The following is a 144,179-nucleotide window of genomic DNA, read 5'->3' as shown; positions in this document are numbered from 1 at the left end:
ACACACTGCAACCCTATTACTCTCAGCCTGCCACTGGCCATTCATTGAGAGAAATACAAAGCACACTTCAAGCCTATCACTCTCAGCCTGCCACTGGCCACCCATTGTGAGAAATACAAAGCAATACACACTCCAGGGTTATCACTCACAGACTGCCACTGGCCACCCATTGAGATACATACAAAGCAATACACACACCAGGCTTATCACTCTAAACCTGCCACTTGCCACAAATTGGGACAAATACAAAGCACTCTCAGCCTGCCACTGGCTACCCATTGAGAGAAATACAAAGCACACTCCAAGCCTATCACTCTCAGCCATCCACTGGCCACCCATTGAGCACTACACACTCCAAGCCTATCACTGCCAGCCCAGCAAAACCTTCCTCATACTGGGGTATCAGAGAGGAAGGAAGCCTGGGCCAGTCATGTCGAGTGTTAGAGGTACGTGGTTTAACCCCTGAAGGTAAGATGGAGCCCAGACACTCCTACCCCATAAAAACATCAATGAACTGAAGTTGCTATGGCGATTGCAATATTTCTTTGAGTCTATGTTAATCAGTGCCACCAAACGGTTAATGGATACTTAGTACAAATAAATCCTGCTTACATGTACAAATATTTGACCTGATCATGTTGAGAGGAGAGTGTGGAGCTGTAGAGGAAGATTGTAAAATTAGGGCATGTGAGGTTTGAGATGGGTAAAAGGAGAGCTTGGAGGTTGGCGGAGAATTGGGGTAAGTCAGCGAGACTGATGTGGTGAGGGCGGTATAATATAGGTACGGGGTATGCCAATGTCAAAGCTCAGCAGATGGTGGTCAGGCAGAGGAATTGGAGCATTGGAGAGAGATTAGAGACAGTACAGAGATTGGTGACGATGAGATCCTGATTGTTTCCATCTAAATGAGTTGCTGAATTAGACCATTGCGTTTACAGTGTTTGATTGTGGTTTCCATACAAAGGTGTGTCTGAATGTGTCTTTTGTTTTGTTTTAATATAAAAATACTTTTTGTTATTTATCTAACCACGTTTATTTTCCTTTGCCAGGATTACCACACAAGGCCATTATAGCAAATGCCTGGTCTCAATGTAACACAAGTAATCTCTTTATTGTATTGTGGCGTAGTTTACATAGTGAATTTCGCTCGTTGTCGATTATCACACTTGACCTTTCGCAAGCTGAATCATGTTTTTATTAATTTGCCAAGCCCATCCCCCTCCACCCTCTAAATACCCTAGAAGCCAAATACGACCAAAAATCCACCAGACAAGATGCGACGCACAGACTAATTGTAAGGCAGCGTTAGTAACGTGAACATTAACATCTCTGCTGTATCCTGTTCAGAGCTGAAATGTGTGCCTCGTCCGTTGTACGTTCACGTGGACACTATAAAAACGGATTAAATTTAATGTTGTTTTTTTCATGAGTAGCTTGTTTTAGATTTTTTTTTATCTCTGTCGCCCTGCTTAGAAAATCCATTCAAACACTGTGTGTATTAACACAGAATGGAAGGCTAATGGAGTGGTAGCACAGCTTTGAACTTGCATAATATGAGCCTCCGTGTCTTTAATAAAATTCCCAGATTTTACTAGTAACATGACGTAAAGTCATGATTTTATTAAAGACACGGAGGCGAGTATTATGCATAACTCTTTCTTTATTTCCTCAGCAGCAAAGATAGAGGAATATAAATATCAAAAATGAAAGAAAAAACTGTATAGGCACAACAGGCAGCCTATCACATAATAGAGGAAGTAGCTATATAAGTCCTGTGTCTCCCACAATCCCCCTCTTTCTTCCAAAACCGAAGACCAGGTAAGAAGAACGATGTCCCACTTGATCAACACAGGAAAACGGGAACAATGTGATAACTTCAAGCTAAAAAAGACAGAGAAATATGGTAATTTCTAAACTCAAAACTGTAGACTTACCAAACATAACTGTGAGGAGTCACAAACAAAACTGGATTCTGAAATATAAAAAACAGAAAATAATTAGTAATCAGCATAAGACGTACAAAACCATCCAAACGATATAAATAAATACATACCTGTCAGGATCGGGACAGGGATCCAACACGCAGAGTACAAACAGTAGCCAGATACGTATACCGGACCTTAGAATGGCCGGACTAACGTAAGTAGTACAGTATAGAATGGTCAAAGACAAGCCGAGGTCGAGGGTAACAGAAGACAGGTAAGCGAGAGACAAGCCGAATCAAGGGTAACAGAGATAAGCAGAGTAAGGTAAACAAGCCGGGTCAAAACCAAAAGGGATAATAGAATACACAAGCACTGAGTGACTAGAACAAGCTAGAACCACGACAGGGCAATGAGCTAATGAAAGAAGCTCTGTTAAATACCCTGTTCAGAGCAGTAACCACGCCTCCGAGGCGTCCTGATTGGTCCTGCAGCAATTGACTGACAGGTCGTTCCGGGGGAGTGTCCTGATGACTACTTCCTGCCTAGATGCTGTAAAAGGCAGTCACTCCCTCGCGGCCGGCCTAGCATGACCGGATAGACCGCAGGGAAGGGAGCCATCAGACCGTCTGGATGGAGGAACAGCTAAGTCTCTACCTCTTTCGGAGGTAGAGACCACAGGTACCCTGACAATACCTAATTGAACAAAACCTGCAGAGTCTCAAGCATCTCATATCCCAAATCCACACCGGGAGGGTGGGAGGGAATAATACTCGCCTCCGTGTCTTTAATAAAATCATGACTTTACGTCATGTTACTATTAAAATCTGGGAATTTTATTAAAGACACGGAGGCTCATATTATGCAAGTTCAAAGCTTTGCTACCACTCGAGATGCGATGTGTGCAATAGGTCTGAAATAGAAATCTCGAAAGGTCGATTCTCAAGACCAATCCGCCGCCCGCATAATATCTTCCAGACGACATCCGGCTGAGGAAGCTTTTGAAGCCATCGCGCCTCTCACAGAATGAGGCGTAAATACAGAGGTGTCTATACTCGCAGAGGATAACAGCCAACGCACCTGGCCGATGAGGTGACTTAAAAGATATGAACAAATCATGTAGATCGGCTGAGCGAAGGGAACGCGTAACATCCAGGTAAACTTTGATGCAATCCACCGGGCAGAGCGCCGGACAACCAGAAAACCTAGGGTATGAAAACGACTTGGATGCAGATTTAGTCCTCCTGGATATGTCAAAAGTAACGCCTTCCGGGGTGAATGCAACGGCGTCCCAATCCAGGGCCCTGACGTCGGAGACCCTCTTGCAAGAGATCAAACAGAGTAACATCACCAACTTGGATGACAATCGTTGTAAAGTCAGTTCTTGGTTAGGGTACCATGATGATAGGAACTGCAACATCACGTTGACATCCCAAAAGGCAGAGAAACGAGGGCGAGGAGGACGAGCAAGGCGAATACCCTTGAGAAGACGACATACAAAAGGATGTCTGCCGACAGGGGAACCGTCCAAACCCTTGTGACCGGCCGAAATAGCCGAGCAGGAGAGGTTGATCGTGCGGTATGCCTTGCCCGAGTCAAACAGGAATGTGAGGAATTCCAGGATCAAATGTAGAGGGGCAGATACGGGATCCACTGCCCGTTCCATGCACCAACCAGACCACGATCTCCATGAAGCTCGATAAGCTGTTCGTGTGCCTGGGGCCCAGGCGTTATCGAGGAGCAGGAGAGTTGTCTGCGGAACGTCTGGGACAACCCAAGGTCCCCTGAAAGGAACCATGCTATCAGGGGTAACTGGTGTTGTAACACCAGCTCGTGTGAGTTCCCATCCGGATCCAGAAGGAGGTCTTGGAAGATTTGTATCAATCGAGGGTAATCTATTGACAACTCCATCAAGCGAGGGAACCATGGTCGAGATCTCCATAGAGGGGTGATCAACGCCATGCAACAGTCGTGGCGAACCAGCTTCGAGATCGTGCGTGCGATCATGTTGAACGGGGGAAAGGCGTATAGGTGACCCCGCGGCCAGTCCTGGAGAAAGGCATCCGTCGCCACCGCTGCTGGGTCCGGCCTCCAACTGTAGAACTTCGGCAGCTGAGTGTTCAGCCGTGATGCGAACAGATCCATCTGGAATTTTCCCCACAACTTGTCCAGGCTCTGGAACACCGAAGCGTGTAAACGCCAATCCCCAGAGTCTCTTAAGTGTCTGGAATTCCAATCCGCATCTGAATTGTCCAGACCCGGAATGTGTTCCGCTGTCACCGAGACGTTGTTGTAGAGGCAGAACTGCCAAAAATCTTTTGCTAGAATCGCCAAAAATCTTTTGCTAGAATCGTACCCCCCAGGTGATTTATGTAACGGACCGCTGACACGTTGTCCATCTTGAGGAGAACGCAGCAATTCGCCCGTCCTGGGGTAAGGCTGCGGATCGCGAATGCCCCTGCCAGGAGTTCCAAGCAGTTGATGTGTAACGACTTCTCCACGTCGGACCATCTGCCTCCTGTGGAAACGTCGCCACAACGAGCACCCCAGCCGTGCAAGCTGGCATCGGACTCGATCACTATGTCTGGGATGGGGCTGAAAATGGCCCTCCCGTTCCACGCCTCCATGTGTGCCAACCACCACACCAATTCGTCCCTGGACTCCGTGTCCAAACGTATCCGAGATTCATAGGAGTGACCCGACCGAAGGTGTGACCCCTTGAGCCGCTGGAGGGCCCGGTAATGTAGCGGACCCGGGAAGATCGCTTGAATAGAGGCCACGAGAAGGCCAATTATTCTCGCCAGTTGTCTGACGGACAAGTCTGAGACGCAAAGAGCCCTTCGAATTTCCTTCTGGATGGCTTTCACCTTGGGACCCGGTAGGAACAGAAATTGCTGGACAGAATCCACTCTGAAGCCCAGAAACTCTATGGACTGGGCGGGATCCAGGACCGATTTGTCACAGTTGATCAGAAAACCCAACTCCTGTAAAAGGTTGGTAGTCCACTTCAGGTGTAATAGGAGATCCTCTCTTGATTGGGACAAAATCAGAATGTCGTCCAGGTAAATAATGAGGCGAACCCCGCGGGTTCGGAGGAATGCCACCACAGGCTTCATGAGCTTGGTGAAGCACCAGGGAGCCGAGGAGAGACCGAAAGGCAGGCAGGTGAAGCGCCAACGACGCCCGTGCCATGTGAAATGGAGATAATCTCTGAACTCCAAAGCAATGGGGACCGTGAAGTAAGCGTCCTTTAGGTCCAGCTTGGCTAGCCAGTCTGACTGGCGTAGAAGGTCTCTTAGGCAGTGTATACCTTCCATCTGGAAGTGTTGGTAACGTAGGAAGGCGTTGAGGGGGGCGAAGATTTATCACAGGGCGAACCAGATTGCTCGTAAAGCCTTTGGCGGCGAACGACAATTCCTCTATGGCGCCCTTGGACAACATTTCCTCGACTTCGCGGAAACCATCACGTCCTGATCTGGTGGAAGGGACAGCTCTCTGGGGGAATAAAACTGGACAGGCACGGAAACAAACTCTAGGTGATAACCCCTCACACACTGCAGAACCCAATCATCTGAGGTGATATTTGCCCACCTTTGGTAAAACAAGGCCAGCCTCCCCGCTACCTGAACAGGAATGGGAGGGAAAGAAAGGGTACTCACCATAAGGACGTCTGCTGGGGGTACCACCACGGGGGTATCTGGAGCCCCAAGCTCGACCCCTGGCTGGAAAGAAAGGAGGGGTTCTCTGGTCTTGAAATCCCCGGGAGGGAAAAAAGGAACCTCTGGTTGCGCGGAATGCGCCACGGAAACCACGGCCGGGTGGACGGTTCCTGCTACGCCCGGCCCCTCCGAAAACCTTAGGCGCGAACACGCGTTTCATGTTCGCCTGCGCCTTGTCAATTGCAGTGAAGGTCTTGACATATGACCCCATGTCTTTAACAAAAGAGGTGCCAAACAGCAAGCCCTCATCGGTCGGATCAGGTTCCGCCACAGTCATAGTGGCCAGTTTAGGGTCGATCTTTAAGAGGACCGCTTTACGCCTCTCTGTAGACATCGCCGTTTTGGCGTTCCCCAGTAAGCATATAGCCCGTTGGACCCAACCTATGGCCACGTCCACATCTAAAACGGAGTCTCCAGTTCTAGCAGAATCGAGAAGCTCGTAGAGCTTCGAGAGGGGTCCCAGTGTATCCAGGATCTTGTCCTGGCATCCCTTTAGGGAATGGTCAAGGCCCTTCTTGGGCTTCCACCCCGACTTATTCAAAAACTGGGCAATCTGCGGATCAATGTCCGGGGTCTTGCATGCAGCGCCCGGGAGGGAGGGACGTGGGCATTCGGCGCGCAGTTTATTGCGGCCTTCTCTAGAAAGGGGCGTGCGGATGCGTTTAGCCACATACTGGGCAATATGATCCGGGGGGACCCATTCAGCGGACTGTGGGTCAAGGATCGCTTTGGTATCCCCAGAGGGGCCTAATAATTGACCCCGGTCCTTGGCAGAGGACTCCGAGGGGGTTACGCCCGTAGGGGGCAAATCCTCGCCAGATTCATTATCGTCAAAGGAGTCGTACTCCATAATGTCGGATTCGTCCTCCACACTCCGGTCGGTATCCAACCCATCATCAAGGGCTCTAGCCTGTTTCCATAACCTAGCCTTTTTAGCCCGGCCAGGGTCTCTTTTGCGCGTGGGGTGCGCGCTGTGACCGCCTCCAGTGTGTCAGTCATGGCAGGTAGCACCTGCATAGATGAGTGGGAGCCGACATGTTTAGACTTAGCCCTTGCCTTACGGGCTCCAGGCACAGTCTGAGCAGGGGAAGGGGAACCCACACCTAGGGGGGTATGAGTGACCATAGCAGGTAAAACCATAGAATGCAGGGACTGTGAGAATGAGGAGGAAACAGCCCCCATGGCCGAGGCAATAGCCTTCTGTATTGAAGAAGCCATAGTGGCCTCTAGCATGGCCTGAAACTCCTGAGAGGCCATAGCACCCTCAGAATTATCTGTGTGAAAGTCCCCAGGGGGGCTTGCAGGGCCATCCTCCCTATCCTGCATACTGGTACAATAACAGTGAAGGGTAAACTAAACCAAGCTAACTAGTAATACCAGGGAAGAAAAGGGTTGATTAACCCACAGAATAATAGGGAGAACAAAGAAGGACCAGACCGTCAGAGCTCCAGGGGACCCAGAGGAAAACGAGGCGACCGACCACACGGCAGCACAGCAAGCAGAGCAGGGTCCGCCCAAAATGGCCGCCGCACGTGAGGGAGGCGCTCGCGACCGGGCGCCCGGCGGGGGAAGGGGCGCGTGCACCCGACCAGCGCGGACAGCCCACGAGTGGGGAGAGGAGAGCACTCAGCCGCGGCCGTGGAGTAAGAGGCGGTCGCGGCAGTGAGGCAGAGCTGGGTCCCGCGCGGGAACGCGGGAGAGCAGGGGAGGGAAGGGAAGAGAAAACCTCCGGTTAGAGGGACAGAACCCTCAGGGAACCCGAGGCACACTGACGGTGCAGGTCAAAACCAATAGAGGAAAATGCACAATAAGGCAAACGATGCAATATAAATTCAAGATTAATACAAATAAATGTAAAACATCAATCAGAATATCAGAATCAAGAGCAAGAGTAAAAAACACTTATCTGTCTGAGGAAGCAGCAAAGAAAGAGGGGGATTGTGGGAGACACAGTGTGGTGGAATCTCGGTAAAAATAAATTTAGTAGGCCGAGATTACCACGTGGCATGTGTACGTGCATATGCTGACGTATCGATCAGTTGGTTGCACGAGGCAAGATACGATCAGTAGTGTACGGAGCATGTGCAAGAATACAGGATGTAGTATTCCCCCTCCTCCATTGTGCTGGACAAGCCATGCGGTCAAGCAGGAAGTTAATTCTTATTTGTATTGATTGGTCAAGAGAATGTGCGGGTGGAGCTTAATATGGGAGGAGTTATGTGCCTATATAAGGAGCCTGCACTATTGTCCGGGGCTCAGAACTTGTGGTATTTTGGTGACGTTAGTCCCTCTGAGTCCCGATCGGTGATCCAATAAAGAATCTCTTCCTTCCTGAAGAAACCTGTGTCCATCTCTCTGTGCTTCGCTTCCGTCAGTTTCTCCGGTATCATTTGGTGCATTGGCCGGGAAACTCATCGTTCAACGGTAGCTGAGAGGCAGAGGCGTGAGACGGTCTATCTTTGCCCACGTTCTCTACGGCTGCACCCCTGAACTTCTGCGTGGACCTCCCTTCGTCTCGGCGCCACTGGTCTGTTGTCCAGGAGATCATCGGCCTCTACGTGAGAAGTGCTGGGGTGTCCCCGTCGATGAGTGTGAACTCAGGTTCAGGAACGAGGAGGTAAGACGACTGCTGTTTTAGACGGCAGACCCACTAGGGGTATACCGATTGTGCGGTAGGCCCATAAGGGGTTATTTGTGTATGGAATCTGCCCCCTCTGTCGGAGGGAAGGAGCGAAGGCGCACCGCTCGATCGAACGCTCTTTAGTCAGACCGTTTCATTTTGTTAGTCAGGCGGGGCTCTGGTGTAAATAGCCCTAGCCGGACACCGGTGTCTTGTCTAGACTAGCGTTCTAGGGTGTATATTTTGTTCGCTAGGTCGGAGGGACCGGGAGACTAAGCGGCGTCTGTGTAAATTCGGTTCGCTAGCTCTCAACCTATCTTGGCTAAGTGGGAAGGCGTGTAAATTTGGAACCCACTAGATTTTTGATAGTAATCGACTAAGAGGCGTCTGTGTAAATTCGGTCCTCTAGCTCGCTATATGTGGTGCTTGGGCAGTGTGGCTAACCAAAACGTATGTAGATTGTTTTTGGTAGTCCATTCAAGGTACTGGCCAATAGTTTAGTTGGGAATTGTAAATGTGATAAAGATTGTTTAGTAAAGTGTATATCTTGTTAGATAGCGCGAGCTCAGCCGTCTAGCGAGAGTGTTAATAGTGTGTTGCTGTATCATAGTGCACGGTACCATAACCCTGTATATTTACTGACACTGTATATAAGTACTAATCATTGTCGTCCATTGCATGTTTAACACCATAACCACTAATAATTGTATTGTGACCTTAACTTGTGCTTTGACCTATGCTAACCGTACTGTAACCGCTATTTGTAAAAGACGATGTTACTGGGGTGTGTTATAGACGGGTAATTCGTATATAGAGAATTATAGCGTGGGTGACTGTATAGTTTCGCCAAAGGGCATAATATTGATTATCTAGTGACTGGTGTAACAGCTGTGTGTGTACGGGAATTCCCTGAGTGTTTATTGTGTTATTGTATACGTTTCACTTGGTAACTGTACCACGTGGTGCTGTTGCCAGAGGAAACGGGTGTGACTGTTGAATAGTACGCGTGCATAGTATTCGTTGTCAACGACGTTCCATTGATAAGTATGGGCGCGTCGCAGTCAACGATTCCGGATCCCTTAGGTTGTATGGTGAAGAATTTTAAAAAGGGATTCAAAACTTGTGATTTTGGGGTTAAAATGTCTCCTGTACGTTTGGTCACTTTGTGTACTAGGGAGTGGCCTACTTTGGTTGCGGCATGGCCGCCACGTGGCAGTTTGGATCCAACTCTGGTACAGCGCTTACACGTGGCTGTATCGGGTAGGCCTGAACTTTACGGCCAGTTTCCTTATATTGATTGTTGGAGACAGGCCGTAAATGACTCGCCAAAATGGCTTCAGACATGCCACGAGGAGCAATGTCGCCTCATGGTAGCTAGGACTTGTTTGTCCACTAGGACTGGTGTTAGGCCCATTTTGGACACGCCCCCTGAGTCCGAGATCCCTTTGCCGCCCCCTTACTTTCCGTTAAGAGGAAGTGACGCAAATGCAGGAAGTCCTGCAACCCTTCCCTCATTGCCCTCATCCACTTCCGCTTCCTCCTCCAGTACAGAATCCACCCCCTCTCGTACTAAATCTCCCCTTCCGGAACCAGAGCCAATCCCCATTAGATCCGAATATCCTGATTTGGCGCCACTTCAGACTTCCGGTCAAGCTTCTTCTAGCTCGGCTCGAAGTGTTTTATTTACAACCTTTTCCCAAAACCAAGCTCCCACATCCTCATACCCTATTTCTCCCCGACTGAAACCCATAACTGACGCCCCTCCACGTAGCCCCATACAAACCCGACAACTGACCGGTACCCAACAATTAAAACATTATCAGATGCCTCTTCGTCTGAATCCCGGGTCAGCCTATATCGATGCCGCAGGCCAAATGGCACATGCTGACCCAGTCTTCGTATATGTCCCGTTCACGACAACCGATCTCTTAAATTGGAAGACCCACAATTCCTCGTATACTGAGAAACCACAAGCTATGACTGATCTGTTCACCTCAATAGTACAGACACATAACCCGACATGGGCTGATTGCCAGCAGTTATTAATGACTTTGTTCAACAATGAGGAAAGGACAAGAATTAATCAAGCGGCCATTAAAGCGCTAGAGGATAAAGCCCGTACTTTAAACCAAGCCAATCCATCAGCATGGGCCGCAACACATTATCCCAACACCGATCCCGATTGGAATGTAAATGGTGCTGATATGGTTCAACTCAGAGCCTATAGAGACGCTATAATTGCTGGCATGAAAGCCGGAGGAAAGAAAGCCATTAATATGTCGAAGACAGTTGAGGTGATTCAGAAAAGTGATGAAGCGCCCAGTGTCTTTTATGACCGATTATTGGAGGCATACCGCTTGTATACCCCCTTTAATCCGGAAGACGCAGATAATTCCCGAATGGTGAACTCCGCCTTTGTCAGCCAAGCTTACGGAGATATTAAGCGCAAGCTACAGAAGTTAGAAGGGTTTGCAGGTATGTCCATCACCCAACTAATGGAGGTAGCGAATAAGGTGTATATGAACAGGGAAACAGAAAGTAAGAAAGAGGAAGAGCGCAAGATGCGTAGAAAGGCAGATATGCTAGCGGTAGCGATCGCAGGCGTAGATAGACGGGGCCCAGATAGAGGCGATAGTAAGTGGAATGAGGAACCTCTAAGTAGAAATCAGTGCGCATACTGTAGGGAAGAAGGGCATTGGAGAAATGAGTGTCCTCGAAGAGAACAGTGTGAGAGAGACAGACCTAGGACAGGTTATGGAAACTTTAGAGGCAGAGCGAGAGGTAGAGGAGGCCCCGGAGGGAGTAATGGTAATAGAGAGAGCAATGGGAACAGAGGAAGTGTGTCAGGGTTTCTTTGCTGTTTTAAACAGCAACCCTTTCTGTTTCAGTGATTGAGTTTTCAGCTGCAATTACTATGAGCTGCTTCTGCTTGTTGCCACGGTTACTCACCTGTGAGTAGTAATCAACCCTGCTGCTAATCAGTTCTGCCTATTTAAGCAGCTAAGCCCAGAACCTCCTTGCCCTTGCGTGGTTTCCTGTTCCCCAGAAGTCTCCTTGTTCCTGTGTTTCCTGTTTGCTCCTGGTTCCTGACTCCGGCCTTGTTCCTGACTCCGCTGCTCTCCGTGCTCCTGATCCTGGCTTGTCTGACTACCCGCTCTGGTGACTGACCCCTGCTTGATTCCTGGACTTTGCTTTTGTTATTTATTTATTATTTATTAATAAAGGTGTGTTTGCATCTACTTCTGTCTCTGTCTGGTTCCTGGTCCCTGACATTACGCAAGGGCCATGAATACAGATGGTACAGGCAAGACACCTATACCTAACCTGCTTACCCAGTGGGACCAGCAGAACCACCATTTGGACCAGTATGCCCATCTGGATCCAGTACCCGGCCAGCCTGCGATTGCGGCCGCCTCTGCCTCACTTCCTGTTCTAGCACCGGTTGTAGCCTCCAAACCTGTAGCGGCTAGAGAAATGACTGGGTCTGTCCCGCTCCCTCAGTATTTTGGGGGCGACCCAGCACAGTGCAGAGAATTTATAAATCAGGTTAAAGGATACCTTGAAACCCTGCCCCAGGCATTTCCTACAGACAGTGACAAAGTTCACTTCATGATTTCTTTGCTGTCTGAAAAGGCCCTAGCTTGGGCAAAACCTCTCTGGGAGGCAGAGAAGCCTATTATTTACAATTACCCTGAATTTGTTGCATCCTTCAATAGGGTTTTTGATATTCCAGCTCGCTCCACCCCTACTGCCGAACTACTCATGTCTAATTCTCAGGGCACAAAAACTATTGTCGAGTATGCCAGTGAATTCCGTACCATGGCAGCAGAGGGTGGCTGGAACAACGAGACTCTCGTGGCTGCCTTTGCACAAGGTCTCTCCGATGTGTTTAAAAATGAGATTGCAGCCAGAGAATTACCTAAAGATCTTGAGGAACTGATATCATTTGTCACCCTCATTGACATCAGACTCCGAGAGAGATCCTCATCCAAGGAGCGCCTGCGGAGGCCTCTTGTAAATTTGGCACCGAGCTTTTCTTGCCCACCCGAACCTCCCTCACCTCCCATGCCTCCTGGTCCTGAGTCCTCTGTCTGTGTGGAGCCAAGGCGGTTAGGCTTCTCACGCCTCTCGGTCGAGGAGAGAGCCTTTAGGAGGAGGGAGGGCCTGTGCCTATACTGTGGACACCACGGTCACATGTTAAAGTTTTGCCCGATCCGTCCGGCAAAGGGTCCGCACCCAAGATACTGTCAGGGGCAGATCTTGGGTGGTCTTTCTGCAGACCCAGAAATATGTGTGCACAAACCCTTGGTGCCTGTTATCCTCTCCTGGCCTGATTCATCCATTGAAACCCGGGCGTTACTTGATTCTGGGGCCGCAGGCTTGTTTATAGATTGTGCATTTGCAGCAAAGCACTCTATACCCTTACAGTCTCGCAACTCCCCACTAGCCTTCGAAGCCATCGATGGCAGACCAATACAGCCAACCCACGTGACCCAAGAAACCGTGCCCATATCTCTGGCTGTAGGGGCTCTACATCATGAGACGACCCAATTCCAGGTCATTTCCTCTCCATATTACCAGGTTGTTTTGGGATACCCTTGGTTACAGAAGCATAACCCCACAATTGATTGGCGCAAAGCTGAGATATTATCATGGTCCCAGCAATGCACATTGTCCTGTCTCCAGAAACCGGTCAAAGTTTTGGGCGCATGTTCTGCCTCTTCCTTACCCGCTGAGTACCAAGAATTCCAAGATGTATTTGACAAGGGTCAAGCCAGCGTTCTGCCACCACACCGTCCGTATGACTGTGGTATCGAACTCCAACCGGGTACCAATCCTCCCCGGGGCCGGATTTACCCACTGTCTGTAGCAGAGAATCGAGCCATGGAGGAGTATATTACCGATGCACTGTCTAAGGGTTTTATTCGGAAGTCATCTTCTCCTGCCGGGGCCGGCTTTTTCTTTGTAAAGAAAAAAGATGGCGAGTTGAGACCCTGTATCGACTATAGGGGTCTCAATCGCATTACTATTAAGAATGCCTACCCCATTCCATTAATCACGGAATTATTTGACCGCCTCAAGGGAGCAACGGTCTTCACCAAACTTGATCTGAGAGGGGCATATAATCTCGTCCGGATAAAAGAGGACCACGAATGGAAAACCGCATTTAACACCAGGAGCGGCCATTACGAATACCTAGTAATGCCCTTCGGTCTTTGCAATGCTCCGGCGGTTTTCCAAGAATTTATAAATGACGTCCTGCGAGATATGCTGCAGCAATGTGTGGTGGTTTATCTTGATGATATTCTGATCCATTCCACATCTCTCGAGAACCATCACGCAGACGTTTCTCGTGTTCTACAGAGACTTAGTGAAAATAGTCTGTTCTGCAAATTGGAGAAATGTGAGTTTCACTGCAAACAGGTTACATTCTTGGGATATGTTATCTCAGATACTGGATTCTCTATGGATCCGGAGAAACTTTCGGCTGTACTAAAATGGCCTCGACCTACGGGTCTTCGCTCTATACAACGGTTTCTGGGCTTCGCCAATTATTATCGGAAGTTCATACGCAACTTTTCTTCCTTGGTTAAACCTCTCACGGACATGACCAGGAGAGATGCTGATCCACAGCATTGGTCACAGGAAGCCATTACTGCCTTTGAGTCTCTCAAGGTCGCCTTTGCTGCTGCTCCTATACTGGCACACCCTAACCCTGCCTTACCATTCATTCTTGAGGTCGATGCGTCTGAGACAGGAGTGGGCGCCCTCCTGTCTCAACGTCCTAACCCAGAGAGCTCCAGGCATCCGTGCGGGTATTTCTCGAGGAAATTGAACCCGGCGGAATGCAACTACCAGATTGGTGATAGAGAACTTCTAGCCATAATTTTAGCTCTCAAAGAATGGAGGCACCTTCTTGAGGGGACTTCAGTACCAATCCTCATACTCACAGACCACAAGAATCTAACATATCTTTCTGAAGCTAAGCGACTTTCCCCCCGGCAAGCTAGATGGGCTCTCTTCCTATCAAGATTCAATTATGTGGTTTCTTACTTGCCCGGTACAAAAAACATTCGGGCTGATGCCTTGTCTCGACAGTTCTCCCCTCCATCTAGAGAGGAGATAACCCCTACTCCTGTGATTCCTCCGGACCATATACTGGCAACCATCCGTACTAACCTCACCTCACCCCTAGGCGAGGAGATTCTGGCTGCACAAAGTAATGCTCCTCCAGAGAAACCTAATGGCCGTTGTTTTGTACCTATTAACCTCCGTACGAAACTATTGAGTACATACCACGACCCCAAAGCAGCTGGACATCCAGGCAAAAACCAGTTAATCTGGTCCGTATCCCGGCAATTTTGGTGGCCTAGTCTCCGTTCGGATGTCACCGCTTTTGTAGCTGCCTGTCCTGTGTGCGCTCAAAACAAAACCCCACGACGCCCTCCAGTGGGTCTCCTGCAAACCATACCTAATGGTGAACGACCCTGGACCCACTTGTCCATGGATTTTATCGTAGATCTTCCGGTCTCCCGTGGCAATACAGTCGTTCTCATGGTTGTTGACCGATTCTCGAAGATGTCGCATTGCATTCCCTTGAAAAAACTACCAACTTCCCAGGAACTTGCAACAATTTTTGGTCGGGAGATCTTTCGTTTGCATGGGTTACCCAAAGTGATAGTCTCAGATAGGGGTAGCCAGTTCGTGTCCAGATTTTGGAGAGCTTTTTGTACGCAAATGGGAATTCAGCTTTCCTTCTCCTCGGCCTACCACCCGCAATCCAATGGTGCAGTGGAACGAGCTAATCAAACACTGGAACAGTTTCTGCGTTGCTACATTTCTGACCACCAGAACAACTGGTCTGATCTGCTACCCTGGGCGGAGTTTGCCCACAATAGTGCGATTAATGCCTCCTCCCGGCTATCCCCGTTCCTGGCAAACTATGGGTTTCAACCGTCCATGTTGCCTGATACGTTCTTGCCACAGGAGATACCGGCATTGGAGGAACATCTCAGAGAACTCCGTTCCACTTGGGTGCAGGTTCAGAGTTCTTTGCAACGCGCAATGCAGAACTACAAACTCCAGGCCGACCGCAGACGCCTTCCTGCACCTACCTATCAGGTCGGAGAGAGGGTCTGGCTGTCTTCCCGCAACCTACGCCTCCGTGTTCCCTCACAAAAACTGGCACCCCGATACGTTGGGCCATTTCGTATACTTCGAAGGGTTAACCCTGTAGCTTACGCACTTGACCTTCCTGCTAACATGCGCATCTCAAATGTTTTCCATGTTTCCCTCTTGAAACCGTTGGTTTGTAATCGCTACACCAACTCAGTGCCACGTCCACGTCCTGTTCTGATTGACAATCATGAGGAATATGAAATACGCAGCATCATTGACTCACGGGTCTTCAGAGGACAGATCCAATACTTGGTGCACTGGAAAGGATACGGTCCAGAGGAACGCTCCTGGGTTCCAGCCTCTGATGTCCATGCACCATCCCTCCTTCGTTCCTATCATGCCCGCTTCCCCATGAAGCCCGGACCCACCAACAGAGATGGGGGGAGTCGTTGAGGGGGAGGTACTGTCAGGGTTTCTTTGCTGTTTTAAACAGCAACCCTTTCTGTTTCAGTGATTGAGTTTTCAGCTGCAATTACTATGAGCTGCTTCTGCTTGTTGCCGCGGTTACTCACCTGTGAGTAGTAATCAACCCTGCTGCTAATCAGTTCTGCCTATTTAAGCAGCTAAGCCCAGAACCTCCTTGCCCTTGCGTGGTTTCCTGTTCCCCAGAAGTCTCCTTGTTCCTGTGTTTCCTGTTTGCTCCTGGTTCCTGACTCCGGCCTTGTTCCTGACTCCGCTGCTCTCCGTGCTCCTGATCCTGGCTTGTCTGACTACCCGCTCTGGTGACTGACCCCTGCTTGATTCCTGGACTTTGCTTTTGTTATTTATTTATTATTTATTAATAAAGGTGTGTTTGCATCTACTTCTGTCTCTGTCTGGTTCCTGGTCCCTGACAAAGTGTTAGGGAAGATAGGTATTTCCCAGCAGCGCAAAGGTCCCGCGATAGAGAAGGCAGGGACTTTGTAGGATTGGCTGACACGGTCATGGAGGACTATTGATACCGACCGGGCTCCATCCCCCTTGGTCGAGCGGAGCCTATGGTCGATGTATCAATAGGGGGAAAAAGGAGTGCGTTCATGATCGACACTGGTGCTGAACATTCAGTGGTGACTAATCTAGTTGCTCCTCCATCTGGAAGGACTATTACTGTAATAGGAGCAACTGGAAGAAGTGCTGAAAAACCGGTTCTTAAAAGTCGACTCTGTACATTGGGAGGCCACGTAGTAAAACATCAATTCCTTTATATGCCTGAATGTCCAGTCCAATTGCTGGGACGTGATATGCTATCAAAATTACAAGCGCAGATTACGTTCCTACCAAATGGAACAACATCCTTAAAGTTTAATGGACCTTCAGGTATTATGACATTATCCGTACCAAAGGAAGAAGAGTGGCGACTTTATACAGCGTTGACTAACCAAAACCCTAGGAGTGATGAGTCCTTATTCAACATACCAGGAGTTTGGGCAGAGAACAACCCACCAGGACTGGCCCGCAATATTCCACCTATTAAAATTGAACTAAAACTTGGGGTTTATCCAGTAAGCCTAAGACAATACCACATCCCGCAGAAGGCTAAGAAGAACATCCAATCTTATCTGGATAAGTTCATACGGTATGGTATCCTAAAATTCTGTACTTCCCCCTGGAACACCCCATTGCTGCCTGTTCAAAAGCCCGGTACAGATGAGTATCGACCTGTGCAGGACTTGAGAGCAGTCAATGATGCGGTTGTTAGTATACATCCAGTTGTACCCAATCCATATAACCTGCTTGCTTTAATTCCGGGCGGGGCTACTTACTTTACAGTCTTAGACCTCAAAGATGCCTTCTTTTGCCTCCGAATTGCCGCAGAAAGTCAATGTATTTTCGCTTTCCAATGGGAGAACGCTGTAACGGGCTCAAAACGCCAAATGACCTGGACAAGACTGCCCCAAGGGTTTAAAAATTCACCTACCCTATTTGGTTCAGCTCTAAGTCAAGATCTACTGGATTTCGAGTCCATCCCAGGAGAGTGTGTATTGTTACAATATGTAGATGACTTGTTGATAGCAGCAGTTACAAAAGAAATCTGTCAGCAAGCAACGCACGATCTACTACACATTCTCTGGAAGGCAGGATACAAGGTGTCTAGAAAGAAGGCTCAGTTGTGTTTGCAAACTGTCAAATATCTGGGATTCCATATCTCTGAAGGTCAAAGAATTATGGGGCCAGAGAGAAAAGAAGCTGTGTGCCAAATACCGATACCCAAGAATAGAAGACAAGTGCGAGAATTCTTGGGGGCAGCAGGCTTCTGTAGGATATGGATTCCCAGCTACGCGATACTGGCAAAACCTCTGTACGCAGCTATCAAAGGTACAGAGCACGACCCCTTCTTATGGACTCAAGAACAGCAAACGGCATTTGAAGATGTGAAGAAGGCTTTGATGAGTGCCCCGGCATTAGGTCTACCTGATCATACACGACCATTCTACCTGTATGTACATGAGCAAAGAAGAATGGCTGTGGGAGTATTGACACAGTACTTGGGATCATGGCAAAGACCTGTTGCCTACATGTCTAAGCAATTGGATGCAGTGGCCAGCGGACTTCCACCTTGTCTAAGAGCCGTAGCTGCAGCCGCCCTGCTAGTAGCTGAAGCTGATAAACTCACTCTGGGTCAAGAACTTTATGTACAAGTCCCACATGCAGTACAGACGTTGTTGGATTACAAAGGAAATCATTGGTTTAGTAACAGCCGTATGACCAAGTATCAAGCAATGTTGTGTGAAAACCCAAGAGTGCATTTAGAGACTGTAAACACCTTAAATCCAGCTACCCTTTTGCCACAACCTACTGAAAGTCAACATGATTGTTTGGAAGTAATGGATGAAGTATTCTCAAGTAGACCAGATCTTCGTGATTTTCTCATCCAGAACCCCGATGTTCAATATTATACCGTCGGCAGTAGTTATGTGAAAGAAGGGATCCGCTATGCAGGATATGCAGTAACAACAATAGACAAGGTGATAGAAGCTCGGCCACTGGCGAAAAGAACATCAGCACAAAAGGCAGAATTGATAGCACTGACACGAGCGTTACAATTGGCTGAAGGTTTAAGAGTGAACATCTACACGGACTCCAAATATGCGTTTTTAACCACTCATGCCCACGGAGCTTTGTTTAAAGAAAGAGGACTACTGAATTCAGAAGGCAAAGAAATCAAGTACGAAGCTGAAATCCTACAACTATTGGAAGCAGTGTGGGAGCCGAAAGAAGTCGGTATCATACATTGTCGAGCGCATCTGAGAGGAGATGGTGATGTAACCAAGGGAAATCGGATGGCAGATAGTGCAGCTAAGCGTGCCGCTGAATCAGGAAGACAGGAATATGTGGGGCATATAGCTGCTCTTATACCAACTCCACTGTCCCAATGGACTCCAGTTTATACAGCTCAAGAAGAGGAGTGGTTAAAGACTGAACCAGGAAAGTATTTGGAGAACAAGTGGTATCAGCTAGAAGATGGAAGAATAGTCATACCAGCATCACTAGCGGTAGAAATTGTCCAAAATTATCACAACGGGACACATTCTGGGAGAGACAGCACAGAAGAATCTCTCAGAAAACATTTCTACATACCAAGATTGTCCAACTTGACTCAGGCCATTGTACGAAGATGTGTAACGTGTGCTAAAAATAATGCAAGACAAGGACCAGTAAAGCCACCAGGAGTCCAGTTTATGGGGGGACTCCCCATGTCCGATTTACAAATTGACTTTACAGTGATGCCTAAATCGGGTGGACATCGTTACCTGCTGGTAATTGTGTGCACCTATTCAGGCTGGGTAGAAGCATGTCCTACTCGTACAGAGAAAGCAGGAGAAGTTGTGAGATTCCTGCTACGAGAAATAATACCCCGATATGGACTACCCTGCTCTATAGGATCGGACAATGGTCCAGCTTTTGTTCATCAGTGCCTACAACAACTGACTCATATGCTTGGTATAAAGTGGAGGCTTCATACAGCATATAGACCCCAGAGTTCTGGTAAGGTAGAGAGAATGAATAGAACTATTAAGAATCAGTTGGCTAAAATGTGTCAGGAAACCCAACTTAAGTGGAACGTTCTCTTACCCATAGCTTTATTGCGAATCCGCAGTACCCCTACCAGAAGGATGGGCCTCTCTCCTTTTGAAATCATGTATGGGCGACCACCTCCCGTACTTGGTAACTTAAGGGGGGACTTGAGTCAGTTGGGAGAAGGAATTACCCGGCAGCAGGTTGTAGAGTTGGGTAAGACTATGGAGGAGGTACAGAAATGGGTACAAGATAGATTACCTGTGAATATTTATCCCCCAGTTCATAGTTATCATCCAGGAGATCAAGTGTGGATTAAAGAGTGGAATAATGTACCGTTAGGGCCCAAGTGGAGAGGTCCTTATGTTGTTCTTTTGTCTACCCCTACAGCGATAAAAGTAGCCGAAGTGACTCCGTGGATACATCACTCCAGGGTTAAACCAGCAGCAGTCGATTCTTGGCAAGTTACAGCAGATCCAGAGAATCCCTGCAAGATCCGGTTGAAACGCACGACTCAGTCGGAGTAACGAGGAACTTGTGTGGATTACAAAATTTTATTATTTTTGGGATTTGGTGCGTGAGTGAGAAGGCCATAATAAAGCCTGTCCGCCCACCGACGTATAGTATATAAGCCAGGGAAAGTCTCGAAGGGACTCCTGTGAAGACGAGCAGAACTCCATTCCCTGCAGCCCTTACATCCTGGAAGCTGAGGTGCCTTCGCACGGACGAAGACTGAGGATGACGGCGAAAGATGTGTTGATGATAATGTTTATTTATGTGTATTTTTATATTCAGGAAGGTAGAGGTACCGACACTCCTAGCTGTGAGGTATGCATTAAGACTACAAGAACAGGTAACCATATTTCCCAAACCCTAATTTGGCATTCACAATACGAGTGTAAAGGAGATGTATCGAGATGTAGATACCTAAATATAGACTATAGTGTGTGCCATTTAGGAATAGGAGAACCTAAGTGCTTCAGTCCAGAGTATCAACCCCGTACAATTTGGTTGACTCTCAGGAATGGAGATCCTCAGGGGACCCTAATTAATAAGACGGTGTTAGAATCCGTACATTCTTCGGGTGTTCTGCTATTTGATGCGTGTAAGGCGATATCAAGTGGTAGAAAGCCGTGGAATGTATGTGGGGATCTTAGATGGGAGAGGACGTATGGGTCTAATGATAAATATATTTGTCCCAGTAGTAAAAATAAATATGTGAGTCCTAGATGCCCAAATAGAGATTATAACTTTTGCCCATATTGGTCTTGTGTGGGGTGGGCAACTTGGGGACAGACAGTAGACAAAGACATGATAGTGACTAAGTTGCCTACCAGCCCATATTGTAAGTCTATGGAATGCAACCCAGTCCATATACTTATAAATAACCCCGATAAGTTCTTAGACAAATATGGTAATTTATTTGGGTTTCAAATATACGGGACGGGTTTAGATCCTGGGACAGTATTGTTTATAGGGATAGAGACTGATACGGTATCCTCCCAAACTCATCAAGTATACCATTCCTTTTATGAAGAGATGAGCATAGATAATAAGATCCCCCATAATGCTAAAAACCTGTTCATTGATTTAGCTGAAAGTATTGCCGGTAGTCTTAATGTTACCAACTGCTATGTGTGTGGAGGTACTAACATGGGAGACCAATGGCCTTGGGAAGCAAAGGAGGTAATGTCCGGTTCTGAGGCAGTTGACCAACTAATATCTACACAAGCCGATTATCATATGAGTGTTAGAGGTAAATCTGAGTGGAGATTAAAGACCTCCATCATAGGTTATGTTTGCATAGCAAGGAAAGGAATAATGTATAATACTTCTGTAGGAGAATTAACTTGTCTAGGGCAAAAAGCTTATGATGATGATACAAAGAATACAACTTGGTGGTCGGCTTCAAATGTCTCAGAACCATCTAACCCGTTTGCTAGATACGCCAATTTAAAGGATGTGTGGTTTGATTTATCCATCACATCTACCTGGAGAGCCCCAGCAAATTTGTACTGGATCTGTGGTAAGAAAGCCTATTCGGAGTTGCCACAGGACTGGGAAGGGGCATGTGTGTTGGGTATGCTCAAACCATCCTTCTTCTTGTTACCGATTGAAACAGGTGAGACTTTAGGTGTTAAAGTGTATGATGTGAATCATAGGAAGAAAAGGGGACCCATAGAGATAGGTGCCTGGGAAGATAATGAATGGCCTCCCCAGCGTATCATAGATTATTATGGGCCAGCCACGTGGGCAGAAGATGGTACCTTTGGTTATAGAACCCCTATTTATATGCTCAACCGTATTATAAGATTACAGGCGGTGGTTGAGATTATTACTAACGAGACATCACAAGCGCTCAATCTTCTAGCGAAGCATAATACTAGGATGAGGACAGCAGTCTACCAAAATAGATTAGCCTTGGATTACCTTTTGGCAGTAGAGGGAGGTGTATGTGGGAAGTTTAACCTGAGCAATTGCTGTCTTCAAATAGATGACGAAGGGCAAGCAATAGCTGAGCTTACTAGCCATATGGTTAAACTAGCGCATGTGCCTACTCAGGTATGGAAAGGGTATAATCCAAGTAGTTGGTTTGGTAGCTGGTATGAGTGGTTTGGAGGGCTTAAGGCAGTGGTAGGTGGAGTCCTACTGATTTTAATGTTGTGTCTACTCCTGCCGTGTCTTATACCCTTAGTAGTTAGGTCTGTGCAAAGCCTGATAGAAAATATAGCAGAGAGGAAGGCTGCTGCACAGATAATGGCAATTTATAAATATGAGGCTCTAGATCAGGGAGAACCAATGCAGGAAGATGAGTGTTCAAGATTCACATCATAAGTTAAGTCTGGTCTGGTTCAGGGTAACTTGCGGTGTATGCAAATTAAGGTTAAGTGATGCCTCAAGTAATTGTGAAATATCAAGAGGCATCAAAGGGGGGAATGTGGTGGAATCTCGGTAAAAATAAATTTAGTAGGCCGAGATTACCACGTGGCATGTGTACGTGCATATGCTGACGTATCGATCAGTTGGTTGCACGAGGCAAGATACGATCAGTAGTGTACGGAGCATGTGCAAGAATACAGGATGTAGTATTCCCCCTCCTCCATTGTGCTGGACAAGCCATGCGGTCAAGCAGGAAGTTAATTCTTATTTGTATTGATTGGTCAAGAGAATGTGCGGGTGGAGCTTAATATGGGAGGAGTTATGTGCCTATATAAGGAGCCTGCACTATTGTCCGGGGCTCAGAACTTGTGGTATTTTGGTGACGTTAGTCCCTCGGAGTCCAGATCGGTGATCCAATAAAGAATCTCTTCCTTCCTGAAGAAACCTGTGTCCATCTCTCTGTGCTTCGCTTCCGTCAGTTTCTCCGGTATCAACAGGACTTATATAGCTACTTCCTCTATTATGTGATAGGCTGCCTGTTGTGCCTATACAGTTTTTTTCTTTCATTTTTGATAATATTTATATTCCTCTATCTTTGCTGCTGAGGAAATAAAGAAAGAGTTATGCATAATATGAGCCTCCGTGTCTTTAATAAAATCAGCAATATCTCTGTTGAGATTCATTGTGTACATGAATTCTCTGGTTGATTCTGCAGAAATCAAAGCCAGAAATGAGTTGATTCTTTGTTTTTACACTTTATCTCAGAAATTTACCATCAAATCTCACTATGTCCCTCTCACTCCACCATGACTCCCGCCTCTCCTTTCTACTCATTAAATCACCTTAGTAAATCAGAAATCAAACAAGGTAGCTGGAAATAATAGACCCGTCAAAGGGCTTCTACCAGGGAGGGTAAAGAAAAATCCAATACAGGAACAGATACTCAAAGCACATTATCCTGAAATTTTAGGAGCTCTTCTCAACTCACATTATCCAAAAAAAACATACAATAACTGCAACACTTAGTTTTTACATAGAAATTACTTTAATTAAAAACACAAACAGAGTAACTGGCAACATTTTGGCCACATAAGGTCTGTGTTAAGGAAGGATACTTAGTGCCTTGTAGACATAGAAGAAGTCCTTAACTAAAAAGGCAGTCCAAGCACTATAACCACTACAGTGCATGGTGCTAAAAGGACTTATATGCCTTCCCCAGTTCTGGTTTTCAGGACCTAAGGTCCCCTATTCACCATAATGAAAGAAAATTATATTTCTTAATAGCATTGTCAATATCAATGTTGTCCATGTTCGCTCAAAAAAGGTTGGACCTGCAACTGAGGGATGTCGCCTGTAACTAACTAGCACCACAACCACTGCAGGAGGTTATAGTTGCAATAGTGCTTAGACTGCTTCTTTAAATGGCAACTCCAAATAATACTTTATTTAAATATATAACATGATCAAACAAGAAATTAAATATGTATAAATAAAAATAACTCACATTTAAAGTTACTGCATTTGCTGCAAATCCAAAAGCTTTACTCTTAACAACTAGGAACTGCCCAAAACAATTGCACATTTTAGGACAAAAATAATCGAGCTGATAAACAGAGAACTTTTTCAGAGGGTCTATTTAGGCATACTATTTACAATCCCGCACATCTTCCGATGTACTGAATATCCCGCAGAAAGAGATGGTATCAGGGGAAATTAACATTTCCTAAAAATACTGAATTGGAGATTTTTTTCCCCCTGCTGCTATTTAAGCTCTTTCTCTACTAATAAACACTCACTATTTGGTAAAAAGCATGATTTATACGATTTTTATTTCTAATCATTACTGGAATCCTGTGTATCCAGCTTTGTGAAGGTGTCCCAACCATTACATTGTAGACATTTCATCAACCTGCCCCTATGGCCTCTTCCAGTAGTTAACAAGTTCTGTTTCATTACATTTATTGCTTGTAGGGCCCCAAAGGGATTTCCTGTAATCTGTAGGTGGAACTTTTATATCATATTTTAGTTATGTCCTTCGTAATGTGAGCATTCCTATAGTTAACAGCCTGTCCTTTACAAGGGATACTATAGTCACCAGAACCACTACAGCTTAATGTAGTTGCTCTTGTGTCTATAGCCTGTCCTTGCAGCCTTAGCACTGTAAACACTGCCTTTTCAGAAAAAAGGCAGTGATTACGTTGCTGGCTAGTTACACCTCTAGGTGCAGTCACTCAGATGGCCACTAGAGGTGCTTCCTATGTCAGCGCTGGTGTTTAGCATCTCCACGGTCTGCAAGGAGATGATCTCAACCATGGAGGTGGGACCAGGTAGGGCCAGTTACCTTACCTTTTCACTGCCCGGCCGGGCCCTGGGGACCTAAACAGCCACACCAGCACTATAGTGACAGGAATACATGTTTGTTCCTTTATTAAACATTTACAGACTTTAAAAGTGGCATAGGAGTTGTTGTTTTTTTTTTTAATCACATCTGTCGAGCAATCTTCTGGCAGCTGTTGACAAGGATTTAAATTTACAGCCCATGGCCCAAATTATATCAATGAGCTCTCCTCTTGCAAATGCTGGAAAAGGACATCAATGGACCTCAAAACAACAACAACAAAAAAGGAGAATAAGAACCAGTTGTTCCGGTGTTTGTTTGAATGAGTGCATTTCATGTAACTATTGCATGACTTGGCATTTCTATTTTTAAGGAGGGTTTTGAAAACTCTGCATGACATGTAAATATGGCTCTGGCTGAAATTTGATTGAGATTTAAGCAATTAAGCCCACGTTATAATGTTTCCCCAGTGCTTAGAATATGGGCAGCCTTGATTGACTGCTATGCTGGGAAGCCTCCTGCACTGGCATGCATGATGTGACCCCTTTGTGGGTGGGCATATTTGTCTGTGTTGTTAATTGCATTTCACACATGCCCACCTGCATCCATATAACCCACTCCCCTCTTGACTGCTGACCATTACCAGTTCCCCCACCGTTGCCCCCCAATAACACACGTGACACATTCTTGTAGTGGATAAAGGCAACGGCCACAGCTTTTGTTTAACGTAACTAATTTTAAACAATGTCCAACTCTGCCAGCTGTTGGGCAGTTGCCCAACAGACCGTTCCCCCAACAGTCTGCTACTTGCCATCAGCTCCGTGCAGGCTGTCGTCTCCACAAAGTGCCTTTTTCAACTGTGCTGTCCAGGAAAACCCGCCAAGCTGTGACAAGACAAAAACAAAAACAAGACACCAAGAACACAACACCAGAAACAGGTTGGGAGGGTGGGAAAACAGTCAGGGCCCCTCAAATGACCCTCCGGACTGGTACGTCTCCTCCCTCTCCCTCTCCACAAACTTTGCAAAGTTTATTTTGCTTTTAAGACAGCCCACCATCCTGGGCAGCTGTCATGCTCCCCCTTCCCTAGTTGTCCAGAGGGAAACTTGAATGTTGTGATGCCTGTGTTTTGCACCTAATAAAACACAATATGTCCCAGCATGCTTTCTGACACTGCTTGTTCTGTATACATTTAAACATTTTTACTGTGTTAAGCCTGTATTGGGAGGGTAGGTAAGAAAGTCCTGTGCAAGGAGAGGGAGAGAGAGAGAGAGATCGGTGACTCTGTAAGCACACATTTCACACCGATCCTGCTCATGGCCTGACAGGTCCCTTTATGATGGGTACCGGGTTCTGTGACGAGGAGCAGGGATATAATATAAGGTCGGCTCAGTACCCAAAAATACAAGTCCTATGTTTCCAACCATGCCTGAAAGGTTACTTGCCACTGCTAGTCTGGAGAGCCATGGCAGACCCAACAAAGATTAAATTCTACTTGCCAGGGCTGCATTTTCACTAGCCAATGGAAAGTTGAAGCCTAGATGAGGTCATAGAGAAGCAATAGATTGGAGATGTGCTTGTGTGGCCAAATCTGCTCTCCTCCAATCAAATGTTATGAGAATGATTTTGATTCCGGTCTGGAGGAGGAAGTGCCTATAGTGGATTTATCCCTGCAAACAGGATCACTGCACCCGGATCACTTCATTAAGATGAAGTGGTCTGGGTGACTATGGTGTTCCTTTAAGCTGTAGTGGTTTTGGTGCGTAGAGACATATATCATCTGTAAACTAATTTTAATATAATTTTTATTTCATCAAGTATTTTAAAAAAAAATTAAATATATGCAAAAAAAAAATGGAATTTAAAAACTGAACTTTACCTTTAGTGTATGACAAGATCCTTCAGCCATAGACATGCGTCTTGGGTGGGAACGTGTTTAAAAACCGACAGTGAGTCTCTATGGTTTTCACAGATTCAGTGCAGGTAGAGAAGCTAGGGAAGATGATAACTCTCAGTTTTCAAATACTGTCTGACCCAAGGTGCATGTATTTGGCTGAAGGATTCAAAGGTTGGGATGCGTTTTTATCAATTCAAAAAAAAAATAAAAAAATCTAACTTATTTATTTTACATATTTCCTTTCAAAACGTGATGAATGGATTATTATATTGAAAATTACTTTTGAGGAGACAGTTGTCTTTTAAAGGGACACAGTAGGCACTTTAACAAGTTCACCTTATTGAAGGTGTTATAGTGCCTGCAGACCTGCCCTCCCCCCCATTCCCCTTTATTTCACAAATTAGAAGGCTTGGAAGTATGACGTCAAAACTAACTAATTTATGAAGGGCATCAGGGCTGTAGCAGGAGAAATAAAAATATGTAGACTGTAAGCTCATTGTAGCAGGGTCCCCCTCCAATAATATTGTAAAGCGCTACTACGGAATGCCAATCATAATAATAATACAGTGTTCCTTTAATTTATACAGAAAGGCAAATCTTTTGGGAGACACAGGAAGGAAGTGACACTTTATTTAAGTAGTTTCTCCCCATTACAGGTACAATCTCTCATTGTAAGGTTGATTGACCACAAGTGCTTCCTCCCTGATACAATGGATATTAACATATTCAGCCCATGGACACTCTTAGTGCAAAGATATAATATACCTGTCCTCCCTTTCCATTTCCTTCCTCATAGCAAAAAACAAACAAACAAAAGAAACAAAAAAAACAAAACATGTCCCACAAAAAAAATAATGAAAACCAATTGTTCACACGTCTTCACATCTGTTAAAGCACAAAACAATTGTTTTGTCTCTGAACGTGTTCGCATGTTTGCTACTTGTAAGACACATGTAAATACACATCCTCTCTTTGAATGGAGACCGAGGCAGCACACAGATTCAATATCCAGTTATTCCTCGTTTACTAGTCCTGGATGTTTTAGATGTGGTAAAAATAATAATAATAATAGAAAATGTTCGACAAACATAGGCGTGTGCCCAGAGAAAAAAAGTACCATTTAAACTTTACTTTAAAAAATACTGATTTAGGAAAAAAAGAGGAACAAAAAAAATAATTAATTCTGCTATTCTGGCAGTTAACGTATCAATGATTCTCAATTTAGTGAATACAATGACTGTTCCAGTTGTGTGATGTTCAGTATATTTAACCATTATACCTTAGGATAGGTAAATAGCGGTTAGTGGATCACTTTTCTCACGGCACTTTGCCAACCTAAGCAAAATAATCAAATAATCGGAGTCTAGTCAGGTTTACTTTAACCCCTTAAGGACCAAACTTCTGGAATAAAAGGGAATCATGACATGTCATGTGTCCTTAAGGGGTTAAACAAGGAGCACTTGCCCTTAGGAAAAAAAAAAACTACAATTACGGACAATGGTCTTGCTTACAATGTTGTAAGCACTGCCCTCCCCCCACCCCCCCTCAGTAAGGACCACTCACTGCCCCCCCTTCCTCAGTAAGGACCTCTCACTGCCCCCCCTCCCTCAGTAAGGACCTTTCACTGCCCCCCCCCCCCTCAGTAACAACCTCTCACTGCCCCCCCTCCCTCAGTAAGGACTTCTCACTGCCCCCCCCCCTCAGTAAGGACCTCTCACTGCCCCCCCTCCCTCAGTAAGGACCACTCACTGCCCCCCTCAGTAAGAACCACTCACTGCCCCCCCCCCTCAGTAAGGACCACTCACTGCCCCCCCTCAGTAAGGACCACTCACTGCCCCCCCTCAGTAAGGACCACTCACTGCCCCCCCCCTCAGTAAGGACCACTCACTGCCCCCCCCTCAGTAAGGACCACTCACTGCCCCCCCTCCCTCAGTAAGGACCACTCACTGCCCCCCCTCCCTCAGTAAGGACCACTCACTGCCCCCCCTCCCTCATTAAGGACCACTCACTGCCCCCCTCCCTCAGTAAGGACCACTCACTGCCCCCCTCCCTCAGTAAGGACCACTCACTGCCCCCCCTCAGTAAGGACCACTCACTGCCCCCCCCCCTCAGTAAGGACCACTCACTGCCCCCCCCCTCAGTAAGGACCACTCACTGCATCCCCTCCCTCAGTAAGGACCACTCACTGCCCCCCCCCCCAGTAAGGACCACTCACTGCATCCCCTCCCTCAGTAAGGACCACTCACTGCCCCCCCCAGTAAGGACCACTCACTGCATCCCCCCCTCCCTCAGTAAGGACCACTCACTGCCCCCCTCCCTCAGTAAGGACCACTCACTGCCCCCCTCCCTCAGTAAGGACCACTCACTGCCCCCCCTCCCCCCTCAGTAAGGACCACTCACTGCCCCCCCCTCAGTAAGGACCACTCACTGCATCCCCTCCCTCAGTAAGGACCACTCACTGCCCCCCCCCAGTAAGGACCACTCACTGCATCCCCTCCCTCAGTAAGGACCACTCACTGCCCCCCCCAGTAAGGACCACTCACTGCATCCCCCCCTCCCTCAGTAAGGACCACTCACTGCCCCCCTCCCTCAGTAAGGACCACTCACTGCCCCCCCTCAGTAAGGACCACTCACTGCCCCCCCCTCCCTCAGTAAGGACCACTCACTGCCCCCCCTCCCTCCCTCAGTAAGGACCACTCACTGCATCCCCTCCCTCAGTAAGGACCACTCACTGACCCCCCCAGTAAGGACCACTCACTGCATCCCCCCTCCCTCAGTAAGGACCACTCACTGCCCCCCTCCCTCAGTAAGGACCACTCACTGCCCCCTCCCTCAGTAAGGACCACTCACTGCATCCCCCCTCAGTAAGGACCACTCACTGCCCCCCCCCCCCTCCGTAAGGACCACTCACTGCATCCCCCCCTCAGTGAAGGCCACTCACTCGCCCCCTCCCCCTCCCCAGTAAGGACCACTCACTGCATCCCCCCCTCAGTGAAGGCCACTCACTCCCCCCCTCCCCAGTAAGGACCACTCACTGCATCCCCCCCTCAGTGAAGGCCACTCACTCCCCCTCCCCCTCCCCCTCCCCAGTAAGGACCACTCACTGCATCCCCCCCTCAGTGAAGGCCACTCACTCCCCCCCTCCCCAGTAAGGACCACTCACTGCATCCCCCCCTCAGTGAAGGCCACTCACTCCCCCTCCCCCTCCCCCTCCCCAGTAAGGACCACTCACTGCATCCCCCCCTCAGTGAAGGCCACTCACTCACAGCCCCGCCCCCTCCTCACACAGCTATAGCCGCCGCGGCCCCGCCCCCTCCTCACATAGCTATAACCGCCGCGGCCCCGCCCCCTCCTCACATAGCTATAACCGCCGCGGCCCCGCCCCCTCCTCACACAGTTTTAGCTCCGTGGCCCCGCCCCCTCCTGACAATGGTTTAGCTCCGTGGCCCCGCCCCCTCCTGACAATGGTTTAGCTCCGTGGCCCCGCCCCCTCCTGACAATGCTTTAGCTCCGTGGCCCCGCCCCCTCCGCACACAGCTATAGCCGCCGTGGCCCCGCCCCTCTCCGGCTGATTGGCATGCGTGGTGACGCAGTGTTGCGGGGGCGGGGCCTGTCAGCCATGGAGCTCGGGGACCGCTAGCTGGGTGAGATGGAGCCGGTCATGGAGCTGGCGCTGCGCTCGGTGCTGGCTGTCCGCGGGCAGAGCTGTGAGCTGAGCCTGGACTCGGAGCGGCTGGCCTGGCGGGAGCTGAGACCCAGGAGAGACCGGAGCCGCCGGGCTGGTGAGTGACCCCGGGGCATCATGGGAGAGAGGGCAGAGGGCATTGTGCCCACATTTTCAATGCCCCCTGTGTGTGCCAAACATAGCCAAGGGTACCCCCTGTGTGCCAGGCAATGCCCCCTGTATGACAAGACTGTGCCCAGGGTACCCCCTGTTTGCAAAACCATGCCCCCTGTGTGCCAGGCTGTACCCAGGTACCCCATGTCTGCCAGGCTTTGCCCACCCTGTGTACCAGGATACCCCATGTCTGCCAGGCTTTGCCCACCCTCTGTGCTAGAGTACCCTATGTATGCCAAGCTTTGCCCACCCTGTGTGCCAGGGTACACCATGACTGCCCATGGTACCCTTTGTCTGCCAGGCTGGGCTCCCTTCGTGCCAGGCTGTACCAAGGCTACCCCATGGCTGACAGGCTATACCCATGTCTCCAGGCTGTGCCCCCCATGTGCCAAGATACCCAATATTTGCCAGACTGTGCCCCGCGTGTGTCAGGATGTCTGCCCAGGTTGCTTCCTGGCTATGCCCAGGCTGATCTTTGATTGCTAGGGTGCCAGGCTGTGCCCAGGATAACTTCTGACTGCTAGACTGCACTCAATACACAAGTCCCATGATCCAGATGATGGTGAAGCTGGCTGGGCATTATGGGGATATAGTGAGTCACAATTACCTGGGGTTTTACAGTCAGTCATCATTGCCTGGAAGCTGCTGGACTGTGGAGGGAGATTGAATTCTTTTGTCACAGTAGTAACCCATCTCCCCATTGTTACATGGTCTGGCAGACAGCTGGAAAGACCCCATGTTGTGCAGGATCCCCTAAATTAAATAAACACCCCTTACAATTTGAGGGTATGGATCGGGGAGCCAGCTGCCTGGGACCACCACATGTATTAGAAACCCCCTTTCACCCCCCAATTACTGTTTAACTTTTTGTTCGTACTTGGCCTTTGTTTGCAATAAGCAACGACTCCCATTCACTGCTCTTGTGTGAGTTTCTACAGTTTAAAACTCTTAGTAGCCAATTCTGCAGGTTGTGACTCCTGTAACCTTGGGATTTACATTCTCCTTTTTCCCAAAGAGATGTGCTGAAGCCATGTTCTAAAAATACCCAGGAGTTGATCTTTAAGTTTGTGGCAACAAGTGTTTATGGCAAGTGTAAATGGTTTCCTACCCTTGTGTACTGCAATTCCCCTTTCTTTTGTATCATCTGCTTTGTGTGTGTTTGGGCATTCGGACGACAAATATTCTCTCCGTATGCCCACATTTTAAAAAAAATTGAAAACTTTTTTTTTTAACAGTACATTGCATAAGGTTGTGAAACTCTAGTTTAGAAGTTTATTCAGCAACATCAATTTTATATACTCTTGAAAGAGAATTGCAAGCTTTAGACATCAAAAAGAAGAGTTGGTGGGAAAAGTCAAACGTTTAACTATTTTGTTCTCACTTTTGCATGAAGTTTCTACAGCCCACAATTTAGTTGCCCACACTATTTAGGATCAGGACCCCCATGCTAATGAGTTCAAATTACACACGCTACTCTTTGGTTTGCTATTGTTTGGTTTGTGAATGATAAATGGCTTTATTTACCCAACAAATGTTTATTTTATCTGTATGTTAGTATTTGTTTATTGATACAACCATTGATTGTTATTAATAGAAAATTGAATTTAGCAAAACAAAGGCCAAACTAGCGCAGTGTTTGATAAGCAAGCATCATATGGAATCTTGGCATTGTCCAAGAGTGTTTTAATGTATAATTTACACATAAGTAAACATTGGTGTTTGTAAAGAAAAACACTGACCCCCATAATGCCGTTATGTAACTTGTATTTATACAAGGAGACTTTGCATTATGGTTTGTGTTAATGTCAGGCTAAGTTTAGAACAGATTTAAATTAACACTGCGCAGATTTAGTCAGTAAACTCTGAATTGTCACAGATTGTAGAAGAGGTTTTCCAAAATCCGTTTTTTTGGGCTATATATATATTATATAGCGGATGGCCCTATGGCTGTGTTTTCTTTTACGAAACATAGACCCCGGGGACTTAAATGTTATGTAACTTATTCAGATGTACTTGTATGCACGTTGAACAAAAGTTCAACTACCGGTATTTACAGTACATTTAAAGCTTGACAGTTCTCAAAACCATATTACTGTAGCAGCATGTTCAGGCTATCCGTAAAACAGAATGATCCAGTGTACCTGTAAGATTTTCCTATTTTATTGCATACTCTGGTTCAAACAGGCTCTTATACTCAATGTTTACATAAAAGCACATTTGGATGACCTTGTGTAGTTTACTGGACACATACAGTTCTGTAACTCCTGAGACTTGATTTTAGAAACATATTATAATCCAGGTTTTTTCTTTTATTCCCTCAGCAGCAAAGAGAGAGAAACATGTTTAAACTTTAAATATAACAACTTTGGCATGCAAGTAGTTAACATATCTTTTACAGCTACCATTATCTCTGGTATCTCAGGTTACCTCAATTAGTACATGTGTTATCACTAGTTGTATAAGCTTGAGTATACAAACATTGGTCAGATGGTAATGAAATTATTACTCCAACCAAAAACAGTGTTTGGAGTTTGTATGTACAGTGAAACACTCTGAGTGTTTACACCATGACCATGTGAAACCATGGACGTGCTTGGAGTAACCCTTTAAAGTGCTTTAGGGGTTAACAGAATGTCCCCTTTGTCTTATTTTTATAAAAGTGCTCTGTCTTCATGGTAACACCTTTCTCACTTGCTTTGAATGCTTGAAGTTAAAGTGAGCACTGTTTCAGGTGTTTCTCAGTGAACAGTTCATGGCAATTGCTGCGCATGCACCCTGTGTCCCAATGCTTCTGTGAGAGACATTGGTTAGTCCGAAATCACCACATTATGTGTTTGCAATAAGATCTATGGGGGATTCTGCAGGCAGCTTATTTGGAATCTGCCTTGTGCCAGTTGCCACCTCCTCTGGAGCCTGGAAGCTCCTGCAAGGAGCTTACATTAGTTACACTGAAATAAGTCCTACATGAATTAGCAGGTGGTAGGTTCCTGGTTAATAGTTAAAGGGAAAAATGAAAATCCAGCGCACTCCCTTATCTGCTAAACAGCTATTTTGCTAGTTTTATTAAAAACAATGGGGTTTTAGTTACATTATAGCTCATTTAGTAGACAGTTGACTGTTAGAGTAGGACCTGCCAAAGATGGGGTACATTGACGTTGTGGCAGGCTTATGCAATGTATGATCATATAATGTAACTAAACCCCCATTATTTTTTGCCTAGCTTAGGTGTTTTTAATAAAACTAGCAAAATAGCTGTTTAGCAGATAAGGGAGTGCGCTGGATTTTCATTTTTACTGTACTTATTGGCCCCCAGCAGCACCCCATTTAAGCATGTTTAGGTGAGTGCAGCCAGCTCCTTGTTTTCTCTAATAGTTAAAGGGAAAGTGTAGTGCTAGGAATACAAAGATGTATAACTAGCACTATACTACTCTCTGCCACCCCTCCCCGCAGCCAAGAAGGGGTTAAAACACTTGTCACTTACGTGATTCCAGTGCTGCTATCCCTCAGCGATGGATCAGGCTCAGTCTCCGCTCCTCTACCTCTGACATCAGCCAACGGCGGTACCTAATGCACGTGGATGGTGGTTGCCGCAATCGAATTAGGACTATCCCACAGGAAAGCATTGAATCAATGATTTGATGTGGGGTTTTAGCGGACGCTGAATGTCCGCATGCAAAGCGTGAGGATGTCTAGTATCAAGCAATGAAAAGTTCGCTACGGACAAGGAAAGCGACTCTAGTGGCTCAATCCACCAACATTACTGCTCATAGAGTAACATTAAAACCAATGTTTCTCTATCAGAAATGCTGGCTTCCGTTTTGAACTACAGCAAGGAGTGAGGCAGGAAACCCTTCCAGCTGTCTACTTGTCTGATAATAAATCGAATGATAAAAGCTTCTCTTAAAATGTTAAATCAATGATCAAATAAGCCTGCAGGGACAGGCAACGAACACCTAACGCACTTTCTGCAGCTTCAAATATTTAGAATACTCTTCTAAGGTGTAGTGGTTTTGGTGCTTAAATTGTCTCTTTACGTGTAAATACTTTTAGCTGAGACAGCGTACAAAAGAGAGGACCTTGTTTATAAATAAACCAGGGATGTATGTAGCATTCTAAACAACTGGAAACTAGCTTCTAAAATGTCCTGCCCTCTAAATTCATAGCAGGTGACGGTTAAAGGGTTATTAACTAAAATCAGAATTTGGAAGGTTAATTACAATTTTATGGTCAAAGTAGTTAAAACTGGAAGCATAGCAGACTTAAAGAATCTTTCCAATTTGTCTATTTTGGCCTTAAAATTTGTAATTCACTTTACACATTCTCACGTTGGCCTCTCTTTCTGTGAAATCAGCAGTATTCTTAGATTGTTCAACTGTTTGCCTGAAAGTCTGACTCTGCATTTTTGTTTTGTTTCCTCTGCTTTTTATCAGCTGTTGCAATAAAAACAATTGTGTTAGTGGCATATGTGCAATAGAAACCGGGATTCCTTAGAGCTATTTAACCAAGTAATGCAGCTGAGCCACATGCTGCTGTCAAACTATTGATAAAGTGAAAGGGGCAGTGAGTGATGATGCTAGAAAGCTGTCCTTGTCCTCATATTTGTGATTTACCTCTTACTTCAGTGTCATGTCAGGCCATGTGCGTACCTGTAGCATACTTGTTCAATATAAGATGGGGAAACACACTGGGAAGGATCTTAGGAGTCAGTCTTTGTCTGATCTTTATACGACCTGCTGATAACTATCAAGCTCCACTATCAATCAATACTTCACACACCTGTGAATCACCTAAAATGTAATTATTTGCATGCCTGCTTTATTTTGGAAACTACCTGGTTTGTTGTATAGATCCCCCCCCCTCCCCCGTAACTCTTGTTACGAGCATGATTTATGTGTTATCTTAAAAAAAAAAAAAAAAAAAAAGCTACCGGTATTCATTTTTTGTATTTTATTATTGCTTGCAATTTAAAGGGATACTTTAAACTCGGACAGAACCAAAACGAAGCCGTTTTATTGTATAAATTATGCCATGCAGTCTCACTGCTCCATTCCTTGCCATTAAAGGGACACTATAGTTACCAGAACCACTACATTTTAATGTAGTGGTTCTGGTGTCTACAGCTTGGCCCTGTAGGCTTTTTATTGTAAACACTGCCCTTTCATAGAAAAGGCAGTGTTTGCATTACTGGCTAGGAACACCTCAGACGGCCACTAGAGGTGCTGCATTGACATTTCGAATCTCCACGCTCTGCATGAAGGCATTGATCCAATGTCAATAAATGAAGTATAAACATTAGATGACTCTTTTTATAGGAAGAGTTTAGGGAGGCTGTGTAAGTCACGTGCAGGAAGGTGTGTCTAGGGCTGCACATACAAATTGATTTAACTCTTAAAGGGCAGAGAACTGAGCAGTGAGACTGCTGGGGCATAATCGATGCACCAAAACCACTTAAGCTAAAAAAAACAAACATATTTTCACAGTATTTTATTGATTTTAGTAAAGAGAAGTGTCAGGCTATGCAACACAGTTTGACGACAATATCCTAAAAAAATTATACAAAGAGCAAGTTATATATCCCAAAGAAAATAACAACATCCCCTCCCCATCAGCATTTGTTAATTAAATAGTCCCCATATGTAGATTCATTTTTGCAGTTCTATAAAGCAAGTACATTTCTGTCTCTAAAACTATAGTCCTTGTTTGGAGATGTATGCATTGGCGCACAGATGGCTTTCTTCTTATTTTGCAGATTTATCAAATCTACAGCATTAAATCTTTGTTCCTGCAGATTGCAGATAGGTGGTTTTCGCAGACTTGTGCAGGGAACGAATGCTGGAATTGATGTGCATGCTAATTTGGAGCCATTTGGTCACTGTGGGATGCCATGCTCTGTTTATGCTCTGTTCCCAAATATGTCCAAAGGCCACAGTTGTCTTGTTCAGAAACAACAATGGTTGGGAGGTTTAAGAAAACAAAAATTGAAGGCTTATTCCTTTTTATTACAAGCACTGAGATTTAAAGGAACACTCCAATGTTAAAAATATATTCGCATTTTACATTTAGAGCCTCCCATGTTCAATTAAAAATAAACTCCCCTGTAATCTAGGCACAGGGTCCAGCTGTGGAACTAGCCGAGGGGGCCCATTGGGTAGCCCATGCACTTAGGGCACCTCAATGGGCTGGTCGTGCACTGTGGCATTTAATAGTGTGATGGGCCCCTTAAATAATGGCAGCTAGTGCTCTGAGGATGTGAGAGCCTGTCACTTCTCCCAGCTAACAGTTTGAGCCTAACAGGAGGAGGAGGGTGGTCAGGGAGAGGCTCAGACTCCCAGCAGACTAGACCCCATGGAAACCACCCTCCTGCAACCAAAATGTAGGAAACTGGAGAGTGGCTAAAATGTGTACATTTTGCATGTGTATCTGCATCTTTGTCTGGGTGTCATTGTATGCGTGTGTCTTGTGTCATTGTGTCTATAGATCTGTTTATGTGTCTGTGTATCTGTATGTGTGTGTTTTTATATATATATATATATATATATATATCTATCTATATCGGTGTGTGTGTGTGTGGCGCAGGGCTTATGTTTCTTCATCTCTGCATTCAAACTACAACCCTACACACAAGTGAACCACTGCTTCCAAATGGCAACAGTACATAATAACACAACATTACACACAAATACACCCCTACATTAACACACAAATACTCCATACAAATGCTGCTCAGTGCTAAATACAACCCTTCAAGCATGGGCAAATGGTATATCCCCAGTTGGCAAAGAATTGTGGGAGTTTTACGAGAGAGAGGGATGTAGGGAGAGGCCCCAATAAAGTTCTTGCACCCTCACCGGTCTCGGACACTGACCGAGACTATTTCCATACCACTGCTTTGCTCCCCATCTGAGGAGATAATCAATACTGATGGTCTCCATACCAGTCTAATGCGCCTTCTAGAGTAGTATCAGGGATTTTTTGTCTATGAGAAATGCTCAGTACTACCTTGAGCACTAGTTCAAGTGATCCAGGAAACCCTCATGGTTGCCCAACAGCTGAAAAGGTGTAACTAATTCCGTATTATAAAATTGTAGATTCTCTTGAAATGAGCACTTTTATAAAAAAGTTTGGAGTGAACCGTCAGTTAAACCACCAAAGCAATTCAGAAAACTGAAATGGTCTAGGGGACTGTTAAATAAAGCTTGATTCTCCAAAAATAAGCAAACTTCATATGCTGGCAGATGCCTATCCTGCATATGTGGGAGTATTTTTTTTTTTTTTGAGGGGGAACTGCTATCAAAGGGACACCATAACCACTACAAGTAATATTAAATTATCGGGTTTCAAAGCATCTTTTGGTTCAAGGTTTTTTTTTTTTTTTTTTCTCCACAATGTAAAACTACCTCATTTATAAGGTGCTGGACAAAGATTGGCCTCTGCCAAATCGTTATTACAAAAAGAGGATACCCCAGCACCAAAACTAAAAGTATTGCACTCATAGCCTCCTAGAACCAAGCCGTCTACAATAAACTATGGTGCCTGGAGGGTCCCTTTAAATCAGCTGGTAATTGTAGTTGGGATTATTCCACTTTGTAATTTTATAGGTGACCTGTACTGGTGATAAAACCAGGCATCAATGGTGATGTGTTTTTATTTTACTAAAGCTTTGCTCAACTTCCATCCTATTGATTTTTGAGAACCTTTAGCACCCAGTACACTGGGTAATACACAGAGGATTGTGATTTAGTGACCTAGTTCTATAGAAATTATGCTTTCAATGCTCTATTAGTCAGTCAGATCAATATGGGTTCAGGAGAAGTTCGTGCATTTAAAATGTATAAACTAAAGTCACACCTTCTCTTGGGCTTGACTCGCACGCTATTGTGTTCAGGAGATCAGCTTTTTTTCCCTCTGTTTTTTTCACGTATGTGTAATGTGGCCTCTGCAACAGCAATAGTTAATTTTCTTTATAAACACAAAAAATATAATTCTACACACCATAACCACTACACTGTGTGCAGAATTATTAGGCAAATGAGTATTTTGACCACATCATCCTCTTTATGCATGTTGTCTTACTCCAAGCTGTATAGGCTCGAAAGCCTACTACCAATTAAGCATATTAGGTGATGTGCATCTCTGTAATGAGAAGGGGTGTGGTCTAATGACATCAACACCCTATATCAGGTGTGCATAATTATTAGGCAACTTCCTTTCCTTTGGCAAAATGGGTCAAAAGAAGGACTTGACAGGCTCAGAAAAGTCAAAAATAGTGAGATATCTTGCAGAGGGATGCAGCACTCTTAAAATTGCAAAGCTTCTGAAGCGTGATCATCGAACAATCAAGCGTTTCATTCAAAATAGTCAACAGGGTCGCAAGAAGCGTGTGGAGAAACCAAGGCGCAAAATAACTGCCCATGAACTGAGAAAAGTCAAGCGTGCAGCTGCCAAGATGCCACTTGCCACCAGTTTGGCCATATTTCAGAGCTGCAACATCACTGGAGTGCCCGAAAGCACAAGGTGTGCAATACTCAGAGACATGGCCAAGGTAAGAAAGGCTGAAAGACGACCACCACTGAACAAGACACACAAGCTGAAACGTCAAGACTGGGCCAAGAAATATCTCAAGACTGATTTTTCTAAGGTTTTATGGACTGATGAAATGAGAGTGAGTCTTGATGGGCCAGATGGATGGATTGGTAAAGGGCAGAGAGCTCCAGTCCGACTCAGACGCCAGCAAGGTGAAGGTGGAGTACTGGTTTGGGCTGGTATCATCAAAGATGAGCTTGTGGGGCCTTTTCGGGTTGAGGATGGAGTCAAGCTCAACTCCCAGTTTCTGGAAGACACCTTCTTCAAGCAGTGGTACAGGAAGAAGTCTGCATCCTTCAATAAAAACATGATTTTCATGCAGGACAATGCTCCATCACACGCGTCCAAGTACTCCACAGTGTGGCAGGCAAGAAAGGGTATAAAAGAAGAAAATCTAATGACATGGCCTCTTTGTTCACCTGATCTGAACCCCATTGAGAACCTGTGGTCCATCATCAAATGTGAGATTTACAAGGAGGGAAAACAGTACACCTCTCTGAACAGTGTCTGGGAGGCTGTGGTTGCTGCTGCACGCAATGTTGATGGTGAACAGATCAAAACACTGACAGAATCCATGGATGGCAGGCTTTTGAGTGTCCTTGCAAAGAAAGGTGGCTATATTGGTCACTGATTTGTTTTTGTTATGTTTTTGAATGTCAGAAATGTATATTTGTGAATGTTGAGATGTTATATTGGTTTCACTGGTAAAAATAAATAATTGAAATGGGTATATATTTGTTTTTTGTTAAGTTGCCTAATAATTATGCACAGTAATAGTCACCTGCACACACAGATATCCCCCTAAAATAGCTATAACTAAAAACAAACTAAAAACTACTTCCAAAAATATTCAGCTTTGATATTAATGAGTTATTTGGGTTCATTGAGAACATGGTTGTTGTTCAATAATAAAATTAATCCTCAAAAATACAACTTGCCTAATAATTCTGCACTCCCTGTATATAGAGCCGTTATGGTTTATAATTAAGACGGTAGGCACACTAATTTAATATCATACGGCTATATTAGTAGAAACAAAACATCCGAACCGGGTGCTCACTCAAAGGTCCTATTCCCACAAGGATCTAAACAATCTATAGATTGTTGTTTTGGTACCTGGACAGACAATTGTCTGTAATTGTAATTAGACTGTCACTAATGTTGCTACACTAACCTAAGTTATGGATCCCAACTAGCAAGTAAAATTATAACTCGCAGTAGCCCCACAATTATTGTTTTTGGAAAGGGCCAAGATAAAAATTGGTGGAAGTGAGCCGACTCTCTCATTTGTCAACTGGTTCAGGAGCAGGTACACTTTGAAAGCGCTCTCACAATCTAATCACTAAACCAAGTAAAGTGGTATGGAAGAAATGAGGAATATTTGCAAAATGTAGGCAAAAATAAGCTGGAATAAATCACAGGCTCCTATTTTTTCAGCTCTTCTATTTTGCCCTACAATTTGTAGTCCCCATGTCATTTTCTCACAATTACTGGATTGTAAGTTAAAGGGAGACTATCGTCACCAAAAACAACTTTAGTTTAATGAAGCAGTTTTGGTGTACAGATCATGCCCCTGCAATCTCACTGCTCAATTCTCTGCCATTTAGGAGTTAGTGCTGCCCTAGGCATACCTCACTGCATGTTACTTGCGCAGCCTTCCTAAACACTTCCTGTAAAGAGTCATCTAATGTTTATACTTACTTTATTGCAAATTCTGTTTAATTTAGAATTTCTTATCTCCTGCATGGTTAATCGCTAGCTAGACCCTACAGGAGCCTCCTGTGTGTAATTAAAGTTCAATTTACAGAGCAAGAGATAAAATCTTGTAAAATAAGTTAACACCTGATTGAAAATGAAACCATTTTATTTCATGGAGGCTGTGTCAGTCACAGCCAGGGGAGGTATGGCGAGTAAAGAAACAAAAGTGATTTAACTCCGAAATCGCAGAGAATTGAGCAGTGAGACTTCTTAGGCACGAGCTATACACAAAAACCTCTTCATTAAGGTAAAGTTGTTTTGGTGACTATAGTGGAGTCTAGTGGAGCTGCTCTCATTTTGCTTTGCTCCCTCATGCCCGTTTAGTGATTCAGCAGCCAGATAGAGGTCGTATGGCAGCATCACAACAGGACGCGCGAGGGAGCAGGGCAAGAAAAGCAGGAATGTTACAGCTGCCTCTCCACTTCTATCTCCATTGCTCACAGACTCCCACCTTGGGTGGACCTTGAGGTGGCCAGTGCTGAATGGGCTGACAAACTCCTAGGCTCCAGGACAAAATTTCTAGTTACCACTGCAACCAGGTAAATTGTCGAGCCCTGATTTAACACCTATTTTAACAATATCCAAACAGGTTCATTAAAGGGACACTATGGTCACCAAAACAACTTCAGCTTAATGAAGCGGTTTTGGTGTATAGATCATGTCCCTGTAGTTGCACTGCTCAATTCTCTGCCATTTAGGCGTTAAATCCCTTTGTTTATGTACCCTAGTCACACCTCCCTGCATGTGACTTGCACAGCCTTCCTAAACATTTCCTGTAATGAGTCATCTGAAGTTTATCCTTCCTTTATGGCAAGTTCTGTTTAATTTAGATTTTCTTATCCCCTGTATGTTAATAGCTTGCTAGACCGTGTAAGAGCCCTCCTGTATGTGATTTAAGTTCAATTTACAAAGAAAGAGATACAATTGTTGAAGGTAAATTATATCTGATTGAAAGTGTCATGCAGGCTGTGTCAATCAGAGCCAGGGGAGGTGTGGCAAAGGCTGCATAAACCGAAACAAAGTGATTTAACTCCTAAATGGCAGTGTATTGAGCAGTGATACATATACACTAAAACTGCTTAATTAAGCTAAAGTTGTTTAGGTGACTATAGTGTCCCTTTAATAGTGTTATCCTGTTTTAGCTTTCTGAAACCTGCAGATGCCTGGTCTATTGCACTCCCTACCTGACAGATGATTGGACTTAAAGGGACACTCCACTGTTCACCTACAGAATAAACATGTTTAAAAAACACTGTTTAGTAGATATACCCCCTTTCAAAAGAAGCATGCATTCAATTGTGTATTTTTTTAATTTTTTTTTAACTCTGGTAGATCTAAAATCAGCTTGCAAAAACTGCAGATCTATTTTCTGCAGTCTTTGCAAGCCCTCCCTTTCTAACACCGCTCAGACTTTTTACGGCTGTCCAATCAGACTTCCCAATGCAGCTTAATGCAAAAGTCTTTGCAAGGCAGGCTCTGGGCAATTGCTGCCTCTTGAGTTTAGTTACACTGAGCTAAACAAACTAGGAAGTAATAAGACTGTCTGACATATAGTTAGGTGTAACCAGGTTAATTTATATAAGTGCCAATTTCTATTGAAATCTGCACTTTCTGTAAAAAAAAATAGGACACACTCTTTGCAATTTAGAAGGTTAAATTCTGCATTTGGAATGTCCTTTAAAATAAATACAGGCACTGACATCATCACGGTGTGTCCAGCCATTTGTCAGTATTGGCAGAGACCTGTTCATATGTATACTCTCCATAACTGGCAGGAGCATTTGTCCCTCTTCATATTCTTTTGTTTGCAGCAATGTGCAGCTTCTGCAGAAACCAGGAAGGGGCTGAGGTTTATCAGCCAATCCTAGTCTCCCCATTAAAAACAAATGGCTTGAGATTTGTGCATTCATAACAAGATCAGTAGGGGAGTTGTTTACACCGTAACCTTTTGTGGTTTTTGTAGTTGCTTATATTACAGATTCTGTATGGTTTACTACTCATAAGACTTTACTATAACTTTAAAATACTCTGTATTACTGAGGTACGTCCAAGGAGCTTCCTCCATAACAATCTTATAAAACTGCAAAAATCCTCAGAAAACAGGTAGTGAATTCATTATTAAAGGGAGCTCCTATTTTTTTTAAGGTAATTTGGAGAAAGTGCAGGAGGAGTGCCTGACTCATTAACTGTATCCGTCTCTGGAGAGTTGTATTGTCATGCAGTATTCATACATTATGGTAATGATTAATGAATAATTTACGGCACAGACAGTGATAAATCTTCCATTGCATAGCAATTAAAACCATTCCAGTATTTCACTGTGTGTCTAATATCAGCGTACAATGTTAGTCCATATCCTATGGGTGCAAGAAGCAAATTACTGCATTGTATGATAAGAGGTTTTCAACGCTCACAGCAAGGAATGTAATAGAATGTTTGTTTTAAAAGAAATGGAATGTTACTGTCCACAAAAATCTAAATAAAATCAATAATGAATTGATTTTATTAACCAGCTTAATGTTTATTTTATTTGCCAAAGGATGATGACCATTCTGGCAATTAAAGCAAAGTGTTACCTAGTGCCGATTTATTGAGCACTGCATTTAGCAATCCATCTGCCCAACTTATTATAGTTTTCAAGACAATACAAGCTACAGCTCCTCTGTAACAATATAGATGGACTGGTTGTGTGTATGTATATATATATATATATATACACACACACACGCACACAGTGGGGCCTCGGTTAACATAATTTTCGGTTTACAAATGAAAATCCATAGAAAATAATGCCTCGGTTTACACATTTTTTTTTTTTTTGCAATACAAAGCAAGTTTCCCCAGGATGCATTGCACCTGGGAGGTTTTTAGTGCCGCCCCCTGCATGCTGGAGCCTGTGGGTAGCACGTGGCGTTGAGTGTGGAGGTGTTTTGCGGCTTTTGCATTGAGTTTTGGAGCCATTCTAGAAATTGTTTGCAGTTGTTTTGGGACTTTTTGGTGCATTTCTCAAGCTGTGGAAAGGTAGGTAGCTGAGCTTTGTCGTTTGCATGCCTTTTTATTGTGTGTTCTGCATTGTGGGTTGGTTTCCATGCCACTGTGTGTGTGTGTGTGTGTGTGTGTGTGTGTGTGTATATATATTCATATCCTATCCAGTGGCAGTGAGTTTTGGAAGACGTGCAGTTATAATGTCCAGATACGATCTCTAGAAGGATGGGAGAGGGGCTGTGGGTTCTGGAGAAATGACAGCTAGGAGCAGAATGGCTGGATATTGCTCATGTGTGTCCCTTCTGCAACAGTGTGGATATTTAGTATTGTTAAAATACTTTTTTAAATGTATCTTTTGTCTTACATTACAGATTGTGTTACATGCAGGTCTATTCACTAAAGTATCACTTTTCAGAAATTGTACTTTTTAAAAAAGTTTTTAAGCAATAATAGCCAAAGTGGAATTTCTTTTCGCCATTCCTGGTAGTTGATCAGCCATGAATTCCTCCATGCACTGGGCTTGGCTCAGTGCTGGAGAGGAGGTGGCAATGGCTGCCTGGCATACCCCAGGTAGGTTGTTCAATTGTCTGGTGAAGGCGGGTATCCCGAGTGGGTTGCGGATGTCGTAGTTCTTGAAGTGTTCCTTTCAATAAATCTGTTTTCTCTGCTTTTTTTGAAAGCACATTCTGTGCCGTTGCAAACCCTTATTTTGAAAGTAAAGTACCGGTAGTCAGTGTGAACCCCCCACCCCCCACACACACTAACTCTTTATTCCATTAAATTCTCAATCTCTACCAGATGTTCTGCAAATCTCTTTAGTATTCTTTTACCTTTTGAGTTTTTTTCTCTTTTTTTTTTTTTTTATTATTACTTGATCATTGGACTTAAAATAGAACAAAGTGTGTGTATAATCTGTGGATGGGTGTGTTGTTTCAATATTCATGTTAATCCATTAAGCATGAATGTTCTTTTTCTATATTCTGCTATGCTGATTGATAAAGTGAGGTGACGGTAGTCGTTGCAGGTTCGACCGTACAGTGCTGATTTTACAGCCTGTGTCTGGTTTACACAGTACATTAAATTCTGAGGGGGTGTGAGCTTCCATTTACCTGTAGAACAAATGTCAATGGGCACAGGAGGAGGATAAACTCCACAGGTCAGGTATGCAGTGTGCATTGAAACGGACTTATTTTATGAAGCACTCAGTTACTTTATTAAATCCATCACTGTATGATGGGTTTTATGACATTATACATTAAAATCTGTAATGCTTGATCTGACTGACCCCGTGTGGGTACTGGACTACTAATCGCAGGAAAGGAACAAGCTAAACATTCTGCCTAAGCTTAGTGAGAGTTGACCTGCTATTTGCAGATGCAGCCATTTATTCAGTTTCTCTCCCTTTTTTCAAATGCCAGATGGGGGGCTAAAGTCACAGAGTTGGTCTCCTAGCATGTCATTAAAGGGTTACCCCAAGCACCATGACCAAAAGTGTGCATGTTAATAGAATTTGGTACCTGCCTTGCAAAGACTTCTCATTGAGCTGCATTTGGAAGTCTGTGATTGGACAGTCACAGAATATCTGGGTGGGGTTAGAAGGGGAGGGCTTGCAAAGGCTGCAGATAAGAAATCTGTTTTTAGATATACCCCAGTGAAGAAAAAAAACATAAATTGAATGCATGCATGTTTTGAATGGGAGTGTATCTACTAAACAATGCTTTAACACTGTAAAAATAAAAATAGGTTTCTTTAACATGTTTCTAAACAATCGAGCAGTTTAAGTTCCTGTTGACTGCCTGTGATAGAAACCAGATCATTTCATGTTATCCCTGTTACACAGAAATTATGCAACTGGTTATACACATTTTATAAACGTAGAAGTAAACAATGAACTCTGAGAGGGACTAGGACTGCAGGGAGTCACCAGCTGTTGGAGGAACTAAAATACTTCATAACCTTTAACTGGCAATAAACCCACTTACAGGGTTATTCACTGCTGTGAAAATTCAAGGTGAATGTAAAATGTAAAGGTCAAATTGGCCAAACTGGGGGATGGGGGACTAACTTACGGACTTTATTGTGAGATTCACATACATTTGTACATTTGTTTTAAATCTTTTGCTGTGTATTTTTTTTTTTTTACTCTACAGAATAATTATAATTTGAACCAATATTCCAAGAATCCCCATTATTTTACATAGTTGTAAAAAAAACCCAACCAAAGTATGAGAACTCTGAGGATGGGCAAAATCTTAGAGAAACTCTGTACATAGCGTGACCTTCGGTTAGCCCTCACTCAGGTTTTAAAAATGTTTTTACTCCCTACACCGAGCTACATAGTAGTCTATGTTAAAACCCAATCCTTTATGCTTTTGGATCCATTTCCATTTATGTCACAAAAAGGGGGGGGGGGGGGGGGGATCCTTCTTGACTCCAGATAGTTGATATAATGTTATAAATTGTTGTAGCCATATTTCTAGAAAGTATCATAGCTTACAATTTATACTCTACTTTTATATAATTCTTGGTCCAATTCTAAAACATTGTGTGAATGAAAACTAAGTAATTAAATGTGACTGTCCAAAGCCTTTCTAAGACTATACCAGCCGCCTCCATCACTTTAGCATGGCTGTGTATATGTCAGGTTACTATAGTTAAATAACCCCTGCTGCATAATTGTCTTGCCCAGAATTTCTGGGCATTGCCAGCACCAAGCCACAAGAATACTAATGACCCCACAATGCCAAAACACCAGGACAGCCACTTTAAAGCAAATTTCACATAATTTTGAGGCAAACATAAGATGGCAGCCTCTTGAAACCAAATTTGTTTTGTGTTTTTGCATGTTTTCATTTGTCCAAATCAAAACGAGTTACGTATATAACTTTTAATCACCCTTTACATTTGGTGAAATTTCGACAAATATATCCTGACAATTTCTACAACGGGTCTCCCTTTCGTTCAAACATAACATTGTTTGTTTTTCCGAGTGACGCGGTATGTCGCACATCCTTGTTTTAGTTCTATATAAATATTTACAGCTTGTCTCTCCGTCATACTCTTCTGCGTGGTAATTTGAAAGCAAGTCTTTGTTTGCATCTTGAGGCCGTGGGCTAAACGATGGCGTTCGAGGTTATTCTGTGCCTCTAGCAAACATTAATTCATGCATGAGTTACATGTGTCTGTACAGTTAATTGTCTGTTTCTTTGAGACCTAAATGTAGTCAATGAGTTAATTCATCCTGAAGAGAGGGCAGAATAACTGAAGTAAACAAGGAATGCTGTTTATCTGATATTGTACAGTAGCAAAGGTACATTGAGGGCATGGATTCTCTTTAACCATGGATAAAAACTCCATTAGAAACATTCTTTCAACTTGGCCACTTTGCCCAGACATGTCAAATTCCCCCATATTTCCTAGATTACTGAATCCATTCATTTATTTATTTATTTGCAGAAGCATTCAACCACTACCTTGGCAAATAATAAATATGGGGTTTAGTTATACTACATGGCCATATTGTGTTAAGCCCACTACTGCATCATAGTACTCCAATATTGGTGGGCCCTGCACTAATTTTAGCATGGGAGATAAGCATGCAAACTGCAATACGTACTGCTTAAAGGGATGTGCTTTGCTGCCCTACTAAAGGAGGTCTTCAGCTCCACTTGGGCTGCTTTGCACACCCTAAAGAACGGGCTCTCCCAGCAGGACAAATCTTCTCCTTGCCAGATTTGCTCAGAGGGACTACATGACAAACGAGGAAGTCCCCATGCAACCAATTCTGACTATCAAAATCATGTGATACGGCGAGGTTCAGAACTTGTACAATTTCCTCCGTCCTTAACCGGTTAACAATCAATTTACAATACTAGAGATAAAAACTTCTAAAGCAAGTCAACATCTGATTGAAAATGAAACCATTCTTTCCATTTAGATGAGTAGTTGTCAACCTGGTCCCTACTGCCCACTAGTGGGCGCTTTGGGATTTCAGGTAGGCGATGGTGGGCACTGCGAAAAAACGCCCGGTGAGCCTCGAGGGTCGTGAGCCAAGGTAGGCAGGCGAGATCTAAGATTTCCTTATCTGACCCGCTGGCACTTAGTTTCAGCAGAGGGAGGGACGGGCCTGGGAGGCTCTGTGTTCCTTCCACGAGCAGGCTGGTCATAGCGTTGCTGCGCGTTACCATGGCAACACTCCTATACAGTGTTGTGCTCGCAGGAGTACAGGAGAGTCAGCCTGCAGCCGGAGGAGCTGCTGGCTAAAGTGAACATGCCACCGCTGGACCACCAGGGCTCGCAGTGTTATATGCCCCGTCCCTGACAAAGGTAAGAAAAAGGGCGGCGGTGGCATTAGGGAATTTGCACATCTCACCCACCTACACACAGCGCAGGCCCTATGCACCCTTCTCTCTCTCTCGTGCAGACTGCGCCGCGCGCGCACACAAACATGCACACATACAGAAAAAAGGGATAAAATATAGATACATTTAAGTACTTTTTTTTTTTAAAACCCTCCTTTCTCCTTTCTAAAAAAAAATAAATAAAAATAAAATAAATTGCACTTGCGCTATAAAATTAGTGACTACGGCACTGGTTGGCGGTAAGGAAATGTTACCATCAACAAAGATACAAAAGTTGTTGGTAGGTATTAAAAGGTTGACTACCCCTGATTTAGAGTGAGTCACAGCCATGGAGGTGTGGCTAGTGCTGCATAAACAGAAACAAAAGCGGTTTAAGAGATATTAACTATTCTTCTGTGTTCACAGTTTAGCTCTCAGTGCCTGTCTATTCTGTTCAAAGCAGCACTATCACCGCCTGGGGACTTTGAATAATTTGCAAAGACCCCCGACTGTGACATTTCCTCTGGTGGTTGGGGAGGGAGGTTGTGCCTGTCTCTTGTGGGTGCTGCCATCTTCTTCTGGTCTGTCCTCTTCTGAAACGCCAGGATCCAACGCCACTGCTGTACTCCTGCGCATACATGAGACTACAGCGTTGGAATCTATGGAGGTCTCCATAGACACAGCTAATATCTCTGCAGCTGTCACTGGTGATGGCTGGCAGACTGACACTTCTAGATGGCAGTAACTCCACCCAGTGTCTAGAAGTATCAGATGTACTTCCTAGTTTGTCTCAGTATATGTTTAGACTGGGTTGGAATTTCAGCGAAACTCCAACACAGTCAGTATGAGTAATTCATAAATCATTTTTTTTTTTTTTTTTTTAAATGAAATACTAATTTTAAGCTGGGGGGAGGGGGTTGACTGTGAGAAGTGAGATATGTCTGCTTTTTCTGAGGACCCTTTCCGAATTAATAGTTGAGTGGCATTCATCACCAGCAATAGGTAACTAATCTATGTTTCAGTAGAGCGGGCAGCTGGCGTGTGTATTGATAATATATACAATGTTCTAAATGTACCTATATGTTGGCTAGAACACATGTCTAAATAACACATTTCCTCTAACCATACAGTAATCTGTAGGACTGCTCATTGGTATCTGATTACAGTTTGCATTGTGTGATTGATTTATATTTTAATACACATACAGTACATTAATTGGTAATTAGATAGATAAATAAGAGACTTTTTATGAATGCAAAATTTGTCCTTTTTTCCTCCAGGTGTCTGTTTGACAAGGGTTCTCCAGCGGGCGAGAGGACTAACAGACAGCCTCAATCGACAACTACCATCAGGTATTAAATACGTTGTTTTTCTGTGAAGGATATTTTACTTGTTGGCTTTCACACGATAGTGTGAGGAATATTAACCTGTATTCCTAATGCTATAGCGTTCTACTGCCAGGTTACTTTTAGGTACACCCCTGTTTCCAGTTTAAAAAATAATAATAATAATAATAATAAATAAAAAAAAAATATATATATATATATATATCTCTATCAAATAACCCTGACCTTTTCTCCAGCGCCAATATTCCCTCGCTGCTGCCGTCCGCGCCTCCACTTGCGACGTCATCCGCATCTTGAGCTGATTGGCTGCTTGAATACAATGCTTACCTGTGAATTGTGACCAAGTTTTACTCGGTCAGTGCTGCTGAAATGCATCTAGTGGCTGTCAGTGTGATGGATTTAATCCTTAAATTTAAACATTATGGTTTCTACAAAACTGCAATGTTTCGTATTGCAGGGTTAACCTGACGTGATCACTGCACACAAAACACTTAATTAAAGGGACACTATAGTCACCAAAACAACTTTAGCTTATTGAAGCAGTTTTGGTGTATATATTATTTCCCTGCAGTGTTACTGCTCAATCCTCTGCCATTTAGGAGTTAAATCCCTTTGTTTATGAACCCTAGTCACACCTCCCTGCATGTGACTTGCACAGCCTTCCTAAACACTTCCTGTAAAGAGTCAATGTTTACACTTCCTTCATTACAAATTCTATTTAATTTAAAATGTATTATCCCCTGCACTGGTGATAGCTTGCTAGACCCCACAGAAGCATTCTGTGTATGACTAAAGTTCACTTTAGAGAGCAGGTGTTCCATCAAAATCCCCTACCCTCGGTGAGGGAAATCAGCTGGATCCTGTGCTGCACATGCGTGCTAGCACTCCTCCTACTCCTCCACAGCCAGGTCCTGGAAGGTAAGTAAAACTAGTTTTACACTTTCATTATAGTTAGTGCATTCAGTAAGCTTAAGACATGGGACATTTAGGGTTAATGTAAGGGTTCAAATTAGGGTTAGGAAAGTTATTTTACCTAATGTGAAATATCACTAAATAAAAACAAGTCCCTAAACCCAACCCTAATGTAAACGGGACGGTGGACTCTGTATCCCCCGTTAATTAATTTAAAAGCCCACCATGTGCCAGTTCCCTCATTATTGGATTAATCATTGGTCAGCAATAGCTGCCCAGTCGCTAGTCTTTTTGACTGTGAGCAGCCACTGAATGATCACTGTTTAGTAGATATGCCCCTACTTGAGGCATGGTGAGTAGTGGCGGGAAGGAGGATTTAACCTTCCGTATATTAAATAGGGGGTCATATTTACCCCCATATGCCAAGCATATTCGTCTGACAATGCAGACAAATAGTGAATCACTAATCCGGGCTGAATTCACATTTAAAAAAATATATATTCCTATAGAAACAGAATAAACTTTCAAATATATATATATATATATTTTTTTTATTATTTATAGAACGCCAGCAAATTCCATTGTGCTGAAAATTATAGAAAATGAAAACATTGATCTCTATGTACGTATGTCCATTAAATGGTCTAGAGCAGAGGTGGCCAAACGCTAGTTTATCAGCTGTTGATGAACTACAAATCCCATGATGCTTTGCCACCATTAAAGCTTTTTAAATTAGCAGCTGTCTAGTTTGTGAATCTGGAAGTAAACTGGTATCATTCATTCAAAAGTTAATTTCCTGCAGACAATTTCTGTGAAGCTTTTTAAAGCCAAACAACTTGGCCCAGGCCAGAATCCCTGCAACCTAATTATGCAGAAAATGTTTTATTCCATAAAATTAAGACTTGAACGTGATCATACAGTTACAGCAGCAGATCATTAGACCGCGTTGGGTGGACTCGACTTTCTGTGAAGTCTGCAGGGTTTCTCTGGCGCTCAGTTAAAGGGATATTTTTTGTGCCACCTGCTGTTAATAGGCCAAAGCAAATTTTGTATATCTCAATATGTATAAATTTATAAAAAAAAAAAAAAAAAAAATTCAAATTACTTTTAATGGGACACCTTAACTTCCAAGAATGTCCGTTTGTATGTTTGCTTATTATTTAAAAAAATACAGGTCGGTGAGGTCTGAAAAAACCAAAAAACCCAAACCCTGTAATTAAATAGAGAAATCAAAACCTGAACATCTCCGTCTTGGCCAATTGTTGTTCCAAGCTCTGTCCTTTGTACCTGGCTGATAACACAGAGAGAGAGTTACGGAAACAGAAGCAATCCTCGCAGTTGCAAAATGTGCCTGGCTATGCCATACTAAACTAAATTGGGATGGCGCTTGCTAAATATTTAATATATAGCATAACATAGGTTATTGATGATTTTAAATGTTTTTTTATTTTTTTTCAAATTTCAAAACTATTGACAATTACTCTGTAAAGGGACGCTGGAGTTGTGTAAATTAGTTTACAATTCGTTGCACAAAGTGGTCTTTTTAACCCCTTAAGGACACATGACATGTCTGACACGTCATGATTCCCTTTTATTCCAGAAGTTTGGTCCTTAAGGGGTTAAGCTTTTCTACTTCAGCTCTTGGCATTTCACGTTCCCCGAAGCCCATGTCTGTGTTGTACTTTCATGGAGAGCACAGCACTGAGATCAAGTATAGGGTGAAATAGCTCCTATTTATTTATTAAAATGAGCCCACTTTCCGTCAAAACTACAGTGTTTAGGGATTTCTGGCAGACACCCCGCAATTCTATAGAAAGATATGGGAGCGTCACAATGGCATTCGTTTACCATGAAGTGACCTTTTAAAGGAAGACTCCAAACACCATAACCACTGAGTGCCCTGGTACCACTCCATTATATGGATTCAAACCACTTTAGAAAGCCTTACCTTCTTACCTGGGGTCTGCTGGGTGCCAAACTCTGCCTCCACAACTGCTCAAAGAGTGTCCAAAGTGACTACAGTACAATTAAGTGATTATAGTGCTTGGAGTGTTCCTTTAAAATAAACAGGGTTTGATTTAAAGGGGCACTAGATTCACCAGAACCACTACAGCTTAATATAGTATTTTGGTGTCTATTGCATGGTCCCTGCCTAGTAATGCCTCTAGTGGCAGTAACTAAGATGGCCACTAGATGTGCTGCACACTGTGCATCACCTACGTTCAGCATCTCCCCTCTCCGCATGGAAACGCTAAAAGCTCCCCATAGAGATGCAATGATTCAATGCGCATCTATTAAGAGATTCTGATTGTGCAGCGTGACATTTTGCTGCGCATGCACAATAGCCCCACAATGTTTTCCTATGAGATCATTGAATTCGCTGAGATCTTCAAGATTGATGACCTCCACCATGGATGCGGGGCCAGCCACTACGAGACCGGCACGGCGAGGGTGAAAATGTCAGTTTAAAATCTTTTCACTGAAATCTGATAGGGGCCAGTAGCCTAAACAGCCACTCCAGCACGATAGTGGAAGGAATACATGTAAAAAAAAGGTGTTCCTTAAACAGCTTCCTTGACAAAAGCTCAAGTTGCCAGCACTGAAGGGGTTGACATTGATTTAGCTCTCTTCATTGCTGACACATTCAAACATTTTGGCTAGATAAGGAGGAAGTGAATGCCTTAAGCCTGTGATGAACATTACGGTAAGTGCAGTCCAGATCGCCACTGTTGGCCGTAATTATCATAGATCCTGAGCATTCTGAATGCTCCAGTATAGATTCTAAATCTTTAGTGTATGAGAGGTGTGAGTGCAGTTAAATGGTTCTGCACTTTTCTGTCTGGCATTTGAAGGGTTAAGTGATTGTGTGCGTGAATAATTTCATCTTTTCGAATACTCGCAAGCTGCTGAGCACTTTGACAGCCATATCCGATCTTCATGCATTGCTAGGCTGGCGTTCCAACAATTACACGTGCTTAGTCTTTGCTGTTTGTCAATGTCACCGCAAAGGACATCTGTTTTTTTTTTTTCTTCATTTTTCCTTTCTCTGGATGCAGGTGGCCATTCCATCCCTGTGTCGGAGATTGTTTCGGTAGGAGAAGCCGAGATTGATGAGACGTACCACCACAGTATGAAATGGGAGCACATGTGCAAACCGCACGCTTTTACAGGTACACTCAGCATGTACAGCTTATTCTATCCCAGCCGTGCGTGGAGGGAAATGACTAAAGTTGAGCAATATGAATATAAATGGAATATTTCTGCATGCTATTAAGTACTTCATCCCCTCTTGTACTGCTTGTTTTTCTATTAATTGTGTACTGAGTCATAATTAATGTGAATTATGTGTTTTCCGCCTAGTTAATTATGTACAAAGGGTGAAGAACCACCGCTGGCGGTGCAAGGCTGTGACGTTTTGGTGCAGTGATGAAGTTCTTTGTTGCCATTGGCTAAAAGCACTTAACGATCTACTTGATCATCAAAGTGAGTATATTTTTTCCTTTAATTTGCAGTCTTGCTAAGACAAAACTGTCTGTTTTCCCTCTGCCAATATTTGTCCAGTCCACTTACAAGGCACGAATTACTCTTCTAGCGGCACATTACTGTGAGCAAGTTAGAATAATGATGATAAATCTATGGCGTAAGGGCCCCCAGTTCCTCTTAGAGGCCATTGAGAGAGCACAAGGTGTTTGACTGGAGTAAAATTCCTAGTGATGTGCATTGACATGGGGTAACATTGGAAATCTAAGGTTGATGTCCGTATACCCAGCATTAAAGGAGACAGGTTAGGGGAATCCTACGTAGATAAAGTTCACCTTGAAGGCAGGAAAAAGAGCAAATATGGGCACTTTATATTGATTGTCTGTTGATAAACTTTTACATCGCTCTGCTATACTATTCTGTATCTGTTTTTCTTTTTTGATATATTTTGATTTCTTTAAAATTGGGAAGTATTGGACAGCAATAAAAAGTATTGCATATTTAATATAAATCTGTCTTCTTAAACCTGGGGGGCGGGGGAGAAAGGGTCATTAGTTAATTTGAGTGTGTAGAAAAGGTATTGGTAGGGTAGGGGGGGCTGTGTAAAGATCTGTTAAATGTAACACAAAGTATACTGACAGATTGTAGAAGGTGTCTGGTCAGTTCTGTCTAATACCATTACTGCTCATCACTTATTTTATTTGATAATATCTATAACTCTGGTAACCCCACGCAATTTCTAAGCAATAAGAATATTGTGGCGGAACCAGCCCCGCCACTTGTGCCTGGAGAGGACTGCTTGCCAGCCTCTTGCCCTGTAACTACGGCCCTGGGATGTATTGCCCTTCTAGGAACTGATTTGGGCATGTTGTATTTTATTATGCTGCTACTGGCCCTTTAAGAACCATCTGGGGACATACTGTGGAGTTGCTGGGTGGCCACCATTTCATGTATCAGAGGCACATGGTGAGAACAATGGATGGCGGCCATTTTAACTCACAGACACTGTTTGGACTTTTCTACACGGTGCCATCTCGCCAGTATTTTGGTGCACAAAGACATTGTGCTGTAGTTTTAAACTACAGAACAGGGGACACATTTAACAGGAATTATTTTTCATATAGCCTGTATATGTTCAGCGGAATCTACATTAAACTGTATCTTCCAAACTTCTGAACGGATCTGGGTAAATTTTGGATATGTGGTTCACCCAGATCCCCCGGTTCCGAGGATATATTTATGGGGTTATTGCATGTTTTGGGGTCCCTGTGATATGTTTTATAATACTGTATTTCTCTGATAATTACACAACCACTATGGCATTTTTTTGTTCTTATGGTGTTAGGTGTCCCTTGGCTCCATCCCATTGTAAGTTGTCAAACAATTTAAACGGATACTCTAAGCACCAAAACAACTTTAGCTTAGTGAAGTAGTTTTGGTGTCTAGATCGTGTCCCTGCAGTCTCACTGCTTAATTCTCTGACATTTAGTAGTTAAATCTCTTTTGTTTCTGTTTATGCAGCCCTAGCCACACCTCCCTACCTGGGACTTACACAACCTGCATAAAAAAGTAGCTTCTGTTTAAATAAAATCTAACAGCACAATGTATTTACTTTAGAAGTGTTTAACTCCTGGTTTGTGTTTTTATTTATTTTGTTTAGTGTTTTTTTTTTGTGGTGTGTGCGCAAATATGAACATTGTTAATTGAGTGAGGTTGTCAACTGAACCTCTCACCCAATGAATAAGGTCCGCAGTTGCACAAAATTGATCTGGCTTAATTTTTCCTCTAGCACAGGGGTAGGCAACCTTTTAGCAGCACTGTGCCGATATAGGATTGTGATGTCCCGTAGCGTGCCGGTCCTATTTTTTTAAATTTAGGTGTGTATGCTGCCGTATTCTGTTTGTGTTATTTTTACTGCAGTTGCTTTGCATCATTGTATTTGTGCGTATATGAGCTATTATATTGTATATGTTCATTAGTAGTTTATGGTATTGTGTATGATACATATGAATGTGGGCTGTGTATGAGGGCTGCTTGTGGAATTGTGTGTGGATGGATATGTCACATTGTATGTTTGGTAGTCTGTGTGGGCTGTTTGGGGTATTGCATGTGAAAGGCTGCATGTGGGCTTTGTGTGCATGTATGTGGATTGTTAGCGGGTTACGTTTGTGCAGATTGTGTGTATGTTTGTGTGTGGGCTGTTCGTATTATTTGTATAAGGGGAGGGTTATTCTTCATTTCTGTGTAATGAATGTAAATTGGTGATAGTAAAAATGTCTATTTACTGTGTATACCTGTATTCAATATCTACTCAAAATGGCTGCTAGAGCACCCGCTCCCACCGACTAACTACCTCGTGTAACAAGATGGCGCCTACATCCGGAGTAAAATCCCGGGATGATGGTGACATCACGCCTCGTAGGATGTGCATTAGATAAGACACTTAACCAATTAGAGATGTATTCTCTCTGTTATCTACATTTTTGCATATGATGTATTTTTGCCTTTATAAGGGGCTTGCCGCCCCCTGAGTAAACATTCCAAAGTTTTTTATTAACCTGATACCTGTGTCTCAGTATAATTTACTTCAAAACGTGCACACATTTATTTTAACAATTTGGAAAGGAGCAGATACTCAGATAAACACTTGGTTTGATCCACAATATCTGTGTATATCTAGCAGTATGGTTGGCTTCCCTGGGTTCCAGTGGGGACCAGACTGGCCTGGTACAGGTCAAAGACAGGAGCTGCAACAGCAGCTGCAGGCTGCTCTACTACGTTGTGGATTCCCATTCACAAGTGCTTGGAGGAAGTGATCTGAGATAATTTCCTCTATGTGCTGCAATGCTTAAATTGAGGATTGTCCTTCACCATCTTTTCGTATTAGCAGATATTTGAAGTTTTACTGGGACTCCTGATAGGCCAGAGCCTGTTTGGCTCTAGCAGCCTTGAGTGCCGTGCAAAGACACCTCGGGTGCCGTGCACGGCACTAGTGCCGTAGGTTGCCTACCTCTGCTCTAGCATATCCGTTCAATCTGGAATAAGCGCACCTGGCAGAGCACAGTGCCAGTCTGTTTGACAGCTTACCATGCGGCAGCGCTTGGGAACTCTTGGCACCATAACCACTAAAGCGCGCGGTATAAGTTATGGTGCTTAACCCCTTAAGGACCAAACTTCTGGAATAAAAAGGAATCATGACACGTCACACATGTCATGTGTCCTTAAGGGGTTAAAGTGTCCCTTCGTGGTGGTGTTTTTGAAAGGGGACTACGCAGGACATTATGACATTTTGGGATCCTTTTGTGATATACCCCCTCTTGGCTGTGTTTGAGAACAACGATGGCTGGCTGTATAAGGAGATCTGTTTTTGAGCATTTCACAACGTGCGATTTGCTGTTAAAGCGATTAGATGCTCAGACACAAAGTGCAGTCAGTCCACCCCAGTGCTCACTGCTATATAGTGAAACCTGTGATCGTACCGTGTTGGCCGGTTTAATCAATCAAACGTTCCCTGACCTGCCAGAACCATTGAAAGCACTGATTTACAAATTACTGATATTTTTAGTTTGTTTCTTCTTTCTGCAGCATGTAGACCAAAGCACTTATTAATTTATATAAACCCGTACGGAGGAAAGAAAAAAGGAAAGCAAATATATGAAAATAAAGTGGCTCCATTATTCAACCTTGCAGGCATCTCTACAGACGTTATCGGTATGTAAAAACAATAAAAGCAAATGCTCATATATTCCCTTCAGTTTCTTGTCTTAATGGAATTCACATCTAAAAATATAATTTTGGATGCATATTCTGTCTACCCCTCCCCTTCTTTACATTTATCACACCTGTTTAGAAATGAATTTTATTCTTGTATAGGAGCAATGATTAATTTTAAGAATCCTGGGAATTTTTAAAGGGACACTATAGTCACCTGAACAACTACAGCTTAATGAAGTTGTTCAGGTGAGATCTATAGCTCACTGCAGGCAATTTAATGTAAACACTCTATTTTCAGAGAAACTGCCTACTGTGCAGCACTGAGCCAGGAAGCACCTCCAGTGGCCAATTGGAGGTGTCCCTGAAAAGGCAGTGTTTGCATGAAAATGCCTGAAGCTGTAGTTGTGGTGACTATAGTGTCCCTTGAATGTTTCATTCTGCATCGGCTTTTTAAAAATTGTCTCTGTCTCACCCTTTGTGTGGGTGTTGGTTTATTTTATAGCTACAGTTCTAATCCCGTTGGTGACTGCACCCTAGCATCCTAATACAGGCTCGCCTCCTTTCCTAGAAATGGCACATTCTGTAGTTGTCATTATAAATGATTAATGATGTGCCGACAGATGAATTGCCTGAAGTCAGTATTTATTTTTATCCTTATGACTGGAGGAATATCTGAAATAATCTGCAAATGCAGTGGGAATTTTTCATTCCTCTAAATTTTATTTTACCTGCTTTAATTCGATTGGCACTTGTTTCTTATCGTTATTGTTGTGTTTCTGATCTATTTTTATTATTCACCTCCATTTATTTGTATCCTTGAAGGACAGGGTGGCAAGGAGGCCGAACCTTAGAGTAAATGTAACATTGTCATTGTGAAACTCTATCCATCCTCTCCAAACATGCAGGGCCGCTTTTCATCTCTAGAGAACATGGAATAAGCATTGTGACAGGAAACATTTTTATAGTGCTTACATTTTTTTTGTATTTAAAGCTTGTTTTGTCTGGTATTAAAGCGATAATTTTGCGAGTTGTTAAACAGGAAAATTCTCAGATGTTAGATTTTCCTGCTGGATTTGAAACATTATCTCCCACTTATAGTGCATTCCGTTTGCAATAAAACAAGATGTGCTTTATGTATATTTATTAATGGTTGTAAGCTAAGATGCCGAGGCTTATGTTATGAATAATTAAATACATGTATATTTTTTTGTTTCTTGAGTGGTAGCAGCAAAAGAAGCAGACAATGTTAAAAAAGTACATTTCAGCAAACTAATTTGTTATTTGCGGAACTCGTAACAAGTTGGAGTCAGTTGGAAACCTACTTTTTCAGTGTGTTACAATTACCAATGTCCTTTTCTTGCAGTGACAGAATTTGCAAATCATGCTAGGGATAACCTTTACGAAGTGAATCTGGAAAAATACGATGGGTGAGTACAAGCATACGGCGCTTTTTTTTTTTTTTTTTTTTTAAGCAAGATGTAAAAAGCAAGGAACATAACCCATTTCAGATATACATGTCCGTCTATGTTTGCCCCAGTCTAGTTCTGCTTTAATTTATCTTGTTTGTCCTATTTATTTTCTCTGCATTTCACCCTACTCTATTCCCCCCTTTTTTTTTTTCTTTGAATATCCTTTCTCCCCCTCCCCCCCCCCCCCCCCCTCTGTTTTCATTAAATTGTGCTGTTTGCAATTAAAGGTGCATTTCATGTCCTTCATTAATCCTTTCCTTTTTTAAACCTGTGTACTTGATCTAGAATGAGCGGTCATATTGGTTCAGTAAATGTCTCTCTCTCAAAAAACCTTTATACATTCTCGTTAAACTCTTGGAATTAGGATATTTACTGGTGTGTGCTTTTAGTAACGAAGCTGGCTCTTTGTAGTTTACGGCGTACCTTTTAAATTGGTCAATGTTTGTGAATTGGCAGATCCTGAAACTAATGTTTAGCTTTTCAGTGTGCCACATACCGCATGTATCTGTTTATTTTTTTTTATTTTTTTTTTTATTATTTTTTTAAATGTTACATATGTAACATCACAGACAAGAACAGTTCAGAATTAGACATATAGACTTTGAGTTACAATAGAAGGATATGTGAACTGTTGAGTAGACTTCACACACAGAAACACAAATATCACAATTTAAAGGACTGAGCGGATTAGGCGGGCCTAAACTATAATAATTAAGTTACTTCATAACTTTCCTGAATACAGTACCACAGGGAGGAATTAGTGATCTTTATGTATAGGGATATTCATAACAGAGAACGCCAAGGTATACAGTTATATCAGATTATCTAGCCAAGGTGACCATTTCTCATCAAATTAAGTGGCTATCATATTTCCATATCGTGTTGGTATTTAAGCTGAGTTAGCACTTGGGTCCAAGATGGAGTCTATTTCTGTAGCCAATATCTTGATATTTTTATGGCCATTATAAGTTGGATTATTAGATATCTATTTTGAAATGGAAATGGAAAAGAGCAACTAATAAGTTATCGTCCAAATCTTCTCCCACTAAGTCTGATATAACTCTAAATGCTGTATTCCATATAGGTTTTAAAAGCTTACATCCCCACCAGATATGTTTAGAGCTACCTTCAGCACAAGTACATCTCCAACAAAGTTTGGTATTGTCAGGGTTGATTCTATTTAGAATTTTTGGTACCCTATGCCATTGACGAAGAATTTTATAATGAAGCTCTGATATTTAGACAATGCAACGATTTTTTAACTTCTTGAATTGATCTATACCACTGCTCTTACTCGATTGAAGACCCGCTTTCTTGTTCCCAATTTTTGTTTATTTTTTTGTGTTACTTCTTTGTTTAAAGTGTGGTAATTGTGGAGAACTGACACAAGAAGTACACATTTTAGGTCATTTAGAAATCTTGTTTTACCTGACTATTTTGGCTTAAATATAATTCACAGGTTTATTCTTCTTGTAGTAGTTAAAGTGTACTTGTCATTATACTCCTAACGTCAGGCAGAAATGCTAGCTTATGTATATATTTAAATGTAATGCCTTTTAAAGAATGATCCATCTCCCACCTGTCAATCAAGTCTTGAAATAAGACCTGTACTTTAGTGGCACAGAAGGTCTAAGCTGTGGACTAAGTGACAGGTGAGCAAAGGATCACTCCCAAAAGTGGTTCTCTGCTGTATTACTCCCCCCACACTCGCAGGAGTGGAGTACAAGGCAATTGATGCTGTTATCCCATCACATCAGTTAGGATTGCTTGGTAAGCACCCTAAACAGGAACATTCATAATTTAGACAGATTAGCACCCATGGACCCTCTGGCAATCGTAGATCTGGAGCAAGTTACATCACTTGGGTAATAACCCCTCCCAAAGCAGAGAATTGTATCAATCATCTCTACCATAAATTACAGATTTGCTTTATAAGTTACAAAGTGAACCTATCAGATTCATTATAAGTCGTGTCAATGATCTCTCGCTTCCTTTTGTACACTCTGTTTTTTGTGTCTTTGTGCTGCTTCACTTAGACATTTATAAGTGGGCATTACTTACCGATCTTAATTTGATCATTCTTAAAGCTATTACAATATCAAAATGCTTTTAAAATGTTCTAGATTTATCTTGAATCATTTCTATATTTCAGCCAAACCTATTTAGTCTTCTAAATGTTTTTTTTAGGTCTGTGATTGTTAGAATGAACACGTGTTTGTGTTTTGTTGGTAGGATTGTGTGTGTTGGTGGAGATGGGATGTTCAGCGAGGTTCTGCACGGACTTATAGGCAGAGTGCAAAAAGATAAGGATATCGACCATGACAATCCCGAAGCAAATCTATCTCCGTGTGCAATAAGAATTGGCATTATCCCTGCCGGTAAGTCCTTACATGCATCACGTTCATATTCAGTATTTGTTAGTATTTTTTTTAGACTTTTTTGGGAGAAAGGGTTCTGCAACATTATTGAGAACAGTTGGATGGCAGTTTTTACAATCTGCTACTTGCTACTTGTAACTTGCTACTTGTAACACTCAGTATTATTTACTAAACACAATGCTTTCATGAAATAAATACCAATGGCAAAACTGAGTCAAAAAGAGCTGATCTGGGAAAACTCCCCAACTCTGCTACAGTCACTGTGTGTCTCAGTTTTTGCCATTTGGATTTGTGGAATTTTAGAGTTTAGTGAAGAGCCGGAAGTGTTGGTTTGTCAGTTATCGGTCTGTGGTTTTAGCAAGCCAGCTTTCATTGTGCTTGTATATTTTAAGTTGAAAGTAAGCAGACACTCACTTTTAACAGGATTGAGTTTTGGTCGATGTCCAGAATGATAGAATAACTGGTCATATTTCCATGTTGGATACTTAATTCAGCCACCATACAAATCCCATGGCAACACGTCCTCCATCCTGCATAATCGGCAGCAGTGCAAGGAGCGTTTTTGACCCAATTCATTATAACTGCAACTATATGCCATATACATACACACCCTCCCGCTGGCCGTTACTACATGCCTGTCTGTGCATTCTCACTACTTTTCCTGTAACCCCCTTTGTTATATGCGGTGGACAGCATTCCAAGAAAGCGTCTTCTCGATAGGGAATCACTTTGATGTATATTGGCATATGTAATGTTGGCGAGAGACAAAAGGCATTCTGTTCAGGGATCCTGTGTCTACAGAACTGATAACCTGATAAAACGGGCAGCCTTGCATTAGTTAGAGCAACTGATGGGTGCTAGGGGAGGAGCAATTTAGTCTTTAAAATAATTATGGTGACATAATTCTTGTATTGTTTTTTATTTTTCTTCAATATATATACACAACTTCAGAAATGAAAGGGAATCATGACGGAAATTTTCCGTCATGTGTCCTTAAGGTGGTTTTAATGTAATCCTCTGGACTGAGAGGTCTGTGTAAGTTTAACGTCGGGCCCCAGGCTGCAATAAAACCCATTTGGATACTTTGGTTTACGGTTGCATCCTCATGTTAAGGCATGGTAATTAATTAGTTACAAGTAATGTGTGTTCTACTTATGTTTAGAATAATGGAGCTCTTTTTTTAGCAGTCCTTCTGTTTTGCAGTATTTGGTGTGTGTTTCTGTAGAAGTTTCCAAAGCATTGTTTAATATTTGTCCTTCCCGCCCCCTCGCCATTATACACAGCTCCGTTTCTTTCCATGACTTATTGCAACACACTCAAACCATAATAAATACCTTGAAATCCAAGTGCTCTGTAAGGCAGGGATTTTATTAGCAATATGTCAAACCGTAAGATTTATCGGGCGTCTTGGCTCCGGCATATAGTTCTATTGAAGCGCCATTTTTTTATTTTTTTTTCTCCTCACGAACTGCAGAGACTAATCCTTTCTTGAGAAGCGTTTGTGCCCTTGGTTTCACATTAAACTTTTTATGTGGGCAGCGAGAGGAATGAGGCTGCTGGTTCACAGCGTTTTGATCCATTGCAGCTTTTACTCTGAGCTTAGTAAAACTGGATTGAACGTAGCTGGACCCAGGCAAGTATCCAGATCATTCACACAAGATAAAGGAGAATAACGAAGAGTCACCAATTTCCTGAGCGCATTAACAAAAGTACATTGTGTTTCAGTAATGGGAAGCGGAATTCACTGAAATCACTTTGATTTGGTATCTCCTATAAAGACGTAAAATCTATAGAAAGTCTTCTTTCTCTTTTTTTTTTTTTTTTTCTCTCCCTCTTCTAACTCCTCATGGTCAAATTAGCCTCTTTTTTGTTTTTTACATTTACATGTAGTTTATAAGGGAAATTGGAGCCCCCTGCACATTTATATCAGCAACTCTACAGCTCCCTGTGCATTTTAAAAGGGTGGCACATTTGGTGTCTGCGAGAGGGATTTTAAGAATTAAATTAGTTCTTTTGGCAATAATTTCTGTTTGTTATTACCTCGCTTTAGTAAATTGTCAGCATTATTAAAAGGCTGTGCCCATACATAACCTCAGTATCATAATATCTGTGAGCAGGCGGAGCAAGGGTTGGCTTTATTTTGAGATTTAATTTTGCAGGGACCATCTTGGTATTCCGTTCTGGAAGTGCCTCTCTCACATTCCACAAACTGGTGGAGAGGTGTTTCCCCATTAATAACATTCACAGTGGGTTTTCTTTGTGGCTTTGCATAATTTTACACGTGATAAACACGTTTAGCTTCGTCTGAAAATGAGGACCGTGACAGCCATTTCAAACAGTTTGCCTACAGTGACCTAAGCTGTGATTTATAAGTTAAATAGTTTTCCCCACCCACCAGATAAGTCATTTAACCTTTTATTTGGGCCTTAATGGTATTAGATTTATATGTTGCATTTAGAGCATGTTAAAATATCAACGACAAACCTATAAAAAAATAAATCCTTTGACTAGCCGTGTAAAATGTTAAAGGGGACCTGTCTCTTTCCAGGGTTTAAATAATCGTTTAATACCTATACTTAAAGGGTTTTTCCCAAGCACCATAATCCCTTCAGCCCTTTGAAGAGGTCATGGTGCTTAAAGTCTGCACAGAAATTATTTTGGTGGAAGCCAAATGAGCTGATGTTTTTGCCAAGGGAGGCAGTGTAGAACGAGAACCGTGGGGAACACCAACAGAGGGGTTGTAGAGAAGAGGAAGAGCCCGGGATGTCTTTAGGGGCCTTACAAATTCCTTTTTCAAGCATGTTGTTCATTTTTTTTAATTTATTATATTTTTGTCACACCTACTGTACGTAAGCTAAATTGCATTTTTGCTTTTATAGAAACATTTCAAACCCTGTGTGAAATATTGCAAGATGAAGGACGTTGTAAATAATCATGTTAATTTACATATTGCAAAGCAATCTATACACAAACATGCTGTGTTTTGCTATCTTTATATGCTAGCCATGCATCCCTTGCTTCAAATAAATGTTGTTCTAATATTTTCCAATCACAGAGTGCTCGGTAGGGAGGAGTTAAACATCCCCTAAAAAACAGGATTTTGTTTTTCTTCCAGGATCCACAGATTGCGTATGCTTTGCAACTGTTGGTATTAACGACCCTGTGACTTCAGCTCTTCACATCATTTTAGGTATGTGTGAATTCTGTGTTTTATTTATTTATCTTTTCTTATTTCCTAGCAGGAATATCTATAAAATGCATAGCGTGAAGGAAAGAGTTGTTATTCATTTACTATTGTTTGTTTGTATGATTAAGATAAAGGGTTGCACATTATTGTTTTCCAGTTAATGGGCTGCTTGTGTATGCGCAGTACAGCTGCCGTTATCTTCCACTCAGTGCAAACAATAATGGCTGTTCTATTCCATGTGCACTTGTTTGCTATGGGGAATCAGTAGACTTGTGCATTCGTAAATGTCCAGCTATGGATTGATTATTGTGTCTGTCCTACGCCTCCCGTTTGGAAATGTGAGATCATAGTCAACGTGGTTTGGGGGGATTCTGAAAAGCCTTTTAATTAATTTGGCATTGCATTATATGGATCTAAATGGAAGGAACTGCTGGAGTTGTATTACTATGTATACAAGCATTGCTCTATAAAGATCTCTCTGGACCAGTGCAAGGTATGCACTGCAGAGCTGGCCATCTCACAGCAATTAATAATGCGTCTATGTATATTGTTTCTTATAGACTGTAATGAAATGAGGCTGTTCATAATAACATTGGATGTACTAGTATTGCCTCAAAACCTTACTTGTAGTATATCTGGGGGGGGGAAAGTATCCCTGATCTTTTTTTATTTAAAATAAAAAATGGACCATTTTCTCTTTTGTGCTTTTAAGATGATGTATACATTATACGTTATATCAGTACCGTTTTACAGCATGCTGCACTATAAGATGGCCTGTTTAGTCACGTCCCACCTATATCGGAAATAGACTTCCTTATAAAAACTATGCACACAGCTCCGCTACTAATATTACTGAATGATCTGAACAGTGAAACCACCTTCATTAGAAGGAGAGGACACCCAGGGAGACATAAAGTAAGGATATTGTTATCTGTTTGTAGTTTCTCTGACCGTCTGCAGCCAGGCTGTGAATTAAATGCAGCTCTCTCAGTGCTGTCTGGGCTGAGACTGTGTACATACCTTTTGATAAGGAAGTCTTTCTGGAATAAGTGTAACGATTGCTTCTGACGCCGGCCGCTCGGAACACGCCAACCTTTATGACGCGGCGCATGCGCGCCGACGTCAGAGAGAAAGTGCCGCTAAAATTCAAACGTGGCCACGCTCCCGGACCTTTTGGGGGAGTGGCTTTAAAGTTAAAGAACCCACACTATAAAAGGGCTATCGTGACACTTGTCAGGTGCCCTAGTGTGGTTCTTGTTTAAAGTCCCCTAGTGCTATTTACCACTGTTTGTCCTTTTTGGTATTTGACCCTTGGCTATCTCTCCGACTATTCTGTATTCTGGTTTCTGGTTTCCCGTTGCTTGGGTAATCGTGTGCCCGTCTTCTGTAATCCCTTGACCTCTGGCTATTTCTTTAACTATTCTCAGATGCTAGTCCGGCCACTCTAAGGTCCGGTAAACGTCTTCCTGAGGGTTTCACGCTGTGTGAAGGGGTCACTGTCGTGACAATAAGGGTGTGTGGTTAAGAAGGCCGGGTTACGGTGTAGCATGCTGTAAAACATTTTAAGATTGGAGCATGCAGAACACAACATATTAATAAAACCAAAATCTATCAAATGCCTTCAAGTTGTATTGGTGCCCATTTTAAATATAAAATTAATATATTTAAAGAAAATTAAAAAAAAAAAAAAAACTCTTTTTAGATTTTATAGATGTATTTTTTGTCCACTCGGTAAGTACAGTTTTTTTTTTTTTTTTTTTTTTTTTTTTTACACAAAATGTGTGTGTATTATATATATTTGTCTTTTTCTAGGGGATTCTCAGCCTTTGGATGTATGCTCTGTACATCGAAAGAAGAGGTTTCTGAAATACACGGTCTCTCTGTTGGGCTATGGTTTTTATGGTGACGTTTTAAAATGCAGTGAAAAGAATCGGTGGCTGGGTCCAGCTAGATACGACTTTGCAGGTAAATAATAATTTTTTTGTTTTTTATTTTGGCATGAAAACGTTAAAGGGGCATACACCATCAACTCTGTAATTGATTGTAGCTCATGATACATTTCTATTAACAACCTTTCTTGCAAAGTGATGTTATAATTTAGTTATTGATTGATATTGTTTAGAAGCAATGCGATATCATAGAAACATGAATTATTTGCATGTTGCTATTTTGCGACACTTGTGTATAAACAGTTTGGGGGCAAAGAGAAAGCTATAGAGAATCTACAAAATGTAAGATATGCTCTGCTATATATGTATATCAAGTAAATGTGATTGAAATATTAAGCAAATGCATGTAAATAGCTATGTATAGAAACATAGATTGTGACGGCAGATAAGAACCATTCGGCCCATCTAGTCCGCAATTTTCTAAATACTTTCATTAGTCCCTGGCCTTATCTTATAGTTAGGATAGCCTTATGCCTATCCCACGCATGCTTAAACTCCTTCACTGTGTTAACCTCTACCACTTCAGCTGGAAGGCTATTCCATGCATCCACTACCCTCTCAGTAGAGTAATACTTCCTGATATTTTTAAACTTTTGTCCCTCTAATTTAAGACTATGTTCTCTTGTTGAGGTAGTTTTTCTTCTTTTAAATATAGTCTCCTCCTTTACTGTGTTGATTTCCTTTACGTATTTAAATGTTTCTATCATATCCCCCCTGTCTCGTCTTTCCTCCAAGCTATACATGTTAAGATCCTTTAACCTTTCCTGGTAAGTTTTATCCTGCAATCCATGAACCAGTTTACTAGCCCTTCTCTGAACTCTCTCTAAGGTATCAATATCCTTCTGGAGATACGGTCTCCAGTACTGCGTACAATACTCCACCAGTGTTCTGTACAATGGCATGAGCACTTCTCTCTTTCTTCTGCTAATGCCTCTCCCTATACAACCAAGCATTCTGCTAGCATTTCCTGCTGCTCTATTACATTATATTCCTATCTTTGTCATCTGAAATAATTACTCCTAAATCCCTTTCCTCAGAGGTTGAGGTTAGTAGGGTATCAAATATCCTATACTCTGCCCTTGGGTTTTTACCCATATTGCACTTATCCACATTAAATGTCAGTTGCCACAGATCTGACCGTTTTTCTAATTTATTTAAATCATTAGCCATTTGGCTTATCCCTCCTGGAACATCAACCCTGTTGCAAATTTTAGTATCATCAGCAAAAAGACATACCTTACCATCAAGACCTTCTGCAATATCACTAATAAAAATATTAAAGAGAATGGGTCCAAGTACAGATCCCTGAGGTACCCCACTGGTGACAAGCCCAAGCTTCGAATATACTCCATTGGCTACAAGCCACTGCCTCACCCATTCAACAATATTGGAATCCAAAAGATTGCAGTTTATTGATGAGCCATCTATGTGCAACAGTGTCAAAAGCCTTACTGAAATCTAGGTAAGCAATGTCTACCGCACCACCCTGATTTAATATTTTAGTTACCCAATCAAAAAAAATCAATAAGATTAGTTTGGCATCATCTCCCTGAAGTAAACCCATGTTGTCTCTGATCTTGAAATCCATATGATTTTAGATGTTCAACAATCCTATCCTTTAACATGGTTTCCATCACTTTCCCCACTACTGAAGTAAAGCTTACTGGCCTGTAGTTACCCGACTCCTCTCTACTACCTTTCTTGTGAATGGTTTTGCTAGTACACCACTAAGCTCTTTTGATAACTTTGGGTGTATCGCATTCTTGCTTTTGATCTGTTCCAGAACTGCCATCCTATAAAATGTTCTTACCAATAAAACACTAGCTAAGACCTCAGTAATACCGTGTGGAGCAGATGGGACACAGTTTGGTAATCGGGAGTCTGGAATGGCATCATTAACAATGGTCTGTTTCTCTCCATTTTCCTGGACAGAATAAACATGAGAGCTGTTGTTTATTTATTTGAGTTTAACCTCTGAAGGACCAAACTTCTGGAATAAAAGGGAATCCTGACATGTCACACATGTCATGTGTCCTTAAGGGGTTAAAGGAACACTAAAGCTAATATTTTCCAAATGCTTTAGTCCCTATTATTATTTTTGTAATAAAATAAAGCTTTTCACTTGCCATCTTCCTTTGCCGAGGCTCCTTACCTCTCTGCCTCCCACAGACCTATTCAGATGTAGTGGCGTGGGTGAGTTTAGTGGGCCTTTTAACCTTGGCTTTGAATGGCATGGCCTAATGTTTTGAACAATGCCATGAATCGAATTCTATTGTGCTTTGCGCTTCATTCTTAGCTGTTATAATTTGAGTTGTTTGTGGTATTGTAGTTCTTGGTTATGTGATTGCTTGTTGATTATGCAGTCAGGTAAGGGCATTTCATTATTTTTTGTGAGCCAAGCCTCTCGTTCTAGTATTTTGCTCTGAGTTGCACATTCTACATAACCTGCTGGAAGACTAAAAATTCAACCCTGCATTAAAATATCAAATGAAAAAGCTGACACGCATGTTTCAATATCCTTGTAAAACTGCTTGGATAGATTACCGGAAATAACACAAACACATTAACATTCACCTTTATTCTATAACTTGTTTCCATAGGAATGGTTTATATTTCAGTCTTTGATCATGGGAAGACATGTCAATCTGTACCCCACTTATCATTTATCATATCTTCCTGTTTGTATGGAGTTATGCTTTCAGTGTTACGTCCCAGTAGGGAAATAAAAAATAAATAAATGTGCAATAAAACCATATAAGCCGTGATGAGCAATTAAAAATGTAAATGTGATTTGTGGGTTTAGGATTTCTTTGCTGTGCTACAGCGATCCATCATTTTACTGCACTAAATCTATCCGATGCCATAACATCCTTAAATGTAATTATGGAAATTGTATTTATTGTATTTCCAAAAATCTGTGTTCTTCAAAATAATATAAATCACCGCAATTTGCTTCAGTAAAATGGCTTTCACTCTTCCATCAAAATTAGGATGCAGTCAAATTACTGCCCAACTCCGCTGCACAATTCACTCCTGCTTTATTACATTTAGCAAAGTTTTTCCCATTTAAAAAGCCCCCGAGTCATTGCTATGTAAAAATCCTTTAAAGCATTTCAAAACTTATTCTCTACAGTGCATTTTTTGTATTTTGTGCTGATTTTATTCCCACTGTTATACTACAAAGACTTGCACATTAACGGACACTATAGTCAAGAGAACCACTACAGCTTAATGTATAGTATACAGCTTAATGTAATGGTTCTAGTGTGTATTGCCTGTCCCTGCTAAAGGCAGTGTTTACATAGCTGCCTAAGGATACCTCTAGTGGCAGTTACTCAGACGGCCACTAGAGGTGCTTCCTGTGTCAGTGCTGCACTAGTGTCCCAATGCTTATCTATGGGTAGGAATTGGATTGTCAGAGATCATCAAGATTGCTGATCTCTGCCACGGAGACGGGGCCATCTGTGGCGAGTCCTGCTCAGTGTGGTGTCCATCAATATGTATACATGATGTGTCCCTGAACACATGGTGGATCTGGTAACCGTATCTAAATGTATTTATATCTTTATATCAAGACTGTCTAAATGGATGTGAATTATTATTCATTACTAAAAGTTATATAACCTTATATGCATCACAACGTCACGCTTGTATATCTTTTTATAGGGATCAAGACCTTTTTGTCTCATCACTGCTATGAAGGAACGGTGTCTTTTCAAGCAGCCAAGTGGGCAGCGGGGTCTCCAAGGGACCTAACCCGATGCATGTCTGGGTGAGTGGACAGAGCTGGGTTGCAATATTCGTACTCCAGGTGGGATATGGAGGAAATGTTTCATCACAACGTGATGTTTGTTATTCCAGGTGTGATATTTGCAGACAAAGTAGCAAACAGCTGGACGAACATCAGAAAGCACAAGCGCTTGGCTCACTGCAGAATGGTAAGAACTCAAGTTATTGGCAGTAGCTTCAGGTTTGTCATCTATTGCCTTCTTAGACAACAGCTGGAGTGATGAGAGTAGTAATCCATAGAAAGCTTTCTAAACCCTGAGAGAGAGAGACTATCTTTTGTCTCCGGTTTGGTAATATCCGCTAACCTGTGCTCATTGGAATTCAGGGAAAAAAATAACATTGTGTCTACGAAGATATGATTTATCTGTTCAACTTTCCAGTCAGAATTATTGCAGCACACAAGGGAAAAAAAGATTTAACAATTTCACCGTGATTGTTTGACATGTGCCAGTACAACTGAGTATTAACTTTGGAGGTGTTAACTATGCAACTATGGTGTATCGCTCCTAGCTGGGCCAGTGCTTTAACCCCTTAAGGACACATGCCATGTGTGACATGTCATGATTCCCTTTTATTTCGGAAGTTTGGTCCTTAAGGGGTTAATGCACGTTTTCCTGAACTGAATAGTGCTTTAGTTCTCATCTCTAACTTTAGAATATGACAGAATCCTGCAGCCTTATAAATACTGCTGGGAATTATTTTTTTATTTTATTTTACATTATACAAATCTCAATGAAAGATTTCTAGTATTAAAAATAGTTTTAAGGTGACAGTTGTACTTTCAATCTGGACTAATTTCACCGCATGAAGCTTCCGATGGCTCAGATTTCCTGCAAGGTTGCAACGTTAAAGGGGAATTTTTTCTTAAAATATGCATTACCTGGGGGGCGGAGCCTGACCAGCATCCTGATCACACACATGGCTGCAGAGCTCCTGCAACTAAATCTTAAAAACTGCCAAAAGACAAGCAAAAACGACTCCCATCACCCCGAGACAAACCTGCCTGAGCTCGGTATGCCCCACTGAACACGGAGATATCCGTCTCGGGAGAATCGGTTCACAAAATCCAAGGATGCAGAAATGCGGCCTACAGGCGCGGGAACAGGGGAGAGACGGCCGATCTCCCCGTCCTCTCGTCAACCGCACCGGTGGCATGATGTTCCGCCCCCTCCCTCCGGATCGGTGGGGGTTATCCCGATCCAAACCTGGTCGCCCAGGAGACAAGCGACGAACCTGTACTGCAGGCTTATAACGCCAACACCTAAGGCCCCACAAGACTGCTTGGGCCCACACAAAATGGCGACTCGGCAGCGGCAAGCTACTAACCACGCATTAATTAAACCTCCTAAACAAACACAGGAGTTTTATGAGCGGATCAGCTCTATATTCTGGACGAAGCTTCATGCCCAGAGGAGACCCTTTCTGGTGGCAATTAAAGCTGTGGCGGCTTGGATTCGCCATGCACTAAGGCGCCGTCTGGGCGGATGCCCCTCACGTACCTCCAATGAGCCGGCACGACGAAAAGCAGTAACAGGTACCCGGGGCACCGGCACAAGCGCCCCAATGCCAAGGGGAAGTTGTCACCAGCACACCCCGCCTGCCCACTCCTCAGGAGCCCCAAACACCCTCCTTAAACAGAGCGCTTCTTCCTCCTCACCTGCATGTAACAGCAACCGCGACGCTGACCGGGAGACAGAGAGGCTGGATGCCGGTGTGCGACACGGGTGGAAATCCCCTCCGCGGCCCACAGAGGTGCAGATTCCGGAAGACCCACAGCAAGGGGACCGACGCAGCCTGAAGGAAGGCATAGGATGAAGGGACTTTACAACAACCGTGACACACAACTGGGACTACTCAGTTTACAGGGCGGCATGCCACCCAAGACCTCAGATCACAGCGAAAATATTATTATTACTCGTAACTGGTCTATCTGCTGTTTAACCTAGCCTGCACTAATGTCTTTATATAGCACGTAGATAGCAAGCCAACCCTTACTTAATGCACAACCCCTATGGCAAAGGCCTCATGGTAGCCACTTACGATATATCTTGAACGTTTATTCTTTTGTGCTCCTGTAATGATGTTATAACCTTATAATTTTTTTAGTCCATAAGCCTGTTACTTAACTTCATTGCACGAAAATAGCATTATCTAACAATGCAAACTTAATACGCATGTTATGCATGGGATGGATTTATACGCTGAGGCTAACATAACAGTCATTTAATCTATACCTAGCCAGACTAGAGCTATGCCTGACCATCTAGCTAAACCGCTTCGGTTATATATATATAATGCAGCCTGGAGCATCGGACGTAAATAAACATGCACAGTTTAGTACACATTATGAGCTTAACCGAATATTAGCTTGTGACATTCCAGTGCCTAGAAAGGGGCTAGTGTAGAGTGCATCACAGGTTAACTCACTGCTTTGTCTCTCCTGTAGTCAGGTAAAAAACATAACGCTGAAAACCCCATGCTATTGTGTTCATAATTGCAGTACTCCGAATCTGTGTCTTTCCTATGTCTCTACCTGCTAATGTTGAAAAGCTAGTTATATTTTTCAGTTTAAAAATTCAAGCACTTGTATTGTTTAATTACTTAATCTCAATGTCAGTATCTGTCTAGATCATCAACGCTTTATTTTGTCTGTTACACTGACATAAGCTGCAGTTTAACCCTGAACCGAGCATGACACTTACAACAAAAAATGTGCAGATGTAACCCTGGTCGTTTAATGGCTGGCACCTACTGTTGTGGTAGGGCCGGCGTGTCTGTTATCACTATGCACGTAAAAATAAAGAATTTCAAAAAAAATAAATATGCATTAGCTACATAATGCCTGTAAAAATGGAGATCATCTCCAAGCAGACTGTCCCTTTAAACTGTAACTGTTAAAGTTGCAGTTCTGTTACTTATTGCTTAACTATAAACCAGCTAATCTTTATAGTAAAACATTTCACACAAAAATAGACATGTTAATTTAATTGTACGTTCTCTATCTGTATCAATGTATAACTCTCTCTCGCTCTCTCTCTCGATAGAGGTCTGTTCCTGCCTCTTTCTATACAGTAAAACACCTTCTATGTCCTCCGATGAGAATTGAATTATGAAATGGAAAGTTTTGAAACCTCTTGAATTAGTAGGAACATGAAGAGTATCAGCCCTTGACTGTAACAGATGGGCAGTAAATGGCTTCTATGATTATTTGAAATCTCCTATTATAGCACAGGTGGAAGTCATTTAATTGGCTCATCTGGTGGCAAGGGCGAAATATTTGTTTTTGCCTTGTTTTTTTTCAACTCTGTGCATGTCATGCAAACGACTCCTGGTGCAGAGTTGCAAAAAAACACTTTCAAATTGCAGGGCTTGTTATTAACCCCATCTTCTGCCTGTGACAAGGTTAATATGGGCAAAGAGTAATGGATTTTAAGTATTTGGCAAATCTGTTGCGAGTGATTCATCCAGATGTCTTTGGAAACAAAAGGCAATTATGTGATTGGCAGATAGCTGTATAGCGAGAGAGTTGGCACTAGCAGTAGAAGGCTTTCCAAACAGAGGCTCGTGAATATGAGATTATACTCGGTGTATTGATGGGAATACTTATTTTTTAGTGCGTTTGATGTATAGCTGAGGACATTTTTTTTGCATTATTTTCTTGGTTATTTGTCATTTATGGATTTTCTGTTGAAATTAATTCACAAAGCAATTTCCATAATCTGTTGGTTCATTTATAAGAAGCCGGATTGTTTTCTGACTGTTGGCCTCTATTTTATTAGTTAGTGTCAGTTGAAACTTGCATTGACTAGTAGATTCCATAACCTCTAACCACTTCCTAAAGTCCAATATGATTTAATTAAACAAATACATTTTTAGTTTTAACAAAGCTGTAAAACCCAACTGGTGGAAACTGCTCCATTCTAAACACCTCATCGTGTGTGTCTGTCTGTCCTTCCTCTGTCTGTCCGTCTGTCCTCTGTCTGTCCGTCTGTCCGTGGCTTTTATTAGGTGAATCATCCGGCTTGGTTATGGTTAATGGTAGTTAAGGAGCTTTAAACACAATAAATTTGATTTAACAATTTCGAATGTATCCTGACACTTCCCTTCGAAATACTAGTGACCCACAATATATTGTTCATTTTTATTTCTTTACTAGTTGATAGACAGGTTTCCCATTCTATATAAAATGCTAGATATCGACATACAAATATGTCTCTAGACCACCGTCCGTCACTGTTTAACTACTTTATATCTTTGTTGTATACGCTGTTCTTGTAGTTGCAAAACTTTATTTAGAATTATCTTCTTCTTATAAAAGGGAGATATGTGTACTCTTTGCAAATTGTTATCATAACGTCTTATTGTGCTCCGTTACTAAAGCCTGCGATGATTGACTCTTGTATATCTCAATAGAAATGAAAATTGAGAGGAAAAAAAGATTCCTGTAGAATAGATTTCACAAACACACATAATGAAAAATGTAAATCTCCATTAAAGAGGCTCCTCATACTGAAATCTGATGAAAGAGAAGATTTCTGTATTTTAGAGAAAGCAGCATTATGTTACGGATAATTTGTAGAAGTAAAGGGTTTGGAATGGACTTTTTGTGATAGAACGTTATTTCACAATAAGAGACCATCACTTTGAAGAACACAAAGCTGTATTGCTAGGAGACTTTGACTGTTATACGGTAAAGAATAGGGGATTGGGCATCTCTAGGTCCTGTTGTAGTATAATGTATTTTTTATTTTTTTATTTAAAACACATCAAGACAGCATGTGGATAATTGTCCTTTAGTGGTAATTTATATTTTCGCATCCCACATTGGATAAGGTCTTCTCTAACGAGAAAGATAAAAGCCTCATTTAACCTATACTTATTTGTATGGTGGGTATTTAAATACCATTCCTCCAGCTGTTGTCTGATTTTAGGACTTTCTTAAAGGACCACTATAGTGCCAGGAAAACAAACTCGTTTTCTTGGCACTATAGTGTTAATAGGTTCCCCTCCCGCCGGGCTCTATGAGGAGGAAGGGCTTACCTTTCTCCAGTGCCGGGCTCCCTCTGCGCTGGGGAATCTCCTCCCTCTTCCGCCGAATGTGCACTGAAAATCACAGTGAGAAGCGCGGAAGCTCCTCTAGCGGCTCTCAGTGAGACAGCCACTAGAGGCTGGATTAACCCTAATGTAAACATAGCAGTTTCTCTGAAACTGCTATGTTTACAGCTGCAGGGTTAACCCTAGATGGACCTGGCACCCAGACCACTTCATTGAGCTGAAGTGGTCTGGGTGCCTATGGGCAGAAAACAAGGGCAGCAGAATTTGCAGAAACTAAGTAAATAGTTCTAATGTGTATGTACAGAATATTTTAGTGTTCTGCAATTTTACACTCACTATTTATGTACCCCCCTCAATAGGAAAAACTCTGGACGCAGTCTCAAATTCATAAAGAATCCTAAATCCCCAATTACTGCGTCTTGATGCTTCTAGTGAAGAAAGAGAGAAAGATTAACCGCACAACGCAATATAGCAGACAGATCTGCTTTTTAAAATATTATGTATTATTGGCTAGGCAAGAATATGTGAAATCCCTAATAAATAAGGAAAACTTAATACAAACGCTTCACGTTCAGATTGCACTTCAGAATTAGTCTTTTACGAGGATATATAATGGGTTTTTCTCCAACCAAAAAACAATGTTTTTTTCATAAAACTTTTTTTTTTATTAATTTTTTGTTAGGGTAACCTTTTGTGAGATGCATGCTGCTATTGGCTATCTGGCGGGAGCATGCTCTGAGTGCTGGTATTGAATGCCAATTTAACACAGACATTGACATTAGCCAGTCTGGAACCTCCAACAGCAAAGGGGTTAATCTCTGTTTGTGCAGTGTTTCAAAGCGAAATTCAGAGCACAGGTACCATGACCACTTAAAATCACTAAAGTGGTCATGGAGCTTGAACTAACTCTCTTAACCAAGACATTCTTTGTTCTGCCTCTGTGAATCATTTAGTGTGTACTTTCACTCCCTTGTCACAGGTCAAAGAAGGAAAAAAAACAAAAACCACAGCCATGTGTTTTATGTGAGTTTTTTTTGTAATGCACAAGTAATCTAGTTACAGCCATGTTAGTGGTAGTGTCCCTGTAAAGACAAATCGCCTAGACTGACCTGGGGATGGTTCACAAATGTACTGCTGTGTCATTAGCCACCAATCTACTCTCTCTGTCCAGCTGCTCTCCAACTGTGACGAGGATGTAAATGTCATTCTTTTAAATCCCTGGGGGTTTTTTTTCTCCTCACAATGAAGGAAAAATACCAACAATTTAAGATCTATTCCTCGTGTAATAATTACCTTTCTGCATGCTTGAATAAGAGTTAATTGGCACCAAACCTGTGGAGTAGTCTGCGAGTTGGATAACTGCTTTAGAATGCTTTCAACGCTGGCTGTTTCACGCCCCTACCCTGAATCCTTCTAATATTGGGGAATTACATTTTCTAACTTGCTTTCAATTCTTTCTTTAAATGTTTGCAAGAATAATAGGCTGTCCATGTGCCACCCCCTCGCCTGTTTGGTTTTGTTGAAGGTTTTTACAGCCAGTGGTAGATATTTTCTCCTTCTCTTCTCTGTGATTATCCTGATAAGAGACTTTAATGTGATGTTTGGTGGAGTGGTTCCTAAAAGAACATTTTAAATCACTTTACTTTTTTTTTTTTTTACACAAGTTAAATCAGCATTGTCATAATCTTGGTGCATGCTGTCAATTCATTTCTTAGTTACATTATAGTGTTTTTTATGTTCTGTGTAAAGCAGAGCACTGTTGCTAGTGGATCTTAAAATATAACAACCAAGGGTGCATTAATATGTAAACCATTTCAAATAAATTCATAAACATGTTTCATACATGGTCATTGGGTCACAGTTTATTCCATCATCCTCATTTATTTGAAATGGTCTTGGTGCCTGGAGTCTGTATGTTCTGTGTAGTAACGCTGACCATACCGAGTTTAACCCCTTCACCTTTGACAGCTTTATGGGGTTTCATCATCCATCCAGGAACAGGTTGATGGCCTAAGAGTCTCTTCCTGGTTAGTGAGGAGTCTAGTTGTAGCTGCACACAGACCCACTGAGCAGCACAGGGAAGGAATCTGGGAATTTATATATTTTTAAATCATTTTTAATGCATTATCTATATGTTACAAATAGGAAGTAATTTTACTCTGATAGTTTCCCTTTAATGGCAAATTGTATTTATTATATTAAAAAGAGAGAAATCCTATTGTTGAGCATAATATCCTCTGATGGGTCATCGTGTAATCAAGCCTGCTTTCTAACATTGAATTGTGAAACTTTGTATTTTTGTACTAGAACAAGAAGATTGGAAGACAATCAAAGGGAAGTTCATGGCAGTCAATGCAGCCAACATGTGCTGTGCCTGCCCGCGAAGTCCAAAGGGTCTCTCCCCGGCAGCTCATTTGGCAGATGGAGCGGCGGATCTCATTGTGGTTCATAAATGCTCCAGGCTAAATTTTCTAAGGCACCTTATCAGACACACGAACAAGAAAGACCAGGTACTGTGTATGCAGAATGTGAAAATAGATAAACTGCGCACTTCTAAAATATATTGTGATTGCAGCTCTGTTAGCAAGCATTTTTCTTTCCCGGGAGGAGTACCTGCATTTTTAAAGCTTATTTAATATATTTTTGTTTCACTGGACTTGCAACTGCAGCTGGAAAGCTGGCAAAGATCAGGAAGTAGCTGAGATTGTTCCACCATTGCTCCCACTGATTGGTCTCCCATGATAGTTTTTTGTATTCCTTAAACTCTCGCTGGACAGGGAATTTGGAAATAGTTTGTTGCATTCATTAAAAAGTGTATCTGATTACAAAGTAGCTTCATTCATGCTAATTGTCAAACTTATTTTGCAGCTAAGTCAAGTTGGCAAGCATCCTAATATGACCTGCAATTGTAATAATACTATACCAAAAAAAAATGAAACCACCTTGTCTTGTGATGTTAGTTTGTCCACTACTGTATTATTACTTGCTGTAGCTAGCGATGCATATATACTTTTACTTATTATGTTTATATGGTAAATGTAAGCATGTCCGCATGCTTTACATAAGGGAACAAAAATGAGCAAAATGTGACACTTAATTCTTGCATTGAGTTTTTGTAGTTTGGTTTGGCTTATGTAATATTTTTATTTCTAACCAGACCACATCTTTGGCACATTTTTTTGCATCTGAATAATATATATATATAGAGATGTCCCGAACTGTTCGCCGGCGAACATAGCTTGTTCGCGGTCGCCGCGGCGGGCGAACATATGCGATGTTCGGTCCACCCCCTATTAGTCATGGAGGTGGGAGGGTCTGGGAGGGAGGGTCTGCTGCTGATTGGCTGGAATGTGTCTGCTGACTGAGGTACAGGGTCAAAGTTTACTCAATGATGACGAATAGGGGGCGGACCGAACATCGCATATGTGAGCGCGGCGACCGCGAACAAGCTATGTTCGCCGGCGAACTGTTCGGGACATCTCTATATATATGAATTCTCTTTCAGTTCAGTATTTTTGTAGTTGACAATCTTTCATAGATCGACACATGCGTTTGTTTTCGGACTAATCGAATTTTTTTTTAATATTTCAGCTTATTTGTTTTAGGACAAAATGTTTCTCGAACAATCAAATGAGCCACTGAACGCATTTCTTTCCATGCCATTCGTTACGATTATGAGTGAATGAATATCCCCCTTTAAAAATTCATTAATTTTCATGGAGATTATGAATTGTCTGAAATGTATAAAATAAACTAAATTTTGATCAAACTTCGGAGTAACTGAATAGATATACGAAACATATTTCAGTTGAACTGAAAATCTTCAGAACAGACCTAATCAAACAAAAGCAAACATTCTTCCTGTGCTTATCTCTAGTCTTTTCATTTAGTTAAATTTGACTATTTTTCCTCCATCTGTAGTTTGACTTTCCATTTGTCGAAGTTCATCGGGTGAAAACTTTTCAATTTACCCCAAAACATTTTGAAGTTGAAGATGAAGATGGCGACGCAGAGAGCACAGACCTAAGGATTTCTGGAAAAAAGAACTTTGCACAGATCTGTACAGATCATCCCTCGTGTGGATGTAATCAGGTGAATAGCATCTGGAATTGTGATGGAGAGACCCTGGACCAGACTGCCATTGAGATGAGGTATGCTGCTTTCCAATCCATTGAGGTTTCTGGAACGTTTATTTCATTTTCAGTAATAGGCGATCTAAACTTGGAATTCACCTTCTGTTCCCTTTTTAGATATTTTCCACAATATGGCAAACTCCTTTAATAGTGATGGGGAATCTCAGCAAACTAGATAGTCATAGTCTTGTGGCTTTTAAATGTAGTTTTATATCATTATTTTCTCCTGTTCCCTTTATTCCATATATGTATACAACTCTGTCAATTTTCTTGTGTAATTTTTGTTTTCATGCTCTGTTTTGAAATTGACACTTCTTGTAAAATAATACAAATGGACACAATGTCTGCTAAAGATAAGGTGCTTTAGGTTTGGAGTTTGCCTTTAATAATAATTATTCTAGATGAAAGTTTAACCCGCCCTTTACCTCGGAAGTGCCTATAGTGGCTGTCAGAGTTACTGCCACGAGAGGCAGGTAAGCTCTGATATGTAAACAGTGCTTTTCCTGCGTAAAAGCAATATATTCAGTTGCAGGGTTAAAACAGGGGCATGGCACCCAGACCACCTTATTGATGTGAAGTAGTCTGGGTGCCTATAGTGCCCCTGTAAGAAAAAATAATGAAACCTTTTATAAAATTCCCAGAAATGTTGTGTCTTACATATTTTGTTATGTTATGTCTCCACATTGATGTGCTTTAATTGTAGTTTCTTCTTTTCCCAGGGTCCACTGTCAGTTGATTAAATTATTTGCACGCGGTGTCGAAGACCCCAAGCCAAAAAATAAATGCTCAAGCAGAATTTAGGGAAATGTATTTTTAGAAGTCTTTTTTTTTTATGAAGACTGTGATGTGTGCTGCCCTACTAATTTTATTTATTTTACATATTATGTGTATGTTTTTGAAGGAAAAAGTGTGGATGATGTTAAAAAAAAAAAAAAAAAAAAAAAGAAATCATTAGTTTGTTGTGGATAGTTTTTAGGGTTTTTTTTTTTCTTCTAACTTTGCACCTTTTATTTTTGTCAATATTACCAGATGCTGGTATCATCATAACGCTATGTCGCTTTTTAAATGGCAGTTTTTTTTGTAAATGAGAAAAGTTGTTACTTTGTATTGTATGACAGTAAACCTGTATCTAGATTATTTGTCATATTAAGTTCTAATATGGGTAAAGTAATAATCTAAAACATAAAATTGTATTGTGGATCATAAGCAAGAATACCGCCTGTGGTAATTGCTTAATTGTTCAGAATAACAAAGTCCTTTTTATAAAAAAAAAAACCTTGGTTGTAGATCCTTGTGGATTTACCAAAGACTAATTTTGTCAGACTGCTAACAAGCCAGAATCAGGAATTATTTTATTTTTCTTGGCTACATAACAGCATCAAGTTAATAAGGTCATATATTAATGGGTCACTACTAAATAAATGATTTGCTAAACAGTAACTTATTTTATTATGTAAATGAATTTATCATGGGTTTAAATTTGGTGCGCACAAATTAAGGATATCATGTACCAAAGAAATGAATTCTTACCAATCCAAAAAAAAAAAAATGGCTTATTCACCCATGTCCCTATAAAGTAAAGGGATGCCTCTGTCTGTTACTCTGAAATTCTGGCTTGTTAGTGGCTCACAGGAACGGAAGCCCGGTCACTTGGCGTCCTTATTAATTTCATTTGGTCCTGGAGATCGGCTTAAAGGGACACTATAGTCACCTGAACAACTTTAGCTTAATGAAGCAGTTTTGGTGTATAGAACATGCCCCTGCAGCCTCACTGCTCAATCCTCTGCCATTTAGGAGTTAAATCCCTTTGTTTATGAACCCTAGTCACACCTCCCTGCATGTGACTTGCACAGCCTTCCATAAACACTTCCTGTAAAGAGAGCCCTATTAAGGCTTTCTTTATTGCAAGTTCTATTTAATTAAGATTGTCTTATCCCCTGCTATGTTAATAGCTTGCTAGACCCTGCAAGAGCCTCCTGTATGTGATTAAAGTTCAATTTAGAGATTGAGATACAATTATTTAAGGTAAATTACATCTGTTAGAAAGTGAAACCAGTTTGTTTTTTCCATGCAGGCTCTGTCAATCATAGCCAGGGGAGGTGTGGCTAGGGCTGCATAAACAGAAACAAAGTGATTTAACTCCTAAATGACAGTGAATTGAGCAGTGAAATTGCAGGGGAATGATCTATACACGAAAACTGCTTTATTTAGCTAAAGTAATTTAGGTGACTATAGTGTTCCTTTAAGTGTTTCCTTAATTACAATGTTGACTGTAGCTGAAAATGTTTAATATTTGAAATAGTAGAATGAATTTGAACGGTACAGTTTTAGGAAGTAAAATAAACTTTCTATTTAATATTAATCGAAATGGTTGAATTGATAGTTGATGTTTGGATTTCATAAATCACATTTTATGATCTTATTATGGCTAACCTGTCCCGTAATCTGCAACATTTTTATAGGAGAAATGCTTGGCAAGCTTTGCTGTAAGATTGCCAACTTACTGTATACTCCCCAATTTCCATTTGTGTATTTTTCTCAACCAACTGCTATAGATAAAATGCTAATTTTATTCTTTGCATCATGCAACCTAGCAATGCAACTAAATGAACATTCCTATTATTTTCAAATCCTAAAATCATAATATTTTAGTAAATAACCTTTATAGATTCGTTACGATGAGAAGATAGATCCATGTTGCAGGTGGTGTGCACTTGTGTCAGTGTACAATTTTAACACAAAGTGTTGCATGTATAAAGAAAGTGTAACATTGTTCTAATAAATCTTAATTAAACTGACTGTAAAAAGGATTTTTTTTTTTCTGCTGTCAAGTTTGGTCATTCAATATGTTAACCATTAAATAAAACCTTGAATCCAGTTTCATAATGAAAATACTTACCTGTGAGCTAGAAGCTGGGATTGCAAACGGGACAAGCAAAAGGTTAGTGGATAGCGTGAATGGACAGACATGCGTTGTGTTTGCTAATTAAAGGGACCCTCCAGAACCCTAGAGCACGTTGCTTGCTGAAAAGGTTTGTGTGAAGTGACTTTTTTTTTCATTTTGCAAAAAAATGCAGATTTCAATAGAAATTTACACTTTTAAAAATTTATATTGTTACATCCCCCCCCTGCCCCCTGGCTTTTCAAGCAGACCACCGGTCCCGTTAGTTCCTGGTTTGGTTAGCTTATCTGCACTGAATTTAAGATGCAGGTATTACCTAGAGCACCTGCCTTGCAAAGATTTCTCATTGAGCTGCATCGGGAAGTCTGTGATTGGACAGCCACAAAAAGTCTGGGCGTGGTTGGTTAGAAGAAGGGGGCTTGTAAAGGCAGGAGGCAAGAGAATTGCAGGTTTTGCAAGCCATTTTTAGATCCAATGCCAGTAAAAAAAAAGCATAATTAAATACATTCAAACTTTCATTTGGGGTGTATCTACTAAACAGTGATTTTTATTTATTTTGTATTTGGGCATTGGACTGTCCCTTTAAAGAAGATATGCAGTTTCAAATGTAGAGAGGTTGGTACGTGAAAAATAGGATTTTACATGAAATATTGCAGGATAAAAAAAAGCATGCAGCAGTTTCAGGTGGGAAGCACCAGGCTGCAATAGCTTTCCCAATCATTTATGCCTGGCCAATTGTATGGGCTGAATAAATTACCTTCCAATTAAATGCCTGCAGAAACAGAATCTGGGTAACATAAAAATATCTGTATATCGATGTGTGTGTGTTCTCGAAAGATACAGTTGCAAGAAAAAGTATGTGAACCCTTTGGAATGATATGGATTTCTGCACAAATTGGTCATAAAATGTGATCTAATCATCATCTAAGTCACAACAATAGACAATCACAGTCTGCTTAAACTAATAACACACAAAGAATGAAATGTTGCCATGTTTTTATTGAGCACACCATGTAAACATTCACAGTGCAGGTGGAAAAAGTATGTGAACCCCTAGACTAATGACATCTCCAAGAGCTAATTGGAGTGAGATGTCAGCCAACTGGAGTCCAATCAATGAGATGAGATTGGAGGTGTTGGTTACAGCTGCCCTATAAAAACCACACACCAGTTCTGGGTTTGCTTTTCACAAGAAGCATTGCCTGATGTGAATGATGCCTCGCACAAAAGAGCTCTCAGAAGACCAACGATTAAGAATTGTTGACTTGCATAAAGCTGGAAAGGGTTATAAAAGTATCTCCACAAGCCTTGCTGTCCATCAGTCCACGGTAAGACAAATTGTCTATAAATGGAGAAAGTTCAGCACTGCTGCTACTCTCCCTAGGAGTGGCCGTCCTGTAAAGATGACTGCAAGAGCACAGCGCAGACTGCTCAATGAGGTGAAGAAGAATCCTAGAGTGTCAGCTAAAGACTTACAAAAGTCACTGGCAAATGCTAACATCCCTGTTAGCGAATCTACAATACGTAAAACACTAAACAAGAATGGATTTCATGGGAGGATACCACAGAGGAAGCCACTGCTGTCCAAACAAACATTGCTGCACGTTTATAGTTTGCACAAGAGCACCTGGATGTTCCACAGCAGTACTGGCAAAATATTCTGTGGACAGATGAAACCAAAGTTGAGTTGTTTGGAAGAAACACAACACTATGTGTGGCGAAAAAGAGGCACAGCACACCAACATCAAAACCTCATCCCAACTGTGAAGTATGGTTTGGTATGCTTTGCTGCCTCAGGGCCTGGACGGATTGCTATCATTGAAGGAAAAATGAATTCCCAGTTTCATCAAGACATTTTGCAGGAGAACTTAAGGCCATCTGTCTACCAGCTGAAGCTCAACAGAAGATGGGCGTTGCAACAGGACAATGACCCAAAACATAGAAGTAAATCAACAACCGAATGGCTTAAACAGAAGAAAATACGCCTTCTGAAGTGGCCCAGTCAGAGTCCTGACCTCAACCCGATTTGAGATGCTGTGGCATGACCTCAAGAAAGCGATTCACACCAGACATCCCAAGAATATTGCTGAACTGAAACAGTTCTGTAAAGAGGACTGATCAAGAATTACTCCTGACTGTTGTGCACGTGTGATCTGCAACTACAGGAAACGTTTGGTTGAAGTTATTGCTGCCAAAGGAGGTTCAACCAGTTATTAAATGCAAGGGTTCACATACTTTTTCCACCTGCACTGTGAACGTTTACATGGTGTGTTCAATAAAAACATGGCAACATTTCATTCTTTGTGTGTTATTAGTTTAAGCAGACTGTGATTGTCTATTGTTGTGACTTAGATGATGATCAGATCACATTTTATGACCAATTTTTGCAGAAATCCATATAATTCCAAAGGGTTCACATACTTTTTCTTGCAACTGAAAAATATGACAATCCAACAGTGCCTTTCCTAGATTCACCATGAATCCACCAGCTTTGAGGGATGAGGTTTACAGGTCAACTTTTTGAGTTGATAGAAGATTAACAAAGTAAAGTTAATGCTCCATTGAGGAGATAAAGAAAGGCAGTTAGACACAAAGTATTGACCGTTATTAAAATAACAAATCCAAGAAAGAAGAGAGAACAATGTAAATATGTGTATTCCTTTAGCATATGGGCCGTACCTGAATGCATAGGAAGTTCAAAATCACTTGTGGCTGTGCTACTCCTCTTGAACTTTGTAATAGAGAAGAATAAGTAACATAAAAGAAGACACTGAAAGAGTGTTTGCAAAGCTAAAATGACAACCAGGAAAGCATATGGTTATGAAGGACAAGAATAAACAATAAATGGCCCACGGTGTCAAAAAGAATTAAAGCTACCATTAATTTAAATTACTCCTAAATCCAAAGTTCCCTTTAGATCATTTTCACCCGAGTGCCAAGAACAGCGATAAAGCAGAATGGAATTGAGAAAACTAAAGGAATGTGCGATCAGAATTTATTCATGTTTTCCATATCCGCACTTTTTGCCTAAATAAATATTGCAATTCCGTTTTCATTTCACTCCGACTGGATGTTTGGGTGTGATATGACTTATTTAATGAACTACATAAGGTATCTCTGACCTAGTCTAAAAACAGCCTTGTTCCTCTTCTTCAGAAGTGATGTAGATTTTCAATTTGCATTGGGCTTTAGTGATGGAATATATCATTAAATACTATGTTCTCCATAAAGCATCTTTTAGCTGAAAAGCCAATGGAAATGGTCACTCCAAGCACAGTGACCACTTCAGTGTTTTGAAGTGGTCATGGTGCCTGCAATCTATATTCGCAGGAAGTGTAACTCCATGTCTGACAGTGTCATTGAGATGTTGTTAGCCAACAGGGAACAAGAGTTCCCGGCTGGCTTATGTCAATTCTGTACATATTTCTATGCACAGAATTGCATTCGTTGGCTGAGTGGTTATGATGCTTGGCGTAACCCTTTAAAATTTTAATTTGATACCACTATTGCACCTGAAACATGTTCTGTAACTGCCAATCAGGAAGAGAGACTGAACTTCCCTTGGTTAGACTTTTCAATACGAGTCATGTTAGTCATAAAAAATATGACCTACCCCTAAAGATGGGGCAACTGAAAGCCAAGCGAGACGAAAAAGAGGGTGAAGTCCATTATTTGAGAGTAGAATCCATACCCACATACAATGCTGCCATGGATGGCCAACACGGTATATGTTGGTTAACTGTTGCTTGTGTACAGTTTATCACATCTCTGAAAATCAGATTCACACAGATCTATACCCCTATATAATAAATCTATATATTTACCAATATGTGAGGTTTTATTCACTTGATAATACGAATAAGAAGTCCTTTTTTGGTTTTCGCTGTTTCAAATTGAAACACGATTTCCTTTTACAATTGTTATTGATGGGCTAGCATGATGACTATAATTTTAAAATGTCACTGTCTTACAATATTTAAACACACATTACTTTTAAAATGCCCTGGAACAGTCCATTTAAAAACAATATGACAAATAATATAACTATTTAATTTTTTTTAGGGAGATAGAATTTGTTTACCAAAATGGTTTTAACTCCATAAACCTCTCTCTCCACTCCAATCTGCTGACCTTCCCTGCCTGCTGACCCTCACTGCCTGCTCTCCACTCCAATCTGCTGACCATCCCTGCCTGCTCTCCAATCTCCTGACCATCCCTGCCTGCTCTTCACTCCAATCTGCTGACCCTCTCTGCCTGCTCTCCACTCCAATCTCCTGACCATCCCTGCCTGCTCTTCACTCCAATCTGCTGACCCTCTCTGCCTGCTCTCCACTCCAATTTGCTGACCCTCTCTGCCTGCTCTCCACTCCAATCTGCTGACCCTCTCTGCCTGCTGTCCACTCCAATCTGCTGACCCTCTCTGCCTGCTGTCCACTTCAATCTGCGGACCTTCCCTACCTCTCTGCCTGTTTTCCACTCCAATCAGCTGACCGTCCCTACCTCTCTGCCTGCTCTCCACTCTAATCTGCTGACCTTCTCTGCCTGCTGTCCACTCCAATCTGCTGACCTTCCCTACCTCTCTGCCTGTTTTCCACTCCAATTAGCTGACCTTCCCTACCTCTCTGCCTGCTCTCCATTCCAATATGCTGACCTTCTCTGCCTGCTCTCCACTCCAATCAGCTGATCTTTCCTACCTCTCTGCCTGCTCACTACTCCAATCAGCTGACCTTCCCTACCTCTCTGCCTGTTTTCCACTCCAATCTGCTGACCTTCCCTACTTCTCTGCTTGCTCTCCTTATTGCCAGTCAGTCATAACTAACCTGACCGCCTTTTATTTAAAACCATTTACCACCATATCCTTCCTCAGAACATGACCCTGAGGATGACTTTTGCCCCACCGCCTTAACTCGGGTAGACAGTACCCCAGCTGAGGCCCCCTACAGCCAAGGCCCTTCCATTATGTTTTGTAACTCCAACTTAAATATATTAACTCCAACATTTGCCAAATGAACCTGAACCTTACTATATAGGTGTATGTAAAACACCCAGCGTAATGTGCACCTTCTCCAACAACGTTTCTCATGCGATTCTAACCAAAGCAATCGCGGGGCCAACTCCTGAACAAAATTAAACCGTTGAAGGAAAAAATTCATGAAAGGGAAATGCAGTAAGAAGAGATTTAACAAAATCTACACCCTATTTGCTCTATTCTATAGCTGATGCTGGCCAAGCAAACTAAAACGGCTACAGGAAATAATTCCTTAATGGTCCACTAACTCAAACCGTGCAATAAACAGACTTGACTAAACCTAATGACTATAATTCCAAAATCTCAGATCAACTATACATCACCCTGATTGAAGTTCTGCTCACGTCCGTATATTCTGTCTCTTGCTCTTTGCATGGCTTGCTAGACCCATTGAGTGACCTAGAACCCAAACATTTGTTATGGTACCTGGAAAATAAAAGAATGACAAGAGGAATAGACAACATTAAATCACATCACACACACACACGTATAACTGAAAACTAGTCTGATTCCATCTCCCAATTTTCTTGATTACATTTGCACCAATCCAATATAGCCGCTTTGCCACAGGCCGAACCTGAAAGAATTGTATGTTGTTTACCTTCACAACCAAGTATTCAAAGCGTAACTAATACCCGCTGGATTTTAAATGTTTTAATGAACAATCTTAATTATAAACAAGAAAAGGGGCCAGTATCAGCAGGTGCGACAGCAAAATAAACTTGTGAAGTTTCGACTGAACAAAACAAAATCCGCTCTTACTGATGCGATACAAATGAATCCATTTACTCTTCCTTTCTGAAATGTATTTATTTATTTTTTATTAATTAATTTTTTTTGCAAACACCTACTTGAAAATTTATTGGGAAAATTAAAATTGTGAAACTGCCGTCCTGACACTCGAAATCTACTAAACAAAACTAACTAATTCTCAATTTAGCAAAGAAAGCCAAAGAAAGGCTGCTAAAAATAAAAATACTTAGAAATGAAAAATATAACATTCCCAAAACTCCAAGTAATAAGCTAACATATAACATATAGAGATAGGACCCTTCACATCCTTTACCTACAAAATAACCTCTCAACCACTGTTTAATTATAAAAGCTGTCACCATTATCTTTCACCAACTACATAAAATACCCTACCTGCGCTATATAAAATATGCTACCTGCGCTATATAAGATCTGTTACCTGCGCTATTTAAAATACGCTACCTGCGCTATATAAAATACACCTTCTGCGCAATATAAAATATGCTACCTGCGCTATATAAAATACACCTTCTGCGCAATATAAAATATGCTACCTGCGCTATATAAAATATGCTACCTGCGCTATATAATATATGTTACCTGTGCTATATAAAATATGCTACCTGTGCTATATAAGATCTGTTACCTGCGCTATTTAAAATACGCTACCTGCGCTATATAAAATACACCTTCTGCGCAATATAAAATATGCTACCTGCGCTATATAAAATATGCTACCTGCGCTATATAATATATGTTACCTGTGCTATATAAAATATGCTACCTGCGCTATATAAGATCTGTTACCTGCGCTATTTAAAATACGCTACCTGCGCTATATAAAATACACCTTCTGCGCAATATAAAATATGCTACCTGCGCTATATAAAATATGCTACCTGCGCTATATAATATATGTTACCTGTGCTATATAAAATATGCTACCTGTGCTATATAAGATCTGTTACCTGCGCTATTTAAAATACGCTACCTGCGCTATATAAAATACACCTTCTGCGCAATATAAAATATGCTACCTGCGCTATATAAAATATGCTACCTGCGCTATATAATATATGTTACCTGTGCTATATAAAATATGCTACCTGCGCTATATAAGATCTGTTACCTGCGCTATTTAAAATACGCTACCTGCGCTATATAAAATACACCTTCTGCGCAATATAAAATATGCTACCTGCGCTATATAAAATATGCTACCTGCGCTATATAATATATGTTACCTGTGCTATATAAAATATGCTACCTGTGCTATATAATATATGTTACCTGTGCTATATAAAATATGCTACCTGTGCTATATAAAATACGCCTTCTGCGCTATATAAAATATGCTTCCGGTGCTATATAAAATATGCTACAAGTGCTATGTAAAATATGCTACCTGCGCTATATAAGATCTGTTACCTGCACTATTTAAAATACGCTACCTGCGCTATATAAAATACACCTTCTGCGCAATATAAAATATGCTACCTGCGCTATATAAAATATGCTACCTGCGCTATATAAGATCTGTTACCTGCGCTATTTAAAATATGCTACCTGCGCTATATGAAATACACCTTCTGCGCAATATAAAATATGCTACCTGCGCTAAATAAAATATGCTACCTGCGCTATATAATATATGTTACCTGTGCTATATAAAATATGCTACCTGTGCTATATAAAATACGCCTTCTGCGCTATATAAAATATGCTTCCTGTGCTATATAAAATATGCTACAAGTGCTATGTAAAATATGCTACCTGCGCTATATAAAATATGTTACCTGTGCTATATAAAATATGCTACCTGCGTTGTATAAAATATGCTACCTGTGCAATATAAAATATGCTACCTGTGCAAAAATATGCTACCTGTTCTATATAAAATATGCTACTTGCGCTATATAAAATATGTTACCTGTGCTATATAAAATATGCTACCTGCGCTATATAAAATATGCTACCTGTGCTATATAAAATATGCTACCTGTGCTATATAAAATATGCTACCTGCGTTGTATAAAATATGCTACCTGTGCAATATAAAATATGCTACCTGTGCAAAAATATGCTACCTGTTCTATATAAAATATGCTACCTGCGCTATATAAAATATGCTACTTGCGCTATATAAAATATGCTACTTGCGCTATATAAAATATGCTACCTGCGCTATATAAAATATGCTACCTGCGCTATATAAAATATGCTACCTGCGCTATATAAAATATGCTACCTGCGCTATATAAAATATGCTACTTGCGCTATATAAAATATGTTACCTGCGCTATATAAAATATGCTACCTGCGCTAAATAAAATATGCTACCTGCGCTATATAAAATATGCTACCTGTGCTATATAAAATATGCTACCTGCACTATATAAAATATGCTACCTGCGTTGTATAAAATATGCTACCTGTGCTATATAAAATATGCTACCTGTGCTATATAAAATATGCTACCTGCACTATATAAAATATGCTACCTGCGTTGTATAAAATATGCTACCTGTGCAATATAAAATATGCTACCTGTGCAAAAATATGCTACCTGTTCTATATAAAATATGCTACCTGCGCTATATAAAATATGCTACTTGCGCTATATAAAATATGCTACCTGCGCTATATAAAATATGCTACCTGCGCTATATAAAATATGCTACCTGCGCTATATAAAATATGTTACCTGCGCTATATAAAATATGCTACCTGCGCTATATAAAATATGCTACTTGCGCTATATAAAATATGTTACCTGCGCTATATAAAATATGCTACCTGCGCTATATAAAATATGCTACCTGCGCTATATAAAATATGCTACCTGCGCTATATAAAATATGCTACCTGCGCTATATAAAATATGCTACCTGCGCTATATAAAATATGCTACTTGCGCTATATAAAATATGTTACCTGCGCTATATAAAATATGTTACCTGCGCTATATAAAATATGCTACCTGCGCTATATAAAATATGCTACCTGCGCTATATAAAATATGCTACCTGCGCTATATAAAATATGCTACCTGTGCTATATAAAATATGCTACCTGCGCTAAATAAAATATGCTACCTGTGCTATATAAAATATGCTACCTGTGCTATATAAAATATGCTACCTGTGCTATATAAAATATGCTACCTGCGCTATATAAAATATGCTACCTGCGCTATATAAAATATGCTGGCATATGAGTTTCAGCGCTTAGTAGATATTCCCCTTTAAAAATAAAAAGGGGGCATTTAGTATGAAAAAAAACAATAATATAAAAAAATCATATAGATCACAGAAAAAAGAAAAAAAAGGGAAAAAGATAAAAATGTGTCCAAATGTTCTATCTGTAACAAAGTCCTGAAAAAAAAAAATCCAAATTTCGTAATGATTTGCAGGGACTCGAAAGTGAGTTGAGATACCTTTAAAAAAACGGAGACAGGGAAAGATACATAGCGTAATACTGTATCAAAAAGGTATTTATTGTCCAATATACAGGAACAAAGTTAAAAGGATCCCCCCCCAACATAAGACTCTTACATAAAATAAAATGTAGTACTCATCGTAATATATATTGCAGGCAAATAGATCTGTCCCAGCGGCTTGTGTGTTTCCCTATGACAGCTCCTCTCCGGTGCACTCGGGTAGGTTGTCGGTAATATGCTCAAAGGGAAAATGCTGGCTGGAAAAAACCGGCTTCTGGTAGGCGCTGGTGCAGTCTGCTGCAGATGGTAGTTCTCAATGAAGAAAAAAGCACCCTATCGACGCGTTTCGCCCTTCCACAGAGGGCTTTTTCAAGATAGGTGCTTGAGGCTTGATGTGGCAGTTTTATACCTTGCCGGGTAAAAAAATTTTAAATTTCTTAAAGGGATACACTCCTTTTTTTGAAAAATGAATGAAAAATAAATGTTTTACATAGGGGAGAGCTGAGGAAAGCTTGCTTATAAAACATATGATAAAATATAGTAAAATACAATGTTTATATGGACTTAAAATTAGTGCATTTGCACTCATAATACATCAAATTGAAATTAAAATATAAAGCTACTCTGTAGTGATACTTATTACACATTTATAGATCTAGCTTAATTCTGACATAATTATTTACGTTTATCATGGAACAGTCATAAGAACAGACATTTGCAATAATTGCATATAATCACATTTTGATGTGATATCATTAATTGAAAGTGTTTAAATTGTATTTAAATTATGTATTAGCATAAGGACAAGTATAGTTATACTGTAAATGGTTTCGGGATCTATACTTTGTTTCGAGTTTTCCCATCAGGACTGAAACTCAATAACAAGACATCCTAAAGCGTGATAATTTTATAAATTTGTAAAAAAGAAAATTTTTAGAGGATTCTAAATCTTTGGATGAACCTAGAGCTCAAAGCCCATGGTTAAGACAGAAATACATGAGAAGATATGGAGACTAATATACTACTTCTTTTCTAGAAAAGCTCAGAATTTGAGAGAAATCTGGAATTTGAGGCTTAAGCTATTTCTTTTTAGTAAGTGATAATCCAAAGCTAATTACAGTTCCGGTTCTCCTTTATAGTATGTTAGCTAATTCTAGTTCAGCATTCAGACCCAAAGGGGTCAGGGTCTTTAAGGTATAGATCCAGAACATTTCCCGGTATGTTAGGGTTTTGCTTGGTTCGCCTCCCCTCCATGGTATTTCCACCTTCTCTATCCCACAGTATGAAAGAAGTGTTGGATCTCTGTTGTGGTGTGTTCTAAAGTGGTTGGAGAGAGAATGTTGCTCAAAGCCCCTTTTGATGTTGTAGACATGTTCTCTGAGTCTAATTTTGAGTATCCTTTTTGTTTGACCCACGTATTGGAGGCCACAAGGACACTCCAACTTGTAGATCACTTGTTTGGTATTGCAAGTGATGCAGTGTTTGATATTGTAGGTTTCTTTTGTGACTGATGACTGGAAGGAGGTTTGGTTTTTTCCTTTGGAACTGGTTTTACATATGTTACAGTTCCCACATTTGTAGAATCCCTTTTGACTTGTTAAAAAGTGAGTGGCTTTCATAGGTTTATGATAACTATGAACTAATCTATCCTGTAATGTAGGGGCCCCCCTGAATATTATCCTGGGTCGTATAGGTAAAAGTGTGGCTAAAGCCGGGTCTTGCCGGAGTAGATGCCAATGCTTTTGTACACTCGCCTTTATAAAGTTCGCTTGTGCACTATAGTTGAACACCACCGGACACATGTTTTCCGTATCCTTGTCCCTTTTGGCTTTCTCCTGCTTAGTTTGTAAAAGGGTCGTGCGTTCTATTGTTTTCACTTTTCGGAGAGCTAGTTCCAGTGATTCCTCGCTGTAGTCTTTCTCAGCAAACTGCTGTTTTACTTTTAGTGCTTGCGATTCATATACCTCAGGGTCCGTGCAGTTCTTTTTGACCCTTAAAAATTGGCCAAATGGGACATTTGACAGCCATGATGGATAGTGACAGCTTGAAGTCCAAATGTAACTATTTACGTCCACACTCTTGAAAAAGGTCTTTGATTTTAAAATATTCTGTGAGTCGGTATAGAGGATCAAATCCAAAAAATCGATGTCTGTAGAGCTATATTTGTATGTAAATGATAGATTATATATGTTCTGGTTAATGTATGCCAGGAAATTGATAAGTTCCGTCTCCTCCCCCTTCCACACAAAAAAACAATCGTCAATGTACCGTCTATAGAAGACCAGGTTCGCCTCCCACTGGTGCCCGTGCCAAATAAATAGATTCTCCCAGTGGGCCATAAAGATGTTGGCATAGCTGGGGGCGAACCTATGCCAACATCTTTATGGCCCACTGGGAGAATCTATTTATTTGGCACGGGCACCAGTGGGAGGCGAACCTGGTCTTCTATAGACGGTACATTGACGATTGTTTTTTTGTGTGGAAGGGGGAGGAGACGGAACTTATCAATTTCCTGGCATACATTAACCAGAACATATATAATCTATCATTTACATACAAATATAGCTCTACAGACATCGATTTTTTGGATTTGATCCTCTATACCGACTCACAGAATATTTTAAAATCAAAGACCTTTTTCAAGAGTGTGGACGTAAATAGTTACATTTGGACTTCAAGCTGTCACTATCCATCATGGCTGTCAAATGTCCCATTTGGCCAATTTTTAAGGGTCAAAAAGAACTGCACGGACCCTGAGGTATATGAATCGCAAGCACTAAAAGTAAAACAGCAGTTTGCTGAGAAAGACTACAGCGAGGAATCACTGGAACTAGCTCTCCGAAAAGTGAAAACAATAGAACGCACGACCCTTTTACAAACTAAGCAGGAGAAAGCCAAAAGGGACAAGGATACGGAAAACATGTGTCCGGTGGTGTTCAACTATAGTGCACAAGCGAACTTTATAAAGGCGAGTGTACAAAAGCATTGGCATCTACTCCGGCAAGACCCGGCTTTAGCCACACTTTTACCTATACGACCCAGGATAATATTCAGGGGGGCCCCTACATTACAGGATAGATTAGTTCATAGTTATCATAAACCTATGAAACCCACTCACTTTTTAACAAGTCAAAAGGGATTCTACAAATGTGGGAACTGTAACATATGTAAAACCAGTTCCAAAGGAAAAAACCAAACCTCCTTCCAGTCATCAGTCACAAAAGAAACCTACAATATCAAACACTGCATCACTTGCAATACCAAACAAGTGATCTACAAGTTGGAGTGTCCTTGTGGCCTCCAATACGTGGGTCAAACAAAAAGGATACTCAAAATTAGACTCAGAGAACATGTCTACAACATCAAAAGGGGCTTTGAGCAACATTCTCTCTCCAACCACTTTAGAACACACCACAACAGAGATCCAACACTTCTTTCATACTGTGGGATAGAGAAGGTGGAAATACCATGGAGGGGAGGCGAACCAAGCAAAACCCTAACATACCGGGAAATGTTCTGGATCTATACCTTAAAGACCCTGACCCCTTTGGGTCTGAATGCTGAACTAGAATTAGCTAACATACTATAAAGGAGAACCGGAACTGTAATTAGCTTTGGATTATCACTTACTAAAAAGAAATAGCTTAAGCCTCAAATTCCAGATTTCTCTCAAATTCTGAGCTTTTCTAGAAAAGAAGTAGTATATTAGTCTCCATATCTTCTCATGTATTTCTGTCTTAACCATGGGCTTTGAGCTCTAGGTTCATCCAAAGATTTAGAATCCTCTAAAAATTTTCTTTTTTACAAATTTATAAAATTATCACGCTTTAGGATGTCTTGTTATTGAGTTTCAGTCCTGATGGGAAAACTCGAAACAAAGTATAGATCCCGAAACCATTTACAGTATAACTATACTTGTCCTTATGCTAATACATAATTTAAATACAATTTAAACACTTTCAATTAATGATATCACATCAAAATGTGATTATATGCAATTATTGCAAATGTCTGTTCTTATGACTGTTCCATGATAAACGTAAATAATTATGTCAGAATTAAGCTAGATCTATAAATGTGTAATAAGTATCACTACAGAGTAGCTTTATATTTTAATTTCAATTTGATGTATTATGAGTGCAAATGCACTAATTTTAAGTCCATATAAACATTGTATTTTACTATATTTTATCATATGTTTTATAAGCAAGCTTTCCTCAGCTCTCCCCTATGTAAAACATTTATTTTTCATTCATTTTTCAAAAAAAGGAGTGTATCCCTTTAAGAAATTTAAAATTTTTTTACCCGGCAAGGTATAAAACTGCCACATCAAGCCTCAAGCACCTATCTTGAAAAAGCCCTCTGTGGAAGGGCGAAACGCGTCGATAGGGTGCTTTTTTCTTCATTGAGAACTACCATCTGCAGCAGACTGCACCAGCGCCTACCAGAAGCCGGTTTTTTCCAGCCAGCATTTTCCCTTTGAGCATATTACCGACAACCTACCCGAGTGCACCGGAGAGGAGCTGTCATAGGGAAACACACAAGCCGCTGGGACAGATCTATTTGCCTGCAATATATATTACGATGAGTACTACATTTTATTTTATGTAAGAGTCTTATGTTGGGGGGGGATCCTTTTAACTTTGTTCCTGTATATTGGACAATAAATACCTTTTTGATACAGTATTACGCTATGTATCTTTCCCTGTCTCCGTTTTTTTAAAGGTATCTCAACTCACTTTCGAGTCCCTGCAAATCATTACGAAATTTGGATTTTTTTTTTTCAGGACTTTGTTACAGATAGAACATTTGGACACATTTTTATCTTTTTCCCTTTTTTTTCTTTTTTCTGTGATCTATATGATTTTTTTATATTATTGTTTTTTTTCATACTAAATGCCCCCTTTTTATTTTTAAAGGGGAATATCTACTAAGCGCTGAAACTCATATGCCAATTTGTTTCTTAGAATTTGGGAGAATTCTTTTCGTTTTAGCTGCTATTACTGTCTAAGTACCAGAGGGTACTATATTCACTGTATTATTCTAACTATATCTTGACTTTTTGTTTAGGACATTTGCTTTAATTTCATATTGCGCTCTCTTTTTAGTATTATTATATAAAATATGCTACCTGCGCTATATAAAATATGCTACCTGCGCTATATAAAATATGCTACCTGCGCTATATAAAATATGCTACCTGCGCTATATAAAATATGCTACCTGCGCTATATAAAATATGCTACCTGCGCTATATAAAATATGCTACCTGTGCTATATAAAATATGCTACCTGCACTATATAAAATATGTTACCTGTGCTATATAAAATAGGCTACCTGTGCTATATAAAATATGCTACCTGCGCTATATAAAATATGCTACCTGCGCTATATAAAATATGCTACCTGCGCTATATAAAATATGCTACCTGCGCTATATAAAATATGCTACCTGCGCTATATAAAATATGCTACCTGCGCTATATAAAATATGCTACCTGCGCTATATAAAATATGCTACCTGTGCTATATAAAATATGCTACCTGCGCTATATAAAATATGCTACCTGCGCTATATAAAATATGCTACCTGCGCTATATAAAATATGCTACCTGCGCTATATAAAATATGCTACCTGCGCTATATAAAATATGCTACCTGTGCTATATAAAATATGCTACCTGCGCTATATAAAATATGCTACCTGTGCTATATAAAATATGCTACCTGCACTATATAAAATATGTTACCTGTGCTATATAAAATATGCTACCTGTGCTATATAAAATATGCTACCTGCGCTATATAAAATATGCTACCTGCGCTATATAAAATATGCTACCTGCGCTATATAAAATATGCTACCTGCGCTATATAAAATATGCTACCTGCGCTATATAAAATATGCTACTTGCGCTATATAAAATATGTTACCTGCGCTATATAAAATATGTTACCTGTGCTATATAAAATATGCTACCTGTGCTATATAAAATATGCTACCTGTGCTATATAAAATGCTACCTGCGCTATATAAAATATGCTACCTGTGCTATATAAAATATGCTACCTGTGCTATATAAAATATGCTACCTGTGCTATATAAAATGCTACCTGTGCTATATAAAATATGCTACCTGTGCTATATAAAATATGCTACCTGTGCTATATAAAATATGCTACCTGTGCTATATAAAATATGCTACCTGCGCTATATAAAATGCTACCTGCGCTATATAAAATATGTTACCTGTGCTATATAAAATATGCTACCTGTGCTATATAAAATATGCTACCTGCGCTATATAAAATATGCTACTTGCGCTATATAAAATATGTTACCTGCGCTATATAAAATATGTTACCTGTGCTATATAAAATATGCTACCTGTGCTATATAAAATATGCTACCTGTGCTATATAAAATGCTACCTGTGCTATATAAAATATGCTACCTGTGCTATATAAAATATGCTACCTGTGCTATATAAAATATGCTACCTGTGCTATATAAAATGCTACCTGTGCTATATAAAATATGCTACCTGTGCTATATAAAATATGCTACCTGCGCTATATAAAATATGCTACCTGTGCTATATAAAATATGCTACTTGCGCTATATAAAATATGCTACCTGCACTATATAAAATATGCTACCTGCACTATATAAAATATGCTACCTGTGCTATATAAAATATGCTACCTGCGCTATATAAAATATGCTACCTGTGCTATATAAAATATGCTACCGGCACTATATAAAATATGCTACCTGCGCTATATAAAATATGCTACCTGCGCTATATAAAATATGCTACCTGCGCTATATAAAATATGCTACCTGCGCTATATAAAATATGCTACCTGCGCTATATAAAATATGCTACCTGCGCTATATAAAATATGCTACCTGTGCTATATAAAATATGCTACCTGTGCTATATAAAATATGCTACCTGTGCTATATAAAATATGCTACCTGCGCTATATAAAATATGCTACCTGCGCTATATAAAATATGCTACCTGCGCTATATAAAATATGCTACCTGCGCTATATAAAATATGCTACCTGCGCTATATAAAATATGCTACCTGCGCTATATAAAATATGCTACCTGCGCTATATAAAATATGCTACCTGCGCTATATAAAATATGCTACCTGCGCTATATAAAATATGCTACCTGTGCTATATAAAATATGCTACCTGTGCTATATAAAATATGCTACCTGCGCTATATAAAATATGCTACCTGTGCTATATAAAATATGCTACCTGCGCTATATAAAATATGCTACCTGTGCTATATAAAATATGCTACCTGTGCTATATAAAATATGCTACCTGTGCTATATAAAATGCTACCTGCGCTAAGTGTCTGAAGATAACATCATTAGATAGCATTAGTTGAACATTAGTCAGTTGTTGAAGCAGCTTTGATATTACCACCAACTCTGTTAGCAAGGGTCAATTGATGGAAAATTACCATTACCAGTATTTATTTTTAGTTACCAGTGTGCGTATATAACATTCTTTCAGAAGCTAGGAGAATTAAATATCCGATGTTGATGCCTTAAACTTAAACAGTTTAGTGTGGAAGATGCCATGTGATGCTCTGATCAGAACAAAAAGCTCCCCCTTCTATGCAATCATAACTGGAGCCGTGTTGGAGGATAACCACTGTATATTTTCTATAATTGTAATTGGGATATTTAGGGATTTATAAAGCAAAATACAGGAATCGTCAAGCACTAATAAGGGAAATATTGTTTTTTTAGACAAACAAGCTAAGCTGGAAAAAAGCGCCAAGAAATTAAGGAACTTATACATATTACTTTTGTATATTTTTCCCAATTCCTGGTTTAACAACTTCTCAGTGTTAGGATTTCGGTGGCCTCATTGCGTTGGCTTTAGAAGGCATTGTTATTCGAAAGTTATTGAACTCTTACATATTGTGAAATACATCATGGTGTAAAGTATTTGGCTGCATTTAAAAAAAAGAGAGAACCAAAATGTATTCTTAGCCCCTCTTCCTAATCCACCATTATAATATTTCACTTTTGAAGAAGGCCTGTAGCTTTGTACAGTCATACAGGGTTACAGGGGAGTTGATGCTTAACAAACATGATAGAAAATGTAACTTAACATACACATAGTTACGGTTGACTTACAATGTAGCAAGTGGAATGACAGACAATAGGGGGCTGTATAAAAGAGAAAGCCAGACTGTGGGGGCAATATGTCGTAGGACGATGGGGAACTTTGGTAATTTTGGACATTGTGTGCCAGATAAAATGGGGGAAAGCTGGTAAGCTGTTTTGCATAAATATATATATAGATATATACAGGGGTCAAGTCCTGGGGAAAAAAGTGTGGGAACTCACCCAAGATTCCCGCCCCTCCCCCTTAAAAAAAAAATGTTTTTACACTCCTATGCATATAGTGCAGTGTGTGTATAATGAATGTAGTGTGTTTGTAGTGAGTGCATAATGTGTATAATGAATGTAGTGTGTGTAGTAAGTGCAGTGTGTATAATGAATGTAGTGTGTTTGCAGTGAGTGCAGAGTGTGTATAATGAATGTAGTGTGTTTGTAGTGAGTGCAGAGTGTGTATAATGAATGTAGTGTGTGTAGTAAGTGCAGTGTGTATAATGAATGTAGTGTGTTTGCAGTGAGTGCAAAGTGTGTATAGTGAATGTAGTGTGTTTGTAGTGAGTGCAGAGTGTGTATACTGAATGTAGTGTGTTTGTAGTGAGTGCATAGTGTGTATAATGCGTGCAGAGTGTGTATAATGAATGTAGTGTGTTTGTAGTGAGTGCAGAGTGTGTATAAGGAATGCAGTGTGTTTGTAGTGAGTGCAGAGTGTGTATAATGAATGCAGTGTGTTTGTAGTGAGTGCATAGTGTGTATAATGAATGCAGTGTGTTTGTAGTGAGTGCATAGTGTGTATAATTAATGTAGTGTGTATAATGAATGTAGTGTGTGTAGTGTGGTCCGGTGGAGGGAGCCAGCCGCTGCACACAGGGCCCATCACACACTGTGTTCCTTCTCCGTCTCTAACTCTCGAGAGACTCGACTGTGCGGAGCGTTGCCATGGTAACCCGTGACAACGCTCTTACAGCCGCGGGTCTCGCGAGAGTTCGTGCTGGAGAGGAACACAGCGTGTGATGGGCCCTGTGTGCAGGTAGCAGGGCCGGTCCTGCAGGACTGGGAACGGGAACGGCGTTCCTGCATTGGAAAAAGTGCAGGAACGCCGTTCCCATGCGTTCCTGCAGGACTCGAGCCCTGGATATATATATATATTTTAGGAAACTTTTAAAGGACACGTCATAAAATTTTTTAGCTTCTCGTCTTTAAACGTGTATTACATTTAATGATTTTTTAAAACAAACATTTGTCCTTTACCGTCTTGCAATGCAATGTACGGTATTCCATACAATTGAGAAATCATGTGTAATGAGTGGAGAAGACAGGAACAAGTCCTGAACATAGTGAAGAGGGTGCATTGGGGAAAAAGGAGAGAGATACGGTTTGTAGCGTGAGTTAGAGCTTGGTAGGCAAGAGTCACAACTTTGAATATTATTCTGGACTAGATGGGGAGCCGATGGAGACACAGGTGCAATGGGGATGCAGGTAATGAACAAAAAGGTAAATATATATCTTTAAGATGCCTTAAAACTAGCACAATGACAACGGAAATGGTCATCTTTGTCATGTGGAAGATTAAATACTGTAACGGACCGTTTCAGCAGACAAGAGGTTAAAATCGTTTAGGCGATAATCCCCTTTTCAAAGACAGGCACAGCTACTGTAGAATCACCAAAACTCACGAATTGGATATAGGTGAATGCACCAAACTCCCGAACTGCATACAAGGGAATAAGGTAGCACTCCAAACTCCCGAACTGGAACCTCACGAATAGCTGCTAGCAGACGAACAGGAAAAGCTCCCAAGCGGCTTACACTCCTGGCAGTCAGTCCCTATCAGCATACAGTGAATCCCCCCAAGAACGAGACAAGGCTGTTGAGGGTCAAGCAGTGGTCTGTTTATTGAGGGCTACCTGCCCCTGTATTTATGCAGGTCTCCCACCTGGTGGACACTCCCCCAGGGGACCAGATGGGAGACTGAAACAACGGACAGACAAGTACCAATTACAGACATACAGCAGTAAAACATCCCCACAATGCATCCTGGCTTTCTCCTCTCTGCCCTGGAGAAGTAATTCAATTATCTCCCAGGAAAAAGGAAAAACTCCATTACACACATGGGGACACAAAGACAGACTATCACTTTAAAATACATAAAGACACATTTTATACATAAAACACAGACATGTAACATATCCCCAGATAGCTCAGGTCTAAATGCACATTATTAGGTGAATGGCACTCAGACCACACAAATACAGTTTAATTGCCATGGAGTTAGCGTCTTTAATTACACGAATTGGCTCCATGGCATAGCTATCTGGGTTAACATTCACATAAAATAAACTACAGAATTTACATGCATTTGGTTAAATATATACGAATTAGAACCAGGGGCTGGAGGTTCAGCGGTGCCTGCACGTAAAAGTGTCCGGGTTTGGTGCATGAAAGCCGGGCAGAAAAGCGCTGGCTGCCCGGGAGCTCCAGAACACCGCCATCTAGTGGCCGCTAAGTGTAACTGCGGCCACCCAGTAACAATCAATTAACCCCTTAAGGACCGCTGACGGTTCAGGACCGTCAGCGGCAAAACGTGCGTTTGGACCGCTGACGGTCCTGAACCGTCATAACGGTTTTGGGCAACTTACCTGATCGCCATCGGTCCCACGGCGGCGATCAGCTCTCCTCCCGGTCCAGGGGGACTGCTACCTGCGCAGTCCCGACTGTGCGGAGCGTTGCCATGGTAACCCGTGACAACGCTCTTACAGCCGCGGGTCTCGCGAGAGTTCGTGCTGGAGAGGAACACAGCGTGTGATGGGCCCTGTGTGCAGGTAGCAGGGCCGGTCCTGCAGGACTGGGAACGGGAACGGCGTTCCTGCATTGGAAAAAGTGCAGGAACGCCGTTCCCATGCGTTCCTGCAGGACTCGAGCCCTGGATATATATATATATTTTAGGAAACTTTTAAAGGACACGTCATAAAATTTTTTAGCTTCTCGTCTTTAAACGTGTATTACATTTAATGATTTTTTAAAACAAACATTTGTCCTTTACCGTCTTGCAATGCAATGTACGGTATTCCATACAATTGAGAAATCATGTGTAATGAGTGGAGAAGACAGGAACAAGTCCTGAACATAGTGAAGAGGGTGCATTGGGGAAAAAGGAGAGAGATACGGTTTGTAGCGTGAGTTAGAGCTTGGTAGGCAAGAGTCACAACTTTGAATATTATTCTGGACTAGATGGGGAGCCGATGGAGACACAGGTGCAATGGGGATGCAGGTAATGAACAAAAAGGTAAATATATATCTTTAAGATGCCTTAAAACTAGCACAATGACAACGGAAATGGTCATCTTTGTCATGTGGAAGATTAAATACTGTAACGGACCGTTTCAGCAGACAAGAGGTTAAAATCGTTTAGGCGATAATCCCCTTTTCAAAGACAGGCACAGCTACTGTAGAATCACCAAAACTCACGAATTGGATATAGGTGAATGCACCAAACTCCCGAACTGCATACAAGGGAATAAGGTAGCACTCCAAACTCCCGAACTGGAACCTCACGAATAGCTGCTAGCAGACGAACAGGAAAAGCTCCCAAGCGGCTTACACTCCTGGCAGTCAGTCCCTATCAGCATACAGTGAATCCCCCCAAGAACGAGACAAGGCTGTTGAGGGTCAAGCAGTGGTCTGTTTATTGAGGGCTACCTGCCCCTGTATTTATGCAGGTCTCCCACCTGGTGGACACTCCCCCAGGGGACCAGATGGGAGACTGAAACAACGGACAGACAAGTACCAATTACAGACATACAGCAGTAAAACATCCCCACAATGCATCCTGGCTTTCTCCTCTCTGCCCTGGAGAAGTAATTCAATTATCTCCCAGGAAAAAGGAAAAACTCCATTACACACATGGGGACACAAAGACAGACTATCACTTTAAAATACATAAAGACACATTTTATACATAAAACACAGACATGTAACATATCCCCAGATAGCTCAGGTCTAAATGCACATTATTAGGTGAATGGCACTCAGACCACACAAATACAGTTTAATTGCCATGGAGTTAGCGTCTTTAATTACACGAATTGGCTCCATGGCATAGCTATCTGGGTTAACATTCACATAAAATAAACTACAGAATTTACATGCATTTGGTTAAATATATACGAATTAGAACCAGGGGCTGGAGGTTCAGCGGTGCCTGCACGTAAAAGTGTCCGGGTTTGGTGCATGAAAGCCGGGCAGAAAAGCGCTGGCTGCCCGGGAGCTCCAGAACACCGCCATCTAGTGGCCGCTAAGTGTAACTGCGGCCACCCAGTAACAATCAATTAACCCCTTAAGGACCGCTGACGGTTCAGGACCGTCAGCGGCAAAACGTGCGTTTGGACCGCTGACGGTCCTGAACCGTCATAACGGTTTTGGGCAACTTACCTGATCGCCATCGGTCCCACGGCGGCGATCAGCTCTCCTCCCGGTCCAGGGGGACTGCCTGTCTGCCCGGGCAGTCCCCCCTCGGCAGATCAGGACCCCACGGCCATGTGATCACTCGATCACATGACCGCAATAGGGGTCTTTGTATCTGCCTGCAGGGGGACTGTCTGTGCTGACAGGCAGTCTCCCTGCATCTGTAAAATCAAAAATAAAGTGTAAAAAAAAAATCTGTGTAAAAAAATAATAATATGTGTATATATATATATGCTATATATACATGTATTATATCTATATATACCTATATATAATATATGTATATATATCATATATATAATGTCACACTAAGTGTATTTTTATATTTATATATACGTATATTAATATAAAAATACACTTATATTTAAATTACACACGAATATATACAATATATATAATAACTATATATATGGTATATATATATTATTATAAAATACAAATAATATGTTAATAAAAATAAATAACAAAAAATTAAAATAATTTTTAATAATTAAAAAAAAATTATATATATATATATTCAATTTTATTCTAACAGTATTTTGATATTGATATATATATATTTATATCAAAATACACTTAGAATGTAATGATATATATATCTATGTATAAATAAATAAATAAAAATAATACGAAATATACATATGTCCACATACAAAATTACATTAATATTTTCATAAATATACACGTAGACGTCAAATATATAAATATGTATATATATTAAAATTCTACGTGCATATTTATGTAATATTTTTACCTAATTAAGTAATTTTAATGATTGCAATTTGAGGGACCTGCCTGCCAACCCAGGCCAAAAGTCCAGATAATTTAATTTGCTAGCACTGTGCTTAACCCTGTAACTTTCTATGACACCCTAAATCCTGTACATGGGGGTACTGTTTTACTCGGGAGACTTCGCTGAACACAAATATTAGTGTTTCAAAACAGTAAAACATATCACAGCGATGATATTGTCAGTGAAAGTGAAGTTTTTTGCATTTTTCACACACAAACAGCTCTTTCACTGAGGATATTATTGCTGTGATATATTTTACTGTTCTGATACACTAATATTTGTGTTCAGCGAAGTCTCCTGAGTATAACAGTACCCCACATGTAGAGGTTTTATAGTGTTTGTGAAAGTTACAGGGTAAAATATAAGGCTTGGTTTTACTTTTTTTTTTTTTTATTGAAATTTGTCAGATTGGTTAGGTTGCCTTTGAGAGCGTATGGTAGCCAAGGAATGAGAATTAGCCCCATGATGGCATACCATTTGCAAAAGAAGACAACCCAAGGTATTGCAAATGGGGTATGTTCAGCCTTTTTTAGTAGCCACTTAGTCACAAACACCGGCCAAAGTTAGTGTTTTTTGCATTTTTAACACACAAACAAATATAAATGCTAACTTTGGCCAGTGTTTGTGACTAGGTGGCTACTAAAAAAGACTGGACATACCCCATTTTGAATACCCTGGGTTGTCTACTTTAAAAAATATGTACATGTTAGGTGTGTTTCGGGGATTTATGACAGATAACGGTGTAACAATGTCACTATTGATACATTTAAAATATATATATATTGAAACAGCAATTTCCTACTTGTATTTATAGGCCTATAACTTGCAAAAAAAAGCAATAAAGCATGTAAACACTGGGTGTTTTTAAACTCGGGACAACATTTTGAATCTATTTAGCAGTTTTTTTCATTAGCTTTTGTAGATAAGTAAAAGATTTTTCAAGTAAAAGTCCAAAAACATGTTTTGTTTTTTTTTTCACCATATTTTATTATTTTTTTTAAATACAATATATGACATAATACAAATAATGGTATGTAAAGAAAGCCCTTCTTGTCGTGAAAAAAACAATATATAACTTGTATGGGAACCGTAAATGAGAGAGCGGAAAATTACAGCTAAACACAAACACCACAAAAGTGTTAAAACTGCTCTGGTCCTTAACGTACAAACATCGCAAAAACAGGCCGGTCCTGAAGGGGTTAAGCTGCGGTTAACCGCAGCTTCAGGGAGGTAAATGGAGGGCACACTCCAGCTTCTGGGTGGCCAATTAACTGCGCCTGCCGGCTCCCCACGGCTCTGGGGAGGCTGAAAAACGGCTGTTTGTTTGGTAGATAGCATCTACAGAACGGCTGTGCAGAAAGGGAAAAATAAATCTTTCTGCACAGTAAAATTAACCCTTTAGCTGCCGGTCCATAATCCAAAGGCAGCAGGCGGGCAACCAGGCTCCTCCAATGCAATGTGGCGAGATTGTTCTCGTCACAAATACTTGTTTGAAAACCAATCTACAGAAATATTTGTATCACTTGTCCCATGATATGTTTATTAACGTTGAAGGCTTTCTGAAATTTTGCGTGATTTCATTTGATATATCACGTCAGGATTTCCAAACAAAAAAACTGAAACATTTTTTTTTAATATTCACTTTTTAATTTTGGTTTCAGCACTGTATTAAAACTTTTTAATCATCTTGTGTATATGCGGAGAATTATATATTTTCTTGCCATTTCCAGTTTCAGAAAACCGCCGCTATATTTCAATTCTGCCTTAAATCTTGTCTCTTTTATTTTGCAGCCAATGGCAGGATATGGTGATTTATTTTTCACTTTTATGTTAGTAAATCAAACCTTTTATCACACATGTTATTTATTGCAATGTTCTTAGTTCAGAGACAGTACTTACATTTAGTATATCAGTTTGCCAGTGTTCATTGCTGTCTCCAAGAATGCCTTCGTGAAAGAGACGGAGGGAATACAATGTAACTTCACATATAAAGACATACCGACAACAATTCCAAATCTAACCTTCTAGGAAACAAAGAGGTTTTGTCAATTTTTACTAAAAGCCTTTGAAGTGACATTCCAAGCATATGGACAACTTGTGTATTAACATTTAGAGGGAACCTCCGGACACCGTTACAGCTTCATTGGAATTAATTTGTTATGGTGCCATGAGGTCCCTGACGTCAGCTTAACTTTCTCTCTGCTTTTTCTCTAAGGCATAAATTAGGAAGATTTGAATAACTTCTGACAAGGTCACCACTGATTGGCTGAAAACATCGGCTGACACTCTAAGCCAATCAGTAGCTTGAGAAAAATCTGTACGTTTCTTAAGCCATTTTTTGAATGTGGGGCTGCTGACAGTCCAAGGCTTTCCGATTCAAGTCTCGGACAAAAGCGTAAGGAGAGGGGCAGCGCTAACCAGAGCTGGATTTAACATAAAGCAGTTCATGAATGGTTTAACCCCTAAAGGTAAGTCAGCGCTAGGTTCTTCTTGGCACCACAAGAGCTGCATTCATGTGAAGTTGTTTCGGTGCCGAGAAGTTTAATTTAAGGAAAGATAGCTTACCTTGCCAAGTGTTGGGACTTGGAAAAATAAATAAATCCTGAAGGGAAAAACCTCTATAATTTAGTTCCAATGTCAGATTTACACTGAACAAAATTATAAACCAATACTTTTGTTTTTGCCCCATTTTTCCAAGATCTAAGACTTTTTCTATGTACACAAAAGGCCTATTTATCTCAAATATTGTTCACAAATTTGTCTAAATCTGTGTTAGTGAGCACTTCTCCTTTGCCGAGATAATCCATCCACCTCACAGGTGTGGCATATCAAGATGCTGATTAGACAGCATGATTATTGCACAGGTATGGCTGTTTTAAATATCTTTATTGGTTTCTTGCCAAAGGTGTGGTTCACGGTTGTAATTAAACATATCATTCTCATTGCATCAAACATAATATTTAGTAAGTGAAAAGAAACAAAGATATAATTCCTGGTAAACCAGGAAAAATAAATGGGTGGATTGGCGCTGTTCAAAGAAGATGCAGCTACTCCCAAGTGCTACAGAATCACCAAAAAAGCACAATAGACATACATAGAAAATAGCAAATTGGATTTTGGGAGGTGCAACAGAAAATAGATAATAAACAGATTATACTTATATTCAATGAATCCTGATTTGAACCTAGAATTCAAGAAAAAAGCATAGTATAATACTGTTACACTTAATAAGCAGAGTGAAAACAAAGGTAATGGGTCACTCACGATCTGCAGAGCCTTAGGAAGCAGGCTCTGGCTGTAAAGGCATGTGAATAATAAGCTTATTCAAGCTATCTCCACTGGTTCTTGGTGATAAGGCACTTTCTCTCCCCCACAAAGGACAACAGCAGAATAAAGTAAAGTAAAAAAGGTTTTACTGGTTTAAAAATTAATAAGAACAAAGGCACTTTGTTTTCACTCTGCTTATTAAGTGTAACAGTATTATACTATGCTTTTTTCTTGAATTCTAGGTTCAAATCAGGATTCATTGAATATAAGTATAATCTGTTTATTATCTATTTTCTGTTGCACCTCCCAAAATCCAATTTCATAATATTAAGTAGTCTGCGCAGAGGCGTGTTTCACATTGCATCAAACATAACATTTATTTGCCTGCGCAGAGGCGTGTTTCACATTGCATCAAATATGACATTTAGTTGCCTGCGCTGAGGCGTGTTTCTCATTGCATCGCATGTAACATTTAAGTGCCTGCGCAGAGGCGGTTCAGTCATATCATATGCATCATTAACGACTGACATATTTAGCGTGTTGTGTGTGGTTTTGCCTGTATGTGTGTGTTGTTCAGGGAACTTGGTGCTCATCCCGGTGCTTGTTTTGGGTTTTGTCGCTTGTTTCAGCGTTGTTTGTTGTATCTATAGGGGGGTCAGCCCGCGCTGAGTGCGCTTGAATCTTCCGTAAGGCTGTGTATGGTTGGGTGTTGTATGGGTGTGTGGTGTGAGTGCTTGTTACGTTTCGGGTGTCTGGGTTGCTGCCTCTTAATCGACGTCCTTCCCGCCCGTCTCCATCACGATCCCTGCTGGCTTACTTTATTATTTGTTGTCGTGTATTTTGCGGGGTCCGTTGGGGTCTAATGGGTTATACAGCGTCCGGCTTGTCGAGTGGGTTTATGTCCTTGGGTTGTCTCCGTGGAGTTCCCCAGGTCGGGGTGTTTCCTGTAGTATGGTCTTGCAGTTGTTTTTATCTGTCTATCCGTTTTGTTAGTATGCGAGTCTGATTTGGTGTTTCGTGTGTTGTGTGAGGGGAGTCGTTGTCACGGGCCGTGCCTCTTATGTTCCTGTCGGTGGCGTGAGGGTGTTTTTGTTGCGCTGTCTTGTCTTATCCGGTTCGTGCTTGTTTGCTTTAGTCTCACAGTTTGTTCCCTGGTGTTTGTGTTGTGTGGGGTTAGTTGTGTCATGCCGGTATCTTCTGGTCGTGTGGCTGGTTGCGGTTGTATTATGTATCTCCTTCTCTTCGTCCGGTGGAGTGACCTACTCTTGTGTCTGAGTTCACTTGAGTGAGTGTGTTAGTGTGTGTGTGTCCTGGGTGTGTGGGTGGGAGGGTTGTGGGTCGGAGGTCGGTTATCTGGTCCCCCCTCGCCGCTCCGCCCCGCTTAGCCTCTGGGCTCCTCGGACCCCCGACTGGGACTGTCTCTTTCTCTGTCATTCCTCTCAGGGGTGCCTGCTGCGAGGCTGCTTTGGAAGGGGTCTGATGTGGTGTGGCGTAGCCAGTGGAACCAGCGTTGTGTGTAGCGGTCCCTTTGCCGCGGGGTGATTGCTTTCATATCTTCGAATTTCCGCGTCGCTTTCACTTCTTCTACCCAGCGTCTCAGTGGGGGTGTATTGGTCTGCTTCCAGTAGATGGGGATGGTCGCCTTGGCCGCGTTGAGTAGTCTGGGGATGATGGATCTGATAAATGCCTGTGTTGGCATGGTGGTTTTGTGTAGGAGGAAGGCGGCCGGGGTGGTGCGAGATTTTGTGGTGCGAGTTTCCAATCCTCATTCCTTGAATATCTGTATGGTGTCGGATCTTGTTGAGGAAGGGCTCCAGTGTCAGAGCGAACAGTAAGGGCGAGAGTGGGCAGCCTTGCCTGGTTCTGTTGTGGATGTGGAACGGATCCAATAGAGTGCCATTGATCCTGATCCTTGCTGTCGGGTTTGTGTAGAGCGCCGTCACCCAGGTGAGGTATTTTGCCACAATGCCAAATAGTTTTAGGGTTTCGAACATCAGTTCCCAGTCCACTCTGTCGAACGCTTTTTCCACGTCTGTTGACAGGAGTAGTACCGGTGTCTTTTGTGTTTTGGCATGGGCTATGATGTTTAGGGCTCTGATGGTGTTGTCCCTCACTTCTCTGCCTGGGATGAATCCCGTTTGGTCCGGGTGGATTGATGCTGGTAGCAGTGGTGCCAGTCGGGTCGCGAGGATACTCGCCAGAAGCTTAAGGTCCGTGTTTAGCACGGATATTGGACGGTAGCTGGGGCATAATGTTAGGTCCTTCCCCTCCTTCGGGAGTAGGGTGATGTTGGCCGAAGTGAATTGGGCTGTCGGCGAGGCCCCGTCTTGGATGGAATTTAGTGCCACCAGACGTTTCGGTGTCGTGTCTTGTGTGGACGTTTTGTAATATTGGAGGGGGAGGCCGTCTGGTCCTGGTGCTCTGCCTGTCTTTGCTCTTTTGATGGCAAATGCTATTTCCTCAGGTGTTATGGGTGCTTCTAACGCCTCTCGGGCTATGTCTCCTATATCTGGTACGTTCGCGGTGTCCAGGTATTCCCTGATGGTGTCAATTATGTTCATCCGTGGGACTCCTGGGGCAGCTTGACGAAGGTTATATAGGTTCTGATAGTAGTCTTGGAACGCCGTGGATATTTGGTCTGGCCGGTGTCTGAGTTGCTGTCTTTGATTTTCGGGATGTAGAGTTGGGTCTTGAGTTGTTTGAGGAGGTTTGCTAGCAGTCTCCCGCATTTGTCCCCCTTTTCATGTATCATGTGTTTGTAGTGTTGATATGAGCGTTGTATCGAGCGGTTGAGGTGTGTGGTGAGTTGATCCCGTTTAGATAGCAGGTCCCTATACATTGTCGCGTCTAGGGTGCGTTTATGTCTTGCCTCCAGGGTTGCAATGTCTTGGCTGAAGTCGAGGATCGCTTGCCTCACTGTCTTCTTGCGGGATGCGCAGATTGCGATGATTTGGCCGCGGATCACTGTTTTGTGTGCTTCACAACAAGTCAGTGGCGTCACGTCGTCGGTTTCGTTCTCCTCAAAGTACGTTCGTATGGAGTTGCTGATTTTATCTACCACTGTCGTGTCGGATAGGAGCGATTCATTCAGCCGCCACGACATTTGTCTGGGCCTGTATAGCGGTGACTTAATCCGCATGCGGATCGGACAATGATCCGACCAGGCCATTGGTAGTATCTCTGCGGTGGTGAGGAGAGTCAGGTTTTGATGTGGTGTGAGGAAGTAGTCGAGCCTTGTGTATGTTGAGTGGGTCTTTGAGTAGAAGGTGTAATCACGGGCCTTTGGATGCAGAGCCCGCCAGCAGTCTGCTAACTGGTGGTGGTGGAGGAGGCGCAGTGTATTCGCGTATATGTTGTGTGGGGTTGCGCTTTGTGGGGATAAGGAGTCTTGGTCAGGGTGTAGTGCCAAGTTCAGGTCTCCTCCGATTATTAGGGTGCCTTCTGTGAATTTCATCAAGGCATTCAGTGCGCGTCCTAGGAATTGGTGTTGTTTTGTGTTCGGGGCAAACACGTTGGTGAACGTGTATGTTTGGTCCAGAATTGTGCCTTTGGTGAATATGTACCTGCCTTGGTTGCATCTGATGGTAGCCTTCTCCGTGTATGGGATGAGTCTGGAGAAGAGTATGCCTACTCCCCGCGTGCGCCTGTCTGGGTTGTTGCTGAAGTATCCCATTTTGAAGTTGCGGTCTTTCAGGGCTGGTGCTCTGCCCTCTTGAAAGTGGGTCTCTTGCAGGTAGGCTACCGACGCCTTGCAGTGTTTCAGGTCTCGCAATAGTCTCGTCCGCTTCTCCCTGATGTTCAATCCGCGTACGTTGTACGAGATGATGTTTAGATCCTCCCGCGCGAATCCGTTTGAACCACAGTTTGTGCTTGGTGTTGGGTTTGGTTTGTGGTCTCCCATTTCTTTAGTGGCTATGTGATCGGTGCTTCTGCTCATACTCTTGATGCAGTGCGTGTGTGGGTCGTTGGTCGTATTCTGTGTGTGGTGGGGCTGTCGTTTAGTTGCTTTGAGGTGCTCAGGTGTGGCGGTCGTCCCGTCAGCCTGTTCGTGTGTGCAGCTTCACTGGGGGGCCTATATTTTATGGGCCTTGTGGTTTTATGGGGTTCGGTTGTGTGCCTTGGTGGTCCGGCCGTCCTCTTTGGTCCGGTGGGGTCTCGGGGTTGCTGGTCACGTGGGCCTGCACTAGGGGTACTATGGCTTCTCCTGTTTAGTGTCTCTAGTTCTGGTGCTTTGAGGTCTGGGGTCGTAGTGGGGTGGTTTGTCCCTCTATGGTGTCTTAGTGTGTCTCATCACCTTTTCGTATAGTGGGCTCGAGTATTGAGCGTGGTCGAGTATTTGTCTAGGGGTTTGGCTAGGTCTGGGTGCGTTGAGGCGCCGCGTGCGTGCGGTAGGTGCAGTGCGTGTTCAACATTACGTACATTTGACATAGCGCACGTAGCTGGCATACGTTACAACCCCTAGCTTGCATTCCATTGTGCGTGTTCGTATTTCACCACCCGTGCTCGTGCTGCCTGTGGCTCTACATCCCTTTCCCGCTTTCCCCAATCACGCTTTCTTGGTGCGCCCTAAGCTGGGCATTTAAATCATAATGTTCCCTGCTTCCCCCTCCCTTTTCTTCCCTCCCTCCCCCTTGCCCTCTTTTGCCCCCCTCTCCCCTGTCTTCCCGCCCTCTTTTTTTTTTTTTTTTTGTGGTTTTGGTTTTGTTGCTGTTTCTCCCCTCCCCCCTTTTCCGTCTTTGTGTGTCCCTTCGTCTGTGTTTCCACTCAGTGCTCATTTAGCTTGAACCCTTCCCTCCCTACTCCTTTCCCCTTACTTTCCCACCTCTTGTGTGTCTTTTGCTATGTGTGTAATTTTGTGGCCATGTAGAGTGCTATCTTCCTGTCATGCAGATTTGTAGTGTTGGGGTGTGGTATGCGTGTATGCCTCTAAGCTTTCGGGTCCCTTTGCCGGCCTATGTGCCCGTTCCCCACCCCAATTGTCCAGTTCCCCGTCTTCTGGTGAAGGTTGCATATGGAATAATTTGGTAGTCCCCTCAGACCCCCGGTTGCCCCTCTCCCTCCCCAATCCTACGTGCCCATTCTTGTGCGTGTCCCCATAGCTGTTACTTACAGTTCAGTGTGGTCCCATTGTGGCCCATGGGTCCCCCCAGGCTGTGTGGTGGTCTGGTTACCGCTCATGCCGTGCTTGGCCTTGATTCCAGTCACATTGGCATTGGTGCTGGGGCCCTTGTGGGTTTTGTTCCGGTCTGCGTGGTTGCTGTGGGCCTGGTGGTTGCTGGAGGAACGACCTCGCTAGCCAGTTGGGTACTTGTAACGGCGGGAGGCCTAGGGTGCGCAGGAAGCTTGGGACTTCTTCTGATTTTCTCAGCGTGAGCTGGTCTGGGCCCTGTCTGGCTGTCAGGGAAAATGGGTAGCCCCAACGGTATGGGATGCCTGCTTGTTGTAAGGCTGAGGTCACCGGGCGCAGGGCTCTTCTTGCTTGTAGGGTATAATGGGACCGGTCTTGATAGATGGATATATTTTGCTCTTCTAGGTGTAGGGTTCCCATGCGGCGGGCCGTGCGTAGTATTTCTTCCTTTAGCTGATAATTATCTAGGCAGCATATAATATCCATGGGTTGGTCTTCTGGGGCTGGCAGTGGTCTCAGCGCTCTGTGTGCCCTAACTAGGCCTATTCTGGGTATATGCTGACCCCCCAGTACCTGCGTGAATATTTGCCTCAGCGTTTCAGGTATATTTTCGGACGGGCCTCCCTCTCTCACCCCGCGGACGCGTAGGTTCAGCCTGCGGCCGCGGGTGTCCAGGTCGTCTATCCACGTGGTGATGTACGCCATGTCTGCATCCTGGCTGGTGACTGCCATATTGGTGTGCTCCAGATCAGTTCGGAGCGCCTTGGTCTCTGCCTCCGCCACGGACATGCGAGCCTCCATATTAGCCATGTCTGCGTGGAGTTGGGCTACCTCCTCGCGCACCACATGGCCCAGGCGGTCAGAGAGGGCCTCAAAATCCGCTTTTGTGAGGAGGTTGGGTAATATGATATCTCCCTCCATCCATCTTCAGGCGGCATCAGGGGCTTTGATGAGAAGGACAAGGCTGGTGAGTGCCTGGCTGGGGTGGATGGAGTGGAGTCCGGCGCTTGGATTGCGGCCTCCATTTCTGGTTGCGGCGATTGTGTGCGGGCCGTGGAGTGGAGGTAGGACCTGATCGTGTGGTCCCCCCGGGACCCGCGGGTCTCGGGGTGCCGCCCGTGTCTGTTGGCTTCCTTGTACGGCCCATTTGTGAGGTGCGGGTTAGCTAGTTCAGCGGGTTGTTGGCGTTTTTGTGCGGGCGCCACGAGGAGCTCCGGGTTCACGCGGCCATCTTGGTCGGCTGCCGGACACGCCCCCCGCACAGGTATGGCTGGCCACAATAACCCCTATAGGGTTAAACTAACTATTTGGCCCTCCTGCCCCCCCTTCCCCCTGAATACAGTAAAAATTAACCTTATGTCCAGCGCCACGTGGGTCTGCCTAGAGTGGCTCCATCTCCAATCCTCCTCCTTAGTTGACATAATCGGAATCCATGATCTCAGCCAAGGAGGTGGGCAGAGACAAATACCGCCCTGGCCAATCAGCATCTCCTCATAAAGATGCATCGAATCAAGTGGGTCAGACCCTGACCCAGGAAGCACCTCTAGTGGCTGTCTTAGGAATGGCCACTAGAGGTGTTTCAAGGCTTTTCTCTAAAAAGGCAGGGTTTGTATTAAAAAGTCTGCAGGAACTGACTATACTCATAAGAACAACTACAAAAGTGTACATTTAGCTTTCTCCAGTATTCAAGTACATCCTGGGGTTTAGATGTTGTTGCCGATGTATTGGTAATTTTCATTGATGAAGAAAGTGATAATAGCCTAATAATGATTTGCCTATGTTTACAAACGTCCAATGCCTCCCAGATGTTATTCTTTATCATTGTATCATAGTGAGCATTCTATAGAGTTTAGATTGGAGCACATCCTGGTGCCCAGTGGTTGTAATCACATTTTAAACTCTCGTTCTTTGTATAAAACCCTAGATTTAAAGATCCTGGAGAAGTAGTTAAACATAAAACTTCTACGCAATCAGTGTTCGCACCTGTGTTTATTTTTGTTGTATGCTAGAACAAGGTAACGAAGTTCCATCAACCACCTGGAATAGTGTTATTTTTGTATAATTTGGGAACGCTGAAATAACTGCAAGGAAACATACTTTTTTTGTGTCAGATCTTATCCAGTCAAACCATGAAGAAATAGTATACAGAGTATCAGCCAATACACTCGGCACAATCAGACAGGCTAAAGGCTGTTTGCAATTTCACAGGATGATGTCTAAATTGGCCAAACCGTGTGACTGACAGGTTAAATAAAACGGAACATGAGCTCTGAACGGATTTTCTTACTTTACAATTCCATGACCATTATAAAAGATGGAATCTGTCAGAGAATTGGGAAAAACCTGCATCTCTATCAGGGAATAAGACATGTCTGTCACCGAGCAGGTAGGTGTCAACGGTCAACATCGGTTTCCTTACTCTAGGAGAACAAAAAACAACAAATGAAAATGTAATGCACCCTACAATTTGTTTTATACTTAAAAAATATGTATATTCATATAGTTTGTAAAAAAAAATGGCAAAAGCTGCATCCAATAACGAGAAATGTTCAAGAATTCGGAATGACGAATCAAACAAAATGCAAGAGGTGCAATTTATTCCTCGCCTATATTGGGAAAAAATAAATATTACTTATCTGTTCCTGCATTTGCAACAGTAAGCTCTACTCAGTATAGCAAGTAGCTGAATCCTATAGCGATCCTAGCATTCCTTTATATTCATTGACAAGTGAGCACGTTCCATAGGCCACTGTCCGACAGGGATTTATGAGATGTTTAGTTTAGCACCTACCGTCCCATTGATCAGATTAGATTAATAATGTAGCTGTCTAGCCTGATAGCATCAGGCTGTCATTTAAAAACAAATCCTTAAAAATATTATTTTTATTTTTGAATAAAAAAAAAAAATTAGAAAAATTTGTTTTAATGATTTATTTTTAAATGACAGGGTACATTAAACCTGTCTTAATGATTCTACAAACACATATACATATATATATATTTTTTCCCATAGTTTAATTTTGCAGAACGTAAAACATATTGAGATTGCGTTCTTGAAATTCCCCCTTGGAGGCACCATCTGTTTTCTTGAAAATTCTTGTGCATTCGTATATATTAATGAATTTTGCATAATTACTGTTGTGGATATGGATTAAGAATTGTGATATATTTGAAACAATGCATTTTGAAAGTGATTGAAGCTCCCAGTAAATTAAACATCATTTGTATCAATTTGCAAGTTGGGTTGTCTTTGCACATATCCTCTTTGATGGAGTAATTGCTTATTATATGTAGGTTGATGGAGCCATGATTATGGTTCACTTTTTATTATATAATATAAAGTGTAGGGATTGTAAAATAATTCAGATTTTGAAGGCTGTCAATCACTGCAACTTCTATTCATGTGGCCAAATCCACAATCTAATCTGGATTTAAAATAATGGATAATATTTTAAGGTGAACTGTTGTCAAACATGCTGCAGAACTGGACACTGAGGGACTGAGTGAATGACTTTTAAGTGGTGCTGGTTCCTTAGTAATTTAGACACATTTTTCCAATGGTAAATTGTCCAGTTATGGTGAGAGATACGTGGACTAATAGACATTTGGTGCTTTGGGCAACTGGGCAACAGAGATGTATTCCATGTTGAATGTTGTGTGAGGTGATCATTGAATACTAAGAGAGGTAGAGAGAAAATTACATGCATTTATATAGGTTTTAAGATAGATTTGTATAGTAGAAATACAAAAAATTAATTCATATGAGGTGAATCTTCATAAATAATTAGACAAACTCAGATCAATAGTTAATAGAGACTGGTTGAAGTCTCTGAAATGTTTTAAATCACGCAATGGTTGGTAGCTACTCATTAAATGCAAGAGATGGCAAGAAATATGAGGCCCTCTGTAATAATTGGTCTGTGTTTTCTCAGTTGAATAAGTCTTTTATATATATATATATATATCTTCTTTGGGCAAAGGCCCGCCAGGTTAATATACATCTATATTAAAGAAAGAAAAAAAGGGGGTATACCGGCATTAAATATAGTATGTTAAATTTAAAAAACAGTGCAAGTGCTTCGACCAGATCTATTTACAATACAGCTGCTATAACACCAAGTGTAATCTCTCCAAATACACCCAACAAATATACAAATAGCCAATATGGTGTAACGCTTTATATAAATACAAACTGAGATAAAATACCTTAAAAGGTATAGTACAGTGGTGATGGTATATATAATAAAATGCCTAAAAAATAAAAAGAGTCCTATAGTGTAAAACTAAAAAAACAATGTGGAATAAAATCAATACATTGAACCACTCACATTCTTCTGAGCTAGGAACCCATATATATTAGAGGAAAGTTAATATCCACTGTACAGCAACCAACAAGATTGGTGTTCCAGTAGAGACAAGCTTTCCCAGTACCAAGAGGAGACTCCAGGGGTCTCTAGGGGCTTAACCCCAAACTACTAAGAAAAAAAACAAAAATGGGGGGAACACAGAACATACAAATGTCAAAAGACAGATGTATCAAACTGAGTATACCTGGAAGAGATAATGTAGTCCAGGAAGAATCTATTAGTACATAGGTTATAAAAAGTAAAAATATCCCTATATAGAAATTTTTTAAAAGTAGATAGAAAGAACATTAACCCTGGATGATGTTCATATATCACTCTTATAGTCAAAGCAATACTGCAGACAACTACTATGAGCTTTAATAAATCTGACTCAATATGTTACTGCAGTGTTGACACTATTGTACCTAGTACATCAAACAGGGAGCAAGGGAATAAATAGCTTCCACCTCAAGACAGCCTCTAATGTGCGAATTCACTTGGCGTAATGCCAAAAAAATCCCAATCTATATAAGGTCTCATATAATCCTGATTGTGGCAGCATATCCAATAGTCACTTAAATAAGTACGGAGTATTATAGCATGCTGCCTCCTAAGAAAACCAGTAGAGCGGGTATAAAGGTAAATTGAAACCGTATATAGATGAATAATAATAAGAGGTACAGAGCATAGATATCGTGAAGCTTAGAATGCTCACGGCATATCTATGGATAGAATTTAAATAGCCAAGAAGTCCTCTGAGAGGAAAAGAGAGGGTCAGATAGTAAGTAATAAATACTGCCTATAAAGCTAGCAGTCTAAGTAACAAAATTGTATCTCACTTTCAAAATGTAACTACTGAACCTCTGCAGTGGTAGAAAAAAATGATAACTTTGTATCTACTTAAGGTGAAAAAAAAAATTAACCGTGAAATAAATACAGTGCCATGCCGTGATTAAAGTGTAATGTCCATAAGAGACAGAAGAACGCCTGCCGCGCGTTTCGGTGCTATACAGAAGCACCTTCGTCAGAGGCAAATGAGTTACTGCTCAGATAGTTCTTTATATACCTTATTCTGTAAGCCCATCATCCAATCACCGTCATGTACATGCCAGAGGCGTGACCTGCATTTCCCGCGCAAGATGCATCCATTCGGCGGGGCTAACCCGGTGACGTCGTTAGAGTAGGACGGTCAAATGGTAATGATTCTGTTAAGCTCCGCCCACCTATCTCCGTTGGGAATAACATTGCATCGCTTATTTTCTTATGCACCCTGGTTATCCAGATTAGTTAATCCGTATGTAAAGCCCATTTCAAAATAATTGGGGCTAAATAAGATAAGTTTCTTGTTAATGAACATCCAATATATTACTGATGTAAAGACGGATAGATAATATACCATCATGACTATTGGATATAAAATAAAGTAGAAAAATATATATAGGATTCTCTGTGAGTACCCCAGATAATTAAGTTTACATGGGGTCAAACGTCCTATATGTCCATTTAATAGGAAGTTAATATCTTATGTACAAATAAATGTTTATATGGAATAAAGCAATGTTGCAGGGATACTCAAAAACGTATCTCAGTATTTTGGTAACCAGGTCCGATACAGTTGGGATTTTAAAAGCACATGCAAGGAGTCTTATAGATAACAGATTAAAGATCATTTCTCCTCTGTTGCGGAATAAGGTATATACGTTATAACAGATAGAGTAGAAATTGATAAATATAGAAATTGAAAATAAATAAATAAAAAATACCAGAACAACTTATTTACAATATATACAGGTGTATCATGAAATGCTAAAGTTGTAATGATTGGAGAAAACTCCAAATATATATAAATATATATTAATAATGTATTAATCAGAGAGGAATGGTGTAAATGAGAAGCCCTCATGGGAGAGAGGGTTTTTAATTTATATATTCAAAGGCTTTCTCTTTGTAGTAGTTTTTTGTCAAGGTCGCCTCCCCTTGGGCCAAGTGTAACCCTTTCAATTCCACAAAATCGTATGTCTTGTGCAGATCCTCCATGATGGAGTTTTAAATGTTTAGAGATGGGGGTATCAACTAGTCTCCTTGGGTTAACTGACGTAACATGTTCATAGATCCTGTATTTAAATGCACGGATTGTCTTGCCAACTTCCCTTTGGGCAATTGAAAAATGTTTTGATGTTAAAATCCTGTGTATTTGTAGAGTCCGAGATCTTCTAAGAGGGACGGAGGATAAATTTACAAGCTTTGCATCTGCCACATTGGTATGTGCTAGATACCGGAGATTTAAGCCATGTAGATTTTCTAGGAGGAGTTGGTAGATGGCTTGGAACAAGCATATCTTTAATATTCCTTCCTCTCCTTGCTGTAACCGCATTTGGTGTTATAACCTTCTGTAGATGATGGTCCTGTAGCAAGAGAGGCCAGAATCTGTTGAGAATTTTAAGCGTTGGATGCCAACCGGCATCGAAGCTCCCTATGCATCTTATCGACTGTGTAGTATCACTTGTGTGCTAGGAACCCAGCTCAGGGATGAATAGCCTGTAGGTGCGTTTAGGCGACCTTCCCCTTCTTTATGTATAATCTTTTCTTTAGTCCTAGGAGTAGGCTCAAACAAAGAGAATATATGGTGCAATATTGTATATTCAATAAAGGGAGGTGAATGATCGAATGAAATGATACTCACAAATATAGAGACTTCTAAAGGCTCAATCACAGCATAATGTGTAGTTTGGGACTGCACTCCTATAAGCAGGAACCAAATGCCATGAAATGTGTGTACAATTTTTTTTTTTACTATTTATTAAAGGGTGTCTCCTAACAATATATTAAAAATAAACACTATCAAAACATAAAAATGATCAAAAAATAAACACACTAAAAGGGCACAATCCACAAGTCTTATCTGTCCCCAGGACGCATTTGCCAAATTCTTCTTGGTTTCCTCAGCTAGGCAATGATCACATATGTAGTAGTGTAGTATGTTTATAGACCACTCTTTTCTTTGCTGGAAAACTTCACCACAAAAAAAACCTCAAATATTGATATAATCTCTATATAACTGCCTTATAATAACCTTATTATTAAAGGGCCACTATAGGCACCCAGCCCCAATGAAGTGGTCTGGGTGCCAGGTCCAGCTAGGTTTAACCCTTTTTGCTGTAAACATAGTAGTTTCAGAGAAACTGCGATGTTTACCTATGGGTTACCTATGGGTTAATCCAGCCTCTAGTGGTTATCTCATTGACAGCCGCTAGAGGCGCTTCCGCGCTTCTCACTGCGCTTCTCACTTAGAATGCTTTCCTATGAGACTGGCTGAATGCGCGCGCGGCTCTTGAGGAGGAGGAGGAGGAAGACCAACCACAACAGGCATCCCAGGGTGCTCGTTGTCACCTATCTGGTACCCGTGGTGTTGTACGTGGCTGGGGGGAAGAACATACCTTCATTGAGATCACTGAGGAGGAGGGACGGGAAATGAGTAGCTCGGCATCCAACCTTGTGCAAATGGGGTCTTTCATGCTGTCTTGCCTGTTGAGGGACCCTCGTATAAAAAGGCTGATGGAGAATGACCTGTACTGGGTGTCCACGCTACTAGACCCCCGGTATAAGCAGAAAGTGGCTGAAATGTTACCAAATTAAAACAAGTCAGAAAGGATGCAGCATTTGCAAAATAAATTAAAAAGTATGCTTTACACAGCGTATAAGGGTGATGTCACAGCACAACGGGAATCTAACAGGGGAAGAGGTGAAAGTAATCCTCCTCCTCCCACAACCACGCCGGCAAGGACAGGACGCTTTAAATACGTGTTGTTGATGGAGGACATGCAGAGCTTTTTAAGTCCTAAGCATCGCCACAGCCCTTCGGGATCCACCCTCAGAGAACGACTTGACCGACAGGTAGCAGACTACCTCGCCTTAACTGCAGATATCGACACTCTGAGGAGCGATGAACCCCTTGACTACTGGGTGTGCAGGCTTGACCTGTGGCCTAAGCTATCCCAATTTGCGATAGAACTACTGGCCTGCCCCGCTTCAAGTGTCCTGTCAGAAAGGACCTTCAGTGCAGCAGGAGGTATTGTCACTGAGAAGAGAAGTCGCCTAGGTCAAAAAAGTCTAGATTACCTCACCTTTATTAAGATGAATGAGGGATGGATCCCGAAGGGACTGACAGTGGGCAATACATTCGACTAAAAAAGGCCTGATGAGATTATATGCCTTGGGCTAAAAATGGTGACCCTATGCAGGAGGAACAGTCCCTATTCTGCTCTGTGTCAGTGTGTATCAGGGTCCCTGAGGACAGGTGTCAATCCATATCTGCCAAGTGACCCTATGTAGGGGGAACAGTCCCTATTCTGCTCTGTGTCAGTGTGTATCAGGGTCTCTAAGGACAGGTGTCAATCCATATCTGCCAAGTGACCCTATGTAGGAGGAACAGTCCCTATTCTGCTCTGTGTCAGTGTGTATCAGGGTCTCTGAGGACAGGTGTCAATCCATATCTGCCAAGTGACCCTATGTAGGAGGAACAGTCCCTATTCTGCTCTGTGTCCATGTGTATCAGGGTCTCTGAGGACAGGTGTCAATCCATATCTGCCAAGTGACCGTATGTAGGGGGAACAGTCCCTATTCTGCTCTGTGTCAGTGTGTATCAGGGTCCCTAAGGACAGGTCTCAATCCATATCTGCCAAGTGACCCTATGTAGGGGGAACAGTCCCTATTCTGCTCTGTGTCAGTGTGTATCAGGGTCTCTGAGGACAGGTGTCAATACATATCTGCCAAGTGACTCTATGTAGGGGGAACAGTCCCTATTCTGCTCTGTGTCAGTGTGTATCAGGGTCCCTGAGGACAGGTGTCAATCCATATCTGCCAAGTGACCCTATGTAGGGGGAACAGTCCCTATTCTGCTCTGTGTCAGTGTGTATCAGGGTCTCTGAGGACAGGTGTCAATCCATATCTGCCAAGTGACCCTATGTAGGAGGAACAGTCCCTATTCTGCTCTGTGTCAGTGTGTATCAGGGTCTCTGAGGACAGGTGTCAATCCATATCTGCCAAGTGACCCTATGTAGGAGGAACAGTCCCTATTCTGCTCTGTGTCCGTGTGTATCAGGGTCTCTGAGGACAGGTGTCAATCCATATCTGCCAAGTGACCCTATGTAGTGGGAACAGTCCCTATTCTGCTCTGTTCAGTGTGTATAAGGGTCCCTGAGGACAGTTGTCAATCCATATCTGCCAAGTGACCCTATGTAGGGGGAACAGTCCCTATTCTGCTCTGTGTCAGTGTGTATCAGGGTCTCTGAGGACAGGTGTCAATACATATCTGCCAAGTGACTCTATGTAGGGGGAACAGTCCCTATTCTGCTCTGTGTCAGTGTGTATCAGGGTCCCTGAGGACAGGTGTCAATCCATATCTGCCAAGTGACCCTATGTAGGGGGAACAGTCCCTATTCTGCTCTGTGTCAGTGTGTATCACGGTCTCTGAGGACAGGTGTCAATCCATATGTCAAGGTGTCAATATGTCATATGTCAGGTGTCAATCCATATCCATTGTGATTTAGGAATGTTAGGTGATTTATGCCCTTTATGGATTAAAACCAGACTCTGCATCGACTGTGTAATTTTCCATGGGAGTTTTGCCATGGATCCCCCTCCGGCATGCCACAGTCCAGGTGTTAGTCCTCTTGAAACAACTTTTCCATCACTATTGTGGCCAGAAAGAGTCCCTGTGGGTTTTAAAATTCGCCTGCCCATTGAAGTCCATTTATGTTCGCGACATCACTATTGGGAACCTGCCTGACAACCCAGGCAGAAAGTCAAAATAATTAAATTTGCAAGCCCTATATTTGAAACTGCAACTTTCCAAAAACCCATAAAACCTTTACATGGGGAGTAGTGTTGCACGTGTGAACTGAACACAAATATGAGTGTTTTAGAGAAGTAAAATGTATATGCTGTATATCATCAGTGCAGTTTTTGTTCTAAAAAAGCAAACAAAATATATATATGAACACTAGCTTTGGCCACGGTTTGCGACTAAGTGGCCACTACTAAAGACTGGACATCCCCCATTTCGAATATCCTGGGTTGTCTACTTTTGTAAATGGTATGTCATGGTGGGGATAATTCTCATTCCTGGATTGCCACGCAGCCTCAAATTTCAACGTGTAAGAACTGAAATGGGCAAGTTCTGTGCTTGACACTGTCATTTCCAAAACACCATGAAACCTGTACATGGGGTGATACGCACACGCCGTCACTATGGGGCGTATCGATTATCCTAAAACAAGTAGTTGCAGGCAGCGGGCCCCCCAGGAGTAACTGCCCCGCATTAAAGATGGCCCTGTATTAGAGCAGTGAACAGTTTGGGGTATTTTTATAGCACTTGCAGAGGAAAGATTTTAACCGCCTGAGTGTGCTGTGCATTATCATGTATCTCATGTATCAGCTGAATATTATCTCCCTTTAGACTGTAAGTTTTTCCAAGCAAGGCCCCCATTAGCTTCTATTTCGTGTACATTCCATATATGTAAATTTGTTTGTAACATCTTTATATTCTACAGTAACATAAAACTACTCACCATTTTATAAATAGTAATAATACCTTGGCTGTACAATTAACCCTTTTCTGTGCAAACATGTAAAATACCCTTTTGACACTTGTTAGCGCGACCTTAATATAAAGATCTATCAAAATGCGGTATTCTTAAAATATGTATCTATTCCCCTCCCCGTATTTTCATTGTTATTGTATTCTAGATTAAATAAACACACCGTGCCTCGATGTCTTCTATCTTCTGCTTTTGATGAGCAAGATATTGGTGAGTTCATTTCCTTTCCAGTGTTCTTTGTATGGTATCCAAATAAGAGCTCATTTGTTGAACTAGTAGTGGGTACTCGCTAATTAGAGGTCACGACCTTCCGAGATAATAGCCAGAAATAGAAAGATGGTCTGAAAGAGTCGTGAGCCGGGCACAATGACATTTCATGTAACATTTCAAACAGGAGAAGATATGTGCTCAGCTGCACATCTAACGTAATACTTTTATTTTATATACATAATTTATTTCTAGTTTAATCTATGCGCATAAAATGAAGGACTAAGTTTCACACCCTTTTTCCCTGGAGGAACCTGGAAGGTAAAACTCTGCAGGAATCCATTCAACAGAGTAATTAGATACTGTAACACCAGGGCCGGTGCTAGGATTTTTGACTACACAGGCGAAGATGCATTTTGACGCCCCCTCCCACCCCCCCACCTCCCAAAATAAACAATGCATCTTCACCTCTGTGTCTCGTAGCCCCCTTTTGAATTTCTTACCCCCATTAGTGTTGCATATCCACTCTCTTGAGTGTCTTACCCCTTTGGCCCCTTTGTGCCTTACACCCCCCTTTAGTGTGTCTCCTACAACCCCTCATATGTATTTCTTACTTCCCCGCCAGCCCCTTTCTGTCTCTTTCTTCCCCCCAGCCCCTATCAATCTCTCTTTTTCTCCCACATAGACATAGATACAGGAAAAAATATATACATGCACAAATACACAAACATACAGACACACACAAACACAGTCATACAATCTACACATACAGGTACATTGTCGTACAAACACAGACATACATTCATACACAGGCACACACAGAAATACAGACACAGACATAAAGAAACATAGAGATAGGAATATAGAGACATATATACACAATGATACAGATACATACATACCCAGACAGTCATAAAGAGACATACAGACAAGGCATACAGAGACATACATACACAGACAAACAAAGAACCCTGCACACTGATACCGTGTAAATGCTCCGGCCATCCACAGTGGTGGATGCTCCGTGTCAGGCGGACGTCGCTGGATCCACCAGTAAAGTCTTCAAAAGGAATAAACGCAGGCAACACTCCAATAGTAAGGATGGTATATTTATTGGTAGATGAACCACCCCATAGAAAGTGTGACGTTTCAGCTCATGCAATAAGGCTCTGCTGAGCCGAAACTTCGCACTTTCTTTGGGGTGGTTCACCTATCAATAAATATACCATCCTTACTATTGGAGTGTTGCCTGCGTTTATTCCTTTTGAATACATACACAGTCATACAGAGACATACAGACTGTACAGACTGTATGTCTCTGTATGACGGTCTGTGTATGTACACAGGATGGCTAAAAGATAGATCCCCATCTGTCGTGCAACTTCAACAATGCTTTGAAAGCTGGGGCTCTACCGATTCCCCATGCTTGCAGGATTGTATTTAGCACGGAGCAGTATTTGTGTGTTTGACTGTAAGCATGTGTTTGTATGGAGTATGTTTGTATGATTGATGGGGTGTGTTTGTATGTAGTGTTTGTGTTTGAATGCAACCATGCATTTATGTGTAGTGTTGGTTTTTGAACGCAGGTGAGTGTTTATATATAATTTTGGTGTCTGATACAGAGGTGTGTTTGTATGTAGTGTTGACATTTGAATGCAAGGGTGTGTTTGTATGTTGTGTTGACGTTTGCATGCAGGTGTTTATTTGTGTGTAGTGTTGGTGTTTGAATGCTGAGATATATGCACATATACACATACACTGCCACACACGCACACACTGATACACATACACAAAGATACACACACTGACACACATTCAGATACACATAAACACATATACACAAACTGATGCACATTCAGATAGCACAGATACACACACATACAGATACACACAAACACTGACAGACATACAGATAAACACATACACAATGATAGACATACACAAACACACAAAGACACACTGACAGACAGACATATACACACACAGACACACTGACAGACAGACATATACACACACAGACACACTGACAGACAGACATATACACACACTGACACACTGACATACATATACACACACAGACACACTGACACACTGACAGACAGACATATACACACACAGACAGACATATACACACACTGACACACTGACAGACATATACACACTGACAGACAGACATATACACACACAGACACACTGACAGACAGGTTCAGGAGGGTGGCCTACCTGGGATCCAAAGTGCAGCCTGAGGTAGTTGGGAGTTGGAGGAGCTGGTCCTGCCCAGCCCCCCTCCTCTCTGCCTTCTCGTGCTCCAGTCTTCTTGGGAGGACTTCCTCCCATGCTGAGTTGAAGGTGGCCGGCTGTTGCTCCGCCCCTGCTGGGCGCCAGCCGCGCTGTGTGCTACAGAGGGAGCAGGGATATGATGTGTCATATCCCCGCCCCCTCCATACAGTCCGCTACACTGCAGTTGGCGCTCGGCCACGCTACAAGAAGTGACCGGCAGGAGAGGGGAGCTGTGCGCTTCCCTCCTACCGGTCACCCGGACTTTTGTGCCCCCGGGCCGGTGAGCCCTAAGGCGGCCGCCTGTGCCGCCTTATGGACACGCCGGCCCTGTGTAACACAGACATATAGCATTTTCAGAATAGACTGCAAGTTCTACGTATAAAGTTACCAGATCAGCAATGTTTGCCTAGACATATCCTTTTTTCATGCTAAAGCGCTGGCCCACAGAAACATAGAATGTGACGGCAGATAAGAACCATTTAGCCCATCTAGTCTGCCCAGTTTTCTAAATACTTTCATTAGTCCCTGGCCTTATCTTATAGTTAGGATAGCCTTATAGTTAGGATGCTTAAACTCCTTCACTGTGTTAACCTCTACCACTTCAGCTGGAAGGCTATTCCATGCATCCACTACCCCCTCAGTAAAGTAATACTTCCTGATATTATTTTTAAACCTTTGTCCCTCTAATTTTAGATTATGTCCTCTTGTTGTGGTAGTTTTTCTTCTTTTAAATATAGTCTCCTCCTTTACAGTGTTGATTCACTTTATGTATTTAAATGTTTCTATCATATCCCCCCTGTCTCATATTTCCTCCAAGCTATACATGTTAAGATCCTTTAACCTTTCCTGGTAAGTTTTATCCTGCAATTCATGAACCAGTTTAGTAGCCCTTCTCTGAACTCTCTCTAAGGTATCAATATCCTTCTGGAGATACGGTCTCCAGGACTGCGTACAATGCTAACAAAAAAAATAAAAACACCTTAGACTTTTTTTTTTCTTTTTCTAAACACCTTGGGCACACCTGGGCAATCCCTAAATCCTGGACTGTTAGGTGTGCCTTGAGGAGAGGGTTGAGGAGCACTAACCTAGACCACTATATCTAAATCCTGTCCTTTTAACTCTGCAATGTAAAACCTGAAACCAATTAAATAATCAAGGCAGACCCTTTGCAATCAATGATTTTACATACTGTAGGGCAGCACTCTTCACGCACCTCCCTACAGCATGGTGAAGCTGGATATTTCAATCATAGCCATATCTCATTCATTTGGGAATTGCAATGGTTACTTGTCTTGTTAAACATAAATGATGGGTTTTGCCTTTACAAATAAAGCTGCCCACATTCAAAGTGCGCTCTCTTTTATTTCTGCCGTCTTGGTTTCAGAGCACATTCACTTCAACAAAGCTTGGGAGACAGCAGACGAGAATTTGATTAATTACCGCCCCTGATATGACTCACCTACTTCATTTGCTTAGTTCTTTGCTACAGAAAGTTATCGGCTGCCTGACTGGAATATAAAATCCGTTCCTATAAGGGCAACCTGTCCACGTCTCAGAATGCATGATATGTCTCGCTCGTGACTGCTGCTAAACACACGAAGAGCTGATGTAGAGGTTAACTTTGGAGGGAGAATCTGGGATTGCTGCAGAGAATGACAGCGATACGCCTCGCACACTTTGCTTGGGTGCCACTGAATATCGCGCCAACAATAAATGCATAATTTCAGGGCCTAATCATTGTGTCAGCAAATGTGTGTTATCACTTTGTATTGATCTACTGCGTCTGTAAGCCTCGGGTTGCTTGATGGAAAATATTAAAGTTCACTTAAAGGGTTAATACTGTCTTTGGTTGTGTTACATCAGGCAATGGCGGACGCTACGGCAAAACTCATGTTTCACAGAGTTAAATAGTTATCGAATGGGAAAGGGGTGTTCTGGGGCAGGTTTTGCATTGATACATAAAACTTATACATGATTGATAGTGCGGAGAAGAATTGACTCGATTTAAATAACTGATTAGGTGGAGAGTAACGAGGTAAGGTTTTGGATTAGGGCTTGGGGATAGCTTTATGTATTTGGATACAAGGTTATTGATTGGATATAAGAATTGAAACTAGGGTTGGGGGAATGTTTAGGGCAGGGTTAGAAGTTATGAGAGTTAGAGTTATTGTTTTGGATTAGAGTTTGGGGATAGCTTTACGTATTTGGCTAAGAGGTTACTGATTAGATATAAGAATTGAAACATTGGATATAAGAATTGAAAGTAGGGTTGGGGGAATGTTTAGGGCAGGGTTAGAAGTTATGAGATTTACAGTCACCTTTTTGGACTAGGGTTTGGGGATAGCTTTATGTATTTGGATACAATGTTATCGATTGGATATACGAATTGAAACTAGGGTTGGGGAGAATGTTTAGGGCAGAGTTAGAAGTTATGAGATTTAGAGTCACCTTTTTGGATTAGGGTTTGGGGAAAGCTTTATGTATTTGGACACAAGGTTATCGATTGGATATACAAATTGAAACTAGGGTTGGGGGGAATGTTTAGGGCAGAGTTAGAAGTTATGAGATTTAGAGTTACTGTATAGAATTAGGATTAGAAATGTGGCCTGAGTATTGAGTTTAGACTAAGTTACATATTGAGTTCATAGCGCAATTCAGAGTGAGTACAGAATACATTTAAGGATTAAGGCTATGGTTATCCTGTTTGGAGTTTATTCAGTTGTAGAGAATTGAAAACCAAAATTGCTAAATTTAGGTAAAAATAGTCAAACTGTGAGTATAGACAAGATTTGTTCAAAATCAGCACTTTTTGACCAAAATGCAAGTCACTTATCAATTCTCTGCAATGTGTCTATCATTAGCAGTAAAATGTTCTTGCAGGTAAAAGAAAACAAGTCACATATTCCAATCAAGTCTTCATCCTCCCCCCTTTATTAATCATCTATCAATATTGCTCCACGACAAATTGACCATCACCCAAACCTCCCTCGGTGCTACTGAAAAGCCCTTAATCAAACTGAAAAGCCTTATTAAACTGTTTTTAGGAAGAACGATTAACTGCAACAAACTCAGCACATCCTTCTATTGTAGCCTTGTTTATGTTGATTTTTCCAAAACAAACATTTTAAGCAATATAACCTCAATAATGTAAGAAAAATGTTGATGTTTCAAGGTCTGCCCCCTCTTTGCCAGAACAAGCAATCGAATATTTCCCTATCAGAGAGGTAACCAGTAGCCATAATTGCTTCTTTTTGCTATTATTGAAATTTTAAACACACATTGATCATTTTGACATATTTTCTATTGGACTGTGGTGAGACTCATTTTGTTTTGGATGCAACTCAATTTGTAATACGTATTATATCATAATTTATGGATGACTGGATATTCTGGATTTAATAGTGCTGCAGACTAATACCTCTGGGAAAATATTCAATCTGCAACTGGCGAAAACAAATCCAGAAATATTCTCGCTGCATATGTGTTCGTTATAAAATCCTGTGTATCTTATGTTCTGTTATTCACAGGAGCCTGATATATGCAATACTTTTGTGGATAAGAAGGTTTCAGTCCTTCCGTCCGGAACATTCCTATGGCCTTCAACAAAATAAAGAGGGTAATCTCTATATGTATGTAAACAAACCAATAAAAAAAAATAAGAATAAAAGAAAAAAAATATATAGCTAGTCTCTCTGTTTTCGATTACAGTTGTGATTGTAACGGATCACCTGGCACCCCGGCTGGGTACCTCCCTTGATGGATGCTCCTAGTGCTTCCTGAGGGCTCCAAGCACTCCACTCGACACCATATGTGCTACAGACCGAACCTCTTCCTTCAGAGAGCAAAACAGGAACAAGCTCTTAAAAGAGCTTAGTGATTACAGCCAAGGGAGTATACAGTGTATAGCAATCCCCAGTGTAGATGAAGCCTTTTCCCCCACACATGAGACAAGGCTCTATGTTGAGGGTAAAACAGGAACTCAGCAGTCTGAGGGTTTATTGACACTTATATACAAGTTTTCCCACAAGGTTACCACCCACGTGGACCTTGTGGGATACAGGCAAAAAGACATTAAAGCCAATCGAAACATTACAGTACAGTCAGACTGAACAAAATGGGTTAACTTAATTATCACAGGCAGAAAATATACGGTTTTATACAATATTCATAACTTTCAAACCATACATGCAATTCACATAAAGTTATATATTCTGAACCAGCATAATCCGCTGGTATTCAAAAATCATACAGTTTGGGCCAGTGGTTCAAACGTTAGGTGGAACTCCTATTTGACCGACTGCAAGCATGGCTTTCCTGCCCAAAACAGTTCCACAGATTTAGGCTGTGTGGCCGGTCTATCTTCTCCTCTATCCTGGAGATAATTGGCTTAAGTGGGTGTGGTAACTTAATTATCTTCAGGTACAGGGAATATCTCCATTTACAACAACAGTAAAAATACATAATTCCTATTATACTGAACAGAATCCCACATTCAACCTATCCCCAGATAGCTTGGATCTGAGCGCTCAATATATCCAAACAGTGCTCAGATACCACAAACAGAATAAAATCACCATGGGGTTAAAGTTTAGCAAGGGCTGATGAGAGATTGAGGAGGGACAAAGCAGGCAGTTTAAACTGGTCTGGCAGTGTCTCTGGGACAACGCCCTGCTGGAGAAACAATAGACAGGAAAAAGGGGGAGGGGAAGAGGCACATTTTCTCATGGAATTAAAGGGGCAGAAAAAGTGTGCTACAATCCAATATGCCCAAATAATAGTTTTAAAGGGCCATACACCCCAGGGCCATAATCCTGAGGCAAAAGGCGAGCAAACAGGCCCCTCCAGACCACAGTGGCGAGGTTATTTTCGCCACAGTTATAAAATAAACAATCTTCTGAAACATAACTTGTAAACATAGTCTTAGATTATTAGGACAGTCGTCTGACATGGTTGTTATTCCAACCCTTCCTGGTCGAATGTTTCATTTACTTTAGAATGAGCTAGTCAGCATTTCTATTAGGTCCCCCCATCATATATTAGTAAATAAAAAAAAACTTACCTGGAATCCAGCGCCGAGCGAAGCTCCCGGCGCCGCTTTCCACACCACCATCTGACATCACCAAGGGCCTCGCAGAGAAGCATTTGAGTCACCATTTCACCAGCGCAGGGTGCAATAAAGGGAGTGCATGGTGGGAGGGAGGGATGATTATATCTGTCACCAGGGACAGATGACATATGAAATGTTTGCACAGAATTAATATTAGGCAGAGCAGAACATAGTTCCGAGCTGCCTTAGTCACTTGTGCCGGGTGTGTTACTAGCCTTCGGCACAAAAGTTAAAACATCACTGTACGTGCAGCGTTTCAAGCAGAAAAGCTTCAAATGCAGATTCACCAACATAATCACTTCTAAAAGCAGTAGTGGTCAAGGTGGTTGTATTAACCTTTTAACCCCTTAAGGACAGCGGGCGTGCTATGCCGTCCTTGGGGACCCGGCTCTAAACGCCGGCAGCGGCATAGTACGCCATGCAGACTTACCTGCTTGCTGGTGATCCCCCGCCAGCGATCGCGATGGGGGGGACTTGCCTGGTATCCCAGGGAGTCCCCCTGCTACTGATCCGGCCCTCCCGGGCCATGTGATCGTAAGGTCCTCGCAAGGATAGCCGTCCATAGCAGTGCCAGCAGGGGGACTGCCTGGAATGACAGGCGGTCCCCCTGCTGCCTGAAAAAAGTTAAATAAAAGTTAAAATACAGTGTAAAATAAAATAATATACTTAGATCACATATATATCATGTATATGATCTAAGTATATATGTATATACACATACACATATATATACATACATACATACACTGTCTAAGTGTATTTTAATATTAATATATACAATTTTTAAATTATTAATTTATACCATACCATTTGCAAAAGTAGACAACCCAAGGTATTGCAAACGTCCAGTATTTTTTTGTATCCACTTAGTCACAAACACTGGCCAAAATTGGCATTCAAATTAGTTTTTTGCATTTTTCACACACAAAGAAATATTAATGCTAACTTTGGCCAGTGTTTGTGACTAAGTGGCTACAAAAAACAACTGGACATACCCCATTTGCAATACCTTTGGTTGTCTACTATTACAAATGGTATGCCATCATGGGAGTAATTCTCATTCCTGGGCTACCGTACGGTCTCAAAGGCTACGTAACCAATCTGGCGAATTTCATTTTCAAATGTAACACGCTATATTTGACCCTGTAACTTCCCAAAACACCATAAAACCTGTACATAGTGGGTACTGTTTTACATGTGAGACATTGCGGAATACTAAAATGTGTATTTTATTGCAGTAAATGCTAACAGTATTATGACATTCACGGTTAAAATGTCATGTAGGACTAAAAAAAAAAAAAAATTTCTTAATTTGTAATTTTTTTTATATTTTATTAATATTAAATTATATTTCATAGCTAAATATTTGATGTTAAATGAAAACCCAATTTCCCCTGAATAAAATGATATATAATAAGTGTGGGTGCACTTAATATGAAAGAGGTGAATTACGGTTGGACAGACATATAGCGCAAATTCCAAGTTTTGTTTACGTTTTATTTTTTTCAAAACATGTACATTTGGCTCAGCCAGGGGTTAAGCTGCCTGGCATCTTCCAAATGAACACTTTCTTTTCCTGTGGGATAGAGAAGTCCCCCTGTTCAAAGATGCAGATTATTTTCCTAGCTGCCATGCAGACCCACCTAGAGATTGGGGCAAAATTGGGTTCTCCCAACTGAGGAGATTGCCCACTGTCCTGTGAGCCAACAACTGCACCCATATGCCATTAAGGCCCTCAAAATCAATGGTTCAATCTCCCCAGATTAGTTTGGGTGTAGATTAATTTGACTTGTTCATTTTAGGAGGTCTACTAAATACTGGATGGTGTTTTCACTTGTTAAGTAAAAGTACACTGTTAAAAGTCTTCTCCAGGGCTGCACCGTTCCTGTGGAAACTCACTTCCCTCTTCCGTTAGATGCTTACCCAATCTCCACTCCTTCAAAAAAATCATTAAAAACCCACTTCTTCATAAAAGTGTATCAATTAAACTGTTACTAGCTCCTGACTGATTCTTCCTGACTGTCACTAAACCCCACTCCCTCTAGCATGTAAACTCATTGAGCAGGGCCCTCAACCCCTCTGTTCCTGTGTGTCCAACTTGTCTGGTTACAACTACATGTCTGTTCGTCCACCCACTGTAAAGCTCTGCGGAATTTGTTGGCGCTATATAAATAATAACATAATAAAATTAAAAGACACAACACACGAAGTAGACACTGTTTTTTTTTTTTTTTTACATTTGTTTATCAATGACAAGTTGACAATATGTTTAAAATCTATACTGGCCAAAAAACGAGGAAGGGATGGAGACAGAAATAAAGATATACCAAGCAGTGATCAATACAGCCTATCACCTGCCACCCGGCAAACCTGCTCTTGATACCGCGGCGTCTGGGAGGAAGAAAAAAGGAGAGAGGTTTCAAGTGCTCGGGGACTGTAGGAAAATGATTAAACCTGTGAAAATAACATGGCGTCCAGACACTCCTGCTCCCATAATAACGTCATTGTGCTGAAGCTGTTATTGGGTTTGAAGTGTTCTTTTAATGATTAAAGGGACACTGTAGGCACCCAGACCACTTAAGCTAATCTGGAGGGAATAGGGGGGGGGGGGGGGGCAAAGGGATTGATAGTGCCAGGAATACAGTTTTGTATTCCTGACACTGCAGTATCCCTTTAAGATTCTCGATTGTGAAGTCGCATTGGTAACGGATCCCCTATACTCCGACTGGGTATATCCGCTATAGTTCTCTCAAATCACCAGTGGAGCAGTGATTATAGCTCCCAATTTCCCAAACATCAGCCTAGACTTGATGAAGGGTAGAAACTATTGTGGCTAATCATGGCCATATGGCCCACTTATCTCCAAGAAAATTTCCACAAATTCCTGTGTCAGATTGACTCAGCATAACAACATAAAATATCAAAATGTAAAAAATGCATACAAAACAAATAAGAACCCCCACTAAATATATATTGTTTAATAGCCCTGATCTGAGTGCCCAAGTTCTCCAGATAGCGCTCAGATCCATGATGTGTAGGGGAAATGCCACTGGGTGGAAGTTCTGACCGGCCGCACACATGGGAGTTAGGTGCTTTCCTCTGTCAACTTCCGGGAGCTCCTGCGGCCGCAATACGGGGTGCTCCCGCTGGCTTCTAGCTTTTGTTCCTCTTAGTCTCAGGCACCTTCCCTCCAAAAAGCGCTCTCCTGGCGGATTTCAAAGTGATTTAAAACCGTAAAGCAAGTTGTCCGGGAACTGCACGGTCACCTCCCGCTGAAAACAGTTTCATAACATTTGCGGCTAAGTCCCACCGAAGTGACCAGGAACTCACGAAGTCCTCAGGCCGAAATTAGTTCCATAGCGGTCGCGACTAAATACCGCTGGGACTATTCGTGGTTCTGGTTCCTGAGAACGGCCACCATAGAGCTAGCATTCAGTTCTAGCACTTCATTTTCATGAAGGGAAAGTGCCAAACCCGGGACACCCAGGGCAAACTACTAATGGCGGTTGGGGAGATTTAACTTCCGAACAGGGTCTTGGAATATGGCCCATAGTCCTGGGGCAGGAGGCAAGCTATCAGGCTTCTCCAGAAGCTCGTGGCAAACGTCCAGGGTAAGAAGCGTTTGTCACAGCATCATTCCCGGGATACTGTGCAATTTCGAGATCCATTCTGCAATGAAAACTCCCAACCTCCAATTGGAATAATTATACCGGAGCTTATCAACTGACCCTGACAGGTTGGCATCAATAAGACACAACTGTTAGAGTTTCAAAATGAAAACTCCTTCTTTGGATATAGAGAACACATTGAGCATTGATTGGCCTCATTCAGCACTGTGCCGTTCAATAGCTGAAAATGTTACATCTGAGCAAATTGCATCAGACAAAAACCACACTTTTAAAGCTCTTTAGCGCGAACTGCAGAATGGTTAGACCAGTTAAATGTGCACTTTAACATTTTAACCCAAAGGAAAATTAATATTACTCCATTTACAAAGCACAATCCACTAGGTGCTTATACTTAATAACACACCATAGTATTTAAAAACATTTCTTTGTTCAGACAATTTTCCTGCCAGACCTGGCTTCCAGTAATTCAGCATTGGCTCCCATAGGACGCTGGTTAAAGATATCTTCATAAAACGCATTATCGTTGGTCTAACAATGGTCAGTTGAATCTGTCATTGAGTATAATGGGATTATTATCAGAATTCTTCTAGTTAAAACCGCAGTCTTTATTCTCTCACCTTAGGACATGTCTCTGCTGAATCCAGTGCCTTAATTTAGTACATGGATTTTTAATAGCAAGGGAATTGCTTATTGTACAGAATGTCACTTCTGTGTTAACTCGTTCTTGAAGTTGATGAATAGTCTCCGTTGCGAGAAAAGTGATTAATGCAACATAATATAAATATTTATTAACCCTTATTAGAAACAATGACCGTATGAGTATTGAAAACCCTGCCTCGGTTTACCCAGTGTGTGAATATCAGGTATTTAATTAAATTCGCTGCCTATATCCCCCTGGGCTCCAAATTTCCGGGGAAGCAATCTATTATTTCCTTACTGATCCACGTCGCATAGTATATTGCCGTGTGTTGATTGCTGCAAATATTGTTCAGTTGCGTATTTGATGGTTATCTGCGTCCCCAGCCCAGTGAGCTAATGCTGTCGCATTAAGTTGTTTCCAAGACCATTTTGGCAGCTTGTGCGGCCTGCATTTATTGTAACAATCACATATGCTGTTTTACACGTCTACCTAACTGTGAAATGCTGCACTAGGAACAGTATCCGTTTAATATCATACTATCTCACTGCTGTAATGCTTTTTCCTACTATAAAATAGATATTCAATATAAACTATAATTATCCAACGAAAATATAGGTTCCCTTCTATACGTGTAAATCATGGTCCGTATTTAAACAGCTGACATTTTATTGCAATCCTCGTCCTCCGTATTTGTCTGGTATTTGATAAACTGAAGAAAAAAGGGTCTTTTTAGAACACAGAAAATCAGTTTCCTTTGTCTCCGAAGATAGATGTCTTAATGTATGAGAAATATATTGTACCGGCTCAGCTGCTTTTATAACACAAATTCTGGGCAAATCAAAATAATTTTAGCTTCTTTTGTTTTATTTCTTACCTAAGGCAGCAGCTCCAGGGTAGCCTAAATTTCATTTGCCTAAACTCTATAATCTAAGCAAAGTCACAGTTACCATGGTTACAATTATTCTCAATTGTCTATAGCTACATAGAACTGGTTGAAATGGCAACATGTTATTTTTTTGCCTTGTGTATCTCAGAATAATTTAAGTTGATATTCCATTCACAACTATTTACATAATTATTTTTAAGGACCACTATAGTGCCAGGAAAACAAACTTGTTTTCCTGGCACTATAGTGCCCTGAGGGTGCCCCCACCCTCATGGCCCCCCTCCCGCCGGGCTGAAGGGTGAGGAAGGGGTTAAACACTCCCCTTTCTCCAACGCCGGGCTCCCTCGGCGCTGGGGACTCTCCTCCTCCTTCCGACGTCATCAGCTGAATGCACATGCGCAGCAAGAGCCGCTCGCGCATTCAGCCAGTCCATAGGAAAGCATTCTCAATGCTTTCCTATGGACGCTGGCGTCTTCTCACTGTGAAAATCACAGTGAGAAGCGTGGAAGCGCCTCTAGCGGCTGTCAATGAGACAGCCACTAGAGGCTGGATTAACCCTAGTGTTTACAGCAGAAGTGGTCTGGGTGCCTATAGTGGTCCTTTAACAAACAAAGCAAAACAAATAATAATGCAATGGAATAATAGATGTGGATTTATTAAACAAAGAGGTTGAGTAATGTACACTCACATTTGGGAGAGCCTTTTAATGAGATAGGATCTAAACAACAGAACCTCTGCACCTTTAAGGCGGCAACTTTTTGATTAGTTTTTTTGCTGGGGGTTTATTGCTTAAACATTAAGTTAGTATTTGGTGTATTTTTGTTGAATTTTAAGGATGAACCACAGAATATTATTACTGTTTTATTTATTATTTAATTATTATCCATTTGTTAAGCACCTTGTTTAACTCTATTGCATATATTTTATTTACATATTCGTTTCCTTAACTTTTCCAACAGACCGAGGATGTAGTTATCGGTCAGTTGGTTAATTTTCCTGTATTTTGTCCTTTCCTGTACTGTGTTTTAGAGGCCGTACACAAACTATTTCTTCCCTAAAAAGCTCTTTTACCCTCATTTGTCCTGCAGCTTAGACTACAGAGAGATTATTCAGTTCAGTTTAATAGCTATCGTGTTAACAGGATTGTTGGCAAATCCTGGATTGACATTAGATGCCGAGACCGTATCCAAACACAAAATGGCCTCTTGCCTCAACATTTAACGACTAAAGTGGAAATATACCATAATGCATAAAAAAATTTCATTTTGGGAGAAAAACTGGCATTTTTGGTTCTACGGAGTGCTACTCTTGGAGGGTTAATTATGCAGTGAAGTACCGTATTAAAGAAGTGATCAACAAGAATTATTAATTTTTTTGAGCCAGCTGTTCTCTGGCATGCATTCTTAACGTGTCACGGTGGTTCCAATATCCTAAATAAGTCGATGTGACAGACTGCTTCAATGATTGCATGCCGAAAGGCTAATCCTTGCCAGCTCATCTGTTCCCCCAATTTGAACAAAGCTATAGAGGGACGTAGAATCATATGCCTTACATTACACTCATCAAAAGATACCCTTCCCATTTTGTATGTTCCATACGTTGTGTGAGCACAAAAGAGACCTGTTTCATACGGCATGTTCACGCAGTGCTGCTGTTTTTTAACATCTCTGTGTAGGAGAGAGTCTAAGCATTCAATGGAGCAGGATTATGTTTTTGGATCGATAGGATGTGCAGCTGGTTCGCCAAGATTATAATAAAGCTTCCTGATAATTGGTGGCTGGGCCTGAGGTTCCGTGTTTATGTGGATAATATCGGTTTATGATACGTTGCTTAGTGCTTAGTCTTTAGGCATTAGTATTTACAAACAAATAAACAGGTAAAATATTTGTTTGTTGTTGCATTTTTGGGTGGTGATTGTAGCACCATCATTTATGTTTGAGAGGTTTTCACTATTGTACTGTATTCACAGGCATTAGTATTTGCATGACGAAAGAAACAGATATTTAGGTGTTATCGGAATGCTGGCAACTGTGTTACTAGTCCACGTCATGTTGTTTTAAAACATTTTAAAAAATTCAAAGCGAAAACTTTTTTTTTTCTTTTTTTTTTTGCTTTATTTTGTTTATGCAAGCAGTTTTACCTTCCCTTACTATAATCATGTTGAATGTCTGATAAACAAAATGTGTTCCTGGAATTACCTTGTTGATATCTCCCAGTCCCCTAAGGTCTAGGTAAGCTGTCCATGAAGACTCGCTTTTTATATCCAATGCTCTTTCATGGAGTGTTCTCTGGATGTCTCAGTCTCCCACGTGGACATTGAAATTAAATGAAGAATGCCAGGGTCCCCATTCAGACAGCCAGTCCCTGGTACAGTGATTCACATCAGTCTCCTTCCTGTGCTGGGGCTGCAGTGTGAATTCCGGACTGCAAAGCTTGTAAAAGATGGAATAAATAAGGTTTTCATAAATCAGACTAGACTCATCAGTTTGAGGAAAGGGTCTTTACTGTTTCAGAATAGCAGAGGCCATGTGAACTAAGTGAGGTTCGGATGAAAATGATTATTGGGATCGATGTGGGTAGATTTGACTGATTGAAGTGGTTTGTACAAAGCCCTGGGCATTTGAAATTAGCTGTGTCTCCAGCTGATCATTCAACATCACTGTCTCACTTTATGTTATTCTGGCTTAATCCCTCTGGAGATCCCCAACATCTAGGGATGTTCCGGGCAGCATTAACCTTCGAGCTTTATTTGTGGGATTCTGGGGGATTCTTCGTTATGTGTAAGGGATTTGTATATGTGGATTCTGGATGCATATTGACAGAGGAGTGTGGATTTAAATATATAGTCCTTTGTTTTTCTTTGTATCGCTCTGCCATAGCAGCAGTAGGAATAAATGTATCACCCCAAGTTTGGTGTGGGTGCTTTCTGGCATATTCATATCATAGTTTTCGACTTTATTTCTTGGTCTCTGTGGGTGTGCTACTTTGTGCCATTACATTCTAGAAGTTTCTGCCTATACAAGACAATCACTAGTGACCTCTTATTGAAATTATCATTATCGGTAACACGCTTCCAAAGTTATGCAAGTGAAAGTCATTTCTTTCTTCTTTCCTTTTACAAAATACGGTATATTTACAGGTTTCCGTTTTTCATAACACCAAACTCAAGATGAAACTGCTGAGCGGACTTTATGATTATTATCGTCATCATTTATGTAGCGCCAACATATTCCACAGCGCTGTACAATTATAGAAAGAGGATATTTAGAAGTGAAACCGGCCCTGCTTAAACAAGCTTAAACTCTATGAGGATTTGAGGTAGGTGGATATATGTAAATATTGCCCAATGACACTTACTGTGTAAGATGGTCAGACCTGGGTCTCCTAGATCTAAGGTTGTGATGGTACCAGCAATAACCAGCTGATCTGATGACTTTGCAATACACCGCAGACAGCACTTGCCTCTGCTATAATAATATGTTTCCCATCAAATGCCAGGGCTTTCTACATTAGTCTCGAATACCAAAGATAGGCTTTGCTCCACCATCTAAATACCAGTTAAAGAGAATAAAACTCCTAATTCCTGAATAAGTACTTCGACGTGAAGCTCTGAAAGTATGCTTTGATCACTGGAAAACGATGACATCACCGCTGTATTGAACATGCAGTTTGCTTGAGATTTAAACATATTCGGTGTTATCTTGTTCCCTCTAAATCTGGGATTTTGTGTAACACTCGAATGCCTCGGATGGACTCACTTTGCATATTTTATTGTGAATCGGTTAAGATGATCAGTGATGTGCGAGGTGAAATCAGTGTGATGTGACACTTGCAGTGCAAATTGGCAGCTAGCAAATGAGGATGTATTTGTGGTTTCCAATAATCAGGGTAATTATGGAATAACGTTTAGTGGAAATGAAAAATACATGAAGTTCAAGTAAGGCTCTATTAAATATCTACAGAGGCCCAATTTTAAGATCAAGGGTATAGTCCGTTCATATCTGCTATTTTGCTTTAATACATTGAATTTATCAATTTTAAAAACTTTTTTTCATTAAAACGGACATAAGCAGTATGTTCATCATTTTAGTCAAACTTGGGTTATTAAGACGGTAAGCGGAGGCTCTGCAGGGATGGGGCTATAGACAGCCTATGCTGAACTACGTGCTGCTGGGCACAACTCAGTGAGATAGTTAGATATAGCCATAGAACATCATATGTTTGCACAACTCTTGAGATCATAGTGCCCTATTTAGCAGAGTCAACATTATGAGAGTGTCTTATTAGGAGCGATTGCATTGATTAAGGAAAAATGAAGAGTGATGGTAAGAAAGGTCTTATTGATGAGCCAAGTGTTTAGTAATGTCTGTTCTGATGGAGAGGAGAGAATTTCAGAACTTAAGAAAATAAAGAACTTTGTGTTATTTCCTTGCAGTAAGACTTGATGTTCTAAGAGAACAGAGACTATATGGCTATTCCTTGTGGAAGAGTCAGTTCGAACATCTCCTGTGAGTATAATGCAGTTAGATAAGTAGTAGAGTGACATTATTTGTTCAGAACATTCCAACACACATCTTGGAAATGCGCAGTTTGTATACATGATACATTTATTACAATGTTTGCCGGGTTGGGGTACACAGGGACAGTTACCGGGTCATCATTTAGCATCTACTGTAGCTATTCTACATATATAGGAGTAAACCCCATGTAACATTCTCCAAAAATGAAACAGCGCTAATTTTATATTTATGCTTTTTCCCTTATTTTTATTTGCACAATGAATTGTGTATCTATTGAATTATACATTTACTTTAACATTGATTTTGATGTTTGGACAGCACTGTGGGCACTGCACTTAGTAACATATTTGTGTGCTGTACTTTATTTATCTTTATTTGTTGTAAAATGAGTGGCTATGTTTTTTGCCATGTGTCTTATAGGCCCTATCTTTGCCCTATGTACCATTCAAAGGAATCTGAAAGTGGATTGTTACTACATCTTGTAGCAGCTACATATTACCACCAGGGTTCCAACCTTGTAGCCTATTGCTAATACAGCTGTATTTTGTAGCCTATTGCTAATACAGCTGTCGCTACCGATACAAGACTTCTGGATATTATTGGCTTGCTGAGACAGTACAGAAACTTCACCCTGTGTGGCCAGTAGCAAATAGCGTCTTGCTGATAGAACTTAGCACCACGATTGGAACTAGACGTTTTGTTTCAATAGAATGTTTATGGATTTAACTGCCATTAATCTCCTTACACCAGACCAGAGGATAAGGTTAAAGTTTTCGGTTAGCGGCAGCCGGTAATGAGTAGAAAATAGAAAACAATGGAAGCCGTTAGCCTTTACTTAGTAACTGGCTTCAGTAGCGGCAGCTGATAACTCCTGTCACTACTTGAAATGTTGCAGTCAGGAAACAGCGGCTGGTTGTAAAAAGTATCGACAAAATTGTAAACGAGCCCTTAGTCTCTCCATTCATAACACGTGTTCTTCATAAGCCACTGGCTTGCTAGTGTAAGAATACAAAATTAGAAAATTGCAGAACAAAAACAGCAAATATCTACCGCTGTGGCCAGCAAGGCCCCTGTTTTTGAGCTGGCCTCAAAACAATGTTACACCTTAAATAAAACAAATAGAGAGGCACATAGCACAATAATGTTAATTTATTAAAAACCAAAGATGGCTACAAATTTTATCCCCATGATTAAATTGATGGAACTTGAGTTTGAAGTATGTCCCATCCATTGAGCATTAGATAAACAATACTCTGTTCCACGTTTTATCAAAGAGTTTGGTAAATTCGCTATTTATCAATTACACCGTTATTTTCCCAAGAAACTTTAACTTAAATTGAATCTCCACCGTTTGTTAATTTTTTTGGGGGGGAGAGGGAGTTGACTATATTAAGGGGAGACTTTATTGATTTACTGCTTTGTAGGAGTTCTTCACCTTTGAGAAATTATAACTGAAGTTTTCTTTGAATTATTGATGTAGAAGTTGCGTGGGTTTCCAGTAGATGTATTAGACAATTTGGGTGAATTTTGTCTGCACATATTATTATCTTGTCCCGGCTACTAAAGATGATGACGATAAGTAAAGATTTTCAAAGCATATTGCTTGTTAAAACATCTGAAAACAGCCACTGTGATGTCAAATGTAAATTGTAAAAGCCTTTTAAACATGTCAATGCATTAAAAATATATGTAGGGATGTTTAAACTTGTTTCCTGCGATGTTATATGGACAATATACAACTTACGATAGCAATAATGTTAAATAAACAAAGACATAGATAATAAAACACAAAGAGAGTGTAAATGGCTTTAATGGCTGTAGGTTTTATATAAAGGGTTTGAGAGGCATTGCGCATAAACAATTAGAAACATAGAAACATAGAATGTGACGGCAGATAAGAACCATTCAGCCCAGCTGGTCTGCCCAACATTCTAAATACTTTCATTAGTCCCTGGCATTATCTTATAGTTAGGATAGCCTTATGCCTATCCCACGCATGCTTAAACTCCTTTACTGCGTTAACCTCTACCACTTCACCTGGAAGGCTATTCCATGCATCTACTTCCCTCTCAGTAAACATTCCAATAAAAACAGAACCAAAATTGAATAAAACTTGTTATAACTTATTATAGAACCAAACATAAAACCAATGCAATCTGCCCTGAGAGCCAGAATGTTATCATTGCACCTTAGTCCACCCCTAAAATTGGAGGCGACTTTACCCCTTGACTTAAAGCCAACAACAGATAATAAGGAGGGTAGGATGATTGTCCTGGTAAGCTGGGGGAAAAGTTTTAGCCTGGCAAAAATGCTGCCATATATATAACTATAGTGCTGCACGAGCTTGATAAACTCTAGTCAATCAGTTTATTGGATTTTCGCACCATTTTTGCTGTGCAAATCCAGTAAAAATCTGCCCTTTACCTGTCTCTACCTCAACTACCTGACGCACATGACCTAAACTTGTGCTTTGCAATCCTAGAGCAGTAGATCAACCAGGTGTCAAAATGTGAACCCAGGCATGTTTCCTAGAGGGCATGAGCTTTAGTTATAGATACAAAG

At 41.5% G+C, this 144,179-nt stretch overlaps 1 protein-coding gene across 1 annotated transcript; it reads left to right on the top strand.

The window, feature by feature from the left end:
• Positions 1-30,139: 30,139 nt before the first annotated feature.
• CERK (ceramide kinase) lies at positions 30,140-81,155 on the top strand. The gene is made up of 14 exons (XM_063446785.1): positions 30,140-30,333; positions 49,336-49,407; positions 53,370-53,483; positions 53,674-53,796; positions 57,379-57,504; positions 58,871-58,934; positions 61,209-61,354; positions 64,470-64,544; positions 66,354-66,506; positions 70,157-70,262; positions 70,352-70,428; positions 77,642-77,844; positions 79,256-79,485; positions 80,187-81,155. The coding sequence occupies exons 1-14, from the start codon at positions 30,201-30,203 to the stop codon at positions 80,266-80,268; spliced, it is 1,704 nt and encodes a 567-aa protein (XP_063302855.1). The 5' UTR covers positions 30,140-30,200; the 3' UTR covers positions 80,269-81,155.
• The last annotated feature ends 63,024 nt before the right edge of the window (positions 81,156-144,179 follow it).

Source organism: Pelobates fuscus, chromosome 3 (assembly GCF_036172605.1).
Source record: "Pelobates fuscus isolate aPelFus1 chromosome 3, aPelFus1.pri, whole genome shotgun sequence".
Lineage (NCBI taxonomy): Eukaryota > Metazoa > Chordata > Amphibia > Anura > Pelobatidae > Pelobates > Pelobates fuscus.
Note: the sequence above shows the minus strand (reverse complement) of the source record. Positions and strands in the feature narration are given on the sequence as shown.

Bases quoted from the DNA above. Each gene is read 5' to 3' on its own strand.
- CERK (XM_063446785.1), top strand. From the start codon at position 30,201: ATGGAGCCGGTCATGGAGCTGGCGCTGCGCTCGGTGCTGGCTGTCCGC. The intron at 30,334-49,335 runs GTGAGTGACCCC...TTTTTCCTCCAG, and splicing joins AGACCGGAGCCGCCGGGCTG to GTGTCTGTTTGACAAGGGTT. The intron at 79,486-80,186 runs GTATGCTGCTTT...TTCTTTTCCCAG, and splicing joins CAGACTGCCATTGAGATGAG to GGTCCACTGTCAGTTGATTA.